Raw genomic sequence first — 144,179 nt, 5'->3', positions numbered from 1 at the left:
ATACGATGAAATTTCAGAATGTAAGACATGGGCAGACTGGACTTACACTGAGCCAATTGGACCAAGTTTTCCGTCGAGGTGGACTCCGGGTATTTGGAGTAGTAGGGATTCCTTGATTTGTTTATGCAGCATGATGGCCCTGCTTCAAGTCGTCTAGATTTGTGGTAACTAGATGAATAATTCTAATGTTTATAAATTAAAATATTCATGTATATAAATTTAAATATAAGTAATATATTTTTCAATTTATTAATTTGTAGAATATGATTGCACGAACCAATATAGGAACCTTTAATTAAGGCCGAGGAGTCCAAGTGCTGCATTTTTTAAAACTGTCTGTAACAGTTGAATTTCTGATGCACTAGAACATTATACAAAATTAGTTGGTAATAATAATATTAAAAGATTGCTTATAGAATCAATTGTTATCAGGTATCTTGTTTGTTTCAATTAAATTAAGAGGGTATTAAAGTATCATTAAAATAAGTAGGAGGTATTTTCCACAGCAAGTCAAATTATGATATTGCTATCACGGTTCAACTATGTAATTTTTGAGTCAAACTCGTTGACCCATGTTTCATGAGTAGTGGTTCACAAGAACCCATCTCTCATGAGAATGAATGGTCCACTTAGCACTCATTGCATCTAGGTGATGCTCACAGGGGTGAAGCATTGGGACTTCTTGGGAGGTCACCCATACCAGTACTACTCCAACTCAAACTCGCTTAACCACGGAGTTCCCTCCAAGGTTAAACCCACTTATCTTGCAACCCCATTTGCAAAACCTTCAGCAAGTGGTGTGCCTTATGAACCATTCATTATAGAGCCCCTTTAGCTCATCAATTGATAAGTATGAGGTATTTTCCACAGCAAGTCAAATTGTGATATTGCTATCAGGGTTCAACTGTGTAGTTTATGAGTCAAACTTATTGACCCAAGTTTCATGAGTAGTGGTTCAAAAGAACCCATCTCTCATGTGAATGAATGGTCCACTTAGCACTCATTGCATCTAAGTGTTGCTCACATGGGTGAAGCATTGGGACTACCCAAGAGGTCACCCATCCCAGTACTACTCCAACTCAAGTGCTCTTAAAGTATCTCAAATACATCTAAATTGTTATTTCACTCGTGATGACCAACAATGCATTTCCTAACCTTGCTGAGATTTCTAAAATATGAAACTATCTGCTTACCTTGAGAGATTGAATTCATACATATCAAGAAGTATATCCAACTACAGAAATTCGTTACTTGTCAAAATTACATAGAAAATTGTTCTTGCTACTATGATAATTCATTAAGAAAGAATAGAATTTGACCCTTGTTCTTTGATGTTTATCTTATCTACAAATAGCCAGGCCACTGCGGTGACTATAGGAAAAGAAACATGGTTTAAATAAGCAACAGGGCTCAACATGGCAGCCTTTCTTAACAAGGCTAGATATTTCATTATTTGTAAATCCTGCAAATCCGAACATTGCACCCTGGCATTAGAAGACCACCTTAAGTCTATGCTCATACAAATCAGTGATTCAATAGGAACAAAGATTTAAGAAAGAGACTTGACCTGAGAATAACCAACGTAGTAAATGGGTTGCCCGGTCATATGTTTACAAATTGCAGCATTGATGGGACATCATATTCTACTAGATCGTCCCAGTTCCAATCCCAGAATTCCTGCATGTTTACCCATGGAAACTGGCATTTAATACCTCACATTAATTAATAAATTGTCAACATTTTTATCTTAGAATGAAATTCCTTGAAACCTCTTACATTGGTTCCATGCATTATTATGCATGTAGTTTTTTTGATCAATGATGTGCATATGTAACCAATGCGATGTAATGAAATGCACATTTGAAATCTTGTTCATATAGATAAGGTTAAGAGATATGAGTAATTAATATGATGATAAATGTCTTAATTTTTTGTTATATAACAATTAGTAATAAGATAAGATGAGATGGCATGACACATATGATCTTCAAGAAAGACTTTTTCTCACTAAATAAACTTAACATAAAAATATGTATAATAAGATTCTAACTACAAATTCCAAAAGACCAAAAATAAATAGGGGAAAGGACCCAGTAGTTGTGCATCCTTGTGCACCCTAACTTTGCGCTTCTCAAAATCCTACGTGGAAATTTCAAATCACTCCAATTTTTTTACAGCAGCTTACTTGGCAAGTCCCCTGCTTATAACTAAGGTTTCAAGGCCACATCATCAAATATGATGCCACATCAGCATGCTTTTTGCCAAGGTGTCCAAAACAGTCCAAAAAAAAAGTGAGACCAATAGGTGTGCAAAAGGGCCCCAATACTTGTGCAGCTGATGTGGCATCACATGATTGGTTACTTTTCACAACAAATGGTATATTTCATACAACTATTGGTGCAATGTTATACAAAGGTTGGACATTAAATCACAAAGTATTGGGGTATTAAATCAACAACTTCTATCACAAGAATTGGAACGCGCTCAACTACTGGGTCCTTTCCCCTAGAAAACATCCTTGTTCACGCCAATAAAAACATAGACTTTTGCTCCATTAACGATTAACTCTATTTTACCAATTTACCTTCACTGTCTGAAACAGTTTGACTAAGGCAGGGGTCCCATGGAGGGGGCTTAAGCTCTTTTTTAAGGAAGAGGTGGTCCCATGGAAAAAATAATTTTTTGGCTACGGGATTATTTGGAATCTTTTCCAAAAAAAATAGAATCCCTACTTTTTAGTCTTGAAAATCTAATCTGGTAAAAATGGCTTGCCCCACCCATTTGTCAATCTAGAGAAAAAACTAAATTTATTAACCATCAATTTACTTAAATTTAAGAGTTTAAACTTAAGTTGATCTACACTACAAAGTTCATGACATCTTTCAATTTGAGAACTTAAATTTTTAAACTGAAGTGCAAAACAAATTCATGGGACCGCCAGCTTTAAAATATTCCTAAAAATTCTCAGCAGCTCCAACTCTATTTTTTAGGAAGCTCCCCTCCATGAAACCCCGACAAAATCTATCCAAAATCAAAATACAACGTGAAGATTGTTGAATCTCTTTCCCCTCAAGAAGGGCAAGATTCAAGCAGACTCGCACAGTCTGTTCTCAACTTTAGTCTAGACAAAACTATGGACTGTCCTAAGTTCATCATGTATACCATCTCTTTTATAAAAGCTGGCGCTGCTTGGGATGAGGCCGACCAATGAGACGGATCATGCTAAAAATGCATTTAAAACAGGAGGTATGTCGATGAGAATGAAAAGCCGCTCTATGTGGGCATTGCATATCGTGAAAGCAACTTTACTCTTCTTACCATAAATGATGTTAGCATAAATTTCTAAGAAAAAACATTAAAACAGAAAAAATGCAGAATATGGGAGAAAGGAAAAAGAAAAAATTTAAGGTGCAGTGTGCAGTACCTTCTGTGCTCTGTTGTATGTAATGTGACCATAACTGAAAGTTTTTGTACGCCCATTAGCGATCCAGACATCATATCCAGAGTGAGCCAGCATAAACGCCAGAGACACGTTAGGCTCATTCAAAAGCCATGATTGACCACCCTGCACAAAACCATATTCATCAAAGGGTGAGCACAAAGAAAATAAAAATGAATATAACGAATACCCACATCCTATGATAAAGAAATCCAACCGTAACTTACATAATGCTAAAGACCTCAATTAATCCATGATGTAAGAAAATAGGTTCCTTGCGGGAAGTGCCCGATGTTCTGTTAGACATCTTTTGTACAGCAAGCAAAACTCCATCCTTAGTTGGAACCTGCCAAAACAAACAAAACAAAAGATTTATTGTTCCTTATTTCAAATAGATCAATTAACTTCAGATCCAAATCTGCATAGATTTAGACATTACAATGAATTCTGTGTAGTCATATCCTCTATTCCAAACAAAGGTTCCGCAAATGCCATGAGCATTGACAACTGAATGGGCTTCCTCAACACAATCCACACACCCAATCCAGCATAAAGTAAGCCACACACTAAGAACACGAAACGGCTTATTACAGAGCTCTGCCATTACGAGCTCTGCACATGTATTGCACTAAAAGATAATGTTTGAATAACTAAAAGCTTCTAGCACTTATCAGTTATATAATATACCCTAGATATTATAGACTGCTGATAAATCTGGCACTACCTAAAAAACTTGTTATAATTTACTTAAAAATCTAAGTAACAACTTATGAAAATCCACCTTAAAATCAGTATCATGCTTTTGTGATCCTTCTAAGCCGCTTAGGATTCCAACTCATACCAAACAGGTTTCAAAATTATCAAACACGTTTCTAACATCTCTTGAACAATCTTTTCGATCCTGTAAGGCCTTATGTTAGCTGACTGACATCCTAGCACTAGTTGTATGGCATGATCATGATCTCTCTTAGGCATCTCTCTAAAAACTATTCAGTGATGATCTATAATTGCTTGTAAATATGGATGGATAGGGGCATTCAATTGATATGCTTCAATGAACATAATTGGAATACAAATCCATCGACTCCTTTCTTAAGCAACTTTTACATTTGATGAGAGCTTACCATTTGTGAGGATTTTGCAAGCAATCTTCTTAGTTCCACTGTCTTTCCTTCTAATTTAATGAAAGCTCATCTCAATTGTTCTCAAGGTATTAAGCTATTGTACTCCCAAAACAATATATGTTGCATCCATGGAGATAGTATACATTGGGCAATCAAGATGATAGTCTCCCATTGATAACTTAACGTTGTGGCATTTTCCAGAACAACTAACTCTACCACCATCTACAATCAAAATTTGAAACTTTGGCGTTGGATATATAAAACAATTTATTTATGAAGCCAACTTTTTGTTGATGATGTTATGAGTACTACCTAAGTATGGCAATACTATTACTCTCTCCTTTAAGAAGCCCACTACTTTGAGTCTTTGTTGGACAATAAAACCAGTAAGTGCATGACAAGAAATGATTGTTGAGAATCTTATGATTCCTCAACTAATGCCTTGTCACTTTTTCTCTCCTCTCCTCAATTTGTTGTGATGTAAGCCTAGTGGGTTGAGGTAATGAATGTGTAGGATAGCTCTTTTCTTTTATGTTTATGAGCCCTTGTCAATTATTAGCAAAATTCTTCTCTTCAACTTGTCTTAAGCTATGACTTTTCTTGTGACATAGCTTGTGGTTGGAAAAAATGCACCTCATATTTTATGTGTTCTTTTAAACCTTAAACTAATAATTCCTTCAAATTTTCTTCCAAAGATTCTCCATTCTTATAGATAAAGCTCTAAATTGTTGAACATAATCCTTGATCAAACTCGTTTACTTTAATGTAGTGAGTTGGCAAAAGTAGCTATCCATAAAATTATGTCCATAATGGGTGGCTAGTTCCTCTTGAAAATCTGACCAAGTAATCAAACAACCCTTCTTTCTTTTCTTATCATATGACTAAGGATACCAAATAAATTGGTTTGGTTCTAAGTATAATGAAGCCATAGCCACCTTTTGTTGACATGGAATATGGTGAAGGTCAAAGAACTACTCCATTGGGCAAATCCACTTAGTTGGGTTTTCTCCATCAAACTTTCTCATATCAAACTTGGGTCTGAATTGCCTAAGAATATGATTATTAAGGAGATGATCCTTCTTGGGATTCAAGTCAAACAAAAACAAACTCATGTCCCATAAAATAATTATCTTTCACTTTTTTCGGAGAGTATTCACCCTTATACTTCATCTCTTGAATAATAATTTTTAACTTTCTTAATAAGTTACTGTTGGTGTAAATAATTATTCATCTTGGATATTATTACACTTTACTTAAGTTTACTTAGGAAATGCATTCCATAGTAGTTTGGGTATGAGACACTTGGGTGTTTGTGCCACATTGGGATAGTGTGTGTAGGAGAATTTTCACTTTTTGTGGTCTTATCTTGTTGTTACATCCACATTCAATGGGTGATCCACCTCATGTGGAATATTATATTGTTTCTCCTACCTACCACACCTATTTCCTACCTACCCTCATTTCTTACTGAACCACATGTCATGTTTGAGTGCTCACATATCCATATAGTCTTGCCTATATAAGCAAGCTCATATTCATTGTGTGTAACACTTGATGATCCAGTTGATCAGTATTTTCATCTTGATATAATACAGTTTATTCCTATCATCTATTTTGTTCTCTTATTTGTGTTTTGCATTGCCTCTTGATCTTAGCAAGATCTCACATGGTATCAGAGCTGGTCCATGTTTCACATGGTATCAGAGCCATTAGAGTATCATTGGTTTGTCAATTGAGAGAAATTTGATGCTATTTGAGGTTTGCATTTTGGAGCTTTCTATTGCAGGTTATTATTGAAGGTTGATGGGTCAAATCTGAGGTCAGATTTGGATTGAGGAGGTCCAAGAAAGTCAGTTTTGCTTTTTGTTTCATCCAAATCGGACTTCGGAGGACAAATCTAAAGGCATTTAAAGTTTGAAGCTGTGACGGAAATTTTCCAAAATTATAATTTTGCAGACAATTTTCAAATAGTGATATCTTACTCATCTGGACTCCTTTTTTCAAGCAATTTTTTTTGTTTTGGGGAAGAATTTCGTGATATATACAGTGGTGTAGGATTTTTCTATTTTATGGATACAGGTTTTTCGAAAATTGTGAAATCCCAATTTTTACAACTTTGGAGGCTTCATTTGGGCTCATATGGACTCCTTTTCAGGTGCCGCTTTTTTTTAAGTGTGTAATTTTTTGTCTACTTTCATAATCTGCCATTAGTTTACATTGATTTTGACTGGAAATTGTACTTTTAGTATTTGGTCATTTTTTGGCCTATTTGGTATTTGTATTTTGTTGGGATCTCAGTTTAGATCACTAACAGTATTTGTTGAAGTCTCTTATATCTCATTTTGAGAAGTTGTAAAGTGAAATTAGAAGTCCACTTTGCCTTGTTTTTCAAGTGGCCCGTTGTATATGCACTAAGTATAAAGTGTCAAATCACCTTTTTTTGGGGCGTTTCTTGATTGAGTATTTTGGGGGGGTGTCTTGTGTGATTGTGTCTCTCTATATCTTGTGTTTTTTCATTTTGGTGCTATGGGTTCTCCTAAATTTCCACTTTTAACTCATCATAATTATGCATCATTGAAGATTAAGGAATGGAGTAAACTAATGGAAAAAGGACTCATTCATTATGTAACTGGAACTATTATAGCACCACCTGATCCTAAGGTTGATCCTAATGCTCAACTTGACTGGCTTACTAAAAATGCTATGGCAATTGGAACTCTTTGAAATTATGTATCAGATGACCTCTTTTTTCACATTGATAAGTGTACTATAATTAAAGAGGCTTGGGATATTTTTCAGAAATTGTATGGTCAAGTTGATGAGATTAAGGGCTACAAGCTTGATAGTGAACTCACAAATTTGGATAACTTTGGATCCCAATGATTTTGTTACAATCCAAGATTATATCACAAAAGCAAATGAGCTAAGAGAAAAGCTAAAGGATTGTGGAATTGACAAAAAGGATGCTCAATTGGTTTATAACTTGTTGGACAAGCTTCCTTCAGAGTATGCAGCCTTTGTATCTAGCTTTCACACCCATAGGTTATCTCAAGGTTCCTCATACACTTCTCCCTCATTTGATTCATTCACGGAGATGTTGATACTTGAGCAATCTAAGTTGACCACGATGGGGATTCTCAAATCTTCAAAGTCACAAGCTTTGGTGGCTAACAAAGGGAACCAAAGCAATCAAGGAAAAGGAAAGAATCAAAAGCAACCTAAGTCAAAACCACAACAAGATGGAGCACAATATTCCTCTCCATAACAAGGTGATTCACCATTCTCACCTAAGAGGAAATCTTATAAGGACAATCTTTTTTGTGGATATTGCAAGAAGTTGGGACATGATGAACATCATTGTTATAAGAAGGATATTGATGAGTTGAAGAATCTTCTTGAGAAGAATAGAATCAACCTACCTTATAGAAAGTCTACATCGGCTTCTTCTTCCAAGGATAAAGGAAAGGATCACTCTTTTGGGACAGATAAAGGAAAGGGACAAGCTCTTTGTGCTACTACAAGTCCTGATTCAGGGAGATGGCTTCTAGATTCAGGGTCTTCTCATCATATGGCATCTTCATAGTCTATGTTTTCTACATTTGAGCCTTGCCACATGCCGCAGATTTTGATGGGCAATCATACATACATGGATGTGATTGGGAAAGGATCTATTGCCATTGGGGATAACTCCTTCAAGGATGTGTTGTGTGTACCCCACTTGACAAACAATCTTCTTTCCATCTATCAAATCACACATGGGGAAACTAGGAAAACTGTGGAGTTCACACCTGATTCAGTTATCATTAGAGACTTGGAGAGTGGAGCTATCATTGCGACTAGGGTGGTTGATCATGCATCTCGGTTGTACTCTTTTTCACATTTTGGTCCTATTGATGAGGTTGATTCTTCCTATGTTGATGATTCAGATTTTGAGGAGAACATTAGGCATTTGAACTTGAGGATTCTCACTTGTGACCTCATTCTTGAGTCTTGCATTTCATCTCCTTCTATTGATATCACACCACCTATTGCACCTGATGATGCAGCTAGTGCGACAGTTTTGCCTTCTTATGATTCAGTGCGGCAGGATATTTCATGTCTTCCAGCTTCAGTTGATTGGGATGCCTACTTGACAAACATTGCAAGTTTGTTTGTGGAGTCCTACATTACAAACTTGAGAGACACCATTGAGGACATTCATCTTCTCTTTGATGAAGATGATCCTTCTTTGATTGTTGCAAGGGATCACTCTAACCCTCTTGTGCATTCTCTACATGATCAATCTTTAGAGGTTGACATGATTATGGATACTTTTTTACAACACTTGGAGGAGGTCTCTTTATCTTTTGAGGAGACATAGGAATCTTTGGATATTGTTCTACATTCATCTCCACTAGATCTTGGAGTGCCTTTTTCAGTAGTGTGGCATAGTTTACCACCTTTGGTGGGGGTACCTTTCAGCATCGACATGGGGACACTTGAGCAGTTTTCATAGATTCCTTTCATCATGAGTATTTTTTCTCCATCTTACTTTCATGATTGGGGAGACTTTTTGTATCCACCTTTGGTTTTGTTTCTTCCTAAGGGGAGGAACGTGGTTCGACGTTCGTGGAGCAGTTTCTTCATTCATCATCAAGCTTCTATCATTGGTGTAGATTCCACATTGAGGGGGGCCTTCCTAGTCTCTCTTCTTCTTATCTCATATGGGGGGGGGGGGGACTTTTTCCTCTCATGGGGTTTTGTCCTTCACATACTTCTATGAGAGTTCTTTGTATCTAGTTTTTATCTCTCTTTTAGGGGAGAGTTTTTTTCCATTGGGTTTTTCTCTCTTTCCCCATTTTGTGAGAGATTTCATTGCATTGGTTTGCATGCATTTGCATTTGTACATGGGTACCTAACATGGCCTAGTAACCAGGACCCATCTTGCATTGCTTAGTTGCATTGTAGACTTAAGTGCATTCCCCTAAGTTGCACTTAAGGGGGGGTGTTGGTGTAAATAATTATTCATCTTGGATATTATTACACTTTACTTACGTTTACTTAGGAAATGCATTCCATAGTAGTTTGGGTATGAGACACTTGGGTGTTTGTGCTACATTGGGATAGTGTGTGTAGGAGAATTTCCACCTTTTGTGGTCTTATCTTGTTGTTACATTCCACATTCAGTGGGTGATCCACCTCATGTGGAATATTATATTGTTTCTCCTACCTACCACACCTATTTCCTACCTACCCTTATTTCTTATTGAGCCACATGTCATGTTTGTGTGCTCACATATCCATATAGCCTTGCCTATATAAGTAGGCTCATATTCATTGTATCTAACGCTTGATGATCCAATTGATCAGTATTTTCATCTTGATAGAATCCAGTTTATTCCTATCATCTATTTTGTTCTCTCTTATTTGTGCTTTCCATTGCCTCTTGATCTTGGCAAAATCTCACATGGTACCAGAGTTAGTCCATGTCTCACAGTTACTCATGTCCCTTTCCAGCTTCCCTGATAATCCATTCATGTATCTTTCCAACTTGCTTGATAACTTATTTGTGTCCTTCACATTTGAAATTTTATCATTCACCTTCTTCCATATTGAAACAATATCACCTTTGACTTTATTTTTCTCTCCACTAGAGATAATATCCTCATTATTTGGAGATTTCCTAGGTGTGGTGACTTTCTTCTTGCCTCTTATTGATGGACCCATCATGATGGAAAATAAAAAATTTGTAATATATCACACAAAATAAATCTAAATTATCTTAAAAAAGTGTACCTTAAGAGAGTCAATATACCACTTAAGAAAATATCCACAAAATTAGCAAAATTGTTGCCTTGAACATGAATTTATTGAAAACCCTAGTTTAATTTAATAAATCACTTTTCTTTGTTGAAATGTCTCTGAAACTTGGATCATACACGTTTCAATGACCACCTCAAAAACCCTTAAAAAATTAGGAAGAAAATTTATTAGATCTGTGAGATATGTGCTTTACAAAAAATTAAGGTGGATACCCTAATTCTACAATAACTTTCAATTTTGCTTCAATTGCTGTAAAACTTGTACTAAAGATGCTTCAATATTTTTTTCAAAAACCTTTTAAAAATAAGAAAAAAAACACCCAAATTTGAAATATATGTGATTTCTAAGATGACCTCCAAATTTGAAGAAAAATGCCTTGCCTTCACGAAGACAAGATCATGCTCTAATACCACTTGTAACAAAACAACATACACACATGAGGAAGATAATATGAAATATGCTAAGAATTATGTATAATAGCATAAATTAATAAGCCACTTTGAGGGTGCAAACCTCCAAATATCTGGACATTGAGAGCACACTTCACAAATTGATGGTAAAATAAGACTCAATTTACCTCCTATATATACCCTATTTATGCCTAGGATATCACCTAGGCTGACCTAAATATGACTATAAAGGCCTATGTCCAACCTAGCTAACTAAATGGACATGTAATAATGATAAAATGACTTAACTATGGGTTATGGTGGCCTCAAACTGACTACTCATAACTATATGTATACTCTAGGACTGAGGACATAGCAATATCGTTTCTATGAGTATCAGTTCCTTGAAGTCTCATCAAAGGTTGATTTTCCTTGGTGGAAGACCATTCATACCTTCATAGAAGCTTGATCATGGATGTCATCTTTAGTTTTGGAATATGTAAATACTTGACCTCTCCTTCACTACCTTGAAAATATCTAATTGCTTGCTCAATTGGATTTGAATTGGAAACTTGTAGAGAGATGTTTCGAATGAGGGGGTAACTCTTTCTTTGATACTCAACCTCACAAAATGTGTTGAAAATTAAATAAAGAAGGCCAACATCAAGAGTGTTGTCCTTCTCAACACTTTTCGGCCATCAGAGGGTTCAAATTTGGGCCCCTTTTGGCTAGATAATGGCACCTAGCACCATAGTCCAAGGGGACTAGCATCCTAGGTGCCCTAGACCAAAAGAACTAAGTTACTATGTGTCCTAGTCTTGTCCTCCTAAGTTAGAAAATAGGTTAGAGAGCAAGAAATAGTGTTGAGCCTTTAGATTTGGCATTGTCTTTAGTAAAATTCGTCAATCTCATGGGCATGAAGGGAGAAACACTAAAGTGAGCCCCAAATGAGTATGAGATTCTATGAGGATACAATTTGCAACACTACAGTTTGGTCTTCTCTACCTATTATTTGTGCATGGTAGGTATTTACACAAGCATGCTATCAACTAGTCTCCACAAATGTGTGCACACTAGGTTATTGTGCTCATAGATTGTGGACCTTCATTGTCACTATTGAGCTCATTGATAAGAACAAGATGAAAAGGCCTTAGGGACGAATGCCTCCTAGTAACAAAAAATTCATAAGCAAGAAATATCCCATAAGTGGTCTCTCTGAACTCAAACAAGACTAAAAACTTGATTTTACCAAATCAAAAGATAAAAATAAAAGATTTTTTTTATGAATCCAACACCTCTAGAAATTTTTTTAAAAAAACATAAAACCAATTAACATAATATCCTATTAAAAATATCGAAATGATCAAACCGAAATCATTGTAAAAAAAATTATAAAAACTAAAAAAATCAAATTGAGAACAAAGTATCTAAATATAATCCATGCAACAAATAGTAAACTTTCTATGTAGTTCACTATGTCATCTCTTGCATTTTTATTTCACTCACAAAAGAGCAAGACAAACTAATTCAAACGGGTATTTTCAGGTCTAGAAAACCATAGCTTTCATTGCTATTGATCAAAGACTTCAAATATTAAAGAAAAAAATAAAACAATGATCTAGATAAGGGATCAAAATCACGAGATTCATCCAATGTGTCTTCTATATCAAAAGGGAACATTTCTAATAAGGAGAGGCCCACATGTAGTTATTGCAAGAAACTTGGGTATGAAGAACACCAATATTACAATAAGAAACTTGATGAATAAAGGCATCTTCTTCAAAAGAACCATATCAAAATATCTACACCAAGGAACGATGGTATCATCTTCTTCACTATCACAATCACAATGAGATATGAATATAAAAAATGGAATGGTACTTTTTTATTCTATATGTCCTATAACACTAAAGTGATCTATTGATTCTAGAGCTTGGAGTCACATGGTTACATCAAGAGAACTATTTTATTTCATTTGAGAACTAGATGTAAATTGTAAAGAAAGATTAAAAGAGAGCTCTTTACGAGTGTCCATGTCATAATGAATGAGACAACATATGCTAAATATAGTTCAATCTAATAAAAGAAAAGATATTCCTAAGTTTAGCTCAAGTGAATAAAGTAAGAAAGGACCTAATTAGATAACTAATTAGGTGATTATCCTGATTACTCTAACATTTATCAAATCACACATAGTAACGTAAGAAAAACAATCAATTTCACACAAAATTTAAAGATCATAAAAAAATTTCATAATAGAAAAAATATTGTTATAAGAGAGACCGATCATAATTCTAAATTATACTCTATTTCCTTCTTTTTCTTCTTATTTTAATTATTATTTGATGATGATAATCTAGCACACATAATGAGATTCAATTTGATCATTTGAAACATGGAGTTTTTCCAAACACTTCAATAACAAAACATTGTGCTAAATCACATCTTTTTCATCTCTGCCACTGGAGTGTTGCTACATCTATAGTACACTGGAGTGTTGCTACATCTATAGTTCCCCATAATTTAAGGAAGCGGGATCTTTACATCTGTCGTCTAGATGTAATTTCATTGGATGAGTACTTGACACTCATGATAAACTTATTTACTTAACCTCATTCGTATAGTTGGTAGAAACTTTTGATGATAGCAACATCAATAGTGTTGGAGTCGAGTAAATCAGAATCGTTATTGTCCCTTACAAGTCACTTTTCTCTTCCCTCCCTCAACTTCCACGTCTCCTCCTACAAAACCCACACCACTCCCTTGTAATCCTGCATCGTCCTCACTCATTTTCATGCAATCCAATACCCAAACATCATCAATGGCATCCTTTAAGCCCAATGTTTTTGACCATCTTCCACAGCCGCTATTCAATCATTTCCCAATACCTTTTATTCCACCGCCTCCTCCCACCCATGCTCCATCGCCACCGCCACCACCTCCAAATATCCATACTTCTCCACCTCCTCCCCACCACATTACTCCGCCGCCACCACGCATTCTACCTCCTCCTCCTCCTCCTCCTCCTCACCACCACATTACTCCACCTCCACCACACATTCTTCCTCCTCCTCCTTCTCACCACATTACTCCACCGCCGCCACACATTTTTCCTCCTCCATTTCACCCACATCCACATCCGCCACCTCCACCTGCAATTCCTCCTCCAGACAACACCATTATTATCATTGGAATATGTTTGGCCGGTTTATTTCTGTTTGCGTTTCTCTTTTGTTTCATCTGCTGCTTTGCCAAGAAGAAGAAGAGAAAGCCTTGTCCACCATCTTCCATCGTGGTGGAGGAAACTATCGAGGAAGTGAAGTTCAAAATGGTGGAGAAGATCGAACATAAGCCCGGTGGGCATGACGAAGTTGTTGTGACGCTGGAGGGAGAGATTGTGGAAATTAAAGAGACAATTCGTAAAGAAGAGGAGGGTCACGGTCAAGAGGAAATCACTCACCACAGCAATGAAATAGCAAAAGAGACGATTCGTAAAGATGGGGATCACGGTCAAGAGGAGTTCACTCACCACAGCAGTAGCACTGAAATAGCAAAAGAGCACAATTCCAGTGGTGTAACAAAGAATAAAGAAGACGATAATCTGTTCGACATCGAGCCTTTTAAACAGTGATTGCCAGCATATAAAATGCAGGGAATAAGGGCATCTCAAGATTCAGATTGCTTCCGACCAACGAAATTGTGACATTTCAGATGGATTTCTGTATCATAATCGTTACTGATACTCTGTTTTCAATAAAGAATCCATGTCAAACTCATACAACTTTGTTTTTATTGTTTTCCTATATCAAACATAAAACAAATGATTTCTGGTACTGCACTATGCTTCTTCATCATTTGTTTTTTGGAATATTAAATTGAAAATAAAAATATTAGAAGAGGATTTTCAAATAGTAATAATTGTCAATGGGTCTTTGGTCTATGGTGAAGTTGAACAGTTCCAAATAAGCCCATCACGGATCAAGTCTTGTAGAGTTCAAGGCTCCAACATCATAAGGGATGAGGTCGGGATCGTGCCCTGAACAAATTTGGTGGATTGGATACCCCATAGTCTTTGGCTCTTAGTCGAAGAGGTTTCAATCTATTAGTTGGTGTCACAATATCAGGTGGCAAAAACTACTCTGTGAAGGCCCTTGTTGGGTTGGTGTGCTCGTGTGCTTCGTGCCGTTGTTGGGCTCTTGTGTTCGTAGGTTTGGACTTCCATTAAAAAAATTAAAAAATAGTAACAATTATTACTAAAATCAGCAAGTGTGTTGTAATTAAGGTTTACAAGGTAAAGTCAATAAGCATGTAGTGTAGTGGTCAAGTCACAACATTGTTGCAGTGGGCATTAAACTTCAAACTCTCATTCCACCACTGAATATGTTTTTGTTGGGCTAACTAGCTCTAAGGGTGTGTGCCTTTGCTAGGTTGTCATACTCATAACCTATAGGCCCTCTCTATACTATTGATCTCATAGGTTTGAACAAAGCCTTGAAAATCAAGAACCCCTAATAGTGGTCTCAATGGTAAAGACATTGGGAAGAGATTCCCATAAGTAGTCCCTCTTAGCTTGAACCAAACCAAAATCTCAAATTTACCAAATCAATAAAAAAATTCCAATATAAAAATTAAAGAAGTTTTCCATAAATAAAACATCTGTAGAAAAAAACACAAAAAATTCTCAAAACTAACAAACACAATATCATCATTAAAAAGTTCAAACCAAATCAGTATAAAGAAACTCAAAACATTTAATTGAAAACAAAGATTAGATATTATTAAACTTCTATTATCTTTTTTTTAATTATGAAAGATTGTATATCAGCCATAAATAATTTTCAGTTATCTAGTACAACATCACGAATCTTTAGGCTTAAACTTCTTTGACTAAGACATGATTCCAACCCATTGACAATTCTATCAAATTTAAGGGATATCCATTTTGTCATTTACCCAAGACACGATCCCAACTCTAATTTTTTCAAATCTAAGGAATATCCATTTCTTCAAATTTACCCAAGACATAATCCCAACCATTAACAACTCTTGTTAACTTCTAATTTTCATTACAATTGAAATTCTTTCTATTAATGCAAATTTGTTGTCGATGTTAGAGGAAAGAGTTTAAATAACAAGTATTTTCGTCAGCCTACAAATTACAAACAAGATTGTACTACATTGTTTAGTAGTACAATAGAATTAAATAAAGTAGATGGCCTGCAAGTTAAAGCGAGTTAATGAATTGATATAAGAGTATTATTTACGAAAAGGTCATAGTCCCACTTCTATTATGCCTCCCATTTCTCTCAAATTGAGTCTTTTTTTATATTGAACAAAACAAGTTTACAAAAAATAGAAGCAATTAGTAGGTAGTTGAAGAGAATACGAATACCACTTAACACATACAACTAAGCAAGACTATACAAAGATCATACAATAGTTCTAATTGTTCCTTTTAATGATTATTTTACCATCTTTCTTGCTTGTGATGACAAAAATTTCATCTATGATAATTTAAGTTCAAAACAAAAATTCGATCATTTTAACTTGTATGAGTTCAACGAGTCAATGAAGTGATACGACAATTAGTAGGCCTATCTCTTTTTAGAGTAAAGTGGTTTGGTATTTTAGAATTATAACACATATAAAAGTAAAATAAAAAATATTAATGTGTTTAATAAGAGTGTATTTTAAATAATATTTTCTTTAGATTTTAAATTTTTAATAATATTCCTTTATAACTTTTATGCATAAAGAACATATTTAGAATAAGTTGAGGTAGATGGGGTAGAAATCATCATCTTTTTTCATCTCATTTTGAAGTGCTTACCTTTTATAACGTTGGTATAATTTTCATCTTGTAAAAATTGTGTTCATGTCTAGTTTTTGGATATTATCATTCTATTGTGCACGTTGATATTATCTTTTTGATCAAGGTTGTCACTATATTTTTGTTCCTACTTGCAAATTCTTACTCTTATATTTTCTTAGATTTGTCCCTTATATGATTGGAATATTCTCGAGATGTCCTAGTGATGTGTAATATTCAATTGGCTAGTTTATTATGCATAGGTGTCTTTGCCTAGAGCCTTTAGTATAGCAATGTGGTTGTTTGCTTAGTTGAGGTTATTAGTTCACCCATGTAACAACTATTAATTTAATTGCATTTATACATTGGAAGATGAGTTGGGTTACATTTCCTCAATATGTGCATCTTCTAATATGAGCTTTTGAGTGCATTATCAACATCCTTTTAGAAGTGTCACCTACAACTCATTTATTGGAGAGATATTTTAGTTATAAGACAATCTAAAAGTGTCTGCATAGTATTTATAAGACCTAATACTATACTTCATTTTCCTTGGTGATTTAATTCGAAAGTGGATTAGAGGAAAACTTGAAAATTACTTGGTGATCCATAAGTTTAGAAAATAAAATCCTAAGCTAAACTTTGAATGTACATTTGAAAGGTGTCAAAAAAAATTGAAAGAAAAGTATTGTATCATAAGAGATATGTCTAATTATAAATGTGTAGTGAAAATGTTGGTGGGTTCTTCTCTACATTTAATTTTTACATTGTACATATTTACACAAACTCGTGTCATCAAATAGACTCCACAAATATGCTAACAAGTAGCATGTTCATATGGTGCACATAATACATGGATGACATGATGACATATGTCAAACACATGTAGTGCTCATTTTATGGTAAGGGCATGTTAAACAAATACTACCATGTGTTAGATGCATATGATAGTATCACATGTGAATCTAAAAGCCTCACATTTTGATCATATATGTTCTACTTGGCACTAGCACATGTAGTCATCTACAACATGATGTTCTCACGTAATTGCATGCTTTTGGAATATTGCACATATTGTATCATTAATTTTAATTTTTTGACTTATTGTAAATCTTGCAGGAGCTATTGGGCTATGAGGATCAACTATCCAACTCTAAGAAGGCCTCCCTATATATACTTAAACTTCCTATTAGTAAATCAAACTAGGTTCAATCAAAAGAGGTCCAATCAAGCCTACCATTACAACTAGGTGTAAAACAATGGCATGCATTTGTTTATTAGGACCAATCAAAATTGATTCAATTAAACCTATTGTTTATCAAACCTTTATGTTTTTTAACATAATTTAAGATTTCACATTTTGACCTAAAAGTAAAGCTCACTTATAATTATAAAGCTATGTGTTTTTTAAATATAGTTTAATATTTTTGAAGAACTCACTTATGTACTTTCATCATGTTATAAGCCATAATAGACAAAATGTTTTTTAACATAATTTAAGATTTCACATTTTGACCTAAAAGTAAAGCTCACTTATAATTATAAAGCTATGTGTTTTTTAAACATAGTTTAATATTTTTTAAGAACTCATTTATGTACTTTCATCATGTTATAAGCCATAATAGACAAAATGTTTTTTAACATAATTTAAGATTTCACATTTTGACCTAAAACTAAAGCTCACTTATAATTATAAAGCTATGTGTTTTTTAAATATAGTTTAATATTTTTGAAGAACTCACTTATGTACTTTCATCATGTTATAAGTCATAATAGACAAAATGTTTTTTAACATAATTTAAGATTTCACATTTTGACCTAAAAGTAAAGCTCACTTATAATTATAAAGCTATGGGTTTTTTAAACATAGTTTAATATTTTTGAAGAACTCACTTATGTATTTTCATATGTTATAAGCCATAATAGACAAAAACAAGTGGAACCATATATATGTTGAGTTTAGACTTTTATTAGCATGTTCTAGGCTACAAAGATATATAGAACACATATTTTATATTAATGTAAAGAACATATTAATATTTTCAGCCCCAAGATGAAGGGCAACATGATTTGGCCATCATAAGAATTTTTCAAAGGGAAATGATCAAATTTGAACCATGGCTCCCACAACGAATTTTAGGGTGAGATGCAAAAGTACCATTTTGAAAGTTCAATTGCAATATTCTGAATAATATTTCGACTCTAGATTTATATCAATATAACAAATTAGTGAAAGAAAAGCAACATTGACAGTTTTTTTTAAAATGATGTTCTCGACTTCACAAATTATGCCTTAAAAACGCTACTAGTCTAGTGGAAGAATTTCAAGATATGAGGGTACACATCTGTGTGGGCAGAGGTACCCAGCATCATATCCCCATGGTTATAGTTGGGCATCAGCAACATCTTTACTTTTCCTGGCAGCTTCTCTGCAAGTTGTGTCACATCCTCTGAATCCGCCAGCGGATCATTTCCTCCATGAGCAAGAAAAAACGACAGACTCTTTGGAATTGCAGACAAGTCATAGGATGGAGGGAAGGTTCTCCCATAATGCAACAGATTCCCAGTCAATTCATAATCATACTTTCCAAATCTGCCAGATCGCAACACTGTAAAAGAAGCTGACTAATATTAATGCAACCAAAAGGTGCTCACAATTGGGTGTCTCATACGATGAAATTTCAGAATGTAAGACATGGGTGAACTCGACTTACACTGAGCCAATTGGGCCAAGTTTTTCGTCGAGGTGGACTCTGGGTATTTGGAGTAGTAGGCATTCCTTGATTTGTTTATACAGCATGATGGCCCTGCTTCAAGTCGTATAGATTCGTGATCACTACATGAATAATTCTAATGTTTACAAATTAAAATATTCATGTATCTAAATTGAAATATAAGTAATACGTTGTTCAATTTATCAATTTGTAAAATATGATTGCATGAACCAATATAGGAACCTGTAATTAAGGCCAACAAGTCCAAGTCCTGGCAATGAATTTGTGTATTTTCGCATATCGTCTGCAACAGTTGCGTTTCTGATGCACTATATAATATCATATAAAATTAGTTTATTCAAAAGATTATTTTTAGAATCAATTATATATATTTTTCACAAAAATTAAGACTAACACAACCATTTCAATCACTTTAAAGTACATGTTGGGCTCAAATACATCTGGATTGCTATTTCACTTGGGATGACCACCAATGCATTTCCTAGCCTTACTCAGATTCTCAGAAGTCTGAGACTATTTTCTTACCTTGAGAGATTGAATTCATACATATCAAGAAGTATATCCACCTATACAAATTCATTACTTGTCAGAATCGCATAGAAAACTGCTCTTGCTACTATGATAATCCATTCAGAAAGAATACAATTTAACCTTTGTTCTTTGATGTTTACCTTATCTACAAATAGCCAGGCAGCTGCGGTGACTAGGGGAGAAGAAACATGGTTTAAATAAGCAACAGGGCTCAGCATGGCAGCCTTCTTCACAAGGCTGGATATTTGATTATCTGTAAATGCTGCAAATCCGGACATTGCACCCTGGCATTAGAAGACCACTTTAAGTAAGTCTATACTCAGAGAAATCGGTGATTTAATAAGAACAGAGCTTTAAGAAAGAGACTTGACCTGAGAATAACCAACGTAGTAAATGGGTTGCCCGGTCATATAGTTTACAAAATGCAGCATTGATGATATATCATATTCTACCAGATCGTCCCACTTCCAATCCCAGAATTCCTGCATGTTCACCCATGGAAACTGTCATTGAATACCTCACAGCAATTGATATATTGTCAACATTTTAATGTTAGAATGGAATTCCTTGAAACCTCTTACATTTTATCTGGTTAATCTATGCAATACAATGAAATGTATATATGAAATCTTGTTTATATAAACAAGGTTGAGATACATGACTAGTTAAGATTAAGATGATGACGAGTGTCTTAATTTTATATTTTATGACAATTAATAATAATATAAGATAAGATGGCATCTAAGATTTTCAAGAAAGATTCCTATCTTATTAAATAAATTTAACATATAAATATGTGTAAAAAAATCTTAACTACAAATTATTTAGGTAATGCATTTATAAGGAATTGAACTGGCTGTTTCTCCTTAAAGATTTATCAATTCAAGAAATACCTACCATCCCAATTAAAAATCTCATAAAAACTGTTGACGAAGCTTAAAGACATATACTAAACACATACCAATAATAATTTTTTAAAATTTTTTGATCCATTAATGATTACAACCCACTCTATTTTATCGACTTACCTTCATTGTCTGAAACAGTTTGACTAAATTTATCCAAAATCAAAATACAACGTGAAGGTTGTTGAAACTCTTTCCCCCTAGGCAAGACAGTCTGTTCTCAGCTCTTGTCTAAACAAAACTATGGACTGTCCTAAGCTGATCATATATAATTGTAAAGATGGATTAACAAGGCAATAAAAAAATGATTGCAAGGTCGCTTAACGAATTGCGACCATCACTTTTATAAAAGCTGGCGCTGCTTGGGATGAGGCCGACCAAAAGAGACGGATCATGGTAAAAATGCATTTAAAACAGGAGCTATGTCGACAAGGATGAAAAGCCGCTCTATGTGGGCATTACAGATCGTGAAAGCCACTTTACTCTTCATATCATAAAAAATCTACCCATAAATTTCTTGGGAAAACCATTAAAACAGAAAAAACGAATATATGGGAGAAAGGAAAAAGAAAAAATTTAAGGAGTAGTGTGCAGAAGGAAAAACGATGAAGACGGGAGAAAGGAAAAAGAAAAAATTTAAGGTGCAGTGTGCAGTACCTTCTGTGCTCTGTTGTATGTAATGTGGCCATAACTGAAAGTGGTTGTACGCCCATTAGCGATCCAGACATCATATCCAGAGTCAGCCAACATAAACGCCACAGACTCTTTAGGCTCATTCAAAAGCCATGATTGACCACCCTGCACAAAACCATATTCATCAAAGGATAACCACAAAGAAAAATGAATACCACAATTACCCACATCATATGATAAAGAAATCCAACCGTAAGTTACATAATGTTAAAGACCTCCATTAATCCATGATGTAAGAAAACAGGTTCCTTGCGGGAAGTGCCCGATGCTCTGTTAGACATCTTTTGTACAGCAAGCAAAAATCCATCCTTAGTCGGAACCTGCCAAAACAAACAAAACAAAAAGCTTATTGTTCCTTATTTCAAATAGATCAGTTAACTTCAGATCTTAATCTATGCAGATTTGGACATTACAATGAATTCTGTACAGTCGTATCCTCTGTTCCAAACGAAGGTTCCACATATGCCATGAGCATTGACAACTGAATGGGCTTCCTCAACACAGTCCACACATCCAATCCAGCATAAAGTAAGCCACACACTGAGAAAAAGAAACAGCTTATTACACAGCTCTGCCATTACAAGCTCTGCACATTTATTGCACTGAAATATAATGTTTGAATAACTTCAAAAGCTTCTAGCACTTATCAGTTATATAATATAGCCTAGATATTATACACAGTCTGATAAACTGATAAACTGGCACCACCTAAACAATTGAATTAAAAAATCTAAGTAACAACTTATGGAAATCCACCTTAAAATCAGTGTCATGCTTTTGTGATCCTTCTAAGCCGCTCAGGCTTCCAGCTCATACCAAAAGCGTTTCAAAATTACCAAAGTTTTATTTTATACAACTTTGTTTTTTTTCTAGAAGGGGTTCAGTTATTTCTCATGTTTCAATTATGGTTCATTGGATTTCGTTAATTAAAAGCCCACTAAAAATTTATCTAGTAGACTAATAGTTGTCCATTGGTATATCCAATATCTGAAAAAAAGTTAGTAATTAGATCGATTGTTCAACTTTATTCATACCAATGGCACACGATTATGGAGTATTTGTGCCTAAGTATTGGATCAATTGTACAAATTTTGTGGTGGTCAAAGTGAATGGTTACTACAGCAATAGGGAATATGTATGGGACATTAGCTCAAAATAACCCCCTTTTGACTCTTGAATGCATAATGAATCCCACAGCAACTACCCAAAGCCAAAACAATAGCTATAAACACTTGTGTTGCATACAAAGACAACAAAAATAAAATAGTCAAAATCCGATGTACCGTTTAAGACCTTAAGGTGAACTAAATTAGCATTGCTCTTACTTTAATTTTCTCTTTGACAAAGAATTACTACTACTTTTGCAATTGGAGCAGGCATTGTATCTAGCTCAAGCTTTCTATTTAGGGTTAGTGCAGGATCATGGGGGGCCAAAAAGTGGCGATGTGAAAAAAATAGCCTTCTCCACTCGCCTAAAAATACGAAAATCCGTGTTGACTTTTTGCTTGGCCTGGGTGTCAGTACACCTTGGCATGGTAATTACCTATGCAAATCGGATATCCGATTTTTATTTGTAATTTTAAATTAAAAAATATATTATATAATATATAATGTAATATTATATATTACATATTATATAATATAATAATATATTATATTATATATATTATATAATACGTATTATATAATATATTATATATTATATATTATATTATTATATATTATATAATATATAATATATGATATTATATATATTATATAATATTATATTATAATAATATATTATATTATATATATTATATAATATATAATATAATATATTATATAATACGTATTATATAATATATTATTATATTATATTATATATTATATAATATATTATTATATTATATTATATATTATATAATATTATATATTATATAATATTATATATTATATAATATTATATATTATATAATATAATACAATATGTATTATATATTATATTATATAATATAACTATAGTATATAATATAATATTATTTTAAAATAATTTAAGTATAAAAATCGAATATCCGATTTTCTGAGAGAAATATATTTCGACTGTGATAGCCCGTGAGTCATTTTTAACCCACGGGTTGCGTGATTTTATAAGAATTTGATATCCGGTGTTTTGGCCAAAAATTGATTAAAAAAATAGATTGAAAGGTAAGATTTTTATTGTTTTCAATCATTTTCATTCAATTTTTATATTTTTTGTTAATATTTATTTGATTTTTCATTGAAAATATGGTTTTTTTCATGAAAACTAGGTTTTTTTAAATCAAATACAAAATTGTTTAAATTTGTTAACTAAATTCAATTGTTTACATTCAATTAGGTTTAAAATGGGGGATAATAATGAAAACATTGATGAACCACAACTACAACAACCAAACCCTCCTTTGCCAAACCCCCCCTCAATTCAGGATTTGATTGCACAAAATTTGAATGAATTGAGGGGGATTGCAAATGTATATTGTAGGATTTCTCGTCTAAACCCAATGTTTGATCCTCTCACGTCAATAATAAAGAGTATGGAAACCATGACTGAGGTGCACAATGTCGCCCTTTTGTGGAGAGATTCTATGAGGGAAAAATATGTGGATGACTTGTCATATAAGGATATCAAGGATCTCAAGATATCAAAAGCTGATATCGCCTCATTGTTTGTGAATCCCCGCATTGGTCAACCCGTAGACCCCAAAAAAACCAAAATTTCTATTAAATGATGCACAAATGATGGTATTGTGAAAAAAAATTGGGATCGTTGGTGGATGGTTTTCGACAAACCACCCAATAACAATCTTGATGTCCCCTTCTATTTCATAAAAAAATTGTATGCTGAGTTTGTTTTACGCAAACATGTGAACTACTTTGACATCCAACATTTCTAGGGTGTAGGTTTAGGTATGCCCCAAAATAGACCTAGCGCAGTCAGAGTAGTCTAGGGCCCATATGTCCCCCTCCTCCTGTTGATCCCCCACCTCCAGTGCAACATTCAGATATCATTTGTGAGGCGGCTTCATGAACCATATCGGCTATTCACTTTTTGAGTAGCCTTTTGGTTTCTCAGGTTGGTTCGGTAGCTCAGCCTACTTTTGATGGTAGCGGTGCATCCGATAGCGCTGACACGTCATCCTCAGCTCCACACATATGCGTGCCCCATAGTTGTGTCATGTGTTGGCATGTATGCTTGGGTCTAGTTGGACAACTCGTTGATCCTCCCACAGACAGTGCAGATTATGAGGTGCATGAGATGCATGATGCACCAGATGTTATGACACAGACTGGAGGATAGCCTGACGAGTCCTCGCATGTTAGAGGTGAGGAGGCACCATCATCATACATTGATTATGTAGTGGTAAGAATTGTATTTTCACAGTTCATGTTATATTTTAAATGAATATTTATAATCTAGATAATATTAAGTACTAATTTTTATTTACATGGTCTATTTAACAGTTGATGACCGAGGAGGAGTTGAGATAGATTCAGGAGGGCACCTTGTCGGCCATTTCATTTGGCCTTGATAGCTTAACAGTACATATATTATTGCACCTAGTCATTTGTATTTTATTGTACATACATGCTCATCATTTATATTGGTATTAATTAGATTATGTAGTAACTTGCATGTATATCTTATTTTACTCTTGTAGGGCACAAGCAGCACGAGTGCGGGGCAATGTGATTTAGGATCTGGTAGTGCAGTTGGAGACAAGGGAAAGGTAATTGAATGAAAATATGATTGAATGAATAGTTTAAATAACTTATAGTGATTATAAGTTACGTCTAGACATAGATTGATAGTTTCATATACTTGTTGTGTATATGTAGAAAGAATTTTTGGCTTCACATCCTTGATGACTACACCCAGTATACCTGAAGATGAAGAAGAAGAAGAAGAGATGCCTCGAGTAAATGTGTGTTTATTTTATTTTGTGTTTAGTAAATATAATTTGTTATTATCAATGACAATTATATGCTAACTTGTATCAATGTCATGTTTCTGAACATATACATAGGTTGTGTATGAAAATATTGAAAACATACCTCCTCTACTGAAGATATACATCAAGAGTCCTGCAAAGCCGAATAGAAAACGTGGAGATGAGGTAAACATGAATATTTCAATTATAGTTCATTTTTATGTTAAATTTTTTAATGTGAATTATATAATATAACTAATATTAATTATCGTGGTTTGTTTTTCTTGTGCAGGATCTTTCAGAGCCGAGCAGTGCGGTGAACAGGATCAATTTTGATGATCCATCAGTAGCTTAGGATGTTATAGATAGTTTTGGGATGCTTACATGTCTAGTTGGCATGTATATTTTGTATATGGACCATACATTCACATATTTAGACATACATTTTGTTTCAGTTGGCGTTCATGCCATATTTGTGTATGGACATACATTTGTAATCATTTGACATTTTTATATATACAGAAGTTGATATTCAATCATATAAATTGTTGCTCATCTGTGCGTGGTGTTATCATGGAAATCTTTAATCTTCATTCCAATAATTAACAATGGTTAATAATGGTTATTTAATGAACAATACAATTCATTTCATTTCATCATAAGTGTTGTTTGTATAATGAACAATATAATTCATTTAATGAACAATACAATACAATTCATTTAATAGACAATACTTGATACAATTCATTATTACCCTATGCATGGTCCTATTTCACCCCCCACCTTGGTCGAACGCTCAGAGTTTTATTAGGGCAGCAATTTTTTGGTTGGCAAAAAAATCGTCAGTCTCATTCAATCGAATGTTGTCGCATGGCCAATTTATCATTCAGCTCATCGCGATGACAAACTGTCAGCTCCGATGTGTCCAGTCAGGCATTATTACCCTATGCATGGTCCTATTTTTCCACCCCACTTAGTCGAACGCTCGGGGTCATACCCTACCAGCGTCATCCCTTGAGCGCCCTAAGTGCTAAAAATTGTCAAACTTTGACGCGCCCTAACTCAGAATCCATGGCACCTGCGAATGATTTGTTTGAACCTACGGGGCCATGAGAGGGGTCCCTACAAAAGTCTATCTCAGTTTTTCATGTTTCCCTATGATTTTATTAGGGCAGCAATTTTTCGGTTAGCGAAAAAATATCAGTCTCATTCAATCGAATGTTGTCGCGTGGCCAATTTCTCATTCAGCTCGTCGCGATGACCAACCATCAGCTCTAACATGTCTAGTTAGGCATTATTACCCTATGCATGGTCCTATTTTCCCCCCCAACTCGGTCGAACGCTCGGGGTCATACCCTACCGACGTCGTCCCTTGAACACCCTAAGTGTTAAAAATTGTCAAACTTTGACGAGCCCTAACTTGGAATCTGTGGCACCTGTGAATGATCTGTTTGAACCTATGAGGCAATGAGAGGGGTCCCTACAAAATCCTATCTCATTTTTTCAAGTTTCCCTATGGTTTTATTAGGGCAGCAATTTTTTGGTTGGCAAAAAAATTGTTAGTCTCATTCAATCGAATGTTGTCGTGTAGCCAATTTCTCGTTCAACTCATCGCGATGACGAACCGTTAGCTCCAACATGTCCAGTCAGGCATTATTACCCTATGCATGGTCCTATTTTACCCCCCACTTGGTTGAACGCTCTGGATCATACCCTACCGACGTCGTCCCTTGAGCGCCCTAAGTGCTAAAAATTGTCAAACTTTGACGGGCCCTAACTCAGAATTTGTGGCACCTGCGAACGATCTGTTTGAACCTACAGGGCCACGAGAGGGGTCCCTACAAAATCCTATCTCGGTTTTTCAATTTTCCCTACGGTTTTATTAGGGAAGTAATTTTTCGGTTGGCAAAAAAATCATCACTCATTCAATCAAATGTTGTCGCGTGGCCAATTTCTTGTTCAACTCGTTGCAATGACAAACCGTCAGCTCTGACATGTCTAGTTAGGCATTATTACCCTATTCATGGTCCTATTTTCCCCCCCTCCCACTCGGTCGAACGCTCGAGGTCATACCCTACCGGCGTCGTCCCTTGAGCGCCCTAAGTGCTAAAAATTGTCAAACTTTAACGGGCCCTAACTCAAAATCCATGGCACCTGTGAATGATCTGTTTGAACCTACGGGGCCATGAGAGGGGTCCCTACAAAATCCTATCTCTATTTTTCAAGTTTCCCTATGGTTTTATTAGGGCAGCAATTTTTTGGTTGGTGAAAAAATCGTCAATCTCATTCAATCAAATGTTGTCGCATGGCCAATTTCTCGCACAGCTTGTTGCGATGATGAACCATCAGCTCCAACATGTCCAATTATGCATTATTACCCTATGCATGGTTCTATTTTTCCCCCCCCCACTCGGTCGAATGCTTGGGGTCATACCCTATCGACATCGTCCCTTGAGCACCCTAAGTGCTAAAAATATAGATAAACAAGCATTACACTGTAGATACATAATGATCATCAATATTTCCATGTATTGTATACACATAATTACCATTACACTTGCATGTGACATCCATGAAGGGATATGCAAACATGATTTTTTTTCATTATCAATACAGCTACACCAATGTACTCATGTACAGATACATTGTATATCATCATAACAATGTTACATCAATTCACATCCATATAAAAATACAACATCCCACTTCATCTGCATCAGACATCCTCATGTCCTAAGAGAAAAGCTTACGTATAGCAATGCCTGCATATAAATGAAGACCAAAATAAGTAACCTTTTTATGCGGAACGAATGTGCTACAAGAAACAAATTATAACACTTAATACAAATTAGTTTGGCAAATTATAAATCATTTGAAACATTTTTAAGACGTACAAGATTGTATAATTACGAAACTTACCAGTTTCTCTGCAAAGTATACAAGCATGACTTTGAAGAAAGACGCATGTTGATTAAAGCCCTTCTCACTGCATTTCTCTACATGGTTGAAGACGATGGTAGATATGGTCATTTCTAAATAGAAATATATTCACTTGACTTAATATTTATGCACAAAATTTTATCTCATTAATGCACAAAGGAATATGTACCATCACCAAGAGAGGGTCTTGTCAACGGTGAATGATCTAGCATGAACCTATATTTTTAAGAAATGTTAGTCTACACATAAAATGCATGGATGAGCATAAAGGCTTTATGATAATCACTTCAACTAAAATGCATGATAATAAATGAAAAGGTGGGATTATATACCACAAAAATATGTCCCTTCGAATTATATCAACAGAACCCACTATGTTGACGCAAAAATCAAATGTGATATTGTTGTATATCATCAAAAAAGACCTGCATGAGCATAAAGGTTTTGCGATAATTATATCATCAAAAATTGTCAAATAGTGTTCTCTAATAAGAAAAATTGTAAAGCTCATCAAATGCATGATAATAAGTCGTGTTGCAAAAATACGTCCCTTCCGATTATATCGAGTGTACCCTCTATGTGCATGCAAAAATCGTGTTGCCAAAAAAAAATGTCTTTCCAATAGAATTGAGAGTGTCAAATAGATTTTTTTGCAATAATATAATTTCTCTCCATCTTCTTCTTCATATGAATCTTCAATTTGTTTAGCAATGGTCTCATCTTTATCATCTTTAGCAATTGAACAAAGAGTTGGCATTGCTTGGTCAATGTCTTATTGCTAAAATTTTGGTCAAAAAGTTGTGTAGCCCACAACCGAACAGTTCTTGTTGACCTCTTTCCTTCAAGATTCGCAATAATATTCTCATCGATTTCAAATAACCATTTTGGGGTTCTTGAAGTTCTTGGATTTGGAATTTGTCTTTCATCCGTGAGAGGGTCTTCATTTCTAAAGTAATTAGGTGTTACATATGGTTCACTTGGTTGAGCAATTCCACCTTCAATGTCAAAGTTTTCCACATTTTCACCTCCTATGTCAAAATTTTCCACATGTTGAGCATTTTCATTATCACTTTCAACATTTTCAACATTTTCAAAATTTTCACTTTTAAAATCTACATTTTCATTTTCAATAACTTGTGACACATTTTCAAATTCAATTTCCTCTTCACTTGAAGTAACATTAGCAATATTTAACATACCTTGTCTTCTCCTCCTATGACATTCTCTATCTCTTTCTCTATACACTTCAATTTGGTCATTTGAAAGTTTTCTTTTGCATTTAGACTTCCGACGACTACTACTCCCCATTTACCTCCACACAGATGCTCCTAAATGATTGACAATGTAAGATTTGACTTTAAGAATCTCCCAAAAGCACAAATTTGGCTCAACCTGTCTGAAACCCTGTGATTGTCAATAGAAAATAGAATATGTAGATTGTGGGCCGTTGGAATCCACAAAATGGCCCACAAGGCTCTTTTTTATTTACAAAAATTGGATATCTGATTTTAATGTATAAATTTGTGGTCCCAAAAAATTTTTGCAATGGCAGAAATCGAATATCCGATATCCGGTTTTATTAGCCATATTTTAGAGAGAGAGAGAGGAGAGGGAGAGAGAGAGATTAGGAGAGAGAGAGAGAGAGGTGGAGAGGGCGAGAGAGATATTAGGGGTCATATGGTGTCCTAAGGGGTCATATTGTGTCCTATGACCCCTTAGGACACCATATGACCCATAACGACACAATTTGGTGTCTTAAGGGGTCATATGGTGTCCTACGAGCCCTTAGGATACCATATGACCCCTTAAGACACCATATTTGGTCGTTATGGGTCATAGTGTGTCATATGACCCCTTTAAGACATCATATGACCCCTTAGGACACAATATGACCCCTTATGACACCATATTGGGTAGCTTTGGGTCATATGGTGTCTTAAGGGATCATATTGTGTCCTACGACCCCTTAGGACATCATATGACCCATAACAACACAATTCGGTGTCTTAAGGGGTCATATGGTGTCCTAGGACACCATATGACCCGTAAGGACACCATATGGTGTCATAAGGGGTCATATGTTGTCCTTAGGGGTCATATGATGTCCCATGAACCCTTATGACCCCTTAGGTCACCATACAACCTGTTATGACACCATATTGGGTCACTTTGGGTCTTATGGTGTCCTGACATGTCATATTATATCATGCAACCCCTTAGGACACCATATGGTGTCATAAGGGGTCCTATGGTGTCCATAGCACTCATATGGTGTCCTACAACCCCTTAGGACACCATATGACCCCTTAAGACACCATATTTGGTCGTTATGGGTCATATTGTGTTCTAACAGGTCATATTATGTCATATAACCCCTTAGGACACAATATGACCGCTTATGACACCATATTGGATCACTTTGGGTCATATGGTGTCTTAAGGGGTCATATTGTGTCCTACAACCCCTTAGGACACCATATGACCCATAACGATATAATTTGGTGTCTTAAGGGGTCATATGGTGTCCTAGGACACCATATGGCCCCTATGGAAACATATGACCCCTAACGACATCATATGGTGTCATAAGGGGTCGTATGTTGTCCTTAGGGGTCATATGGTGTCCCATGAACCCTTATGACCCCTTAGGACACCATACGACCCATTATGACACCATATTGGGTCATTTTGGGTCCTATAGTGTCCTAAGGGGTCATATTATGTCCTACAACCCCTTAGGACACCATATGACCCCTAATGACACCATATGGTGTCATAAGGGGTCCTATGGTGTCCATAGCAGTCATATGGTATCCTACGACCCCTTAGGACACCATATGACCCCTTAAGACACCATATTTGGTCGTTATGGGTCATATTGTGTCATATGACCCCTTTAAGACATCATATTACCCTTTAGGACACAATATGACCCCTTATGACACCATATTGGGTCACTTTGGGTCATATGATGTCGTAAGGGGTCATATTGTATCCTACGACCCCTTAGGCCACCATATGACCCATAACGACACAATTTGGTGCCTTAAGGGGTCATATGGTGTCCTAATGGTGTCCTAGGACACCATATGACCCCTACGGACACCATATGACCCCTAACGACACCATATAGTGTCATAAGGGGTCATTTGTTGTCCTTAGGGGTCAAATAGTGTCCCATGAACCCCTATGACCCCTTAGGACACCATACAACCCGTTATGACACCATATTGGGTCGTTATGGGTCTTATGGTGTCCTAAGGGGTCATATTATGTCCTAAGACCCCTATGGACACCATATGACCCCTAATGACACCATATGGTGTCATAAGGGGTCCTATGGTGTTGTTAGGGGTCATATGGTGTCCATAGGGGTCATATGGTGTCCTACGACCCCTTATGACACCATATGACCCCTTAAGACACCATTTTGGGTCGTTATGGGTCATATTATGTCCTATTGGATCGTATTGTGTCATATGACCCCTTTAAGACATCATATGACCCCTTAGGACATAATATGACCCCTATGGACACCATATGACCCCTAACGACACCATATAGTGTCATAAGGGGTTGTATGTTGTCCTTAGGGGTCATATGGTGTCCCATGAACCCTTATGACCCCTTAGGACACCATATGACCCGTTATGACACCATATTGGGTCGTTATGGGTCCTATGGTAACCTAAGGAGTCATATTATGTCCTACAACCCCTTAGGATACCATATGACCCCTAACAACACCATATGGTGTTGTAAGGGGTCCTATGGTGTCCATAGGGGTCATATGATGTCCTACAACCCCTTAGGACACCATATGACCCCTTAAGACACCATATTTGGTTGTTATGGGTCATATTTGTGTCCTAATGGGTCACAGGACACCATATGACCCATAACGACATAATTTGGTGTCTTAATCTTTCTCTCTCCCCCTCTCCCCTAATCTCTCTCTCCCTCTCTCTCTCTCTCTCCCCTAATCTCTCTCTATCCCTCTCCCCTAATCTCTCCATCTATCTCTCTCTCTCCCTTCCCCTACCCATCTCTCTCTCTCTCTCTCTCTCTCTCTCTCTCTCTCTCTCTCTCTCTCTCTCTCTCTCTCTCTCTCTCTCTCTCTCTCTCTCTCCATATACTAATTTATTTATAAATTAATATATTAAAATATTATATATTAATATATTAATAAACATTAGATTAATTATGTGCAAATTTAGTTAGAGAATTTACTTATTAAAATCGAATATTAGATATAATTGGATATCCGATTTGTGTTGTAAAATTTTCAATTTCAAATTTCAGCTCGAGAATGCTTTGGTATTTGGCTTGGAAGTGACCAGCCTGGAAAGTCAATTGAAAAAATGTGTTTTTCAGTATTCCTTGATTTTCTAGACTTTACACTGGTGGCTGACGACTTTTTTTGTAGCAAAAATTGATAAAACGAAAAGGGTTTTTTAAGGACGTTCCCAGCTTTCCAACAATATAAGGCTTCTCTTATTTCGACTTTAATAATTAATTATTATTTATTTTCTAATTGAATTCTGACAATAGTCTTGATTGATAGACTAATTGAAAAACACTCATAACTTTCAAACGATATATCATTTTTTTAATCCGAAATATGCATCACATCCTATGCTTCATCTACTATAGGGAAAAATTAAAAAAATTAAATTTCATAAGGTTTTGACCAAGTTAAGGTGGTCAAATGTAGGAGTTTCTGAATTTCTGAAAAGTTGTAGTAAAAAATTCATTAAAAATTATTTACTTTATAAAAAATTTAAAAAAAATATGTGTCACATCCGGACATGAGTCTAATACTTATATTATAAATATTATAAAAAATAATTATGATTTGATTGTGATTAGGGTGGTCAAACATACATCTACTTCTTATTTTTTTCCTGAAATTTTAGTACCACTGCATTGAAATTTGAAATTTTCATCAAATAGGATTTTTTTTTTCCAAAAAATAACTAGTATCTTAGAAACTACATTCAATTTTCTATATATTCTCTTCTTACATATTTTAAAAATAATGTTCACAACTTATTCAAATTTTCATGTCAAGTTGCATAGCTCTGATTTTCTGAAATTTCATTGCCACTTAAGGGCCTGTTTTGGCACACCATGATCCTGCACATACCCTTTAGTGCTTCTGGACTTTATTGTGTGAAAGAAATTATCATCAATGTTTCAAGTCACACTATGTGAACCATCATCAAGATGAGAGAGAGCTCATGGAATTGAAACATAGTATGACCCAAAATATTGATGATTAAAATATTTACACACGATCAAATCCAGAAGCACTGAATAGAAAGTTACATGGATTGTGGAAATCTACTTGCACTAGCTCATGCTTGCCCTCCAAAAATCTATAACTTGAAGAATGACAAGAAAGCAAATTAAGGACTTTAAATCCATTATTTTTAAGGCTCTATGACTTGATTGTTGTACTTAGTTTGATGTTATATACCTTAACTATAGAAGACTTATGATGAAGTAGTGAGTAGGTGGCTTTACAAACCAATTGGACTCTTCCATACTTAATTGCAAGATTCCATTAGTGGAAAAGATTTAAAATATTATAATAGTGGACTAATATTTAATCTTAGATTGAAAAATATTGAAGATCGTGGTAAATATGGTATGAATATCTACTCTTTATTATGAGTTTTATAATTTGTTATTATAATTGAATTTTTGTAATTTTATGGTTATATATTTATGATTAAAATTATCATATTCATGTTGATTTTTATTTAGCTTTAGGTTAATTTTGAGATGAGGTCTTAATTTATAATTATATAATAAGATATGGTAGACTCTCACTTTAAATTTGACTCCTCCAATCTCATCTTTTTATTCATTTATTCTTCTTTATACACAATAGATATCAAATTTGGAAAAACAAAGTGAGTTAATACACTAACCACAATAATTTATATCCAAATCAACAAATGTCTTGGTTTAAAGCACAATGAAGGCATAAAAATATGTAAATAATACAAAACACAAGCTAAATCTTTATGATTTTTGTGATTGCACGATAATGATGTAGTCGCAAAGATATAAAACATTTGATGTTAGTTGCTCTCTTGCTAAAAAATAATAAATTGTGTAGCACATATTTATATAAGGATGTGGTCTATTTGTCCTTTGGACGAGGATAACAATATTAAAGAAAAATGGATGGCAGTGATGCATAAAGGAAAGACCACCTCACTTGAGAATGCGTCTCACAAGCCTCAAGAGCCCTCTACCTTTTAGCCACCACCACCTCTAGATTCAAACCCTTTGCAAAAGGCGAAATAGAATATTTTTTCTACTTCTGTTGAGATTTCTATTTGTCAACATCTAGTGCGAACCCCTCAACCAACCTCGGTGCTTTCCGCTCCAGCTAGCTGGTTACGTCGTTCTCACAACCGTTTTGGGCGTGCAGAGGAAGGCGAGATTGTTCTAGAGAAATGGAGGTTGGGTTGCCCAACTTTTAGTGAGCCAGAACCTTCTTGCATAACCAATTCTCCTCACTTGAGGATGATGATGGTATGCGAGAGGGTGATATATGAACTTTATCTCATGAAATATCAAAGGTCTCATTGACCTTGCCTAGAAGTATTACATATGGGATACTAGATAAAATTATCCTAGTATTGGTGTATTATCTTTAGGAGATCAAAAATTTTCCATTTCTCCTTTCTGCAACATGTCAGGTTATTTCGTTGGATGGCCTAGTTTATGCCTCCAATCACGAGGCTAGTCATGGAGGTGTGGTTACTCTCTTTGCACCACAATGACATTCCTATCTTGTTGAACGTGGTTTTGATCCTACTTACCACCTAGTATGGATCTTCATGTCAATCAAAAATCATTACTTTGGGATCATTAATGTTTATGCTACCAACACATGATTCTGTTGAAAGCTCTACCCTTTGGCACTTGATTGTTGATTCTTTACCCCCCACCACTTGGGTTTTGTGTGGGGATTTTACTGTGGTTGAGATTGCAACATATAAGGAAAACTTAGTGCCTTTTTGCTAGATATCTAGTGAATGGGAGACATGGTTTTACATGCACAATAAATTGGGGCTTTATGGTCCCAATTCTTTTCGCCACCATCCACAAGTTGTTTGGCATATGTGAAATCATTTCTATTCAAGAAGTGGCGGGGTTCTTAAATGGTTGGATCGAGCCATGATTATAGCTCAATACGTCTTTTCTTTTGTCCTATAAAGATCTCTTTGTGGTTCCTTTCTCTGAGGTCGCCCTTTTAGACCACTACCCCATTTAGTTTACCATTAAATGGTGTGTGGGGTCACATCCTTCTAAGATTTAGTTTTTCTTGAACACATCTCTGATGTCTCATTTCCAGGTTGACACACATGCAACAGGTTTGGAATCTTGAATGCCATCCACCTCATCAGTTTGGCTAGATTGCTTGGTGGAACTGTGACATCCAGTTCATGTCACGCTTCCTTCACATTTATGGGCAGCAACTTGCCTTATTTGATCAGCAGTCCTATGAGGCTACCACCTTGGACCTCTGCCATGCCACATAAGCTCTTGTTGCCAACCATTTCTTGCCTAGTCTAAAATTTGGTGATCGTGCCTCTAAAGAGATCTTTTTGGCTCTTTGTGCATGTCACTACTCCTAGAATCAAAAAAATTAAAGAAAACCAAACAGTACGAGCTTTGAGTAATTAGATATTCTTCAAGATTTTGTGCACCATTAGGAGAATTTTTTCACAACTCAGGATGCTACCCCTGAGTGAGATTGTGCTCTCTAGGATTGTCTCAAAGTGGTGCCATGTCAGCTCTCTGAGATTCACTACAACTTAAGTGAGAAAGTTCTCACCCTAGAGGGCTTGAAAGAGGTTGTGAGCTCTATGGCAGATGATAAGGCCCTTGGTTGTGATGGTTTTTTGTGTAAATTATACAAAGCCCTCTATCCTTGTATTGGTTTTAACCTTCATAAAGTTTATTTAGAGGCTTTTCAAAGCCATTCTTTAGGTCAATTAATCAATAAAGCAAACATCAAATTCATACCTAAGCCTGGTGAGCAAGAAGACATTTATAATTAGTGACCAGTCACATTACTCAATGTCTTATACAAGATAACTGTCAAAGCCTTGTCACTCAAAATCTACCATCCTAAACAAAAAGGGTTCATTGAATCCAGATTTATCTTGGATAATATTATTATTGTTTGGGAAGGAATGGAATGAGCTTGACGTTAAAAGCAGTTAACCCTTTTTTTAAAATTGATTTCGCTAAGGCCTATGATTGTATTGAATGGCCTTTCATTTTGGCCATGTTAGGGGCTCTCGGCTTTGACCCTCACTTCATTCAATCTATGAAAATGTTATTTGGGGATGCTTTTGCTTGCATCACCATTAATAGCTACAAATCCTTTGTTTTTGGGCTTTTTTCTCTATTCATCAGGGATGCCCTCTTGGTCCCTCTTTGTATGTTCTTGTTGCTGAAGGTTTTGGCTATTTGTTGGCAAACTCTATTTCCATGGGGAGAGTTCAAGGTATTTCCTTGCCTAATCCACCTAGCCAATTGGTTAATGGGCATTCTGCAAATGATTATTTCCTTACATTGATAGAAGATGAGCAAAATAACAAAGAGGCTCTCTAGTGTCTTGACACATTTTGTTTGGCCTTGGGTTCTACCATCTAGTGGCATAAAACTCAATGTACCTGCAAATCCTTCCTCCCCAGGCCCTCTTGGTTTCTGGGGCTTGCGTGGAAGTGGATTGGTCATAGGGAAAACCTTTCACTTTCTGGGCATTCCCTTTGCTTTTCAAGCCTCTCATGTTGACCTTTGGAATGTTGTTCTTACCAAAATTGAGAAGAACCTCTTGTACTGGATTACTAAACCTCTTTCTTTAACTAGTAAAGTCTAGGTTTTCTCTAAAATCTTGGCAGCAGCCCATGTACATTTTTCTTCTTGTTGGGCTCTTTTTAATGCCTCTTATTTGAAGTTATAGAAGCTCCTTCACAATTTCATTTAGGCTTCTTTTGAAGACCTCAAAGGCCTTCACCATGTTGCCTAGGAGTTATATTGACTCCCATAGGAGTCTGGTGGGCTAGGTCTCCTTTCCTCTTAGAGACAAGGGTTAGACCTTTGTGCTATCTTTGGCATTGAGACCTAGAAAGTTATCCTCAAACATTGCATTTTGTCTAGGTTCTCAACTCATAGACTCGCCTAGAAGGGGATTGGTTTCCAGACCCTTGTTATGCCCAAAGTTGTTCAAATTGAAGGCACTTTTGTTTCCAAGAGTATATGGCGTGCCTAGGAAGCCATTAAGACTTGGCTCACTTAGGCAACTCTAGATTTTGAGATGGGATTTATTTCAACTATCACAACCTTTGGTGGTCTCCTCTTATTCCAATTCAAGGCCTTCCTTTGACTCACCTGCCTTGGGTGTGTACCTTGCGGTTTCACAAAAAAGGCACCCGCACTCCCAAGGATTTGTTTTCTAGAGCCACTATAAATCTTCGTACTTGGGAAGATTTACGAGTCCAGTACAAGCTCATTCGACACAATTGTGTCATCTTTGCCTCTAAATATACTATACAAGCTTGGTGTTATCTTTGCCTCTAAATATGTTACACAAGCTTGGCATTCACTTTTCAAGCCTTGGTGGAAGGACTGGTGTTGGCATCCCAATGGGTAAGTGCACCAAGATGGTGAACAGAAAAGTGGCCACATGCAAAAAATAAATAAAAAATTCATAACCTGTGCATGTTCTGGAAATTCAAAACAAAAAGTTCCTCAAAACCCATACAGTTTTTTAGGAACATTATATTTTTTAGAAACTCGTGGGTTATGCAAAACTAGAAGTTTTGGCCTTAAATCTGCATAACCCATGTTATGTAGAACTGGGAACCAAATAGGAAGTGGGGAGAGAGAGAGAGAGAGAGAGAGAGAGAGAGAGAGATGGAGGGAGATTAGAAAAGGAGAGGGGGAGAGGGATAGAGAGGGAGATTGGGAAAAGGAGAGGGGGAGAGGGAGAGGGAGAGGGAGAGTGGGAAAAGGAGAGGGGGAGAGGCACTAGTACATTCGGGTCAAAATTTTGATGGCAAATCGTTGGAATTTCGACACAATTTCGTCGCACTACCGACAAAAAAAGCTGTCGAAAACTTTGTGTCAAAAGTTTCGACTATCCTTGTGGTCATCGCAATTCCGACATCACCTCCAACCTTTCTGACAGCCGCTATGGATGCTCATACCCCGAAAGAATACCGTTGCGATCTCGGCCTATCGTCGGAATTCGACGGCCTCCAGGAGAGTTCTGACGAGGATGTTGTGCATCCGACGGCACTCCTCTATCGGAATTTTATCCTTTGGAGTCAGAATTCCGACAATAGGCCGATTTTTCGGAAAAAAAAAATTATAGAAAAAGATTGACATTGGTATCTCTCTTCTATCTCTCTTCTATCTCTCTTCTATCTCTCTTCTCTATCCCTCTCTACTATCTCTCTTCTCTCTCCCCTCTCTAGGTCTCTTTCTCCATCCCTCTCTTCTTCTCTCCCTCTCTACTTCTCTTTCTCTACCCTCTCCAGGTCATTATCTCTTCCTCTCACCCTCTCTCTCTCTCTCTCACCTCTATAGGTCTCACCTTCCATTCCTCCATCATTACCCATGTTGTCAAGTTGCAAGATATTTCCCGAAGTACTTGGTTGCTAGGGTTTATTTTCTTAAGTGTTGGAGTTGGAGTTAGATGAGACCTGCATGATTAAGTTGTATTAAGTGATCAAGTCACCAAGATCTCAATTGTAAACATGACTAGGTTCTAGGGTTTTAGGGTATAGCATAGGTCAAGATTGAGGTATGGTGGTCAAGAATTACCTTCCAATGACAAAAGATATCCAAATGATGAAGAATGAAGGCGATGAACTCATAGAAGTTTGGAGGAGATAATTTGACTAAGTTAAAATTTTGTTTAAGTCATGGTCATGATACTAGCTTGCTCATCAAGAGAAATTTGTGCGAATGAACCCTAGAATTGTGCCCATGCTAAAGAAGCAAGAATTCTAATAAAGCCTAAGGCAATGCTAGTAAGGGGTCAAAATTAAAGAATTAGGGTACAAAAAACAAAATTTGGCTAAGTCGAGATGTTGCTCAAGGATGACCTAAATCATGGAGTGTAAATCAATCATGAAGCATGAGAATGGATAGGTCTTGAGCCAAGCAACGTAAGTCCCCCTTGTGATTATAGCAGATATCACATCACAATCATTGAGTCTATCTACAATATAAAGTCAAGACCTGACTATTGGAATCTGGAGTCATCCCATTTGATCACTTAGTTTAGCACTTGGGAGGATTTTGTTCAAGAGAGGATAGAATACTTGGTATTTTATTTTGTGTTGCATAGTGCATAAAAAACACATCAATAGAAACCATTGAAAGGTTTGGTTAAAGCCTTCGAATCACAATCTCTATGAGAAGCTATCAAGAATGCCTAGAATTTGGAAACTTTAGTATCCAAGAACATAATTCATAAGGCACCACTTTTAGAGCAACCAAAGAAGCCTATCAATGTAATATTTTATTTACCTTGGATATGTTTTATCCTAAGTGTGATATTCCACTATTAAAAAGCTTAATTAGGTAATGTTTTTACTTAGGTAGAATAAGATAATGAGTTGCACATTCTCCTTCTTTGATTGAGATTCTACTTTTTCCTTGTCAAAAATTTGGAAACTTGGATAAGCAATTTCTTTTTTTGGTTTTCTACCTCTTCATGATCCTCATGGATTTGGAATCTTGGAAGCTATATATTGTAGGTTTTTCCTCAATTAACATATCAAATGAAACTATTGTGAGCTTTCATATCTTAACATACCAAGGGCTTAAGTTTGGGGATGACAGGGGGATGACGAAGGGGGTGGGGTGGGATGCAAATATATATACAACTTAAAAAATTAATTTTAAAAGGATGTGTATAGAATAAGTATAACAACTGTAAATAAAACTTTGCCACACTATGTAAATTTTACAATAAACATTAAAAATATGTCAATGATTGCATTGAAATTTGAACATTAACAATGGTGGTAGAGTTTTGGAACTTTGGGAACAAACTAAGAATAAGTATAAGAATTGCAGATGAAACTTTGACATACTAAGTGTTTAAACTAGTCAACATAAAAAAAATGGAAATGATTGCATTAACAATAAGAATGGTGGGTAGAGGTTTGGGGTCAATGGGTAGTGCCCCTTGTGGGGGGTTTGAGCAGAGCCCCCATCAAGGTTAGGGGGCATTGCCAAACCTTTAATACGGATGACATTTTGACAATAATTTCACCATTTTTGTTTAGAATTGGAGTTTCTAATTGGGTGCCATGGGAGACTCATAGGCATCCTCAAGATGGTCAAGAGACTCCTTGGAGTCCCTAGGATGTCCCTAAGTGGTGTGGCAAGGGGATGTTTCCCCTAAGTATTGCATCTTGAAAAAATAGGGATTTTGGAGGGGGGAAGGGGTCCCCATGTTTCAATGGTTTCAAAAGATTCTAAGTTTTTTTTTATCTTGTCATAAAAAAATATGCTCCTCTTGCATCCTTGGATGATTTGAAAATTGAAAACAATTTGACAAGAAAAAACTAACTTCTAAAGTTTAGACTTAGTTTTCTTTTTTTATCCAAGTCACTACAACATTTCAATGATCAAAGTAGCTTTTTTTTGGTGGTTTCAAAGCATCCAAAAGGCTTGAGAAATTCAATATTATCTTTCATTCCACCAAAATTGGAGATCAAGAAGCATGCTCACAAACAAGGATTTGTTTGTAACTTAAGGCAATTGACTAGTTTTGGGGGCATTTTCAAGTCTAAAGAACCTACCATTGTGTCAAAAAGGCCCATAAGACCCCATTTTCATCTAAAACTTGTCTCTTTTGGTCGTAGAAGCATTTAAGGAAAAAAAAAATCACACAACCAATGATATGCCTATACCATACATATTTGAGTTAAAATAAAAATAAAAAATTGACAAGGTTTGGAGACCATTGAACAATTTGGGAGATTGCTAATACATACACTCAATTTATAAAGTCTCAATTTGATGTATTTAATCTTCGAGAGGCCTATACAAAAGCATTTTGTAATTGTGAACTAAGATAAATTTCCATGTTTGGCAGTTTTCATCATGGATTATGGTATTAAATTCCGATATTCTATTGTCAAGATAAATTCAGAGAACCATTTGTACTCGAAACAAGGGATAGTGAAAAATTACATTATGTAGGATCTCCTACCCTATCTCATTGAATTCATTCCTACACCAAGGTACTATGAACAAAAGCGTAGGTATTTAACAACAATGACATGGTCCATGGACTAGTGATCCTCCTCTTGATACTCCATCTACAAATGAGAACATCTCTTATACACGTTGCTACTTCAGAATTAAAAGTTGCTTCTTCTAGAACTTTCCATGATTCTTTGCAATAGGATTATACGTCTTCTAGATTCACCCCACTAGGACACATTCCTATCAAGCATCTTTACTTTTTTGAAAAGTAGACCACATTTCAGAACTAGATGACACCATAATGACTTTGATTTCCTCTTGCAAGATATTCCTCCATCATGTATTGCTTCATCGAAGTTCAAATTTGCTTCTTCAAGGGCTCTCAATGATTCTCTATATAGGATTCTTCGTGTCTATGAGATCCACTTCATTGGAAGGCCTACTTAAATATTTCACATCTGTTTGTGGACTCTCACCTTTCAAATATTGATGAGACAATTGAGAATATTTGTCTTCTCATTGATGACAATGCCTATTGAGTTACATCGTCTCCCATTGTAAATTCACTTGTTCTATCCCCACCATATCATGCAACATGACACATTCTATTTCACATTAATTAAGGTCTCACACTTCAATGATTGTAGTCCCTGAATCTTCTATGGAACAATCACAGCTTAACATCAACATCAAGACACATGAGTTGCTTCAAAAACCATACATCTGAATTCCTTTCTACATTCCACTTGAATGGGAATTCAAGAATTTGACAACTCAAGATTTCCATATTGTGAAAGGAAGGTGCATCATTTGTTGCAAATTAACCTACTACAACATTCACCATTCAACATTTTGCATTGCTTTTCTCTCTTCTTTGTGGAGGCACCAACTTTAGGGGATGGGTGTTAGGGTTTCAAGCAGATCCGAAGCAAATATGAACTAACAATTATATGCAGATTTAAATACAAAAGATAAAGAAAATAAAACAAGACATAGATAACACAGAGATTTAACGTGGTTCACCCAGAATGGGTTACGTCCACCATACACAGTCCTCCAATCTTTCTTATTATCCAGCAAAAATAGTACAACAACCTTACAATGCCTTAAGCATCCCAGCTGCTTATAACATGCGTTTTTAGGGCAACAAACAAAGTCGGCCTTTTTAGGGTTTTATTACAATGTCGGTTTTCATCAACAAAAAAAAAATGGCAAAAAAAATTTTCTCAGGGGTTGCCGCCCCCGAACCCCTGCAGTACTTTGCTAATCAGTTGCCACATTTCAACAATCTCCCACTTGGAGACTGATCAGGCTCCACACCGAACAATCTCCCACTTGGAGACTGATCAGGCTCCACACCGAACAATCTCCCACTTGGAGACTGATCAGGCTCCACACCGAACAATCTCCGACTTGGAGACTGATACTACACGACACCACTGTACATGCAACATCCGCTGGATAAAACACTAGGACTTGACTGGTATAAATTCCACAATTATCAATCAAGAAGACCAATAGAAACTGATGAAGAAATCAGCTTCTCCTGTGGAACTGCCTTTGTGAACATATCGGCAGGATTCTCACTTGTGTGAATCTTCTCAAGCCGTAATTGACCCTCCTCCAAAATAGTCCGGATGAAGTGGTACCTGAGCTGAATGTGCTTTGTCGTTGAATGAAAAGCAGAGTTCTTCGCAAGATGAATGGCACTCTAGCTATCAGTATACAATGGGCTATCCTCTTGTGTCTGACCCAATTCCTTCAGAAAACATTGCAACCAAATCATCTCTTTGCTGGCTTCTGTAGCAGCAACATACTCAGCTTCAGTGGTTGAAAGTGCAACAACCTTTTGCAACCTAGAAATCCAACTGACTGCAGTTCCCCCTATAGTAAAAACATACCCTGTAGTACTCCTCCATGAATCAATATCACCCGCCAGATCAGAGTCAACAAATCCACTTAGAGCAGCATTAGATCCTTTGAAACATAATGCCTTCGTAGTAGTTCCTTTCAAATACCGAAGAATCCATTTCACAACATTCCAATGTTCCATACCCGGATTACTCATAAACCTGCTCACAACTCCCACTGCATGTGCAATATATGGCCTTGTGCATACCATTGCATACATCAGACTGCCAACAGCTGATGAATACGGGATGTTAGACATTTTATTAACCTCTTCCTGTGCCTTTGGGCACATCTACTTAGTCAATTTGAAATGACTAGCCAAAGGTGTACTAACTGCTTTTGCATCCTGCATGTTAAATCTTTTCAACACCTTCTTTATATACTCACTTTGGGACAAATTCAAGGTTCTATTTTTCCTGTCCCGTGTAATCCTCATACTGAGAATTTGCTTAGCTGCACCCAAATCCTTCATAGCAAATGACCTGGCTAATTTCTGTTTAAGATCATTTATATGTTGCATGTTAGACCCAGCAACAAGCATGTCATCAACATAAAGCAACAAGATAATATAACTGCCATTATCAAATCTCTTAAAATATACACAATGATCAGAATGACATCTATGATAACCGTGTTCAGCCATGAAACTATCAAATTTTAAATACCATTGTCAGGGTGCTTGCTTTAGGCCATACAGACTTTTCTTCAACCTGCACACCAAGTTCTCCTTACCTTTGACCTCATATCCCTGTGGTTGCAACATGTAAATTTCCTCCTCCAAATCTCCATGGAGAAAAGTTGTTTTGACATCTAATTGTTCAAGATGTAAATCATTTGCAGCCACAAGACTAAGTACAGTTCTAATTGAAGTCATTTTTACAACTGGAGAAAATATTTCATCATAATCTATACCCTTTTTCTGTGCAAAACCTTTTACCACAAGTCTGGCCTTATATCTTTTCTGACCTCCTTCCTCCTCCTTCAGCCGATAAACCCATTTGTTAGGCAAGGCTCTTTTTTCTGTAGGTAAAGGGACTAAGTCCCAAGTCTTATTTTTCATCAAGGAGTCCATCTCCTCTTTCATGCCTAGTTGCCACTGTTGTTTGGCATCCACCTGCATTGCTTCTTCATATTCTTCTAGTTCACTAGAATCCGTTAATAAAATAGAATACAAAGAAGGAGAAAATCTTTCAGGGGGTCTACTTGTCCTCGTAGAACGTCTAACACTTACAGGAGTTTGTGGGACAATCTGTTGTTGCTGAGCATCAGGTACCTGTGGCATTTCATTTTCAGGAATCTCATCCAACACCACATATTCTTCTTTGTCCTGTTCATGCTTCTTTTCCTGCATCTGATCTTTATACATAACCTTCTCATTGAATATAACATCTCTACTTCTAATTATTTTCTTATTTTCAAAATCCCATAATCGATAGCCATATTCATCTATCCCATATCCAATGAAGGTACATTTCTGAGATTTAGCATCAAGCTTGGTTCTGTTTTCTTTATCAACATGGACAAAAGTTTCGCAACCAAAAGTTTTTAGAAAAGAATATTTTACCTTTTTACCAGTCCATGCCTCCTCTGGAATACCACCATCCAAAGGGGTTGAAAGTCCTCTATTTATCAAATAGACAGCAGTATGTATAGCATCTGCCCAAAAATGTAAGGGCAATCCAGCATGCAATCTCATGCTCCTCGCACGTTCCATGATGGTCCTATTCATTCTCTCTGACACACCATTTTCCTGTGGAGTTCCTGGAACTGTCTTCTGCTTTCGAATCCCATTTAAGGAACAGTAATCTTCAAATGCTTTGCTGCAATACTCACCTCCATTATCCGATTTGAGACACTTCAACTTTTTTCCTATCTCATTCTCAACCAAAGCTTTCCATTTCTTAAAAGTTTCAAAAACATCTGATTTTTGTTTTAGGAAATATACCCATGTTTTTCTAGTTGAGTCATCAATAAAAATAACATACTAACAAGAGCCACCAAGAGATGATACCTGAGCTGGTCCCCATACATCTGAATGTACAAGCTCTAACTTCTCACTCTTCTTCTCTTTCCCAACCTTGAGAAATCTGACTCTTTTCTGTTTACCATAAACACAGTTTTCACAGAACTCTAAATCAATCTTCTTTAGTCCTGGCAATAGATTTTTGGAGTGAAGGATTTTCATCCCTTTCTCACTCGTGTGCCCAAGCCTATGGTGCCACATTATCGAATCTGTTCTTGCAACATTTATTGTTGTTGTCCCTGCAGTAACTTTATCTATAGCAGCTAAGGTAGAGTAAGTGTTACCAGTACACAGATATAATGTGCCTACCTTCACACCTTTAGCTACTACTAATGATCCTTTAGTGACCTTCCACATACTGTCTGAGAAGGTAACTATGCAACCTTCACTACCTAGTTGCCCTGTAGAAATTAAATTTCTTCTTAAATTAGGAACATGTCTTACCTCCTACAGAAACCAGTCATTACCATTCTGCAACTTGATCTTTATCTTTCCTTTTCCAATAATTTGACAAGGCTCATCATCACCCAAATATACCTGTCCAAAATCACCTTGAACATAATCTAGAAAATATTTTCTATGGGGTGTAGCATGAAATGAAGCCCCAGAATCTATTACCCAGGAATCATTAACATTATCCAAACATAAGATTAAAGCATCTTGTAAAGTATTACTTGCAATATTAGCTTCCTTACTGTCATTTTCATTTTTGTCCCCTTCTTTGTTTTTCCGAGACCAACAGTCTTTCTTTAGATGACCAGGCTTTCCGTAGTACCAGCAATCTTTCTTTCCTCTAGATTGAGAGCGTCCTTTCTTTGACTTCCCTCGTGACTTCTCATTCCCAGGGCCTTTTCCTCTTTCCTTTGATCTTCCTCTGTTCTCCACATTCAAAACACTACCCGATGATGTTGGAGTCTCACCTATGCTTTTCCTTTGCATTTTCTCGCTTAGGATAACACCAACAATATCATCAAATACCAAAATATTTTTACCAGAGACAGAGTTACTTACAGCCATAACCAAGCTATTCCAGCTTTCTGGCAAAGAACATAAAATCAAGAGAGCCCTAACCTCTTCTGCAAAGGTAATTTTTACCGAAGACAATTGACTGGTAATTGTATTAAATTCATTTAAGTGCTCCGCTACAGATCCTCCCTCACTCATTTTCAAATTAAACAAACACTTCATAAGAAATACCTTATTCAAAGCTGAGGGTTTCTCATACAGCTTAGCCAATGTTGCCATCAAATCTACAGTCGTTTTTGCTTCTGTTATATTGAATGCTACAGACGACGCAAGGCATAATCGAATGGATCCCAGTGCCTTTCTATCTAAAATGTCCCACTCTTCATCTGATATTGTGGTCGGTTTCTTTGCCTTTCCTTCCAATGGCCGCCACAAATCCTTTTGATACAGGTAATCCTCCATCTGCATTTTCCATAACTGATAATTCTGGCCGTTAAACTTTTCGACCTTGAATTTGGAATCCTCCATTGCTCCCACTCAAATCTGAAAGCCCTGCCAATTTACAGAAAACCTCGCTCTGATACCAATTGTTAGGGTTTCAAGCAGATCCGAAGCAAATATGGACTAACAATTATATGCAGATTTAAATACAAAAGATAAAGAAAATAAAACAGGACACAGATAACACAGAGATTTAACGTGGTTCACCCAGAATGGGTTACGTCCACCATACACAGTCGTCCAATCTTTCTTATTATCCAGCAAAAATAGTACATCAACCTTACAATGCCTTAAGCATCCCAGCCGCTTATAACATGCGTTTTTAGGGCAACAAACAAAGTCGGACTTTTTAGGGTTTTATTACAATGTCGGTTTTCATCAACAAAAAAAAAATGGCAAAAAAAATTATTTCTTCTTACCTCAATTGCACTTAAGGGGGTGTGCCAATGTACCAATTTATTCACCAAGTGGATATGTTTTATCATAAGTATGATATTGCATTTGTTTGTTTAGTTTACTTAAGTAATTTCTTTTAACTTGAGATAATGACTTGCATATTCTCCTTCTTTCATAGGATTATGTTTTTTTCCTTATCCTCAAAAATTTGGAAACTTGGATAAACAATTCCTTGTCTTTTGGTTTTCTATCTCATCCTCATGGATTAAAAATCTTGGATATCAAGTGAAGATATTGTGAACTTTTTCATTTTCTCTCTTATGAAATCAACTATGTTATGCTATTTTGATTTTATTATCATTTATATTTAACAATTTTAAAAATGTTATCACTTACATTAATTTCTAGGTTAATATTTATTTTGTAGATTCTAATAGAATTGAATACCATACCCAAAAAATATCTAGTATGAACTAGTTAGTTACAGGCTAGGTTCCAAGCGTACTTGGTAACACAATTTTTGAGCTTGTGTTTGTTTATGATTTAACGATTGATGCATCTAGCTTTGCTACGCATCTACTTTGAATACAATGAGAGGGTGATTTTGTCTAAGCCAAGAGACCCTGCTATCTAATATCACCCAAGAAAGATACTGATATTTTACCTTGGAAATATAAGCCTTTTGTAAGTATAATTCAATGAATTCTGATAATAACTTAAAACGAAGTGAATTAAAATTTGATTGAGTTCCCCATTGTATTTTAACAAATCACCTAGGAAGATGTTCGTTCCTAACAATTTCCAATTCTCTTTCCAAATGGATGAAAAAGAAGAGAAAGGAACTAATTAATGTTGGGACAGAATTTAGAAGACCTATGTTTTGTGTCTAAAAGCTACTAGCCTAGAGAGTATGGAAACAATCTAAAGTCATGGGAGAGAGTTTCAATTCTATCTCCATAAATTATGTCCAGTACTCTTGTATTGAATTTTTAATCCTTCTAAGTTTAAATGTTCACGAGGAAACTCTAAAATTTTAATAAAATACATAAGTGAAAACCACTTTTGTTTTCATCGGAATACTTTTGAAAATCACATCACCTCAGTAATTGAACTGTAACAATAAGATTGCATACAAAGTGCAGGTTTGCTATGAAACATGTTAAAAGGGTTAAACTATTTCAATTAATACAAACACTGGAACTATTAAACAGCAATAGCTTGTTGGTAATCAAGATTTTGGACTATACCCACATTTTACACCTTTTCATACAGTTACAAAGAACATAGAAAACATGTACGTGGAACTACAGATTCCAACATATGTAAAAATACAACAATCTAAATAAGAATGGGAAGCATGTGGAGAATGGTTAAGACATGCATAAATAAAAGGAAAACAAAAATCTCTCAATGCACGTATCACAAACAAATCAAGGAAAAAAGCTTTTAGGCAGGGGACCGATATGATCATAAAATTTTCAAAACTTCCAAAGTATAGAGCATTTGAGATTTTACAGAGAATGCGCTAATTCAGCTTTATTCATGATTAGGCATATTCACAACTTTTGCAGTCGCACCATGGTGTTGTTCATGTTGGCTCTGTTGGACCCTGCAATTAAGATTCAATATACGTACATTATTCAATAAGATTAACTGTGCAACATAATGAAATATTGAAAAGTGTGTTATCTTTTTTAGCTTCGCTTTGTTTTGAGAATAGTTGAATATTCTCTACTTAACAAGGCCAACCACGTGAAGGTGGAATCTCATTTGGCCCCTCCCCCCCCCCCCCCCACAACATCACTCTAAATTCCCCGTTAACATCTAACATTCATTCATTCTTTCATTCATTCTTTCATCCATTATTAAAATATAACATTCATTCATTATCACATAACGTTCATTGACACATACAATTCATTAACTTTCATTAACATGCAACATTCATCAATAATCATCAACACATATCATTCATGAACATTCATTAGCACATAATTACATTCATTAACACATAAAAATCAATCATTATCAAATAAGGTAGATTACAATCATTTCTTTCTTTGTTTTTTTTTGAAGCTATGTAAAGTCTAAGTGGAGCATCGTCTTCTTCATCATTTCCCCCATCTTCGGATGTTCTGCCCTCTTCTTGTGCTCTTGATGTATGCCTAGTCCTATACAAAGGACGAGGATGCTAAACCAAAGGGGGGTCCTCTCCAATAACAAAGAATTGGGTTAAATTCAAAACATTTTTTTATTATTGTTACAAGTATTTCATTAATTTAAAGAACACAACCGTTACAGTCTTTACCTGATGGGGCCACATCATCTTCCACATCACTTTGTCTAGCCTCAACCTCGACATGCCAAACACCCTCTAGATCCTTTGGAGTTGAAATACGAAACGTTACATTAATCAATACACCAATTGCAATTAAATTTGTTTAAAGGAATAACAATGGTCCTCTTTACATGATTGGGGAACATCACGTTCCTAATGTTGTCTACCCAGATTATGCTCCACTTGGTCACCACCGACTACATGCTCTAAAATATTAACAATAAAGGTTACATTAATTACTACACTAATTTTCAATTTAAGATGTTTAATTGTATTAATAATTACATAAAAAAATTTGAATAGCAAATGAATACCTCCACTATTAGGATGCACATCCGGACCTTCATGTACAGGTTTTGTTCCACGATTATCATGATGCATTCCAATGTCACGCGCAATGTTATCATTGCTTGCTTATTAAAAAAAAATATAGTCACTTTATGTTGAAACTTAACATCAAATAGATTATTGGTTAAGTATTCAATTTGAAATAATTTTCATTTAGCTTATTTACCATTGTGACAGATGCATCAGAATCTCGTGTTTGCCTACTCAATTCTCGTACCCGTTCAGCCACAGCTATATAGCCTTGCTGGTAGCCAATTCTCTTGTCATCTTCTGTGGGCGCTCTATTGAATTCAGAGCCCTGCATTTTTGCTTAGTATTGTGAATTTTGCTTGTATTGTTTGATCAAAAAAAAATTGTTTACAATTTATAAATATTTTGATGTGATACTTAATTTACTGATTCTTACAATTCGTGCAGCAAGTTTCATATAACCACCAGAGTCGAGTTTGTGTTTCCCATGCTTTTCTTGTCTTGCCTCAGTTGCCTTTGACGTGTCACTCAATCTATGAAAAGTTTGAAATATGTTAGATTATATAAATATTGTTAGAATATTTAATCTTTACTTAGCTTAGGTTTATTTTTATTTAATTTAGGATATTCCTTTGGAATTCCTACATGTAATTTGTCCTCTAGTACATGTGTGAGGACAAGTCATTTCTTTTATTTTCCTTTATTAAGGAATATTAGATTTCCTCCATAAGAGGATGTGAACACATGGCACACACATTTTATGAATGGTGGCATTCATAGATTTGGAGTTACTTTGTAACTCCTCTCCTCATCTCTATTTAAGAGATGCCTCCTCTCTCATTTCTTCTTAATGACAATATTGTAAAAAGCTTCTTGCTCTCTCTCTCTCTCTCATTTTTAGGCATTGCCTCATTCATAATATCACAAGGGGTTTTTCTTTGCTTTTCCCCTTTCAAAAGTTCTTGTGCCTCCTTCTTTACATTTGGGTGATGCTCCAAGGTCTTTGCTTTTCTCATGGTAACAATTACTTCATCATAAACTTTCTTGGATTAATTTTCCTTTCCTTGCTCTTTTATTTCCGTACATGGTATCAGAGCAGGTTTCTAATCCTTGTTTTAAGTTAACATTGATGAAGGTTACCATTCAGTGGAGTTCACCTTGTTGGAGGCATTCTTGAGAGGAGAAGAAGTTTTTTTTACTAATATTTTCTATTGTGCAGGTTTTGGTTTCAAATTTTAACTTTTTTTTCAAACTTGTTAACAAGTTTGCCTGCAGGTTTAATCTCCTATTCTAGTTAGTTTTTTATTAAAAAAAAGGGCTTTGGAAGGCTTGCCGCCAAAGTTCCTTCTTTCTAGTTTAAATTCAATTATTTTTAAAGTTTTGGAAGGCTTGCCGCCAAAACTCCAGTGCTAACTTCTTTTCCTGCATACTTTAGATTTCATATTCATTTGTTTTGGAAGGCTTGCCGCCAAAACAGTTTCATCATAAAGTTGTTTCTCTGATTCATATTGCAGGTTCTCACATTTTGTTTAATAAATAAATCTTACATTTTATTGAGAAAATAGGTTGTTATGCATTAGATTATCAGCTACAATCCTAGCTTAATCCTAACTTATTCATTTCAAGATAAGTTTGATAATTTAAAACTATAGTTCATTCCTAAGATTCGGAAAAGATTGATTAGCTTTCCATTAGTTTTTTTTCAAATACATTAAAAGAAAAGAGTGATTTTGCAGTTTTCCCTTTCTTAACATACCCCAATTGTTTTGCAATGCTACCAAATTACATTTATTTTATAAAAAAAAGATATGCTTTTTAGTTGCAATCCCGGTTTTCAGTTATTGGTGCAAGTGTTTTGTTACATTCCGATAGATATAAGTGGCGCCTGGACTGATTCCCTCGGGATATTTGTTTTCTGTCACTCTAACCGAAGGTCATTTAACAGCCCAACCAAAAGAGGATCAGGGAGAGAATAAGTAAGTTGCACCACGGTAATGCTCCGGGCTCACTCCATAGATTGAGAAACCCTAAGTCATCCAAGATTTACTCTTGGTAGTGCCCAGAAACCTTTGCAAAATACCAGGGATAATTGCAGGCAGTATAAAATAAACCTTTTGTGCACAAACAATAATTTTTACTAATATTGAGCTGACTGCGCTTTTAACATCATATAATAAATCTCTGTGCTCTCTTAAGCCAAAACAAAAGCCCATTTTGGGATGCTTCCTAAGCGGTGGTTGTATTCATTCATCAGAGATACTTCATGCTCAGTCCTCAACGTGTAAGTCTTCAATCCTTAACATATGTTTAATAAAACAGTCTGTCTTATCAACCAATCGGATACTGCTTAACACCTCCAGCGCTGCTATTGAATCGGGCCTCAATCTGCTTTTGATCTGAAAGTATTTCTAAAGTATTTCCTCTTTGTTGAAAATCTCGATCATATTTGGGGGATTTTCATTCTTTTGTAAAAAGAACCAAAGGCAGCTCGATCTGTATCTGTAATAAAACAGAAGAAAAAAAAACAGAAAGTAAGAGGACGGAATTTCGTAAATGCTGAGTGTGTTTAATCGTCTCCTTTGATAACTGCTGCTAAATAAAAAACACTTCTGTGGTCTGCAACTTCTGTAGATTCCCTGCCTAGCATTATAATTCTCTTGTCATTTAACGTCTCTGCTTCTCTGCACAAAACGCCTCTGTCAATTTTTGTCATTCATTGCATGCAGGAGCCATTATTTTTTTTTGACTTTAACATTTCACGTTGAGTAGCTAAGTTTTATAATTTAAGTTTAAGTTTTCTTTAATTTTAAAGTTTCCTATTCATATAAGTTTTACCTTACTTTATTTTAAATAAAAGTTTAAGTTTCTTTTAAGTAAAGTAAAGTCTATTTAAAATAAACTAAACTACAATTTAGTTTAGTTAAATATTAATTTATTTTTAAAAAAAAAAAAAAAAGTTTATAAGCTTTTTAATAAAGCTTTCTCTCTTTAAAAAGTTTTTTTTTCAATAATTTTATTTTATTATTAATTAAGATTTAAAGTTTTTAATATAAAGTTTTTTAACTGAAATTAAAGTTCTATTAAAACTTTGAAAATTGCAATTTTTTTGGTATTTTTATAAAAAAATTGTTATTTAAAAATATATATATATTATTCAAATTTGGTTAGTTTTTTTAATCAAGGAGGTTAAAATTTTTTATTTTTTTAATCCAAGAGGGCATTTTTTTTCAATATTAAGCATAATTTGTTCATTATTTTGCTATCATGTCTACATTAATTCCAGAAATTAAATTAAATAGTTCCAATTATCACTCTTGGAAAACACATATCTCGTTTATTTTTCGTTTCAAACACCTTTTGGATGTTGCGACTGATAAAACATTTGAACCCGCTACATCTGCTCCTCAAGCCGACCTAGATAGATGGAAGGCTCAAAATGAGGAAGCACTTGGTTTAATTGGTATTTCTATGGTTCCTGATTTGTATGTTTTAATTGGAAATTGTACAAAAGCGCATGAAGCTTGGGAAATTTTAAAAACAACTTATGATAGCTCAAATGAATCCCGAAAAATTCAACTTCAAGATCAACTTGAAGATCTAAGGTATACGGATTTTAAAACTATGGATGAATTCTTATTAAAGTTTGATTCTGTTAATAGTCAATTAACTGGTTTAGGAGTTACTCTTGCTGATTTACATTTAATTCATCTTATTCTTAAAAAATGTCTTCCTCGTCAATTTCAACAATTTATTACGAATATTCATGCTCAACTTGCTATTCCTAACTTAGCTACTCAATTAACATATGATATTTTTCGTAATTTATTGCGTCAAGAGGAAGCTAAATTAATTCAATTTGGTACTCTTAAAAGTAGTGAACATGCTTTTATGTCTAAAAATCAAAATCATAATAATAATTTTAGATCCAATAATAATAAACATCATCATAATCATAATAATAATCATAATAATAATCACAATAATCAAAGGAATAATTCTCAAACAAGACCCCATTGCACATATTGTGGGAAAGATGGACATATTACTAATAATTGTTTTAAGAAACAAAATGGTAAAAAGCCCATGAATCAAAATAATCAAAATAATCAACATAAACCTCATTATAAGAAGGGTAATAATAATGGTAATTCATCTCGTCATGCATTTACATGTACTTATAATGTTTCTCAACCACTTGAGTGGATTATTGATTCTGGTGCATCTCAACATGTTACTTCTCATAAAGAATGTTTTGAATCTTTGCATCCCGATACTTCTAATATTCCTGTTCAATTAGCTAATAATCATAGTTGTAAAGTTGAAGCTATTGGTGATGTGAATGTTCCTAATGGGAAATTACATGATGTTCTTTATGTTCCTGAATTAAAATCAAATTTGATTTCAGTTCCTAAACTTTGTCAAGATTATAAGATTAACTTTTATAGGGGCATATGTTATATCATTGATCCAAACACTAATCAAGTTATTGCTACTGCTAAAATGGATAGTGATAACCTATTCAAGTTCTATGAATTTGCTCCTCCAACGTATTCTTTGCTCACTACTGTTGATTTTACTATATGGCATGAAAGACTTGGCCATCTCAATTCTGATTATATTTCATTGATGCAAAAAGCAAATATGGTTGATGGATTGCCTAGTATTGTTCCTTCTCAAATTGTTTGCAATGGTTGCATGAGTGGTAAGATGCATAGGGAACCCTTTCCTCATGGTCAATCTTGGAGGGCATACACTAAATTGCACCTTGTTCATAGTGATCTCTTGGGTCCCATGGAGAATCCCTCCATCCAAGGTTCAAGGTATGCACTTACCTTTGTTGATGATTTTTCCAGAAGAACAAGGATATATTTCCTTCATAGTAAGGATCAAGTGCTTGATATTTTTACTAAATTTCATATGTTTGTAGAAAGGCAATCTGGTTCTAAAATTAAGATTCTTCGTACTGACAATGGAAGAGAATATGTCAATAATGCATTTAATGCTTATTTAAAATCTTTTGGAATTAAACATGAGCTTACCGTTCCTTATACACCACAACAAAATGGTGTGGCAGAACGGAAGCATAGGACAATTGTTGAAATGGCTAGATGTTTATTGCATGCTAAAAATATGGATTACAAGTTTTGGGCTGAAGCTATGGCTTGTGCAACATATTTAATTAATAGAACACCTACCAAAGCCTTAAAGGATAAAACTCCTGAAGAAGCTTGGTCTGGTAGAAAGCCTAATTTGCAGAATTTAAGAATTTTTGGTTCCATAGCTTATGTTCACAAACCTAAGGAGAAAAGGAAAAAATTAGATGCTAAATCTTCTCCTTTTATTTTTGTTGGTTATGATGAAAATACTAAAGGTTATAGAGTTTACAATCCTATTACTAACAAGGTAAAAGTTGCAAGAGATGTTTGTATTGTAGAAAAGGGCATTCATGATTGTTCTAAAGTGAAGGATGATGAACTTGTTCAAACCAAAGTTGTGCTTGTGGAGGACCAACCTCCTTCTCTTAACCCTACTCCTCATGCATCTCTTTCTAATCCTTCTAGTGATAGTGATGATGATAATAATAACTCTACTCCTCATGACTCCTCTTCTAGTGATGAATCCATTACTTCTAAAAGAATACCTAAATGGTTTAAATCTTTAATTCAAGATAGTGGTGAATACTTAGCTAGAATGGATAAACTTCAAGCTAGGAGAGTTAATTATTGTAATTATGCTTTAATGACTACTATTATGAATTCTAATGATCCTAAAACATTTGATCAAGCTAAAAATCAACCACATTGGCAAAAAGCAATGAAGGAAGAATATGATACTCTAATTTCTAACAAAACTTGGGATTTAGTTCCCTTGCCTCATGGTAAAAATCTTGTTTCTTGCAAGTGGCTTTATAAAACTAAATTGAATGCTAATAATCAAGTTAGTAAATTTAAAGCTAGATTAGTTGCTAGAGGTTTTTCTCAAATTGAAGGCTTAGATTATAATGAAACTTTTGCTCCTGTTGCTAAAATGCCTACAATTAAACTTGTGCTTGCTTTAGCTTCTAGAATGAATTGGCCTATTCACCAAATGGATGTTAAAAGTGCTTTTCTTAATGGTGATTTACATGAGGAAATTTATATGTCTCAACCTCCTGGTTTTATTAAAGAAGGTAATGCACACTTAGTTTGTAAATTAAAGAAATCAATTTATGGATTAAAGCAATCTCCTAGGGAGTGGTATTCAAAGATTAATGAATTCTTTCTTTCTCAAGGCTTTATTAGAAGTAAAAATGATCCTAACTTGTATATTAAACATAGTCAAGATGATATTATAATTATTATCTTGTATGTAGATGATTTTATTCTTACTTCAAGTTCCAATACTTTGATTTCTGATATTAAGTTTCAACTTAATCAAAAATTTCAAATGACTGATTTAGGTCTTTTACATTATTTCTTAGGAATGCAAATTTGGCAAACCTCTAAAGGAATTTTCTTATCTCAAAGTAAATATGCTCAAGATCTCATAGATAAGTTTAAAATGAATGATGCTCATCATGTTTCAATTCCTATTGAATTAGGCACTAAGTTAATGCTTGATATGCAAACTCCTCTTGTTGATCCTACTTTGTATAGACAATTAGTTGGAAGTTTAAATTATTTAACTCTTACTAGGCCAGATATTGCTTATAGTGTTGGTTTGGTTTCAAGATTCATGTCTAAACCTCAACAAACACACTTTAAAGTTGCTAAAAGAATTTTAAGATATATTAAAGGAACAATTAATGTAGGTTTGTTTTATGATGCAAATTCTGATTTTACTTTAAAAGGTTTTACTGATTCCGATCTAGGTGGAGATCCCAATGATGGGAAATCTACTTGTGGTTATTGTTTTTTTGTTGGTTCAGGAGCAATTTCTTGGAATAGTAAAAAGCAACAATCTACCTCTCTTGGATCCACTGAAGCTGAGTACAAAGGATGCACTAATGCTTCCAAAGAAGTTTTGTGGCTTAGAAGGCTACTTGAAGATTTGGGTCTACCTCAACACGAACCAACTCCATTGTATTGTGACAACCAAAGTGCCATTGCCTTGGCTAAAAATCCAGTTTTCCATGCAAGGACAAAACACATTGCTCTCCAACACCACTTTATTAGAGAACAAATTGAAGACAAGCAAGTTTCACTCCTCTATTGCAAGGGGGAAGACCAAGTTGCAGATATTTTGACCAAGCCACTTTGTAAAGAAAAATTCCAATTTCATTGTAAAAATCTTGGATTACAACCCATTGAAGGGTTTGATGTAAGCTCCCCAAGTAAAGCTTAAGGGGGGGTGTTAGAATATTTAATCTTTACTTAGCTTAGGTTTATTTTTATTTAATTTAGGATATTCCTTTGGAATTCCTACATGTAATTTGTCCTCTAGTACATGTGTGAGGACAAGTCATTTCTTTTATTTTCCTTTATTAAGGAATATTAGATTTCCTCCATAAGAGGATGTGAACACATGGCACACACATTTTATGAATGGTGGCATTCATAGATTTGGAGTTACTTTGTAACTCCTCTCCTCATCTCTATTTAAGAGATGCCTCCTCTCTCATTTCTTCTTAATGACAATATTGTAAAGAGCTTCTTGCTCTCTCTCTCTCTCTCATTTTTAGGCATTGCCTCATTCATAATATCACAAGGGGTTTTTCTTTGCTTTTCCCCTTTCAAAAGTTATTGTGCCTCCTTCTTTACATTTGGGTGATGCTCCAAGGTCTTTGCTTTTCTCATGGTAACAATTACTTCATCATAAACTTTCTTGGATTAATTTTCCTTTCCTTGCTCTTTTATTTCCTTACAAATATAATGAATAATTAGTACATATTCACATTCTTAATAGTATCACATACCTTCTTCCGGCGTCTAGTGGTGTATTTCCTTTTTTCCTTTCAATTCTCTCCTTTGCATCCAAAATCAGGTCCTTCCACTCCCTCTCTAGAATCATGGGGGGATGCTCATACTTTACATTCTTCTCTAAATGTGTCATGTATTGGTCCCTCACATACTTTAGATATGTGCCAGCTTTTTCCAAGAGCTTAGTCTTGTCAAATGTGTCATTTCCAAACAACCCTACCATACAGTTTGTGAGTTCATCTTTTAACTTTTTTTCTTGGTCATTCCACCTTTAAAGCAAAACCAAACCTGTTAGATTTAGAAAGAAACTGAAGCTACCTTTGATATAGCTCAAGAAATGGATAAAAGGAAAACTATTCTAGCAATGATATGAAATCAAAATAGTGGATAAGGGTTAGTTCACGTATGATGTTCCACCTTTTATGTATGGTGGGCCCAAATATCTGCAATGTAATGTCATTAAGTTTTTTATAAAAAATATCATTTCCTGCAAAAAAAACATGGGATCATTAGTCCAAAATGAGTGATCAGTAAGTAAATTACAATTAGACTATATATAATAATAATTTTAAAGTACCTGGAACCTTTTGTATCTTCAAGGGAATCAATTCTTCATCGCTCACCACCAATGTGGCCTGCAACGTTCCCGTACTAGCAATACGGGAAGATCTAGGAAATGATGGTATGTTATCACGAATAGTCGCCTCTGGCGCATCCTCATGTGCATCTCCTGCCACAGTAAATGGATCCACTATGAAATGCCTCCAAGAAAGAACACTTCAACGGTAATAAACACATAATGAAAGAGAGAGAAAAAGAGGGATCTACCATTAGTGGGCGGGTCAACACGAGCCAATGCAACAGACAATGTTTGCATGCTACGTGTTGCCGACATTGCAGTTGACAATACAGTTGGGGTCGACCTCGGACCCATGTCAGCACCTGAAGAGTAATACATTAAATATATAAAACATTAAAAAAGCAAGTTCACAAGTCCAAAGGAGTGGTTTTAATATATAGAACATGGTCATCACCTGAACTACCCGCAATACCCTGATCATCGCCACCAGGATGATGAGGCCTTATAAATTTCTGTAAAAACAACACATACATATTTTAGTTAATGACATAAAAGAGAAAAAAATATAAACCATTATTGAACTTTTGTTATGATTAAAGCTTTCATTACTGCTTACTTGCAAGTTTTCCACTGTCTGCAACAATAGTTGCACCCTCTTTGTTATCTCATCAGTCTGAGGGCTTATGGTTGCCAAATCAACAATCTCTTGGCTAATTTTTCTAATATTCTTTTGTACCAATTGTATAGGGTTTGCGCTAAGTGTGATGTCATCAGCGCATAACACTGTCGAGCACCCCACATCCCTATGGAGGTGCTAAGGTACTGCAGGTTCCTTTCCCTTATCCCGAACATCTGTCTGTGACAAGAATATAACTAACACTATCAAAATTACTTCAAAACACTCAAGAAAAGATCATAATGTAATAGTTTGCTTCTATCTAATTTGTACAATTACAATGAGGTTTACCTGCTCCGTAGAAGTGTCAGGACCTACACCCCTATCTATGCTATGTGGTGGATCCATGTGGCCCTGTGACAAAGAAAAAATATAAAAACGTTAGCGAAATGAAACCAATAGACTTAGCAAAAAAACTTAATAATACAATGGTTTATTGGATTCATTAATTGGAAGTTGGCTTAAATGGTATATATATAGTACGTACCACCCCCATGATAGTAAATTTGTTTGTATCTATACGATTCAAATTGCAATCGATTAGAAGCTCTTCCCCTGCACTTATTGATGTTATCGCACATACAAACACACAATTTCCCTCACATGCCTCAAATATGCAATTGGGTTTCTTATTAGTTGACCCAGGTCGTGTACTATTTATAAAATTTGCATTATTCCCTGTTACTTTTGGCCTTCCATCAATGTATACAGCCACTCGTTTACTTTGATCATTATCTTTTTGTTGTATATAATTGGCTAACAGTGCATACCTACGCATACTTTTTTTATATCGAACAATCTGCATCCAATCATTATAATTGTAACAAGGTCCAACAAACTCCATCAATTCAGCAACTTTGTTGTAACAAACCTTTATGTTGTCCATGGAAAATAGACCCAAACCATGTAACGATGAAGGTGCTATGCAATATATCCTCTCATTAACACAAAAATCAGTGTTTATTGGAGGAAGTTCCTTGGGTACACATTGTTTTAGTAGATGTTTGTACCTCAAGGGCACCTCAATGTTGCCTTTGGTCTCATCATCATAAGAACATGACCCCCCTTGAGCAAGAAAAAATTCCATGCGTTTATTGAATTTTCTTCTAATCTTTTGACCTCTAGTTGATCTCCCTATTTGAGATCTACTACATGTCTCACTTTCCTCTTCTATTCCTGCATTTCCCTCACTTGAGGAAGACACATCTGACAAATACCTATTTGGTGATACCTGTGCACCATCAAATGAGAGAGTTATTTGGTAATGAAAAAAATATTTTGCAAATTAGGGTAATATTGATGTAGAAGTCGGCCATAAAGTTGATGTTGAGATTAAAATTTGAGTAAGTCCATCTGGGGCCTCAAGTGTTGATAACTGTATTAGATTTGTTGCTAATGTTGAGGTTTGAAAAACTGAGGAAGTTTGTTTTTCTTGTAATTTTTAAAAAATATATTATTTCTATAAGGTGTATTGACTTATACCTGTCGATCCATGAGACTGTGTAGGATCCTCGTCAAAGGGGTTCAGGTTCCTGCACCAACAATTAAGCATCATAAGCATTACATTTGTAATTTGATAAACAATAAATACTGCAGTATCATAAGCATCATAAGCATCATATATGTATCATCATATATGTAATTGAGCATCATAAGAATCACATATGTATCATCATAAACATGTAATCCATCACATACGTATCATAAATCACCATCCATCACATAGCTAATAAGTAGTCCACATTCCATAAATAAACACAAAGTTCAAAAAATGTCACATGTATCATCATAAGCATGTAATCCATCACATATGTATTTTAAATCATCATCTATCACATAGCTAGAGGTGCATCATAAATTATTTAAGTAATGGCATTAGAATTCAAAACATATGAATTATTTATGTAACCATATAAGTCAAATCAATTTCTATCAAGATATCAATATTAAATAGATAATATAATAATCGCATCTCATACATTTCATTCATGTCATTGATCTTCTTCTTCATCCAACTCATCATCATGACCATCATCATCATCATCATCGTCGTTGTCATCATCATCATCATCATCATCATCATCATCATCATCATCATCATCATCATCATCATCATCATCTTCGTCGTCGTCATCATTGTGTTCGTCATCATCATCGTCATCACCATCACCATCACCATCACCATCACCATCACCATCACCATCACCATCACCATCACCATCACCATCACCATCAACAGCATCATCATCATCATCATCAGCTTCTTCTTCATGTGCATTTCCGTCAGGAACATCATCGACTAACTGTCAATCGTGATCATCATCTATATCATCTTCTACTTCTTCGGTATCTTCTTCTTCCATCACATTATACATTATCGCCCTTCCTCTTGGATCATGTCTAACAACAAATGACCAACCCGGTTTATGTGGAACCTCTGAGTAAAATACCTGCTCACATTGACTTGGAAGAACATAGGGCTCATCCCCAACTCATTCAAACGACCTTGTATTAACCATTGTAAATCCATTATCATGTTCGATAACAATTCTGTCAGGATCATTTTTATTCAGTCATAGCCTATACCATTTGACGACGAACAGAACTAATTTGAAGGAATTAAAGTCACACTCAAGTATATCATCTAAAATGCCATAGTATCAATTTTGAGACTCTTAAGGATGTATGTCATTTCTAGATGAAATATTGGTCACCTCAAAGACTGCAGTTATCTCAGAATCACAAGTTTTCTTCGTGCCATCCAACTATTTGATGCGAAATTTATGACCATTGCAACACATAGCCTTGTGGTGTTTGACCTGCAATATGTCTAACATATTAAAATTATTGCATCATGAGTTGATAAACATACAGGTGATTAATAAAATTATGTGTACCTGTTGATCTCTTAAACCATATGCTAAATCAATTTCCCTTTGTGTAACATTGGAATCTCCATTACGATGAGCTTCTTTAACCAATGAAGCAACACCATCCCATGTTAATGTGCGACCAGAATGTTGACATCGTTCAATCCACACCGTCATCCAATCAAGATTGTTTGCAATATACAAATGTAGCGCATCCCACTCCCGACCAACTGTACAAATAATTAATAGACCACTTACAACTGATTTATTTAGAAGATGAAGAATTAATTTACTACAATAACATCTTATAATTACCTCTCACTTTCTTCAATCTACCTTTCCCCATCAAGTGCTCCCCTTCGAATTTATTAATGGGGTTGGGATCCCAAATGCGATCTACATGGATTTTTGCTAGAAACTTAGGAAGATATTCAGTAATGTACACCATAGTTTGGTATACCATACATCCCTCCACCATAGAACCCTCAGGATGTGCTCTTTGTCGAACCAAAGCCTTCAAAAATTTCAAGTGCCTCTCAACCATCCACATTGACCTAGTGTGTACAGGTCCACACAATTCGATCTCCTCAACTTGGCGTATGAGGTAGTGTTCTTATGCATTGAAAAAAGTTGAAGGTAGACATTTTTGCATTTCACACATTAGATGAGGGATTTTTCTCTTCCAATATTTATATCTTCCTTGTGGATTTCTTTAGATGACAACCACCTAAAAGAGATTAAAGACACAAAAATATATAAACGAGACTTTACAAAATAATATAAAAAATATTGCATAACAAGTAAAACAAATGGCAAATATAATATCTATACAACAAATTGAACAAACATCACTACTTACATCATGTATTTTCCAAGATCATATATGACTTGCTTGATATTATTGTCGAAGTGGTCTGGGAGAGATAGAGGTAGAATGTACTGCAACAATTATAAAATGATCTTTTCATTGTTTTCTAACATAATACAATGAAAAGTACATGCGTAGTATACAAATATAAAGTAAATACACAAGAACGCGAATTACCTTAATGAAGGTATGCCAATCATGCGTTTTCATCCCTGGCCCAAATTCACTCTTCTTTGATATGAGATTGTTTATGTTCGCAGCAAATCCTATGGGAAATCAAATTTTTCGTATGACTTCTTTTATAGAATTGCTTTGCTGCTCCGTTAATAACCAAGGAAGGGCACTTATATTAATCTGATCTCCATTGCTATTTGATTGAATGACATTTTTCATTGCATGATTGGATTCCACAATGTCACTACAAATTTTGACAATTTTTTCTTTGTCACACCTTCCATCCAATATTTTCCATAATGTCTCTGTTATATTCTTTCCAATATGCATTGTATCAAACAAATGCACAATTTGTAGCTGCTCGTAGTAAGGCAACCTACTGAATTGTCTAGGATAACTTTTTAGTCCCTTTGGAAGGTGGTCATGCATGCCTTGACGACCTTCAGTATCATCAATTACATCATCAGTAAACAAAACATGATAGAAAAATTCAAATTCCAAACATAAACCATTAGATGGAATGGCATTACCTTGACGATTAATTCTATTATATTCCAACTTCCATAAGTGAGGAGTCATTCTTTGTGGCTTTGATGTAGTCTCTTCTTTCCCATTGAAAAGATGTTTTTCAGTATTTCGGTACTTATGATTTTTGTGAAGGAAGTGCCTATACTCATCAAACCCCTGCTTTCCTAAACTTTTTGAATGACGGGATTTCATCTTTGGACCACAAACTGGACATGCAAATTTTCCCTTTGTTTGAAGACCTACAAGGTAATGTATAATTCTATTAAATCTGTTAATTTTTATAATTATAATTATCATGCGCAACTTGAACACTATAATGTACCACAAAAATGTGTTAGCCCTGGGGCATCATGTATTGTCCATACAAGCATTGCATTGAATTGAAATTGTCTTTGTCCTATTGGCCTAGAGATGTCATACATGGTCACACCATTCCATAACTCCAGCAACTCGTCGATAAGAGGCTCAATATATACATTCATATCTTTAACTTGGTACTTGCCTAGTGGAATGAACAAAAACATTACATAATTATTATGACCATTTTACTACAATATTTATAATTAAATGTAGATGACTATTAAATGATAACATACCTGGAACAATCATTGCCAACATTATGTGCTCCCTCTTTATTGACATCCATGGAGGAATATTATTGTTGATAACAAAATAGGCCACACTGAGTAAATAGATCTCAACTCTCCAAATGGATTGACACCGTCCGCTGCCAATGAAAGCCTGAGATTACGAGGTTCTTCTTTAAAGTGTGGCCACTTTTCCTCTATGTCCATAGATGCTGAACCATCCGCAGGCATTTGAATAATGTCATCTCGACTTCTATTGCGTGCATGGTAATCCATAAATTGTGCCAAGCTAGTGCACCTAAATAATCATTGCATACGTGGAATAATGGGAATATAATGAAGAACCTTGCGAGACACCTTTTTTGTTATTTGATCTGTTCGATATCTACTGATATAACATTCAGGGCATTCTGTTCCAAATTCATGTTGTTTATGATATATAATATGATCATTAGGACAAGCATATATTGTTTGATACTCCATTCCAATATCTTTCATAATGGCAGATAATTCTCAGTATGAGCAAGGTAGAATATTTGATGTTGGTAAGAAAAACTCACCTATCAATCTACAGCAAAAAAAAAAAGTTTGAGGTGTTAATATAAAGAATATTAATGGTACATGATTCACCATTTATTAACTGTAATGACATGTATGACACACCTTAACATACGTGAGATTGTTATGTTGGATAAACCATTCATAACCTTCCAGTTCACCAACAACAATACAGCAGAGAGAAGAGTTGTTTGGGAGCCTTTGTAAAGGGGCTCATATGCCTTCTCAAGAAGAGGTAAATCATGAACATCAAGGTCATCCTGATCATCATGGTCAACTGTGCCAATACTAAATGTGTCATGGATCAATGTATTTGTACCATCATCTTCAATTCTGTTTTCTGGTGCATGATCGTCGTCTTCCATGGGATCATTATCTCCAACTTCGATATTCACACCTCCATGTTCCTCCACTTCGAAAACCATATTCTTTGGGTTGTGTTGGTCCATATCATGTGCCCTGGGGTGCTCGACCTATATAAAAATGATCAACATAAATAAACCATGATCATGATCTCATTATCAAGTGATTTCTTATGTATATAAATTGTTAAAACGATATAATGAACAACTTACCAGTGGATGATAATCATGTCCCCCTTCAATGTGACCATGCTGCCTACAATGTTTCTTAGTTGTTTTGATTAGAAGTCTTCTAGTCTTTAAGCCCTTACAAATTTTGCAGGGACAATAACATTTCCCATCACCTTTTCTTTTCAAGTTAGACCATAATCTAGCAATTGTCTCCTTATTTTGTTCTTCGCTGATATTATCTGACATGGTCTTTCTTCACAGGCAAAAAAGTCAAGCTATGGAAACTTCAGTGCAAAAGCTTCACAAAAATTGCAAATCAAACCAAAACAATTTAACTCTTCTTTTTCATCTTAAAACATTGAGCTTAATAGAGAACGTATTTAATGTAGCTAATTGTGTGAATTTCTAAGCATTGTGTCTGCAAATTCTTACTAAAAGTTTGCCTATTGCAGACTTTCTGGAAGACATTTTTGAGTATTCTAAGCCTTGGTTCTTGTATTTTCACTGGTGATAAGTTGGAAACTTTATGGCAGACCTGTAGCCAGTCGATCTAATTTTGACAAGTTATACACCAAGAAAATAGGCATCTAGAACTAGCATTGTTTGCAGGTCACCCCTACCCTATGCCATGGGTATATGACTACCCAGAACTCCAGTTTAAGCATCAATCCTAGAAATGATCGGTATATGACTACCTAGAACTCCAGTTTAAGCATTAAGTTACATCATTATTGACCTTACTTTGGGATGCTATGTATGAGATTGGAACCTTTTGTAAGGTGTGATCAATGTGCTATCATAAATGCAAAGCCAAAACCATTTTGATGAGATCATGATCTCACTAATACTATTTTGCCTTGTTAATTTTGCACCCACAAAAATGATAGAACCAGATATAATATGCCATCAATGCCCATATACCGACAATGCTCAAGATGAGCCACTTAGAGGTAGAGTTTAACCACTTTCCATATAGGTAGATTATCTCTAACCTCATTTTCCCTATAGGTAACTGATTAGGTTCATTTTAGAGTCTTATTTCCAAATATGTACCTCTATGTTAGCTTTTTGCTTTATTACTTGCCTGTTTATGCTTAATCTTGTCAATTTTGCATAATTTTACTTAGTTCTTGCATCTTCAATGAAATTATATCTAATCATATCCAATCACATCAAAATGGAACAATTAATCATATTGCTGGTCTCTCCTAGAGGAATTAAATTGAACCAAATTGACTATTCCCCAATAAAATGTTTTGAAATGGTGAATGTATAAGTTTGTAGTTTACTTTCCTAGACTAGGACCCCATTTCGTCAACATTTCACTATGAAAGCATAAATATTTTTTCTTGAAGAGAACATCTTACAGATTATGCTTCAATGTATAACACATTTTCATAACCAATCATTCAACTTCACATGGATAAAAGAATTCACATATTCTAAATCATGATCTGATGATGTGAACAACTCATATGCAACTATATGGCATGCAAAGTATTTATTTTAACATACACTTATTCATCCACATTGCAGGGATAACAATACAAGGCTCACATATTGGTCTAAGAGGATGCCATGGTCTCACAAAGTAACCAAGAACCATATGAAATGATGGTCTTGAATCCACACACAACTAGGGAGGATCCATATGATTATGTATGACTTCCCCCTTGTTTGTTTAATGGGATTAGCCTCCAAGACATAGCCGTCAATAATCACTAAGAATGTACAAGTGGATCGTAGCTACCCATACTGTAAGGAAGTTAAGTAGCGGAAACAACTTCCTACACTAACCTTGAGAGGAGGGTAATGCAAAACTTTTTCAGATCATTACAACAGTTACAGAAAATAGAAATAGATATAATAGCAATCATACCACAACACAATGATTTACGTGGGGAAAACCCTTCCGGGAGAAAAACCCCACCCTCCAAAAGCAGCTCAATATTTTATTCAGCAATCAAAAACAGATTACAAAATACTTGCAGAGCAAGCTCTTCGCAGGAGTACCACTAATCAGAGATTCAGAGGCAACTCAATAGCCATAAGACTCTTACACACAACCTCTATCTCACACACCTCATAAATAGGAGATACAATACAAGAAACCGTCAAACGGTATTACAAAACCATGGGCTAAAACCACCCAATAAGGTGTAGCCGACCTTATCTCCCTTCTATGACATGTTAAAGCACACATCAACACGTGTCGCTCCCTTTTACAGCTCATTTATGTATTCGATACAAATTATTTTTCCTATTTCAGGAGTACAAACTTTCGGAGGCCATAACTTGAGAACCGGGTGTCCGATTGACGAACCGTTTGAAGCGCCGGAAAGCTCGCGAAGTGCTCTATCACCTCGTAACCAGCTTCGCCGGTTACGGCCACTTTTCAGGGCGTTTCGGAGCCTCTAAAGTCCCCAAAATTAAGTTTAAACATTTTATTGCACCCCTCCAAGATGAAAACTTTAATATCTTCAAAACTAGCTGTGACCTTGCGACGAAACTTTACCGGAATGCTTATCTAGCCAACCAGAAGCTTTAGGGAGAGTTTCGCACCATTTCGTGCTCAAATGAAAACTTACTATAAATAGTAACCTCACATAAATGCAAGGTTGAGACACCATTTTTCCCAACAAATCTCCCACTTGTCGAACACCTTGCATGAGCGGAAGGGAATGTCAACACAATGAATCAATTGCTAGGGGCCATAAGGCCCATAGACTCTGAACACCATCTGAACTTATCTGTGCTCACTGCCTTAGTTAAAGCATCTGCAACATTCATCAAAGTTTCCACCTTAACCAGCTTCACCCTACCATCTTCGACCATATCTCTAACAAAATGATACTGAATATCAATATGTTTGGTCCGGGCATGAAATGTCGGGTTCTTAGCTAGGCTAATTGCACTCTGACTGTCACAGTAAACTGTCACTGTACCTTGTTTTATTCCAATATCCGAACACAGTCTCTTAAGCCAAATGGCCTCTTTACAAGCATGAGTAGCTGCCATATACTCTGCTTCAGTAGTGGATAAAGCAACCACAGCCTGTCGCTTACTCATCCAACTAATTGCACCACCAAACAAAGTAAACACATAAGCACTGGTGGATCTTCTGCTATCAATATCACCTGCCCAATCTGAATCCACATAACCATGGATATCAAGGGAAGTCATGTCTCCAACTGAATTACCATGATAACACAAAGAATACTCTGAAGTACCCTTCAAATATCTGAAGACTCTTTTGACTGCATCCCAATGAACTCTACCAGGATTAGACATATATCTAGAAAGTACTCCCACTGCTTGGGCAATGTCTGGTCTAGTACAGACCATAGCATACATCAAGCTTCCAACCGCACTTTGGTAAGGCACTCTGCTCATGTCTTCCATCTCCAATGGGGATGTAGGACAATCTGAAATAGATAGTTTCATTCCAACTGTAAAAGGAACACTCAATGGTCTACAATTCTGCATGTTGAACCTCTGTAACACTGAATTCACATACTTACTCTGGCCTAGCCATAGCTTTCTGTTCACCCTATCTCTTCTAATTTCCATCCCAAGAATGTGCTTTGCTGCACCAAGATCTTTCATTTCAAATTTAGCAGCGAGCTGAGACTTCAGTTCTGAAATCATACCTTTCCCTTTACCAATGAATAACATATCATCAACATACAATGCAATGAATAAGAAATGATCACCATAAGATTTATAATAAACACAGTGATCTGATTTAGAACGTTCAAATCCCAAACTCAACACATATGTATCAAATTTCTGGTACCACATCTTAGGACTTTGTTTGAGGCCATACAAAGATTTCTTCAATTTACAGACCAAATTACTTTTGCCTTTCACCACATAGTGCTCCGGCTGTGTCATATAAATATCTTCCTCCAAATCACCATGAAGGAAAGCAGTTTTCACATCCATTTGCTCAACCTCTAAATCATAAGCAGTAGCAATAGAAAGCAAAAATCTAATGGACGTCATTTTTGCAACAGGAGAAAATATCTCACCGTAATCAACACCCTCAACCTGAGAGTAGCCTTTTGCAACCAACCTTGCTTTATACTTCTCAATGCTTCCATCTGAACCAATCTTTTTCTTGAACACCCATTTACAACCAACAGGTTTTCGTCCTTCAGGCAATGATACAAGATCCCATGTATCATTCTTTTTCAAAGCTGCCATTTCTTCCTCCATAGCAATCTTCCAGGATTCTGCATCATTCATACCTAATGCCTCTTCTACAGATTTCGGTTCATCCACACTAGTATTCAGAGCAAAAATACATCTCCAATCATCAGGTGAATACCTTTCAGGTGGTTGTCTATGTCTTGTAGACCTTCGAACAAGCTGAGTTGGAGGTTCTTCCTCCTCTTCTGAAGATTCAGAGCTGGATGAGCTCTCCTCAAATTCTTGCCTATCTAGGGGTCTCGATTCAACTCTTTCAGGTGTAGAAGGAAGTTGAATCACATCTTCTTTTTTAGTCTGTTCTGGCTGCAATGTAACAGAAGGAGACTTAATTTCTCTAAAAATAACACTTCTACTATGAATTACCTTTTGTGCAACAGGGTCCCAAAGCTTGTATCCTTTCACACCATAACTATACCCGATGAAGATACATTTCACAGCCTTGTTCTCTAACTTTGTTCGCTTCTCCTTTGGCACATGTGCATATGCCTCGCAACCAAAAACTCTAAGATGTCTCAATGAAGGCTTGTGACCTGACCATGCTTCCATAGGCGTTTTATCAACAAGAGCTGATGTAGGAGACCTGTTAATCAGGTAGCAAGCAGTGGCAACAGCTTCAGCCCAAAACTTTTGTTCAAGACCAGCACCACTCAACATACTCCTAGCCTTTTCCATCAGTGTCCTGTTCATTCTTTCTGCAACTCCATTCTGCTGTGGAGAATATGGAGTTGTCTTCTGCCTGTTAATTCCACAGTCTTTACAGAATCTATCAAAATCATTAGAGCAAAACTCACCGCCATTATCAGTTCTCAAACATTTTATTTTCTTTCCAGTCTGCAACTCAACCATTGCTTTAAATTCTTTAAAACGACTAAAAACTTCAGATTTACTCTTTAGAAAATAAACCCATGTCCTTCTACTAAAATCATCAATAAATGAAACATAATATGTGGATTTTCCAATCGAAGAGACATCTACTGGACCAAACACATCAGAATGGATAAGATCCAAAACACCACAAGTTTTATGAGAACTCGAGTAAAACTGAACACGGTTTTGTTTTCCATAAATGCAATGCTCACAGAAATCAAAGTCAAGATTACAATCATTCAAACCTTCAACAAGGTTTTTATTTTTCAAGGTCCTTAGACCCTTTTCTCCAATGTGGCCAAGTCTCTGGTGCCATAACATAGTCTTCTCTGCAGGTAACTTTGCTTCAGATGAAAGTGCACCCTTAGGTACCCAAAAACCATTTCCATCTGCTGAAGGTGAAACCTTCAAATCTTCCAGTGAGGTATCCACAGATTTACATTTTACAGAAGTGCTATTACACTCAATAGTGTATGCTTCAAGCTTATACAAAGTGCCAAACCTGACACCTCTAGCAACTACCATAGCACCCTTAATCATCTTACATCCTGTTTCAGAAAAGACTACCTGCACACCTGCATCTATTAGTTTGCTCACAGATAACAGGTTTCGTTTTAATCCAGGGATATGCAACACACCATTAATCCATTTTATTCTACCATCAGAAAACCTGATTCTAACTTTACCTCGACCAACAATGTCTAAATGTGAATCATCACCCAAGTACACCTTACCTCCATTAAATCCTTCATATTCAGAAAACCAATCTCTATTGGAAGTCATATGAAAAGATGCACCTGAGTCAATTAGCCAGGCATCATTACCTGCATGAGTCGCCAAAGCCGCAATAAAGGCATCGCCATCTTCCTTGTCGGACTCAGAATCAGAATCGAACTTTTTCTTTTTCTTCTTCTTTTCTTCTTTGCAGTCCTTACGGATGTGACCCGGTTTACCGCAATTCCAGCAAATGACTTTGGACTTTCCAGGAGATTTCGATCTCCCTTTGGATTTGGACTTGCCGCGCTTCTCATTCTTCTTGCCTTTCTCCTTAGGTCTTCCACGAACGGTTAGGGCTTCCTTTGAACTGATGGATACCTTCCTTCGCATCTCTTCACCGAGTAGGGCACCCACCACATCTTCAGATTTCAAAACAACAGAAGTACTACCGATAGCCATAACAAGAGAATCCCACGAATCAGGCAAAGAGCAAAGCAAGATCTGACATTTTTCCTCCTCGTCCATCTTAACACCGACGGATACTAATTGAGCCACAATCATATTGAATGCTTCTAGGTGGTCTGCAATTCGTCCACCCTCTTCCATCTTCAAGGAATACAATTTCTTTCTTAAGAAAATTTGATTTAATAAAGATTTCACTTGATACATCTCACCAAGCTTAGTCCATAGCTTCTTTGCAGAGTTCTCTTCATGGACATTGATTAGAACAGAGTCTGCCAGGCACAGTCTGATTAGACCCTTGGCTTTTCGGTCCATAACATCATACTGAGCTGCCGCAGTAGGATCTGAGGGCCTTTGGACATTCGCATCAACAGCATCCCAAAGATCTCGATCTATTAGTAGATCTTCCATCTTCAGCTTCCACATCTCAAAATTACTTCCATTAAATTTCTCCACCTCTATTCTCCCTGACGAACTCGCCATCTGAATATTCCTGCAACAAGATCAAAAAGTGTCTTCTGCACAAGCTCCCACTCAAATCTGGATTAGTTCAAAAAACCCAACTGCCCACAATTGAAACCAAAGGTGATCAGGCTCTGATACCACTTGTAAGGAAGTTAAGTAGCGGAAACAACTTCCTACACTAACCTTGAGAGGAGGGTAATGCAAAACTTTTTCAGATCATTACAACAGTTACAGAAAATAGAAATAGATATAATAGCAATCATACCACAACACAATGATTTACGTGGGGAAAACCCTTCCGGGAGAAAAACCCCACCCTCCAAAAGCAGCTCAATATTTTATTCAGCAATCAAAAACAGATTACAAAATACTTGCAGAGCAAGCTCTTCGCAGGAGTACCACTAATCAGAGATTCAGAGGCAACTCAATAGCCATAAGACTCTTACACACAACCTCTATCTCACACACCTCATAAATAGGAGATACAATACAAGAAACCGTCAAACGGTATTACAAAACCATGGGCTAAAACCACCCAATAAGGTGTAGCCGACCTTATCTCCCTTCTATGACATGTTAAAGCACACATCAACACGTGTCGCTCCCTTTTACAGCTCATTTATGTATTCGATACAAATTATTTTTCCTATTTCAGGAGTACAAACTTCCGGAGGCCATAACTTGAGAACCGGGTGTCCGATTGACGAACCGTTTGAAGCGCCGGAAAGCTCGCGAAGTGCTCTATCACCTCGTAACCCGCTTCGCCGGTTACGGCCACTTTTCAGGGCGTTTCGGAGCCTCTAAAGTCCCCAAAATTAAGTTTAAACATTTTATTGCACCCCTCCAAGATGAAAACTTTAATATCTTCAAAACTAGCTGTGACCTTGCGACGAAACTTTACCGGAATGCTTATCTAGCCAACCAGAAGCTTTAGGGAGAGTTTCGCACCATTTCGTGCTCAAATGAAAACTTACTATAAATAGTAACCTCACATAAATGCAAGGTTGAGACACCATTTTTCCCAACACATACAACAAACACTTACCCCTATCCTCAAATTTTCCCAGTGTTTGATTCCTTATATACACTCATCCAAGGTTATGTACGTCGATCTTGGTGAGGAATCACATCACAACAAAGAAGGCAACATTTAAAAATAGCAAGTGTTTCACTAAACTACCAATGATCATAAATATTGAAAGAAAGAAAAAATAGTACCAATAATAAGTCAAATAAATGTGTTCAATTCCAATAGCAAATCAAACATAGCCACAATAACTACACAATAGAGAAAATTCACAATAGTGATTAAACTAATTCAAACAAGATAAAATAAAATTGTTGGCCCATGCAACAAAGATGAGAGATCATCAATAATTGAAGGAAACTTCACAATCCTTAAAAGTGCACATTACATAGCTATATGACTAGAAATTGTGGCTAAATAGAGTGAAGATTCATCATGACTCCAATAATAGTCCCTCATGTGTGCATTTGTGGAATGAACACAAAAACTCCCACATGGCATGGCCATCTACCTAATGGAGAAGACATGCCTAGGCTACATGCCCAAAAAACATGACTATAATAATAGTCCCTCGTGCATGCATTTGTGGCCTGCACACTACAAATCCTAACATATCATGGCAATAAACCTCATAGAGAAGACACACCTAGGGCCACATTGCACATAGCAACGTGCCTCACAAAGAAGATATGCATAGGGCACATGCCACATAGCAATGTGTCTTATGGAAAAATGTGCATTCATGTCACACACCAAAGCTATATGTATACATCATGAGGCACATTCATATGTTATCAAACACAACCTATTGTATCTAACATGAGTTCCTCTCTACATGTGTGCAAATCTTCCAACACTAATCACCACTAAGAAGGAATAATATAAAATGCATCTTCAAATATTTGTGCGTGTGTGTGGAATTGTGTCTTTGAACCCAAATCGCTACCATCAACAACATGTAACCATCACCTACACTATATCAAAACATAAGTATGGTGTGACATCATATCTATTTGCATAATGTCAAAACACATGCAAACATGAAAATCATCAGAGCATGACAAAAATCAATCTCCACATGTTGGAACAAAGATATAAATAAGATAATAGGGTAAGAGGAAACCCGTACCAAGAACCATATACCAACTATCAGCAATGCCATCAAGATAAATGTAGGATAGGATACCACTATGAGCCATCCAATGGTCCATTCTATGAGGAGAACTAGGGGATACTATCTTTGAAAAGTGTGGTCAATAGAGATAATCCCTACTAATGCCACAATATGTCACCATAGCTTCTTGAGTTTTCCATTCTTCTACTTAACACCACATTTATTGAGTTCCTCAATAGCGAGGTTGGTTCTCAATAGGATGCACAAACATGTAAACACACAAGCATGGTTTCATCATACTTGTACAACAATAAAAATTCATTTTTCTAGTTAATTACTTAGTGTAAAAATAACTCCATTACATAACATAGGGCAATAATCACCATAAGTTTTCAAATAAACTGCCCAAACATCAATTGGAGTTACCCTTTCTAAGGTACAAACATAATTTATTTATAACTTCAAAATTAAAATAATCACAATACATCAAAATAAGTTCAATAGTGCATGGAAATAGACAACATGATCCATAATTAAACCCATAAATTACCCTAATTGGATATGCTAATAAAATGGTGTCTCAAATAATAGAGATTATGTTGGACCTATAATAGAGATCGGGACTTTGTTTCATCATACACAAGTATGGTTTCATCATACTTGTATCCAAATACACCATCCATAGATAGGTACTCAGTACCACAATCTCATGGGTACCCTTTTAGCTGAATTTACCCTATATTTAGGTGAATCTACCCTTGTATCATTCCTTGATCTAGTATGTCATTCCACCAATCAGTAATTTTTCCATATTCTTGGGAGAATACACTATCCCTTAGGTGAATATGCCATATCCTTAAATGAATCCTCCTTGTCATCATCCTAAGTCCTCTTTTTGTTAAGTCTTGTCCCTTCATCTTTAGGAAAATCCACCTATCCTTATGTGAATCTACTTTCTCTTAGGTGAATCTATTTCACATAAATCATTTATCTTATCCATATTTCTTACGCAAATGGTGAATTTTTCCTATCCTTAGATGACTACACCCCCATTTAGGTGAATCTATCTAGTTTTAGTCTCCTTCCATTATTTTGTCCAAATTTGTATCCTCTAGTTTACATGAATCTACTTGTTCTTAGGAAAATCAAACCTATCATTCTAAGGAAAATTCACCTTGTCATCATCCTTAATCATCTACCTTTCAAGTGTATAGTCCATCCATCGTTGGGAGAATCTAACATATTATTGGGAAAATCCACTCCCTCTTAGGTGAATCCACCTTTTCCACCTTCTCATTAATCTATTATTTGTTCTAAGAAGGACACAAAAGTGGATAGAAAACAATAGAGGAGATAGTACTCAAACAAGTACTAAGGAATTGCATTAGTGACATGTCACAAATGTGAGTTATACATGTTCCAAATTGATTGAGTCTCATGAAGGAACTAAGTTATCTACCATAAATAGCCACCCAAGAAACCCATTTGCTTTAGGCAAACTATCTTCTTAGTAGTAGCTTAATTCTTGAGACACTTGATTTAGATATGATCTTGTAAATGGTGTTAAAAAGAGTAATTAGTCACCAACCAACCACAATCTTCATTTGTATATTTAAGAATTAGTTTGGTCAAACCTTGATTGTAACAAGCATAACCAAATCCTCCATGATAAAGTTAACAACAAATATATTATTGCATAACCAAATCTTTGTGGTGGGTGTGTTCAACAAATATATTATTGTGTGAATTGCTTTTGTCCAAAATGTAGGAACTTGATCTACATATCCATGAAGGCATGATTAGGTCTCTATACAACATTGTTTTGTTGATGCATATATGTAGTGGTTAGTTGTTTTCTTTTAGTTGTGGATAAACCATTTTGAGTGAATTTCTCATTTACTTGAGCATTTTTCATTTAGAGAACAACTGGATGACCATTCAACAAGGGGTTTAAACTCTTTGAACTTCACAAATGCTTGAGCTTTTCTTGTCAAGCAATGTACCCACATCTTAAAGACATCAAATTATGAAAGATGATAGTCCCAAATCTGCAAATGACTGTCACAACATAGTGAATAAGGGAAATCCATAGATACATTAATGAGTAGCCCTGGATCAATACAAAGGGAAATACAGTCATGTTTATCTCAATGAAATATAGTCATGTTTATCTCAATGCAACGTTTGCCAGCATCCTCCCTGCATGTGCCAAAATAGGAGCTTTCGAAACAAGGTATGGGCATCCATCAAAGCATAATCGAGAGAGCATTGGAATATAGGTCGGTTCTTGTCCAACAAGATTCAGGATGTAGGGCCCCCACTAATAAGAGAACCCATGGTGGGTATGGGAGGAAGTCGGGTCTTATGTGGTTCAATGCAATCCCCATTCCGTTCGTTCGAGTTACTTCATTAATGTCTTCCAAATTCTCAAAGCGGTTTTTTTAATCCAATAACAAAAATCGCAAAATGGGGTAGCATACACACGGCATGTGACTTGTATGACGGAATACCTCAAAGAGATGTCATTTCATGGAATTTTAAGATCGCAAGAATGCACAAAATGGATTAATTCGAAAAAAAACCTTACCTTGCTTGTGCAGAGATCGCTCCGGTTTTTTTGTTTTGTTTTTTTTTTGGGGGGGGGGGGGGCAGGGAGGCAAGACGGTCGTTGCTTGTGCTTTCAAAATGAAAATGAGTTGTGTTTTTTTTTTTTAATAAAGTGCCCGAGGTCGTCGGAATTCCAATGAACACGGGCATAGGTCGTCGGAATTCCGACGAACATGGGCATTTTTTTTTTAAAAAATCAAATTTTCACACAATGCTCCTTGTCCATCGGAATTTAACCCCAAATGTATTAGTGAGGGAGAGAGAGGGAGATTGGTAAAATGAGAGACAGACAGACAGACAGACAGACAGACAGACAGACAAACAGACAGACAGACAAAGAGTAGGATAAGGAGAGGGGGAGGGAGGGAGATTGAGAAAAGGAGAGGAGGAGAGGGAGAGAGAGGGAGATTGGAGAGAGAGACAGAGAGACAGAGAGAGACAGAGAGCAGGAGAAGGAGAGGGTGAGAGACATGAGGTATAGAGAGAATGAGAAGAAGAAAAGGGTGAGAGACTCGGTAGAGAGAGAAGTGTGAGGGGGAGAGATGAGATAGAACTCAAGGAGGATAATTAGGTCTCAGAATAGACAAAGATGGTGATGGGAGAAGGAAGACGAGAGAGAGAGAGAGAGGAAAAGAAGAGAGACATGCATGTATACAAACATATATACATATATCTATATAAATATATGTATATATAATTATAGATATGCATATATACATACATAAACACATATTATATATGTATGTCTATACATATGTGTAGTAAATGCTAAGTTTACAAGCATATATTATTATGTCTTCATAACCCGTACGGGTTTTGTGAAACACAAAATAATGGTTTTAGTTCTACATAACTCGTACGAGTTATGTAGAACTGAGAATAGTACATTTTGTTTTTCAAAACCCATGTGGGTTATGTAGAACTGTGAATAGTACTTTTTGTTTTTCAAAACCCATACGGGTTTTGGCTTGGTAAGAGGGTTGGAAACCGACCCTAAGGGTTGCAAGCCCATTTTCCCCCCATTTTTTTCCCCTTTACGCATTTTTTCATCTTCCAACATGATTTCTCAACTAAGTCGTCATTAGGTTTACAAATGATCAAGTGTGTATCTCTAAAATTAGCACCATAATCTCACACGTCTTCTCAATTTTCTAACCATATAATTTTTTCTATTTTTGGACAACATTAGCATAGTAAACTTTAATTTTCTTTATCAGTGCCTTGATAGTCCTCACAGACATATGTCCACCATTTTTTAAATAACTTTTGATATACTTGACCAAATTCAAAATAAATTACATATTATTGTTCTACACTAGATTCTATACACTTTTAAAAAAAGGAGGTTTGCATTTTCGATTATTTTGATGCAAGTTATGTCCAGCGCATGAACAAGTAACAAATTTTTAGGATGTGGTCACTTCAAAAAATCTTTAAAAACCAAATACTCAACGAAAAATTATAAAAAAATATACAACTTCTATATCTCACTCTTACCTATCATCCTACCAAAGGGTTTTGCAAAATACTAAATCTAACTATATATTTTGTGCAACGCACGAAAACAGCTATGTTATATTTTTTTTTTAAAATCAAGAACAGTTTTTCGTGTGCGAGAGGTTTGACCCTCTTAATCTTATCCAGTTTTAAAAAACTTTAGTAGTTTAGAAACTAGATTCAAATCACTACAGTTCTTATTCTTTTCTCAACTCCTAGTTTTTAAATGCATGACCTTCAAATATCTCTTTGAAGTTCAAGTTAACCTGTTTTTAGAAGAAGAAAAAAAGTGGCCACTTACACCCCCATTTTTGTTCACCATCTTGGTGCACTTACCCCAATATCACTTCTTACAATTGCATGTCATAGTTGAGCTACGTTGGCTTTCTCCTCGCCTTCCTATGGTCTTGACTCTCAATTTGCAGTGGCATTTATAGTCACTTGTGCCAATCTGGCAATGGTGATTTAATAATATCTGGTCGATGATTACAAAGCCTAAGCTTGCCCATTTTGTTTAGTGTATTATTTTCCAAGGCTTTCCCATTGTCTCTCATCTCAAGTATATGGTGGTCTTGGACCCTCATTGCTTGTTTTGCGATCAATTAGAGACTTTTAAATACCTTTTATGGTTCTTCCATTGTGCTCAAAATTTGTGGAGTTGGATTCATGACTTTTTTCGTCCCTTTCAGCCAGAACCTTTTTCCTAGCACATGGTTCTTTTGGCTGACTGACCTCACATTCCCTTTAGGTATACCCATATTTGGCATGCTTTCAAGGTGGAGATCCTTTTTTCCCTTATGGAAAGATAGAAATTTCTTTATTTTTGCTTACAACAATATTGATACTTTTGTTTCACTTTATGCTAAAGCTACTATTTGTAATATTGTGATTTTGCATATTTAAGTTCAAGCCAACAAGGTGGTTCTAGAGGTTGATCACCTCCAGGAATTATTTGTCCATTGGGGCAATTCCCCTATATTATGGCTAGGGTTCCCCCAAACAGTTCCACCTCTCACGGTCGCTCTTCATTGTGTGGTCGTCGATGTTGAAGTTTCTCTGCTCGATGCTCTCACTCTCTCAAACCCCAAGGCCCTTGTCGCCACTCTGGTGGCAAGGGTGGTTCTCAATGGTGTTCTTCTCCTCCACATAGAAGCTCTACCTCTTGATGGCCTTTGGGTGCAACGAGGTCGATTCCTAATGGTAGTAGTGGGTGGCCCTCAACTAGTGGTGGTGGTTACCCAAATAGCTCAAAGTGGTTCTCTTGGCTAGATATGGGTATTTCTCCAATAAGGATTGAAGGTAAAGAGGAGGGCGAGAGGAATGTTGACAAGGGGTGGTCCTTTCCTAACATCACCTTAAACTTCGCTGATGTATATGGTAAACTAGATGACCAAGACCTCCCTCCACCTCCATCTGGGATTGTGTTGGCTACTTAATTGTCTTTCTATTATTTATTTCTTGGGCTTGGCCCATTTTTACTTTGTTAAGTTTCTTACTTTCTAGGTTATGCCCATGTGACTTTGCTTTCTAGGAACTACCCATGTGAAGTTTTGCTTTCCAAGAACTACCCATGTGATTATGAGGGGTGACTTTGTGTCCCTCTACTATTTTTTTGTAGATATGTTTATTATATTTCCTTATTAATAGAAATTGATGCACATATTCATCAAAAAAATGACATCCACACAAGAACCTTGAACTCCACTTAGTTCCTAATCTAATGTTCTAAATTTGAAAGCTAGGTAGTAACACAAGACAAATCAAGTTGTCCTATCACTAACATTTTAAAATGCACCCTAAGATAATCACATGGTAGCATTACCGATCCAACATGCAATGGTAAGTGCGTTAACATCCTCGATTGTGTTAGCTCATAATACAAAATATTTGTATTGTAACTTCTTGTCCCTATCTCTTGGTTCCTCATGTTTTGCCTCATTAAGTTAGTAACTAGAGAAAGTCCTTACACAAACCAAAAGAAAAAAACTCAAATCTATGATACAAGTGAATGAAAAGGAAAATAAAAGGTTTTCTTTTTCTCTTTTCATTATGAGAAATTTTTTTTTTTTAATCTTTGACATGAATGAATTCATTTGGGGAGATGAGTCAATAATGGAACATGTTCTAATAATTGTAATAATCTTTGTTAATTAAATGTTCAATACTTTAATTAGTATAATATATTATTTGCCACTTTAAAGATGTTAGCGTTGATCATGGGTATCCTTTTTCAATGAAATGTATTATTTAGTGTCGGAACACTAATAATTTCTCCCACAACCTAAAATTGCAAATAATTTGTTCTAGAAAGTAGAACGTGTATTTATTATTATTAGCTTGTTATTTTTGGCATGTCTATTTAGCTTCTAGAATTTATCTATGTAATCTCTAAGTCATCTATATAATGAGGCATTTGTAAACTTTTTTTTCGAAGTCCAATAGAAACTAATCTTTGTACTAAGCATAATGTCCATTTCTTGTCTCTATCTACCAACATTTAGATCTTAAAAAGCAACCAATCATGTGGCATTTACATCTCTATGCACATACAAAACCTAACAAAATCATCTACATCTCTTGAAGTCTCTTACATTCTGAATGAAACGTTGATTGTAAAAATTGATACACAATCAAAATCAGAAACATAAAATCAATATTTACAGATTGTAGAAATCTGCTTTCATTTAAATGCACATTATAATCTATCTTATTTGAAATCTTTTGAATACATCAACAAAACGTATGTTGATGAGACATCATACTTGTAAAACTCAACCTTAATTATAAATAAGAAATTTTCCAAATAAACTACAGTCAAACATTAAAAACGATGTGAAATTACCACTAGAAAGACACCAAAATTAAAATAAAATTTTCCAAGTAAACTACAGTCAAACATTAAAAATGATGTGAAATTCCCACTCGAAAGACACCAAAATTAAAATACTACATCAACCAAAGAATTTATAAATTTATTTCCTTCCATGGAAGAACTCTAGCAGATAGGGATATACTTCGACCCAGGAAGAGGTTCCATGTAAGAAGTCCTCATGATCGTACTTGGGCTTGAATAATACTTTCACTTCTCCAGGCAGCTTAGCAGCCACATGTCTCACATCCTCTGCATCTGCCACTCTATCTTTTCCTCCATGTGCTAGAAAAAATGGTAGCCTCTTTGGAATTGCTGATAAATCATATGAAGGAGGGGAAATACTCCAATACTTGGCTAGATTTCCAAAGAAACCATAGTCATATTTCCCAAATTTTCCAGAGCGTAGTACTGCACAATCCAAGTGATTCTGATTACAAATTAGAAGTATATCACACATAAAATGAATTAAGTTTACACAATCTGCTACTTACACTGAGCCAACTGTGCTAGGTTCTTAGTGGCTGTTGACTGCCTGTATTTATTATAGTATGCCGTTCTCGACTTATTAATACAGCAGGTGGGTCCTGCACACATTCCAAGTAAATTCCTGAGATTGTTTAATTTAGACCAATCATAATAGATTTCCCTTTCCTGCATTTTTTTGTGATTGACAAGTTTTTCATATTACTTCAGAATAAATCTTGCAGGGTATCATTAAGAACCAAGAAAATTCAGTCTGAGGCATTGGCTAACACAACTTGGCTTTAATTTTCTTAACTAGCATTAAATACTTTGGAAGTCTTCTTTATCCCATTTATTAGGTGACCATATAAAAATATATATCAAAGATTACAGGATAATTACCAGTGACTAAGGTAGATAAATCCCCACAACCAGATCCTGCGTTTCCGCATATCCTCTTTGAAAGCTGATCTACTTCCGGACTGTAACACCAAAAGGAAACACTCTCATAGTCAAATAGATTCAAATTTTAGGTAGATCATTGAAACCCAGTAGAAAATTGTCTATTAATATAATTTTTAATGAATCAATGAACAAATCAAAATTTAAAATGTGCTATTTAAACCAAAATAATGATAAATGACTTTAAACTTCAATAACAAAAATGTTGTTACCTTGAAGGATTGAATTCATACATGTGAAGAAGAAGCAAATCGACCTACACAAAGCCACATGTCACAGTCTTATAGAGTAGGCTGTATCAATTACAAGATTTCATGCAAAAAAGAGAAGAATTAATCTTTTACCTGATCTACTAGGAAAAAAGCAGCGGCTCTGATCAAGGGTGAGGGAATCTTATTTAAGTATGCCACTGGGCTAAGCATGGCAGCCTTCTTCACAAGGCCGGCTATCTCCTTTTGAGTAAAAGCTGCAAATCCAACCATTGCCCCCTGCATTAGAAATACTAGTGTTACATGAAATCCCTTATGTAAATGGAAATGCTCAATAGATAGATGATTTATGTATGATACAAGAACTGTATGGAGCCTGCACCTGAGAATACCCAACGTAGTAAATGGGTTGTCGTGTCATATTATTTACAAAATAGAGCATTGCTGGCAGATCATAAGATACCAGTTCATCGCAACTCCAATCCCAGAATTCCTTCAATTTGACCCACCAAAACAATTGTATCAGACGCAGTACGTGACAATGTAAAGTTATAATCCAAGAAAGCTTTGTCAAATAACCCACTACAATTTCCAATTTAATTCAAAATTAGAGGAGAAAATCTAATGGTGAGCATTTAAATTTCATGTTTCTCAAAATTCTATACGACAAATTCAAATTACTTCTAATTTTCTATAAGATGATTAAGGTTTCAAGTTCGTATCATTAACTGTAATGCTACATGGCACATGTCTTTTGTTGAGATGTCTAAAAAGATTTCAAAAATGGGGAATAGCTATCCAGATCCTAGAATGTACTAAGTCATGTTAAACTGATGTATTGATGTCATATCATGTAATTTGTTCTATTTTAGATCTAAAGAATACATTTCATTTAATTATGAGTTTTCATGATCAGCACTAACAACTTTAAAATCTGATTATTTGAATATTAAATTGTCAGCACTAACAACTTTAAAATCTGATTATTTGAATATTAAATTGACAACTATTAGAACATGCTCAACTTCTAGAACTTTCCCTAATCTCCATGACTTCTAAATATTGAAAAGACTTACTTCCATCGTGGATCTAACCTGATTTAGAAATGCGAGGGAGATTGGATAACAAAACTGCAAAAAGGCTTGTGTGCAAGCCGTACCTTCTGTTTTCTGTTGTAAGTTATGTGACCATAGGTGAAATTGGTTGTACGCGTGCTTCCAATCCACACATCATAACCAGAGTCTGCCAAGATAAAAGCCAAAGACTCTTTGGGCTCATCCAGAAGCCACCCCTCACCACCCTGCAACAGACATTTTACTATATAAAGACCCACTTATAAGTTATAAATTAAGTGTATAAGGGAAGCCTTGCAAACCAAATGCATTGAAAAGATTAATGTATAGAAGTATAACAAATCCCAACATTAGATATCTTATTAACAAATCCAATGTTCTGCAACTGTCCAACACCTGGAAAATTCCATGATATAAGAAAACAGGTTCTTTGTGGGCATGGCGAAATCTTGGACGGGACATCCTTTGCATAGAGAGTAAGAATCCATCCTTGGTGGGAACCTGACAGAAGAAGAAAAGGTTCTTATCCATGTTCTATACTGAAAAATGACCCCAAAAAAAATAAAATTCTGAAGAAAAAGAAGATTACAATGAACTCTGCACAGTCATATCCTTTAGACCATACAAATGTGGCACACATTCCATTAGGATTGGCAACTGGGTGAGCTATCTGCACAGAACCCAAATCTATACAAATCACATGGAGGGTGTCCCATTTCAGACAAAGCAATAATATGTTAACCGCAAACCATGTATTCCTAAACGCCACCATTGCTATGTCTACACCTGTATTGCAAAAAACTTTCTGACTATAAAATGAATTGCCGACACTTATGGTCAAACATTTTAGTTGTCGCATTAAATGCTATACGACCATCTTTCCCTCAACAGTGTTGATAGTATAGCACCAGGCTTTTATTATCTTTATGTACTCTTACCAACTCAGAGGCAGCTCATCACATATATGTAATTAAAGCTGGAATTAAACATCAAAAAATATGCATTTCGTTTATTCTCTGCTTATTTAATGATGGATTTTGTCCTCTTAGTTTTGCAGCCAAGATTGAACAGGGCTCTGAAAAAATGTACCATTGGGAAAAATACTCAACGATCTTAATTGAGGAGGGACCAAGGCCTCTACTCAGTGATGTACCACTGCAAAAATGTACTGGAAAAATGTACTAGATGTTGACTTAGATATCTTAAGTTTTTTCTTTTGCTTTCACATATATATTTCAATATCGAACGAGATAAATAAAAGTACAATAGAAAAAGCTCTCAAAGGTAGCTCAAAAAATCTGTACAATCAAATATCGGCCACAAGTTCAAAAAAATCTGTACAATCAAATATCAGCCACAATTTCAAATGATAAATTAAATATCATTAAGCAAATTTTTACTCTCATATATTTTATGTATTGTTTAGGGGAATGAGTCCATAGTGAAGTGGGCTATCTTCTTTGTTTCACATGGATCAAAATTAAAAACAAGGGACGCAAAGTATCATGTTTTTGTCATGAGCAGAGTTAGTCTAGAATAGATAAAGGTAGAGTTGAAGATAAGAGGGAGAGGAAGACAAAGAGAAATAGATAGAAAGAAGTAGAGGTAGAGATAAAAATGGAAAGATATAGATAAGAAGATAGACAAATAGAGTGGAAGAGGTAGAGAGAGAGAAAGGGGACAAAGGGATAGAAAGAGATGTAAGAGATAAGTATACATAAAGCGAGAGATAGAGAGAGGGAGGGAGAGAAAGGGAGAGATATCGGTAGATGAGTAAGAGAGAAAAGATGGCGATGAGAGATAGGGAAAGAGATAACTAGAGGATGATATAGAGATGTAGAGACGGATAGGGAAAGAGAAAGGAAGATAGGGGTAGACAAATATATGAAGAGAGAGAGTGTGTGTGAATAGGAGAGAGAGGTATGGACAAAAAGAGATAAATTGAAGAGGAAAATAGAGTTAGAAGGAGAGAGAAAATGATAGATGGAGATAAAGATAAGAGATAGAGTGAAAAACAGAGAGGTAGAGGTAATGAGATAATTTATGTGAAACAAATAGTTATAAATTGAACTAATTCTAATTACTTTTGATTATTACTTGTAATTTCATATAAAGACATAAATAATTAAAACAAATTTTAAACTTAAATCTAAATTGAAATGAAACCCTACTAAAAAGATGAAAAATCAATTTGTAATGTTATGATTTATTTAACTCAACTTATATACCTTATAATAATTATTAATATTAGTAAAAATTTATTTACAGTCTTTTTTATTTATTTTAATTACTTTTAATTATTATTTATAATTCTATAAAAAATAAATAATTATAATAAATTTCATTTTTAAATCTAAATTAAATGAAGAGTATTAATAAGAAAAAAATCAATTTATAGTTTAATAATTTACTTAATTCAATTTATATATACATGATAATAATTATTAATATTAATTAAATTTTTATATAATATATATTAAAATTAATTAATTAAATATTATGATATAAATAAAAATTGACAAATTGACAAATTTTTAGATATATAATGTCTAATATTTAAATTATTAAATATAATAATTATAGAAAATTAAAAGGTTATAAATTTATAAATAGTCAAGAAGACCAAATTTGAAATAATGAGTTAAATTGATTTTTTTTTATCAGTATGTTAAATTGAATTTTTAATTTAGTAAGAAGGGAGGTAAAAATAAGTGTGAAACCTACATTATATAAAGATAAATATGTAGACACCTAAAAATGGTCAACGCTTGCGGAGTCATACTTTAACATTTGCGCATTGCCTCATTTTAGGTTTTTGCGTCGCATTAACATTTCTCCTATGATTCGTACTTGGTTTTTATCATTTGCGACCATAGAGTCATTCTTCTACATTCTTCATTCGTCTCGCTCTCGAATTTGGTCTTGTCAACAACACTATACAGTCATGATTTTAATCGATCTTATCCTATTGCATCAATATGCGTGCTTATTTGTCATCATTTTGGACATCGTCAATCCTAATTAGGGTTTTGTCCTCCTGTCAATCTTGCGATCAATTTGTCATCGATCATTGTACTCTTATCAATCTTGTCGATTTATCATCAATCCTTATCATTTTCAATCTTGTCGTTTTAACGATCAATTTGTCATTGGTCGTTGTCATGTTCGATCTTGTCATTTTGCGATCAATTTGTCATTGATCGTGGTCATTTTCAATATTGTCGTTTTGCAATCTATTTTGTCATCGATTCTTGTCCTCATGTTCGATCTTGTTATTTTGTGATCGATTTGTCATCGATCGTTGTTTTTCTCAATTATGTCAATTTGGATCAATTTGTCATTGTTCCTCATCAATTGGCGCTTTTTTTCAATCAAATCATTTATCACATTGGTCATTTATCAATCCAAAATCAAATCGAATCGAGTCAATTATCTTTCAAGACCTAATTCATCTTCTAGGGTTTCGTGATTTAATCATTTAACCTTGTGTGTGTCATTTCTTCCTTTAGGATTAATAAATTGTTTATTTATCCTAAGTCTTCTCATTACAATTAAATGTTCATTTAATTGGCTAATTATTCCTCTTTGTGAATTAATTAATAAATGACAAATTATTAATTAATTTACCTCATTTCTAATTTCCTAATTCCTAATTTCCACCTATTTTCTAATTTGTCAAATTTAATTTCCACCTAATTAACTTGTCTTTAGTGCTCCCTATTTTTGTGCTTCATGCGTCATACTCTTGGCATAGCAAGATGTCATAAGGTTCTAGTCCTCTAAGCTTTGCATTGGCAATATGTCATAATTCATGACATAGAAGGTGTCATAACCTTCTTCTTTTCACTCATTTTTCCCATTTTGAAATCAATTGCTTCTAATATCCATTTCATGCTAAATTTGATCCTATCTCCAATTTATCTATAAATTGGATGATCTTCATCAATCAAAGCTAATTGGTAATCAGACTATTGAATTTCTAATCACTTTGTCAAATCACGCTTCTAGTATTCTTGTGTCAATGTCAATCTTGCTTTCTCAATTAGGTTTATGCACTTGAAGGTGAGATCTACAACAAAACTATTTGGAGAAGAAAGAAGGACAATGGAGCCGCATGAAAGAGCATTCAAATCGTACCTATGGTTTGCATAATCTTTTTGAATGTTTTTATTTTATGTCTCTATTGAGTGTTGTTTAGGATAGATCATTGCAATGAATGCTTTTGTGATTGAGCTATTACGTTTATCTTGCTTTGATGATTTCTAGATTCTAAGCTACAAAATATATAATTAAAAATATAAAAAAATAATTTAAAAATTATAAATAACACAAAGATGATATAATTTTTTTAATATCTCATCTATTTTTTTGTATATTCAATCATCTATTTTTTTTGTATATTTAATATGTTAAAAAATTTAAATAAAAAAATTGTAAATAAGATGAACCATGAGATAACAAAGAAAAAGTCATTTTTATTAAGAGAACAAAGAAAACATATAATATTAAAAAAAAAAAAAGATTTAAAACAAAAGACATGGATATATGTAGGGGCTATGGTAAAAAACAATAGAGCTTTTCATAGTTTTGTTTGCCATTACATTACATAATGCAAAGACATATATTTATTCATATATTATGAAGGTTGTAGAGGGAGAGGGAGAGGTTGCCATTACATTACATAATGCAAAGGTATATATTATGAAAGCTATAGAAGGAGAGGGAGAGGGAGAGGGGACAAATAAAAAAATACATATGACGATGATGAAATTATGATTATGTTAACTACTTAAGTCTTGAGACTTGATACAACAGAATGCAAGACAATAGGTGTCAAAGTGACCTAGTGGAAGAACTAGATTGTTGATGTAAGAGCCAATATGACATACATAATATTAATTTTGAACTCTTTAGTGCTCTTTGTGATAGACAAGTTGTCTTAAAATGATGGATGGGTAAGACTCTTTGCTTTATTAAAACATTCTAGAGTGATGTCTATTTTTAAATGTCTTAGGCTTACAATTTTAAACTTATGATGCAAGAGTTAGTGAGTTATAGTTAGTTAGAAAAGAATCAAATTGGATCTATTAGTAAATTAAAATTTTGTAGAAGTGAACCAATCAATCACATATGACTTAAAATTGAGTTAAGACTCAACTCCCAACCTTATTCTAGTAAAGGCCTTGATATGCTAGAATATGAAAATTGTTTGAGTGAAGGTTAAATTTTATTTTTGAATGTCAAAATAAAAATGTGAGGTTAAGAGAACCAAATCAATAGAAATTATAAACTAAGCCAAAACATCTAAACATATCTAAAATAATCACCTAAAATAAATTAAAAAATTCCCAAAATCATTTTGTATACATGTATAAAAATAAAGTTAACAATCTTATATTTATTATTTAAATAAATTTTAAATATATAAATTATTTATATGTTTCTTCCATTAGTCAATATGTGAGTTTACAATTAGGAGGTTCATTAGATTAGTCATTTTTTTCTAACTCTAAAATTATAATTAACTATTGTATGCAAGAATTCCTTGCAATCTGTCAATCAATTTGAAAACTAGAAACTAACGTGCCAATGAAACTTTTGAATATAAAGACTAACTAAGCTTAAACTGATTTAAACAAGCTAATCTTCCAAAGTGTGTCTCATTGTTCTCTATCTCATAGGATTCCTCAAGTCAATGGTTGCTCTTAGATCATTGAGCAAATGACCTTTGGAATGACAACTCCAAGAATAAGTGATAATGGATGAAAAGTGATCTATATGAAAATGGTAAGCTTACTTAGATATGATTAGTTATGCTATGATAAAGATAATGATATGATAAAGAAACTAACGAGCTATGCTAACATGATTCATAATTAAAATGCTATGTTAATATGATCCTAAATGATTAAAATGCTAATTATCAAAGAGAGGCAAATGCTTGATGAAAGTAGACTATAATTTGGATGCATGAAACTTGGAAATGAATAATGAGATAAATGGGGCCTATTTATAGAATAAATAGGCAATTGGATAGTTAAGATTGAGTAATCTTAACAAGGGCTAGGATTGAATGATCTTCAATCCATGTTTACAATTCTCAACAATGAAATGGTGACAATTGTCAACATGAGATGGCTTGAGAGGAGAGAGAAGAGGCATTAAATGCTTGAGAAGACATGGTGGTTACCCTAGGGGTAAGGTTAGGGTTGAGTTATTGGATAATGCTTTTATCCAAAGGATAAACTCTTGTGCAAGGGTTAATGGATAACCATGGTCAAATAAATGAATGCTTGAAGAGACCCATGGGTTAAAGAAGGGTTAAGTTAGAGAGAAAGTCTCTAACCAAGGGTTGAGAATTGAGTTAACCATTAATGGTTATTGAAGACTTTTGCGGTTAACTTGTTGGAGACACAAAGCCTTTAATGGTTTATGAAGACTTTGAGGGTTTATGAGAAGTGGCCCTTTTCTTAAGGATTGTGCAAATGCTTAGAAGGGGATTAGGCTTAATTAGAATGGATTAGAAGAATCTAGAAGGGGGATTAGATATGCAAGTGGATTTTGTTAGGAGGATGCAGGTGGGAGAGATTTTTGGAATTAATTTGAAATAAAATTATTTATTTCAAAAAGGTGGATTACAACTTGCATTTGAAGGATATTTAAATAAATATTGATTTATTTAAATGCAATTGGATTTTTAATTAAATACAAATTTAATTAAATGGGAAAGGGGGATTTAATTAAATAAATGTGATTTATTTAATTAAAGGTTAGAATGTGGTCAAATGAATTAATTAAATAATTTATTTAATTAATAGAGGAAAGGGGGTGAAATTAATTAAATATGATTTAATTAATAGAAGAATTGTTTAGTGGATTAAATAAGTTACATTAAATATTTATTTAATTAGGTGGTCAGATTTATACGTCTACATTTTGCCCCTCTTTGAAGAGATGTGTGTCCACACGTTGATTCAAAGAAAAATTGTCTGACGATGTTGATAAAAATATTGATTTGCCCCAGATGATGGTACCCTGGTTATTGGATAATGATATGATTGGTGCCCCCTCGGGAGATGAATTAGATAGATTTGTGAATTTTTAGGATTGATCTCCCGATAAAATTATTTGAGTATTTGATTGCTCTGATTGATAAGAGTTTATGATAGAAACTCTAATTTTGATGATTTCTTGACTGTGTCACTGATAGGTTAGGTTGAGATGAACCTATTGATTGATAAGAGTTTATGATAGAAACTCCAATTTTGATAATTTCATGACTGCATCACTGATAGGTTAGGTTGAGATGAACCTGCTGATCGATAAGAGTTTTTGATAGAAACTCCAAGTTTTGATAATTGTGTGACCGCGTCACTGATAGGTTAGGTTGAGATGAACCTGTTGATCGATAAGAGTTTTTGATAGAAACTCCAAGTTTTGATAATTGTGTGACTGCATCACTGATAGGTTAGGCTGAGATGAACCTGTGATAAGTGTTTTTGATAGAAACTCCAAGTTTTGATAATTGTGTGACCTGCGTCACTGATAAGAGTTTGTGATAGAAACTCTCAGTTTGATGATTGCTAGGGTTGATCGATTGAATAGAATTGATTGGATTGATTGGATTTATAGGATTGATAGGATTAGATTGAGATCAAGTCTGGTTTCAAGGACACATCTTGTATAAGAAAAAGATGATCAAAACGTCTAGTTTCAGGAAAGATACATCATGTATAAGACAAGTGATAGATGACAGTTGGATGAATGATGATGATATTAAAATGAAGAATGATTCCATGATGATGTGATAGATATGCATATGATTTTATTGTGACGTGTTCATATGATGATTATGCATGTATCATGATGATGTTTATTGATGTTGATTAAATGATATGAATGCAAATAAATGCAATGATGAATGATGGAGATCTATTTTAGCGATGCAAGCCTAATTGTGTAACATTGTCATTTCGTCGGTCAATTGTTTGTGCTCTTTTTATCATCATTGAGCTTTTAAAAATATTAAAAGTTAGTACAAACATCGATGGTATAATTGAACCATGACAACCTGAGTACAACTTACATGGATTTTGATATTGCAAAATGACAGAAGCATCAAGGTATAATTGAACCAAGATGACCTGAGTGTTGTTTGCATAAAATAGACAAGAGTGAATCATAAGTATATGCAAATGTGAAATGTCTTCAATGATATACTTCCAATCATGTATTGTGACAAATTTGCACAGTACTAACGATCGACTCACAGATAGCAAACAAGGAAAATACCAATCTCCTTCCTTGTTTCTCTAGCTCAATGCATCCTTGAGTCACTTGAGAAATATAGTAACCCAAAAATCAAGATACAAACAGTCAAACCTCATGTTAAAGTAATCAAACCATTATTCAGAATAAATCATCCATCGTGTTGTGTTTTACCAGTCCTAAAGTTGAGTCACACGATGTATGTTAAATTGATCAATGTTGATATGCATTTTGATTTGTGTTTGATGTGTTTTTTCCTATTGTTGGTTGTTTATTTTGTGAAAGTCTTAAAAATGGATTGCCCCCACTAAGTGCAAGATTTTGAAAGGAAAGCACAGCGCGGAAATGCCTTCCTAATGTCAATTAACAGGGAAGAGTGCAATTTAAAAATTTTACAGAATGTTAAGAATAATATAGACAAACAAATAGAATCAACACAAAGACAAAACACCAAGAATAACGTGGGAAAACCCTTTCGGGAAAAAAAACCCACCACTAACAGTTGAACACTTTATTTCCAGTAAATGAATTTACAATAAAGTTTCAGTCTGCAACTACAGGTATTCATCCTCATATTCTCATGAACTGGACACTACAATTGGCATACGATAGTCAGTTCCTTTCCCATAGTTATCCAATGGCTTCATATATCAGATTGTCGATAGTTCATCTGAGCAAATGCACCAACGGTTTGAAGTCTAACCATCTGTGTCAGTCTACATTCATGAGAAACACAATATCCCACATGCACCAAGAAGTCGGGTCGGTTTGTATTCATATACACCGACAAGACCATCTTCAGTGTCCACGTGTTTACCTTTTGGAATCTGGTTCGAGCGCACACCCATAGTCAGTCTCTCCTCCATCGGCCATCGGAAAGACCACAAAAGCATTGCTTTGATCTCTCGATGAACCAGCAGCTCCACTAATGTGGCTCCAAATAGATCAGCTCCATCGGCTTATCGGGATAGCCTTCAACAGGCAGACCCGATCTCTTGATGACACCACAGCGACTCGATCGGGCCATCGATATAGTGATAGCTTCCTGTTGGATACAATTGTTTAATTGTGTATTATCTTTGATGTTACACAAATGTCATATCAGTCTACCGAGTTCAGAATGTTCGGCAAAGTAGTTAGACAGAGTCTACCGAGTTCAGAATGTTCGGCAAAACAGTTAGATAGAGTCTACCGAGTTCAGACGGTAAGAGAAACAAGTTACAGAGTCTACCTAGCACTCCAGTATGCTATACCGAGTTCACAGTCTTTACCGAGTTAAGTCGGTCTTCGAAGAATATGTGAAGGAAAGTCAGTCTATACCGAGTTTGCAGTACTTACCGAGTTCAGTCGGTTACCGAAGAATCAGCAGTGTTCACCGAGCATCAGTGAAATGTTTATGCAGCCGACCGAAGCAATATTTATTTATTGAAACTTGTATATGTAGCCGACCTATGTAATATTCATTTTAACTTGTAATTGGGCCGACTTGGTAACCTGAATGGTATATATGAGAGATCAAGTTGCGATTTCGAAGTGTGGTGAAGTATGAAAAGTATGGAAATGTGAAGGAGCAGAAATGTGCGAATTCTGATGAAGGATCAGTGATATCCTTGAGGTGCAGAAAAGATATATGTGATCAGTAAGGATCTATTGGCGCAGAACAGAGATCTGTATCAGCAAGATAAGTTGTATTTAATTCAGATCACTTCATTGTTGCTTTCTAACCATTGTAGCAGTGATACCGAAATCTCTTAACAGAGTTGGTCTAACAACCATTTTGTAAATCCTCTGACAAGGTGACAATTCGGTTGAATTGTTCTTAAGACCTTTCACAAGGCCACTCCTAACAGGGTGATCAAATCCTCTAACAGGGTCACACCTAACAGTGTGTTTTGTAACCTTTAACAGGGTTGGCTCCTAACAGGGCTCACTTCAGAAGAGTGAAAATCAGTAACTAGTTACATTGGTGGTTTTTCCCAAAATTGGGTTTCCACGTTATATCTGGTGTTACTTGTGTTCATGTTACTTGTTTTATGCATGTTTGCATGTTAATGTTTTATAAACACTGATAAGTTAATTTACCGAGTTTCAGTAGTTTATATTTAAGACATCCAAGGGACTTGTGGATTAATTTTTGTGGTAACTGATTCACCCCTCCCCTCTCAGTTACTCCATCCATATTTCCAACAATTGGTATCAGAGCTTTCGGTGCTTATAGGAAGGATTTCAAGGATCTAAGCTAAAGATCAAGATGTCTTACAAGAGGGAAATTCCAAGGCTAAACAGAAATAACTTTTCAGCATGGCAAGGTCTCATGAGACTCCATTTGGCTTCCATTGGAGATACAGGATTGACACATCTTGACACAGAATATGTGACACCCACTGGTACACTAACTGTTGCTGATATTGCTGCAAAGAAGACTCATAACACCATGATGATAGACATTGCATCTGCCCTAAGCTATGAAGAGTTTGATGATGTCAAAGATTGCAAAACTGCATTTGAAATGTGGAACAAGCTGAAAGATATCTATGGTGGTGATGACAATGTGAGAAGAGCCAAAGCAGAAAGCTTGAGAGGACAGTTTGATCAATTAAAAATGAGTGAGGATGAAAATATTGCAAAATATGTTGAAAGAGTCAAAGCCAGTGTCAGTGCAATCAAAACTTCTGGAGGTGATATCTCAGAGGAAACAGTCATAAGCAAAGTTCTCAAAACATTACTACCCATTTATGCAATCAGAGTTTCTGCAATTCAGGAAAGAAGATGTGAAGCAAATCACAAGATAAATTTAGAGGCCATAGTTGGAAGATTAACTGCATTTGAGTTAGACAACTATGACAACTATGTTCCAGCTTCCAAAAACATGGAATCAGCATTTGAAGCTAAGGTTTCACTCAAGGAGAAAGGCAAAAAGAAAAAGGAATCTCGGTCAGAAAGTGAAGATGAATCAGAACCAAGTTCAGATAGTGATCTTGAAATAATTGAAGCTCTTCTAGCAAAGAAATATTCCAAAGGCAGAGGAAAATACAGAGGCAAAGTTCCTCTAATCTGTTTTTCATGTGATAAAGTCGGTCATATTGCTGCTAGATGCCCAAACAAGCAGAGCAAAGATGAGAAGAAAGATCACAAATGGAATGGCAAAAAGGACTACAAATCATTCAAAGGTAAGAAAACATGCTTTATGGCTAAGGATTCTGATAATAGTGAAGATGAAATTGTTTATATTGCTATAAGAGATGATTCTGATAATGATGAGGAAGATAAGATGGCACTTATTTCTCATATAAGCAAAAATGATACTTGGATCATAGACAGTGGTTGCTCTCATCATATGACTGGTGATAAAACTAAGTTTGAACATCTGATAGACTATGAAGGAGGTAGTGTAAGGTTTGGTAATAATGAACCTCGCTACATAAAAGGAAGAGGTAGAATCCCTATAACCAAAGAACTTGTATTTGATGATGCCTACTGGGTTGAAGGTCTCAATCACAACTTGATGAGTGTGGCACAGCTACTTAATAGTGGACTCAAGGTGGAATTCACGCATGGAAAAGCCAAACTGCTAAATAATCAAGGAAAGCTGATTGCATCAGGCACTCAAACAAAAGGTAATTTGTTCCGACTTGAAACAAGTGAAAATTCATGTTTTATTGCTCAAGTTGAAGAAAGTTGGTTATGGCACAAAAGGTTATGTCATGTAAATTTTGATAACCTAGTGAAAATAAGTAAATTCAGAAAAGTAAGAGGTATTCTAGATATAAAGAAACCTGAGGTCGGTCTATGTAAGAATTGTCAAATTGGAAAAATGGGAAAGACTAGTTTCAAAAGCAAAAACTATCAATCTGAAGATATATTAGAAATTGTGCATACTGATTTATGTGGACCCATAGGAACTGAAAGTTATACTGGAGAAAAGTTCTTCATTCTTTTTGTTGATGATTACTCAAGAATGATGACTGTCATGTATTTAAGGAACAAATCAGAAGCATTTGAAAAGTTCAAATGGTATTTGGCTAGAGTAGAAAAAGAAACAGGTAAAAGACTTAAATGTCTAAGGTCAGACAGAGGTGGTGAATTTATCTCTCATGAATTCAATAACTTTTGCATTGAAAGAGGAATCAAAAGACAAGTATCAGCCCCTAGAACTCCTGAGCAAAATGGAATAGCTGAAAGAAGGAACAGATCTATCATGGATTGTGCAAGAACCTTAATGATTGAAAAGAATATTGCTATCAAATACTGGAAGGAAGCTATCAGCACTGCTGTTCATACTTTGAACCGAGTACAGCTGAAGAAGGACTCATTCAAAACCCTCTATGAATTATGGTATGGCTACAAACCTAATGTAAGTTACCTAAAAGTATTTGGAAGTAAATGTTACATTTTGAAAGAATCTAGAAAAGGAAAATTTGATGTGAAAGGTGATGAAGGTATATTCCTCGGATATTCTTGCAAGAGTAAAGCATATAGATGTTTGAACTTGTCTACTCATAAAGTTATAGAAAGTGCACATGTGAAAGTTGATGAGTTTGCAGAAAGATCTGAAGAAGAAAGCAAAAGAGAACCTGAAGATTATAGAAGATTTGTGTCTATTGAACCTGATACAATACCAGATACATCTGCAAATCATGAATCTTCTACTCCCGAGTCATCAGTAACCGAGTTACAGAAAGAGCAAACCGAGCTAGTATCTACCGAGTCTGATGAACCAGAACCAGTGTCTACCGAGTCTGAAGAAACCGAGCCAATATTTACCGAGCCGGACCAAGAGGACAATGATGAAATTCATTCTAAAGGCAAGAAACCTGTATTAGCCGAGTATGTCAGACGACATCACTCAGCAGATCAGATCATTGGAGACAAATCTGAAGGAACCATGACAAGAGGTAAGTTGAAAAGTACTTGTTTACTTGCTGATTTTGAACCTAGAAATGTCAAAGATGCATTGGAAAATGATAGTTGGACAGAGGCTATGAAAGAAGAGATAGAACAGATAGAGAAAAACAAGACATGGACTCTTGTACCCAGACCTAAGGATAAAAATGTCATTGGAACTAAGTGGGTATTCAGAAATAAACTGAATGAAGATGGCAAAGTTTCAAGAAACAAAGCAAGACTAGTATGCAAAGGATATGCTCAACAAGAAGGAATAGACTATGGAGAAACTTTTGCTCCTGTTGCAAGATTGGAAGGAGTCAGAACCTTACTTGCATATGCTGCCTACAAAGGATTCAAAGTTTATCAGATGGATGTTAAATCTGCATTTCTTAATGGTATATTGGATGAAGAGGTTTATATTGAACAACCTGAAGGTTTTGTTGATCCACAAAAGAAGGACATGGTCTGCAAATTACATAAAGCATTGTATGGTCTGAAACAAGCCCCTAGAGCATGGTATGAAAGATTGCATAACTATCTTATTCGGATTGGATTTCAAAGAACTAATGATAACAGTAGCTTGTATATCAAGGAAGGATCAGATAACAAAATTGTCTTAGCAGAAATATTTGTAGATGATACTATTTTCACAGGAAATGATGATCTTTGCAAAGAATTTTCAGTACAAATGAATAAGGAATTTGAAATGTCTATGTTTGGTGAGATCAAATTCTTTGTTGGTCTTCAAATTCAACAGAACAAAAATGGTATCTACATTACACAATCAAAATACATCAAAGAGATACTGAAAAAGTTCGGTATGGAAGATTGTAAACCAGTTGGAACTCCTATGTGTACTGGATTGAAGCTTACCAAGGAAGATGAATCACAAGAAGTAGATCAAACACTGTATAGATCTATGATTGGAAAGCTGCAGTATGTTGTTCATACTAGGCCAGATATTGCTCTTGCAGTTGGTATTGTTGCAAGATTCTCAGCAAAGCCAAGAGAAAGTCACATGATGGCAATCAAAAGAATAATGAGATATTTGAAAGGAACTGAAGAGTATGGTTTATGGTACAAATTTGGAGGAAATTTTGATTTGAAAGTATTTACTGATGCTGATTGGGCAGGAAACATTGATGACAGAAAAAGTACAAGCGGAGGAGCATTCTTTCTAGGAAAGAGATTGGTTTCCTGGACAAGCAAAAAGCAGAACTGTATATCCCAATCTACAGCAGAAGCAGAAAATGTTGCTGCAGCAGTAAATTGTTCAAATGTTGTTTGGTTTAAACAGCTATTGGCAGGCATGAAAATGGAAATCAAAGAACCAATTGTTATGTTCTGTGATAATACAAGTGCAATTGACATGTCCAAGAATCCAGTAATGCATCCCAAAACCAAGCACATTGCAATAAAATATCATTTTGTCCGAGAATTGGTGCAGGACAAGGAGATCAGATTGGAATATATTCACACAAAGGAACAAATTGCTGACATATTCACAAAACCATTGGCTAAGGATGCATTCTTGTATCTAAGAGGTAAGTTAGGGGTCACTCCCCTATCTGAAATTCACTAAAGAAAAGTTTTAGTGATGCATCAACTCATCCTAAGTGAAAAATCTACTAGTTGATGCAGTATAATCAGGAAAATATTGCATATGAATCAGTACAAAAGGTACATTATAACTCAGATAAAGTCTTATTGTCTTTGGCATGTGTTGTCAAAGAGGGAGAGTTACTGTCATATCCTACTAAAATTTGAAAGAAAGTTCATTAAGATAAAGAGGGAGAGTTTTACCATCCAAAGATGAAGTTACTTCACAGAGGGAGATTATTGAAAGAAGGAGTGTTCTCTATCCAAAGGGAAAGTTATGTTGGCATGTTGTTGTCATAAAAGAAAAGACCTGTTTTCAAATTTCATTCTGCTATGACATGTTGTGTTGCCATCAATGCCAAAGAGGGAGATTGTTGGATACAATTGTTTAATTGTGTATTGTCTTTGATGTTACACAAATGTCATATCAGTCTACCGAGTTCAAAATATTCGGCAAAGCAGTTAGACAGAGTCTACCGAGTTCAGAATGTTCGGCAAAACAGTTAGACAGAGTCTACCGAGTTCAGACGGTAAGAGAAGCAAGTTACATAGTCTACCTAGCACTCCAGTTTGCTATACCGAGTTCACAGTCTTTACCGAGTTAAGTCGGTCTTCGAAGAATATGTGAAGGAAAGTCAGTCTATACCGAGTTCGCAGTACTTACCGAGTTCAGTCGGTTACCGAAGAATCAGCAGTGTTCACCGAGCATCAGTGAAATGTTTATGCAGCCGACCGAAGCAATATTTATTTATTGAAACTTGTATATGTAGCCGACCTATGTAATATTCATTTTAACTTGTAATTGGGCCGACTTGGTAACCTGAATGGTATATATGAGAGATCAAGTTGCGATTTCGAAGTGTGGTGAAGTATGAAAAGTATGGAAATGTGAAGGAGCAGAAATGTGCGAATTCTGATGAAGGATCAGTGATATCCTTGAGGTGCAGAAAAGATATATGTGATCAGTAAGGATCTATTGGCGCAGAACAGAGATCTGTATCAGCAAGATAAGTTGTATTTAATTCAGATCACTTCATTGTTGCTTTCTAACCATTGTAGCAGTGATACCAAAATCTCTTAACAGAGTTGGTCTAACAACCATTTTGTAAATCCTCTGACAAGGTGACAATTCGGTTGAATTGTTCTTAAGACCTTTCACAAGGCCACTCCTAGCAGGGTGTTCAAATCCTCTAACAGGGTCACACCTAACAGTGTGTTTTGTAACCTTTAACAGGGTTGGCTCCTAACAGGGCTCACTTCAGAAGAGTGAAAATCAGTAACTAGTTACATTGGTGGTTTTTCCCAAAATTGGGTTTCTACGTTATATCTGGTGCTACTTGTGTTCATGTTACTTGTTTCAGTTTATATTTAAGACATCTAAGGGACTTGTGGATTTATTTTTGTGGTAACTGATTCACCCCTCCCCTCTCAGTTACTCCATCCATATTTCCAACACTTCCATCTTGTCAACTCGATCACCGATATCAACCCGATCACTAAAGGCGACCTCATTGGGTATCGGTGTAGCAAACAACCAAGTCTCCCGATCTCCGATGATACCCCAATCACTGAAGGCAATTCCATCGGGTCATCGGCAAGACAACCAAACAGCTATCTCGATCGTCCAATCTTCCTTGATCTACTTGATCTCTCTTTTGCCATGGTGTTACTCCCTGATTCGTCCACGCATCCAACTAGGCACCACCAAATCTGCCACCTCATCAGTTGCCAAGCTGCAATGGTTAACTAGCGAGTATCTTCATCATGCGGTATAGCGACAATTGTCTGAACATCCTGGACTTGCTCACCAGTTAACTCACCTGAGCTGCTCTCTTGTCGGGCCCCACCTTGGTCGCCAAGTCGCAGGGGATAACCTTCATGCATCTCACCATAGCAATATAGTGACAATCGTCCAATCATCCTGGACTTGCTCACTCGTTAACTCACCTGAGCTGCTCTTTTGTCGAGGCCCACCACTTGGTCGCCAAGCCACGATGGATAACGTTCATGCATCTCCATCATGCAGTATAGAGACATTCATTAATCCACCTTCAACCTGCATGATCTTTAACTTGCTACTTTTTGTATGTGCTTTGTCACCAAGCCACGAGGAATAACTTTCGATCATCTTCCCATCATGGTATAGCAACAGTCATTGGATCATCTCGGGCTTGCTCACCCGATAGCCAATCACAAGAAGAGGGTTCCATCAGCCCATTGGCAAGAGTCACACCGCCAACTATTCCATCAGGATAGGTTACTCTGATCAGTCTGAACACAAGTCAAGTTAATTCAAGGCACATTTCCAACAAACTCCCACTTGACGAGGAATTCACTGGACCGATTACCATTCCAGACATTACTGAGAAACATGGGTATCAAGACCCATAGAATTTGAACACCACTTGAACTTGTGAGTGCTCACAGGTTTCATCAAGGCGTCTGCAACATTTTCCAGAGTGTCTACCTTGTTAAGATAAACTTTTCCATCTTCCACCATGTCACGAACACAGTGATACTGAACATCAACATACTTCGTTCTGGCATGGAAAGTAGGATTCTTCGCTAGACATATAGCACTCTAACTATCACTCCGAATTTCAATTTGCCCTGTACCAAAACCAACATCTGAACTCAACCATCTGATCCAAATAGATTTTTTTCACACATGTGTAGCGGCCATGTACTCTGCCTCTGTAGTGGACAAAGTGACTACAGTTTGTCGCTTGCTCATCCAACTAATTGCTCAACCATTCATGACAAAAACATATCCACTAGTGGATCTTCTGTTGTCTACATCTCCTGCCCAATCAGAATCCACAAAACCACATACACTAAGAGTTTTCTTTGAATCATCAGAATGACCATGATAGCACAAAGCAAAATCTAAAGTTCCTTTCAGATATCTAAACACCCTCTTTACAGCATCCCAATGTGGCCTTCCTGGATTCAACATAAACCTGCTAAGTACTCCCACTGGTTGGGCAATGTTTGGTCTTGTACAGACCATAGCATACATCAAGCTTCCAATAGAACTTGCATAAGGAATGTTCTTCATGTCAGCAATCTCTTTTGGAGATTTTGAACTGTCAAGGCAAAGTTTCCTCTTAGATCTATCCCTTTTGATCTCCATTCCCAGAATGTACTTTGCTGCTCCTAAGTCCATTTCAAATTTCATAGATAACTGAGATTTTAATTTTGAGATCATACCTTTTGTATTTCCTATGAACAACATGTCATCTACATACAAAGCTATGATAAGAATCCTATCACCTTTAGTTTTGTAGTAAACACAATGATCAACTTTTGATCTCACAAATCCCAAGGACAAAACAAATGTATCATACTTTTGATACCACATTCTGGGAGACTGTTTCAAACCATACAGAGACTTCTTGAGTCTGTAAAACAAGTGTTCTTTACCTTTTTCCACAAAGTGCTTAGGTTGAGACATATAAATCTCTTCTTCAAGATCACCATGAAGAAACATTGTCTTCACATCCATCTGATCAATCTCCCAATCATATGCTACTGTAAGTGACAAGAGAAATCTGAAAGATGTTAGCTTAGCCATAGGAGAAAAGATCTCTCCATAGTCAATACCTTCCTTTTGAGAATACCCCTTTGCAACCAATCTTTCTTTGTACTTGTCAATGCTGCCATTTGGACCATACTTCTTTTTGAATACCCACTTGCAGCCTACGGGCTTTCTACCTTTAGGCAATGGCACCAAATCCCAAGTTCCATTTTTATCCAATAATGACATTTCATCATTCATGGCTTCCAGCCAGGAATCTAAATCAGGTATCTTAATAGCTTCTTTGACAATCCTAGGCTCATCAGTATCTGCAAGTAAAGCATGAGCACAATTAACATTCAACATAGAGTGACTGTGCTTATTAGGTGTATACCTATCAGGTTGTCGCCTCTCTCGAGTAGATCTTTTCAACTCTGGTGTTGAGGCTTCTTGAGGTTCAACGGGAGGCTCATCATCATGTTCTTCTTCAAAACTACTCGAACTACTTGAACTCTCCTCATCTTCAAGTATCTCTAGAGATTCTTCCTTAGCTGGAGGAATTTCAACCTCAACTTCTCCTTTCTTTCCTATGTTGTGATCTAGTGACATAGGTTTCAGCTCATGAAAAATCACACTTCTGTTGTACATAACCTTACCAGTCACTAGATTCCAAAGTTTGTATCCATTCACACCAACTCCATAGCCAATTAAGATACATTTCACAGCTTTGTTATCCAACTTATATCTATTAATATCAGGCACATGAGCATATGCCTCTACACCAAAAACACGAAGGTGCCTTAAAGAAGGTTTCTTACCAGACCATGCTTCCATAGGTGTTTTGTCAACCGATGCTGAATTAGGAGAGTGATTCAGCAGGTAACATGTTGTAGCAACTTCTTTAGCTCAAAATTTTTGTTTCGGCTCAACTCCGCTCAACATGCTTCTTTCTTTCTCCATTAGAGACCGATTCAACCTTTCAACAACTCCATTTTGTTGTGGAGTGTAAGGTACGGTCTTATGTCTCTTAATTCCATGATCAATAGAGTACTTGTAAAAATCTTCACTACAGTATTCACCACCATTGTCTGTTCTTAAACATTTAATCCTTCTCCCAGTCTAATTTTCAACAAGGTTCTTAAACTCCTTAAACCAACTGAACACTTATGATTTACTTTTAAGAAAGTATACAAATGCCCTTCTTGAATAATCATCTACAAAGGAAACATAATACTTAGACTTAGACAGAGAAGGAACCTCTATTGGACCAAACACATCAGAGTGAACATAATCCAGAATGTCGAAAGATTTATGAGAACTGGAATAAAACTGAACACGATTATGTTTTCCATATATGTAGTATTCGCAGAAATCAAACTCAAAACTACAATCATCCAAACCTTCAACCAGATTCTTATTCTTCAAAGCTTTTAAACCTTTTTCACTTATGTGGCCTAACTAATTATGCTAGAGCATTTTTTTCTCAGTGGGAAGTTTAGCTTCCAATGAATTAGCATTATGCATCATTACAGTTGTCTTAACAGACTTTTTAGAGGTTACATTACAACATATAGGTTCAACATTTAACTTATACAGTGTACCAATGCGATCACCCTTTGCCAATACAATGGAACCCCTAGTCATCTTGCAACCACCAGATACAAAAGTAACTTGTACTCTAGCATCATTAAGTTTACTTAGAAAGAAGGTTTCTTGCCAAACTTGGTATATGAAGAACTCCATTGATCCCCTTCACTCTACCATCTGGGAATTGAATTTTAATCCTACCTCTCCCTACAATCTCCAATGTAGAATCACTAGCCAAGTATACCTTTCCACTAGCATACAGTTCATACTTCGAGAATCACTCCTTGTGGGAGGTCATGTGAAAAGATGCGCCAGAATCTACTAACCAGGTGTCATCTGAGGTGGGTACTGCCAGGGCTTCTACAAATGCATCTGCATCACTCTGAGAAGATTCAGTGTCAAAATACTTCTTTTTCTTCTTCTCCTCCTTGCAATCCTTTCGGATATGCCCTTTTTGTCCACAGTTCCAGCACTTTACCTTTGACTTCTTTCCTGGAGATTTCGATCTCTCTTGAGACTTGGAATTCTTTCCTTTCTTCTTGTCTTTGTCCTTCAGTCTGCCTCGAACAGAGAGTGCATCTTTTATCGTCTCAGAAGACTTATTTCTCATTTCTTCTGACAAAAGAGTATTAACCACAGTATCCATCTTGAATTGGGTCGTAGTACTACCGATAGCCATCACTAAGTGATCCCAAGAGTCAGGCAATGAACACAACAACAACATGCAACGTTCTTCTTCCTGAATGGTCAAACCAACATAAGTTAACTATGCAAGAACCATGTTGAATGCATTCAAGTGGTCTGCCAATGGTGTTCCTGCATCTATCTTCAGAGAGTACAACTTCTTCCTCAAGAAAATTTTATTCACCAAGGATTTGCCTTGATAAATATCTCCCAACTTATTCCAGAGAGGATGTGCAATTTTCTCCTCATGGACATTTAACAGAACAGAATCAGCAAGACATAGCCTGATTAGACCCCTTGCCTTCTAGTCGGCTAATTCCCAATCCTCTTGCTTCATGCCTGTAGATTTCTGCCCAAACATAGCAATCCAAAGGTCTTGGTCAACCAACAATTCTTCCATTTTGAGTTTCCATAATTCGAAACTGGAACCATTAAATTTCTCCATGTCTATGCGCCCTAAGATGCTCGCCATCTTAATCTGTAAAACAAACAAGTAGACACTCTGCAAGACTCCCACTGAAACAAAACTAACACAAAAAAATAACCCTACCCAACAAGGATAACAAAACGGGCCAAGCTCTGATACCACTTGAAATGAAAGCATAGTGCGAAAACACCTTCCTCATGTCAATTAACAGGGAAGAATGTAGTTTAAAACTTTTACAGAACGTTAAGAATAATATAGACAAACAAATAGAATCAACATAGAGACAAAACACCAATAATTATGTGGGAAAACCCTTTTGGAAAAAAAAACCCACCACCAACAGTTGAACACTTTATTTCCAGTAAATGAATTTACAATAAAGTTTCAGTCTACAACTACAGGTATTCGTTCTCAGATTCTCACAAAACTGGACACTACAATCGGCATACAATAATTAGTTACTTTCCCATAGTTATCCAATGGCTTCATATATTAGATTGTCGATAGTTCATCTGAGTAACTGCACCAACGGTTTGAAGTCTAACCATCTACGTCGGTCTGCATTCATGAGAAACATAATATCCCACATGCACCAGGAAGTCGGGTCGGTTTAGTGTAGGGGAAAAAGCGAGACTAGGCTAACATGTCCTAATCCTACCTTTTGACACACATTGTGGAATACGAAAGAGCCTAGAGGTATCACACAATTGGCTACTTCTTTTTGTGGAAGAGAGAGCCATGGGCTACCTATTAGGATTTCTATTCCTTTGTTGTAATTGAAAGATAAAATGATACAAGTTCAATTCCTAATCCCAAAGTGCAAGTATGAACTAATAACAAGATTGCAGAATTAAGGTTAAGCAATGGAAAGCTGTAAACACAACAACAAGACAAGAATGCAAATGCGTACCCGGAGTTAAAATCTGAGTGAAAATGTTCAGGACGGGGGCGCAAGTGCCACTATCCTGATACTGCCCTTGAAACTGCTCCTGAAACTGCTGTTCTGCAACCTGAAAAGCTGTTTGAAACTTGTTGTCTGACAGAAGGACTAGGGCGCCCAGCGCCCCTGTCCCAGGGACCAGGGCACCCAGCGCCCCTGTCCTGGCAGGACTAGGGCGCCCCACGCCCCTGTCCTGGTCTTTTGCTCTGAAATTTGGTGTGTTGTTCTGTCTCAGTCTGCTTCCGTCAGATCTGCAACTTGCGGCGTCGTCCGAATCCCGAAACCTGCACTTATATCTGAAAAGGTATGGTGGGTGGCTATATAGGGTTTTTCCTTAGTCAAACCCCCGCTTTGGTGGTTTCCACCTCCATGAATAGCCAAGTTGTATTGTAAAAGTAGTGTGTGCAGACCTTGTGTGTGTGCAAGATCCTAAAATGCAAGTAAGCAAACTAGAGCAACCTAGAAAGTAAACCCTAATTGCTTTTACATGATAATGTAAGTGCTCCAAATCAAGATGCAAAGTGATCTAAAGCATGAATACAAATGATATGATGAAGCTTATGCAAAGACATGAAAACAACATGAAATCATACCCAACCCCAAGGGAGGGGTACAAGCCAATCTTCAGTCGGTGATCTCTTATTGTTCTTCAATGCCTTCAAAGCCCTAAATGGATGAATGAAATTGATGGATGCTTGATGGATGGATGTTGAATGTTGTTGAAGTCTTCAAAGATCTGCCCTTTCGCTGTATAGAAGGTCCTTGAAACCAAAATTTTGGATCCTTTCAAATGAAGAAAGAGAGCTCTTATATATGAAACCCTAGGTCTTAATTTCAACTTTTGGCTGACCTAGAGATTGAATCTCCCACCAATTTCTTGGGGTTAAGCTTTATTTTATGATTGGATCGTGCTCCTAAAATTTCGGGAAAAATGTCCGGGACCGTGTGCACTCTGGGCGCCATGGTCCTCTCCGGGCGCCATGGTCCCGACAACTTTTCACCAAATTTTCAGGGCCGTCGGATATGATGATTTTAGAGTGAATCCCGAAGTTACAGGTGATTTCGAGATGTTTTGACCCCCGAAATCAAGCCCCCAAGTTCAAAATAGGACCTAATTAGGGTTTTAGATTAAATGATGTATTAGAGGAATAAAATGAAAGGGGCACACTTTAATGAAAAGGGCCCAACTTTATGATATGGGAGATGATAAAATAGAACCTTAGACCTAATTAATTTAATTAATTAAGTGCTAAAGGGGAAATGCAATGCAAAATGCAAACTGCGCTAAGGCGGGTGCTAAACTAGGTGTGAAATTGTACTGCTTTAGCAAGTGCGTACAATTTACGACGCTACATTTAGCCCCCACTTTAGCGGTCATATGAACACTACGTGCATATGAAAGCTAAAGTATAGAAAAGTAAACATTATTTGAAAAAGGATATATCCATAAGTTTGTCGAACGAAGCCCCCAGCAGTATCTGCAGTACACAGTTAGGAACCGCACCCTACAAAACACACGTTAGATCACAAAATCACCTAATGCTTACTAAGGAAGGTGATGAAAATTCGAGGGTAGCTATATGCCCCCCCCTGTTTCGGCTTGCTAATTTTAGTGAGTTGAAACAGGGTATCATGTTTAGCACTTCGAATTGTTAAAGAATATTGATGACAAATGCTCACAAGAAGATTTGAGAGTGTGAGGATTTGAGAGTTCTCTAACACAAGATGAAGGATGTAAATGGAAACAAAATGCAAAGAGAAGAAAAGAAAGGAAAAAGCAGCATGAATACACACATTGGTGTTCCATGAGAAGAATAGTGAGAGAGAAAACATGGACTTCTCGCCCCTAGATCTTGTCTAGGTGATCCATGGGAAAAAGGACATGGAAAACTAGCCCCTAGAGTCTGTCTAGGTGATCCATGTAAGGGAGGAGAGTGAGAAAGTCTAGCCTTATGCCACTAGTTCCACTCAACCTCGTGCATGTGTGTGTAAGGGAGGTTAGAAGCACCTCATAGGAGTCTATGCTCGAGTATGCTACAACCTGTATAGTACAAAAGCGTGACATCTCACTCTAAGAGTCTGTGCTCTAGTTCCGAGAATGACCCACTGCTCAAAAATTGTAATGTCATAAGCAAAGTAGAACAAGGATACCTACCTTCACCACAAAAGAAGATACCCCAAAAATGCCACAATGTCATAGATCCAAGCAAGAGAGTTTTGCACTCTTTAAGCAAGGATAAGATAGTTGAAAAGGGATATCTTGTAGTATGTGTAAAGGAGATCCTTAGAGGAGAAGAGATCTTTGTACAAAAGACACCTATCCTCGAGAGGAATTGTCTTAGACAAATATAACATCTTCTAGAATAAGACAAAGAAGAGAATAAGAATGCAATACTTCCTTCTTTTGCGAGGTGAAAGTGATTCTTAATGAAGGATGACGCTTTTTTTTTTTTTTTTTTAACCCAATTGGGAGAGTGAATTTATTATGGATGTATTTTACCAAGTGCAAAAGAGGTTGTAGTCAAGGACTTACACCTCTTGTAAGAGAGAGTCCTGGAACAAACAACAGCAAATGCATACAAGGAATAACATCAAGTAATAAAGTTCACACCATCCACGAAATAGGAAAAAGTGGATCCTTAGATAAAAATAAGAAAAGATCATTGCTTCCCAAGGATAAGGTCAATGAGAAGGACTTACACAATCTTCCAAGGAGAGATTTAGACATAAACAAAATGTACTACATACTCACATGGGCTCATGCAAGCAAGACATTAGTGTATGTAAAATGCTCCTCACAAGAAGTGGGTAGGATAAGAAAGAGAATACACATCTTCTTCCATATCTAGGAAAAGAGAATTCTAAAGCAAAGATGATCAATATTTCCACAGTATTACCCCATAGGAACAAGAGATAACATGGAAAAATTAGGCTATTATGTTGCTTCAAAAATATGTTTGCACTTGAAATTGTACCATCATGAATGAAAATGAGCCCCCAGTAAATGAGCTACCAATGTCACATAATGATGAGCAACATAATAGCCATTAATGTTATTTAAAGACATGATAGACTAAATGAGGTATTTGAATATGACATGCTAAATGCTCAACTATAAGTGAGATCAAAAACATGTATAAAGTGATAAAAATTGAAGAAGAAAATTCACAAGAAATCTTAGAAGAGGGATGAGTGTAATTTATTAGAGCCTTATCCCTGGAGGAAAGGACTTTATGATGAATAGGAGATAAAGATTCATAAGTGGATTTAGAAATTTGAGGGGAATCATAAAGAGATTTGATCATCGCCAAGATTTCCTTATGAGGGGAATGAGAGTTGATAGAAGTAGAAGATGATTTAGTTGAAGTGAGATCATCATCACTACTAAATATAGCATTCACACTGAGAGATGGTCTTTTAGATGCTTTGGTGGGCTTAGAAAGATTATATCCAAGTCCAAATGAATATTCATGCATGTTATGTTCTAAAGGAACTTTAATTCCTTGTTCATTTGCGCCACAACCATTTCCACTATAGCCACTCTTAGCCAAAATATGAAAACCACGACCATAATGATTAGCCATTTCAGAAAGAAAAGGTGGTTTTTCATAAGACAAAGAATCAAATTCTTCAGAATTAGAGGTGTGAGGAGAAGAAGTTTGAGAAGCAGCCACAAAATTATTGCTCATAGGTTCAGGTAAGACTGATTGATCTCTAGTTTATTCCTTCTTTTTAACTTTAAGCTCTCTAGGAGGAACCCTATACTCACCTACAAAGGTGGGATTGAAATCAAGAGATCCCCAATCATCTTCTACGAGAACCTTCTCAGGATCAAAAGCCTTTTCATGTGTAGATTCAATTTGAGAAGAATCTTCTTCAGGAACTTCAGACTCATCCAAAGAATTTTGATTATCAGAGGGTAATGATTCATCCATAGGTATCTTGTTTAACAAGTCATCACTAGAAGAGGAAGGCTTAGAAGAACTCCCTTTGCAAGTAGATGTTTGCAAACAAGCTTGAAAATTAGTATCACCTATCAAGGTATATGTCTTATTATTATAAATAAATTTAACTTGTCTATGCAATGTAGAGGGGACAGCTTGCATACTGTGAATCCAAGGTCTCCCTAATAACAAGTTGTATGTTAGATTTCTCGACATAACATGGATAGGAGTAGGCAAAGTAACAGGTCCCACTGTGATGGGTAAGGTGATAATACCTAATGAAGACTTAGCCACATTATCAAAGCCTCGAATGGGACGAGAGTCAGGCTCAATAAGGGATGTATCCACATTCATCTTATGCAATAGATTAATGCTACACACATTAAGGCTAGAACCATTATCTACCAGTGTTCGTCTTATAGCAGTGTCATTTATGATAACCACAATCATCAAGGGATCATATTGATGTTGAATTTCACTAGTAGGCAACTCATCTTGAGTAAACACAATTTGAGCTTTAGGATTCATCACAGAGTTAACCAAAGACACTATATTACTAGATGTATTAGGTGGAGGAACATTCAAATCTTTCAAGGCATCTTGTAACATTCCATGATGAGCAGAAGAAGTTTGGATCAAATCCCAAAGGGATATCTTAGCAGGGGTAGCTTTAAGTTGTTCTATGAGATCATATTCCTTACTAAGAACTTGTGAAATACGTGGAGCTTGCAGAAGAATTGGTTGAGGATTAGGAAGAGAAACTGGAGTAACAGGAGGAGGATTAGGCTGCCTATTATTTCTAGTATTATAGGTATGAGCAACCGCATGATAACTCTCTCTAGTCAGTTGCTTAGCATACTCATAAGGGCTCTTAGTAGAATAACCTCCTTGCACAGTAATAATAGGTTTCTTAGGAGTGCAAAAAGAATCATTAGCATAACCACCTTGAACCACTAAGATAGGCTTATTTAAAGGTTGAGAATTTTGAGAAGGACAAGCACCTTGGACAGTGAAGAGAGGTTTGTTAGGTGTTTCATTCACATGTATCAAATTGATTGAGGATGGTTTAGAGGAATGAACAAAAGTGTTGGAAGAATTATTGATAGTCTTCTCTTGCACTAAAATCTTATCATGGATTAAATCAATTTTAGGAGAGAGACAAGGGGTAGGCATTGATGTTCCAGTAGGAAGAGTAGTACTAGGAAAGGTCATATCATCCTCTATCATCAAAGGATCTACATGGGGAATAAACTCTCTAGGAGAAGGATCAACATTACTCTCTAAAGTCTCACTTTTGAGATGGAGATCTTTGAAAGAGATGTTAACCATCTTGTTTTGAACTAGGGTTTCCTTATGAGTAGAACCAAGTTGAGGAGAGGGAGATGCTTTATTTTTAGAGGGAGAATGATTGAGATTTAAGGAAGGTGAGAAACTATCAAGGGAGTTTCCAATCTTGATTTCATCCCCTTTGGCTAGGGTTCTCTCATAGGGTAGGGAATAATCTACACCTTCTTCTAATGGTTCATCCCAAATAGTGAAGTTGTTGAAAGGAATGTTTGAAGCATTGTCAATTTCGGGAGAGGAGATAACATTGTTTATTAATTCCTCATCCTTAGGAGGGAGAGCATCAATAGATGTGTTAAACTCATCCTCTTTCCTCAAAATATGTTCAATATGATCTTTAGGGGAGAGAGAATTAAGGAAATTGCTTTTTATTTCATCTTCTTTCTCTAAGGGATGCTTATGGGTAAGACAAACTTTAGGAGAAGGGTAAGCATTTATCATTAATTCATCATCTCTAGTGGGAATTTTGTTGGAAAAGGAAATGCCATCACTAGGAAATGTAGGGATAATGTCATCTTCTTGCACAAAAGGATCCTCATGAAGGGAGCGTTTTTTAGGAGCCACAAGGTCATCAAGGGCATCATCCAACAAAGCATGATCATATCTATTAAAAGGTTTATCTTTTGATTCAAAAGGAGATATCTCTTCATAGAGGGGATCATTGAAAACAACCATGTTACTAGATTTAGTGGAAGAGTTGATAGGAATGTACCCTTGAGAGGAATCATTCGACTTATCTTTCTAATCACAACGAAATGGCATAGTAACAATGTTTATGAGTTTTTGGTAAAATGAAGGTTTGGTATCTTTAGGTTTCAAAAACTCATCTAAAGCTTCATCTAACTCATAATCATCACAAATATGAACATCTTGCAAATAAAAATCTGACATTTTGAAATAAAAATTGCATAAAACTTAAACATACAATGCAAAGAAACAAAACACACTCTTTCTTTTCCTTCTTTTTTTTTTATGAAAATGAAACTTAAATGAAACACGCTAAATCTAGATTTAGATCTAACAAATGTAATGCAAGAGAAAGCAATAATAAGATTCACGTCGGGTTCACCAAAATGTGTAGGGGAAAAAGCGAGACTAGGCTAACATGTCCTAATCCTACCTTTTGACAGACATTGTGGAATACGAAAGAGCCTAGAGGTATCACACAATTGGCTACTTCTTTTTGTGGAAGAGAGAGCCACGGGCTACCTATTAGGATTTCTATTCCTTTGTTGTAATTGAAAGATAAAATGATACAAGTTCAATTCCTAATCCCAAAGTGCAAGTATGAACTAATAACAAGATTGCAGAATTAAGGTTAAACAATGGAAAGCTGTAAACACAAGGACAAGACAAGAATGCAAATGCGTACCTAGAGTTAAAATCTGAGTGAAAATGTTTGGGACGGGGGCGCAAGCGCCACTGTCCTTATACTGCCCCTGAAACTGCTCCTGAAACTGCTGTTCTACAACCTGAAAAGCTGTTTGAAACTTGCTGTCTGACAGAAGGACCAAGGCGCCCAGCACCCCTGTCCCAGGGACCAGGGCGCCCCATGCCCCTGTCCTGGTCTTTTGCTCTGAAATTTGGTGTGTTGTTCTGTCTCAGTCTGCTTTCGTCGGATCTGCAACTTGCGGCATCATCCGAATCCCGAAACCTGCACTTATATCTGAAAAGGTATGGTGGGCGGCTATATAGGGTTTTGCCTTAGTCAAACCCCTGCTTTGGTGGTTTCCACCTCCATGAATAGCCAAGTTGTATTGTAAAAGTAGTGTGTGCAGACCTTGTGTGTGTGCAAGATCCTAAAATGCAAGTAAGCAAACTAGAGCAACCTAGAAAGTAAACCCTAATTGCTTGTACATGATAATGTAAGTGCTCCAAATCAAGATGCAAAGTGATCTAAAGCATGAATACAAATGATATGATGAAGCTTATGCAAAGACATGAAAGCAACATGAAATCATACCCAACCCCAAGGGAGGGGTACAAGCTAATCTTCAGTCGGTGATCTCTTATTGTTCTTCAATGCCTTCAAAGCCCTAAATGGATGAATGAAATTGATGGATGCTTGATGGATGGATGTTGAATGTTGTTGAAGTCTTCAAAGATCTTCCCTTTCGCTGCATAGAAGGTCCTTGAAACCAAAATTTTGGATCCTTTCAAATGAAGAAAGAGAGCTCTTATATATGAAACCCTAGGTCTTAATTTCAACTTTTGGCCGACCTAGAGATTGAATCTCCCACCAATTTCTTGGGGTTAAGCTTTATTTTATGATTGGATCATGCTCCTAAAATTTTGGGAAAAATGTCCGGGACCGTGTGCACTCCGGGCGCCATGGTCCCAACAACTTTTCACCAAATTTTCAGGGTCGTCGAATATGATGATTTTAGAGCGAATCCCAAAGTTACAGGTGATTTCAAGATGTTTTGACCCCCGAAATCAAGCCCCCAAGTTCAAAATAGGACCTAATTAGGGTTTTAGATTAAATGATGTATTAGAGGAATAAAATGAAAGGGGCACACTTTAATGAAAAGGGCCCAACTTTATGATATGGGAGATGATAAAATAGAACCTTAGACCTAATTAATTTAATTAATTAAGTGCCAAAGGGGAAATGCAATGCAAAATGCAAACTACGCCAAGGCGGGTGCTAAACTAGGTGTGAAATTGTACTGCTTTAGCAAGTGCGTACAATTTACGACGCTACAGGTTCGTATTCATATACACCGACAAGACCATATTCAGTGTCCAAGTGTTTACCTTTTGGACTCTGGTTCGAGCGCACACCCGTAGTCAGTCTCTACTCCATCGGCCATCAGAAAGACCACAAAAGCATTGCTCTGATCTCTCGATGAACCAACAACTTTACTAATGTGGCTCCAAACAGATCATCTCCATCGACTTATCAGGATAGCCTTCAACAGGTAGACCTGATCTCCTGATGATACCACAGTGACTCAATCGAGCCATCGACATAGATTCCATCTTGTCAACTTGATCACTGATATCAACCTAATCATCAAAGGTGTCCTCATCGGGTATCAGTGTAGCAAACAATCAGTTCTCCCGATCTTCGATGATACCTCGATCACCAAAGGAAATTCCATCAGGTCATTGGCAAGACAACCAAATAGCTATCCCGATCATCTGATCTTCTTTGATCTACTCAATCTCTCTTTTGCCATGGTGTTACTCCCTAGTTCGTCCATGCATCTAGCTAGGCACCACTAGATCTACCACTGAACTACCACCTCATCAGTCACCAAGCCATGATGGTTAACCAGCGAGTATCTTCATCATGCGGTATAGCGACAATCATTTTACCATCCCATATTTTCTCACCAGTTAGCTCGCCTGAGCTGCTCTCTTGCCAGGCCCCACCTTAGTCGCCAAGTCACGGGAGATAACCTTTGTTCATCTCGCCATAGTAGTATAGCGACAATCATCCGATCATTCCGGACTTGCTCACTCGTTAACTCTCCTGAGCTTCTCTTTTGTCAGGCCCCACCACTTGGTCGCCAAGCCACAATGGATAACGTTCGTGCATCTCCATCATGCGGTATAGCGATTAGTCGTTGATCCACCTTCAACCTGCATGGTCTTTAACTCACTTCTTTTGCATGTGCTTTGTCTCCAAGCCACGGGGAATAACTTTCAATCATCTTCCCATCACGGTATAGCAACAACCATTGGATCATCTTGGACTTTCTCACCCGATAGCCGATCACAAGAAGAGGGTTCCATCAGCCCATCGGCAAGAGTCACACCGACAGTTGTTCCATCGGGATAGGTTACTCCGATCAGTCTAAACACAAGTCAAGTTAATTTGAGGCACATTTCCAATAGATTTTGCCCCAAGCCCTAGATACAACTATCGATATGGATACATACACTGATTACCAAGCCATGGTGAGATATTATACAAATAAACTATTTTGACAATGAAGGATAGTGACTACCTCAAGTGTGTCCAAGATTGTACTGCATTTTCAAATAATTGTTCTTGTTGTGAATACTTGCCAATGGCGTAGGTGAGATGGATGCAAAAGATATGATATATGTACTGATAGATAGAAGAGTCGATCTATCACAAATAATGCCTGTTGTCAGGTTTTCACAACTTGCTTTTATTGCATTTTTTTATTTTTTATGATTTTTTATTTTTTTCGTATTTTTCTTGATTTTTCTCTTTTTTTTTTTGGGGGGGGGGGGGATTTTTTTTTGCTTTTCTGTGCATTGGAAGACTCAGGTGTAAAACTTCTTGAGATGTATGTTGTTGATAGGTTCATCAAACAAGTCCCCTTTTAATGTAGATAGTTGATATGCCCCCGATCCATAGGCTGATATGATAACAAAAGGACCTAGCCAGTTTCGTTCAAACTTGCCTTTCTTTTCTCAATCTTGTTGATTGCAGGGATTTTATTTCGGTGCCAAATCATCGATCTAAAATGCCCTTGGTTTTACTTTGTGGTTGTATCTCCTACACATGCATTTATAGTATGCTTTGAGGTGGTCAAAATCATGTTGATGATATTCATCTAGCAACTCTAATTCCTACAATCGGTTTACCCTGAAATTCCTCATCTGGAATGAATCCTTTCAGTGATACTCTGAGTGATGGTATTTTGACCTCAATGGGCAAGATGGATTCTGAACCATATACAATTGCATATGGTGTGGCTCTTGTTGGTGTGCGGATGTGTATTCATTATGCCCATAAGGTGTGATTCAACTAAATATGCCAATCACGACCATCATCATTCATTGTTTTCTTTAGGATTTTTAGAATGGTTTTATTTGAAGCCTCTGCTTGGTCATTCCCCTGAGGATAATAAGGTGTAGAGAAGCGATGTTGGATATGGAATCTTTCACAAAGTTCTTGCACATCTTGATTTTTGAAGGGTCTACCATTATCAGTGAAAATGGAGTTGGGGATGCCATACCGACAAATGAGATAGTTTAGGATGACGAAAGATATTTTCTTGTCGATAATAGTAGTCAATGGCACAGCTTCAATCTAGTTTGTAAAATACTCAGTGGCCGTGATTATCAACTTGTGTCCATTGGATGAGGAGGGATGAATCTTACCTATGAGTTCAAGTCTCCATTGATAGAAATTTCATGATGTAGTGAACAACTGCAATTCCTATTCTGGTGCATGTATAAGATTGCCATGGATTTGGCATTTCTGAGACTTTCTAGCAAATTTGTAGGATTCCTTTTCCATGATCGGCCAATAATACCCCATTATTAGAAGTTTCTTGGCTAGAGTAAGACCACTTGAATGTGTTCCACAAATACCCTCATGAAGTTCTTGCAAGGCAGTTTCAGATATAAAGTTGCATTTTTGGTTTCTAGATAGATCTGGTGGAAGGATAGCATCTCTTAGGTAGGCATGCATCTTTCCACAGAGTGGTGGGTTAGAACCGAATAGGTGGCATATGACTTGGGATTCAAGATTGTTGTGGGCAAGGAAAAATAATTGCTCAACCAGGAACTCATAACGACTCAATTTTTAGATGGTATTTGTAGGATTGAGGTAATGGTTGCCATGGCATCTGCAACTTTATTATTCAGTCTGGGGATCTATTCGAATTTGATATCTACAAAGTATTTCTTGAAGTCATCCACCATCCTTTTATATGGCATCAATTTGTCATCCTTGGTTTGATAGTCATCATTGACCTGATTGATGACCAATTGGGAGTCTCCAAAGACCTATAACTCTGTGATCTTTCATTCTATTGCCACTTTGATTCCTATGATCAAGGATTCATATTCAAACATGTTGTTTGTGTAAGGGAACATTAACCTATAATATCTCGGGATGGTGTCCTTGTGGAGTGATGAATAGGATGTCAGTACTTGATCCATGTTGTGTGTACGATCCATCAAAGTACAAAACCCATGGTTGTGTTGTGATGGTCAAGAAATCTGTGTCTGGAAATTCAACATGCATTGGATGATTGTCTTTTAATGGTGCTTTTGCTAATTGATCTGTTATAGCTTGACCTTTGATTTCTCTTTTGTCTATGTACTGAATGTCAAACTCTCTCAAAATCATCACTTATTTAGCTAGTCTTCCTGTTAAAGCATCTTTGCTGAGTAAATACTTTAATGGGTCTATTTTTTCTATTAGCTTGATTGTGTGAGCTAGCATATAGTGTCAAAACTTTTGGGAAGCGAACACCACAACTAAACAAGCTTTTTTAATGAAGGTATAGTTGATCTTGTATCCATTCAATGTTCTACTGATGTAGTAGATCGCTCTTTCTTTTCCTGTTGAATCCTCTTGTGCTAATAAAGCTCTTAAAGATACATTTGTGGCTGATATGTAGAGAAGTAGAGGTTTGTCTACTATCGGTGGCACCAATATGGGTGGATTCATTAGGTAATGCTTTAATTGGCGGAATGATTCTGCACATATGTCCTCCCATCTAAAAGGAACATTCTTGTGGAGTAGGTGAGTGAAAGGGAGGCACTTGTCGGCTAGTTGACCAATGAATCTTCTGATGGATTGTAGTTGTCCCTGTAGAGATCTTAGCTGACTGATATTTCTAGGAGGTGGCATCTCCATAATTTCTTGTACTTTTATAGGATCCACCTCGATGCCCTTTTTTGACACTATGTATCCCAATAGTTTTCTGGATGTTACATCGAACACACATTTTTTAGGGTTTAGTTGAACATTGAATTGTTCTAGCCTCTGAAAGATTTTGTCAAGAATCTCTAGATGTCCTTCCCTTGTAAAATATTTGGCTAATAGGTCATCTACATAGTCTTCCATAAATGTGTGCATCATATCATGAAAGATTGTGGTCATTGCTCGTTGATAGGTTGCTCTTGCATTCTTTAAGACAAAAGGCATGGCATTCCAGTAGTAGGTATCCCATGGACATGTAAATGTTGTTTTATCTTGGTCTTCTAGTATTATTTTGATTTGATTATAGCCTGAGAATCCATCCATAAGTGATAACATGGCATGTCTTGTTGTTAAATCTACAATTGTGTCGATGTTGGGTAAAGGAAAATTATCCTTTGGGCAATCCTTGCTCAGATCTTTGAAGTTGGTGCACATCCTGATACTTTTGTCCAGTTTGGAAATAGGTACTATGTTGGAGATCCACTTTGCATAGTTGATTGGTCAGATTCTCAGGCTATAGTAACTAGGGGAGGAGTATGGGATATCATTATTGCATGGGCAGAGCCACCACCTCTACCATGGAACTCTCTCATGTCAAAATAGTTTGGGTGCACATTGAGCACAAACTCACAATATACTTTTCTCAAAAAATATAATGGCACCTCATAATTATTACAAGGTGGATCATCAAAGACCATCCACCACCTCTGCCAAAAAAGATTCTTCATTTGCACATTGGTACACCAATGTATGGGAAACCTCTTTGCATTAAGAGGTAATGACTGACCAGTTTTGGGATCAATGAAAAGGGCACATATTTGTTGTTTACTAATATTTTTGTTTTTTACTCCCTCGTATGATAGCTCATTGGCATAGAATTGACGACACCTATCCCTAAAGCTTCCTCATTTGGTAATTTGTGTGGAAACAACTATGGCACCACGAGATAATGTTTCTAGGCTAGTGGCGAGGGATTGATGATGCTCAAGTTTGGATGTTTTCAATTTAACAACCAGTCTATTGATTTTAGACGTATTTTGTCCTAACTAATTAATTAATTGCTCCCGTGTTTCAGGTGTGCGGTCAAAAGGAGGAATTAGGGGTGTATCTTGTGGGTTTTCAGGAGGTGCATTTGGTTGTTCTTATTGTGGATTAGAAGAATCTGGTTTTTGAAACAAAAAATGAAAAAACCTAATCAAAATTAATGAAATTAAATTCAAAATGTAAAACAAATTGAACAAATGGGAAAGAAAGACAAAAATAAACAAAAACTAACCTTGATCCATAGTGTCTGGAGGAGAAATCTAGCACCCCGTTCGTGGTTTAGGAGAGAAAATGAAGAAAAAACAAACTAAAAACGCGCTATTCACGGGAAAATAAGACCCAATTTTTTTTTTAAACTTTTTTTGACAGGCACCGCGTACGCGGTTCTTTTGGGATTATTAGCGCGTACATGCTCATTTTCCTATAAGTAGAGCATACACACTCATTTTCCTATAAGTAGAGCGTACGTGCTCATTTTCCTAGAGGTAGTGCGTACGTGTTCCTTTCCCTAAAAGCAACGTGTACGTGCTATCTTCTCTAGGCTCGGGAACAACAAACCTAAGCGCGCATGCAGTCACTTCAAATTTTAGAACTGCGTACGCGCTGCTTGTTTTTCCATGTTTTTTTTGGGTGGTGTCCACTTTTTTGACCACCATCTTTGTGCACATACCCATATATCCTTTCTTTTTACTATTTTATGATCTAATACTACCATTTGATGGTTTTCACCATTAGATCCTTTTTTGTCTTTTATTTTTTTTGCAACTAAAAGACTTGGCACTCCCCCTGGTTGAAGATATCGTTATGATTTTTTTTGGTGGAGCATGTTTCAGGGTTCACTATATAGAGGTAATGGACAATAGTGTCGTCATCTAGGAAGATAGGTATATTGAGTTTCTCAGGTTGTTCCCAATCTATGAGTTCAAGATGTACAAGGGGTAAGGAATCATTAGGTGGATTAAGGTCTGATGTTGTAAGGGTCATGATAGAGACATTATCAAATTTGTTAATAAGATCAAGGCCTATGATTGTACTCTCCTCGCGATTGTCTATCTCGTATCGAATCTGCTTGTTCTCACTAGCATCATAAATATGTTGTGGTCCAAATTCAAATGATTGAGACCCTGAGCTTTCTCCTTCACAGAGTATTGATGTATAGGTATGAACCACATTTATATCAATGTCTTTGGTTACATCAGAACAAGAATCCCACTCCCACTCATTTGAGTATGTGCCAAACCTGTCCTACAGTTTATGGAATTGCTCATAAAACATTTGAGTTGCTTCTACTTTCCTAATGGAAAATTATTTTTGTCTTTGCACACATTCCTCCTCTTGCCTCTTTTGGATTGCTTTTTCAGCTTCTTTTTGTTGTGACATTCCTTGTTTCTTTTGTTGTCACTATGGGCATTCTTGTTGTCAATTTTGTTTCCATGTGGACTTTTGTTGCTAATTTGTTTGTTGCCTGTAGACTAGAATATCCTGACCAAAGCCTATTCCTAATTTATCTTTAGCACTTTGAGTAGAAAGATGTATGTATTCTAGAATACATTCTTTTCTTTTTCCAATAGGACCTATAGATGTATAAAAATGACCGTATTCCTAAATGAATATTTAATGTTCATTTTATTCCCATCCCTCTATTTATTTAAATTTAATTTAACTAAATCACTCCTATTCTTCTATTTAAATAAATAAATTATTCAATTTATTTAGTTAAATTCACTAAAGCCCTTTGCATCATTTAATTAAATAAATCATTTTATTTAATTAAATATCTTCTTCTTACTTTAAATTAAATTTACACTTAATTAATAGTTTATCTCGAATTGAATAAATCTAATTTATTCAATTTCCCAAATTGCAACCAAATTAAAATAAAGCAATTTATTTTAATTAAATCTATTTTCCCTCACCCACTTGCATTTTCCTACATCTCCCACTTGCATCCTATACCCTATTCCTAATTTCTTCTAGAATCCATCTAATCCTAATCAATTAGCCCAAACCCATTCATTATCCCCTTTCCCTAGATTTGAGGAGGTCACTTCTCAAATTTGGAGTAAAGTCTTCAAAAGGCACTAAAGCCTTTATCCATTCAACAAGCTAACTTGTTGAATACCCCCAAATTTGGAAGGACTCTTACAAATTTGTTCCCAAAGTCTTCAAACCATTAATGGTTAACTAACCCTTAGTGGCATGGTTAGAGACTTTTTGACTAACTTAACCTCCATCTAACCCAGGGGTCTCATCAAGCATTCATTGCTTTGACAATGGTTATCCCTTTAACCTTTCCACAAGAGTTTACCCCTTGGATAAAAGCTTTATCCATTGGATAACCCTAACCTAACCTTAACCCTTACCTCCTAAGGTAACCATAAGGTCTTCTCAAGCATTTAATGCTTCTTTCATCTCCTCTCAACCAGTCTTATGTTGACAATTGTCACCATTTCATTGGTAAAAATTGTAAACATGGATTGATAACTTTCAATCCTGACCCTTGATTAACTCCTTCAATCTCGACCATCCATTTCCCTATTTTCACTATAAATAGAGATCTCAATCCTCCATTTTAAGGATCCATGCAAGCTTTTAGTATCTCATTTATGCTCAAATTTATCAATACATCTAGCTTCTCTTTGTAATAGGAATTAATCTAATAAGCACTTTAGATTATTTCCTTTATCATTAGCTTAAATCATTAACTAGTATATCATGTTAGGATAGTATTACTACCAATCTTGTCATCTTATAATCTAGTTTATTACATTTGTAGGATCATGCATGGATAGGATGCATTTCATAATTAAAATCAATCATAAGCATCCCTTGTTCTTGCATTCGTCATCCCTAAGCCACTCTTCTCAGTGATCTGAGAGCAAAGGCATTGGCTTGAGGGATCTTGTGAGATAGAGAACCATGGAACCAACCTTGGGAAGTTGAGTCATTCCTCATGACTCCATAACTTGCACTGAGAAGTCCCGTGGGTGTGTGAACAAGCCTCTTTGAGACCGCGTTTTCGCATTTTGAGTGTCATTGCCCCGCTTTTCCTGCACACAAGACCTTTTCCTGTGTATCCCATCCTTTGCATGATTTTGAATCCATTGCCATATTGCTCTGTTGGTATTGTGACACTTAACATTGTTGCTTGTGTGTCCTCGTCATCCTTGTATAACCAATTAAAGACATCCTTATCTTTTGTTTCATCTACTATTGTTCCTGCTTGAATAAACATACCATCAAAGAGTGTGATGGGTTGTGAAGATTTTTTCTTGGATCTTATGGTTGTCCATGAGACCTTGGTGAAATTGGAAATTTTGATAGACATAAGGATGGTTCAAAAGAGTATTCTCCCATGCCTTTTTCCTTTAACTTCATATTTTTCTCAAAATATATGGATAGAGATTTGAGCTAGTCTTTACTGTTTGATGGTGTGGAAGTGAGAGATTCCCTGTTGTGTGGTACAAGAATATTTTGAGTTGCTTTGAGATTACTGCAATACTGAAAAGGATTAGTGTTTGCTGAGATGGAAATTTATTATCCATCATACGGGAATTTTAGGCACTAGTGATACCATGTAGATGGTACTGCCTGCATTTCATGGATCCAAGGATGACCCAAGAGTATGTTGTAAGAAAAGTCTATGTCCAAGACTTGATAGAGAGTGCCCCTCTGAACTAGTCCTACTTGAATGGGTAATACCACAATCCCTTTTGATGATCTTTCGTCGTCATCGTACACTTTTATTGTTATCTTTTTCCTAGGATCAATGGTTGTTTATAAGAAACCCAATGCATAGATAAGTTTTAGAGTATGAATATTTAGGCCGGCTCCTCCATCTATTAGTACACATTTCACTTGATGTTTATAGACTAGGACTTCAATTTGAAGAGGAGTATTATGTGGATGACTCAAGGAGACGTTATCATGTTCATAAATGACAGATTATGAGGTATGGTTAAATATCCCACCATGGCTTGGAATCGATCAATATCCAGGTTGTTTGGAGTCGTAATGTCTACAAGAGTCTCTAGAATATCTTTGTGTGTTGGCAAGATTTTGAGAAGCTCTAGTATTAATATTTGGGTTGGTGTTTTATGTAATTGATCTACCAAGTTGTATTGATTTTTCAGAGGAGTGGATGCTTTAGAAGTGTTTCCTTTTAATAGATACTTGCGATTAGCCTTCTCCCAATATCCTTGAGATACGTAAAGCCTTTGTTCTAAAGGTTGGGAAGCCTCCTAAGGGAGTTTATCATTGACGGCCAAACAAGAAGCCTGATTATGAACCTTAGCATAGAAACTTTGAGCCGAGTCAGTATCCAGACATTTGCAATATCATAGTGCAAGGGTGGGGAAGAATCCACCCCCAAGATCGCTCACCATATATCTCCCAAGATAACTACTCAATTGTGAAGCAACTCACTTTGAGTTAATTTCTGGCAAAAGTCAAAAAAACGGGCGCCCCCTAGGGGGTGACACAACTATTTGAGCTGATAGAGTATCGAGACTAGTGGGCGATGATATTGCTTATGACCTTTGAATAAAGAGTCTGACTGAAGTGCATGTTGTATCTAAACCTATCAAAACATTGGAGATTTGAACACATCCTCGTAGAACATACACTTATTGTTTGGATTAAGCAAAATGGTTGTATCTTTGGTGTCGTGCTTTCATTTGTTACTTGATAAAATCATCTATCAATACTAAAAACTCAAAGCAAAATTCCAAAAATCACATAAAAACAACCAAGTCAAAATATCAAGATAGTTTAGTGCGTAAGAGCAACTTCTTAACATGTGGAAACCATCTTTCAGTGCATTAAACCTTCACCTTAGTGCATCAAGTGTAACCATTAGCGCTTCAGAAGAAACCAAAACTAACCATTTCAAGTAGCGTGTTTTGAAAGCAGTTTAGCATGTTGAAGCATCAGCTTAGCGCGTGGAAACCTAATCTTCATGCGTAGGGTTTAACAGTTAGCACATAGGCAGCCCATATTGGCACATAACCTTTTGAACCAAGGCAAAATCAAGATAAACCAGTTAGCGCCTAACAGGGGGCAGCAAAGCACGTAGGGTCTTTTCTCTAGCACATTGAGGACTTTTTATAGCGCATTGAGTCTTTGTTTTAGCGCACAACCAAAACCAAAAAAAAGCGGGCAAAACAGAGGTCAATTTTAAAAATTTTAAAAACAATTTTGAAAGCTTTCCTTCATCAGCCTAAACTTCATCAAGCAGAAAACCAAAATAGAGTATCAAAAGCTATTTCTAAAGCAAAATTTCCATCAAACAAAGTTGTCCAAAATCTAAAACTAGTCGCAAGGTAAACATATCTCTCCTATCAAAATCAAGAAACATCATCGCAAGTATCAAACAGATCCTTCCATCAAATGGATTTTTATCCCAAAACACACTTGTTTTAAAAACTCCAAGTTGTCAAATCGAGTTTCCATATCGAGAAAGCTTGTATTCCATATCATTTGACACACTTTGTCGTGAGGGGGCATCTAAACCTTCATTTTGATAAAGTAAACCTTGAGTTTCCAAAACAAGCTAAACTAAATCCAAAACAAATCAAAGGAAACCATTGATCGCTTGTGCATGACGAATCCTCATATTCTGAGATGAAATAATATTTATCATAACACTAAGTTGAAGAAACAGCAACCAAGTTCTTCAAAACTTGCCAAAAGAAATAAATTTTATACATCAATTGCCAGCTCTTCAAATCTCATTGCACATTCCTTCGTCATATACACTTGTATTTTCAAAACAAAACAAACGAATTTGACAAGGAACCCTTAAGGAGTAGGGCATTCTATCAAAAATCAGCATTCAGTCAGCACATAAATCAAGGAGGGAAGATCAATCCGGCCCTTTCCCAAAGAGTGCATCACTTATAGCATACCCTGATTTGAACCACCAACCCTTGAGCAAAACATTGAAGAAGAGTTCGTTCCTTTTGTCACAAAAATTTTCTACTAGATGCACGTTGTTACTCACTCTCAACGAAACAAACAAAGTGAAATGCAACCGTAATCCAACATGAATCAGAGATTATCAAATCCTTTCAAGGGTCTGCATCTAGAAGACACTAAAATTACTGAGGAACTCCTTCAAGAGTGTCAAGAAAGTGCTTCATTTCAAAGGCTTGTAGAAAGGCTCATGGAAAATGACAAAGAAAAATATCTGCCATGCTTACAAGCAAAGGAGTTAAACTTCTTGAAGATTTGGACACGAACATTTTTAGAACAAGATCTCAACATTATGAATATCAAGAATGACAAAGGGAGGAAGAAACACGTGACCCCGAGCAAGATATCCCTGAGAAAAATATCCTAGAGCAAAGCATACCATTCCACACACCATTTCAGCCTAGAACTAATGCAAGGGAAGAACTCTTCCCTCGGCAAAATAATGCACCTTTGATTGCTCTCACTCAACAAATGAAAATATTACAAAGACAAATGCAAGACATGCAACAAGGTACAACAATATGATACTCCTTAACTGAAATTTGTCCTTATCCTTTTGACAAACAGTTAAACATGGTAGCTTTTCCTCCAAACTCAGACGTTCCCAAATTTGACAAATATGATGGGAAAAGTGACCCCCATAATCATGTTCGAGAATTTTGTACAATGAGTCTTGAATTTACCCATGATGACACCTATTTGATGAGGTTATTCCCAAGAAGCTTGGGAGGGAAAACAATGGAATGGTTATCCAAAATCACACCTCCCGTCAGATCATTCAATGAACTAGTCAACAAATTCATAACTCAATGTTCCTATAATTTTCAACATGCTATCACTATGCTGGATGTCTGTAATACCAAGCAGAAAAACAATGAAACATTCATGATATTCCTTCAACGTTGGCAACGTATGGTTTCGAGATATCGTCATGATGTGCCCGAAAAGGAAAAGATCAAAATTTTCATCAACAACTTGAATAGTGAGATGAGTTACAGACTCAAACTCCAATGCATACCATCTTTTGCCAAGTTGATTGAGAATGGCATCCAAGTAGAAGAGGCATGTGTCAAGAAAGGAACATTGAAATTCTTCAAAGAAGGAACAGGTTCATCCAACTACAACAACCAAAACAACAACAACTTAGACAAATCCAGATTTTGGACTAGAAACAAAAACAATAGAAATGAAGGAGGAAATGAATCAAATGATCCAAAATCAAAGCAGCCCGTGCTCGCATTATCTGATAATCCTCAAGCTACAAAGAATCCCAAAGGTGCTAACCAAGGCACTAACACTTATGCACCGAATACCAATCAAGATCAACTCAACACAAACAATACCCAAAACAATAACACCAATCGAGGACCTAATCCAAACTCACGAGGCAACGCAAACAACTTTCAAAAATGCATTTACACACCACTGGGACAATCATTAGAGTCAGCATTCAGAGAACTCCTGGCAATCAAAATTATCTCCTTACCAACAATCAGCAACTTTGAACCACAAATCAAACCACCTTGGTGGAATGACTCACACTTTTGTGATTTTCATCGTAACAAAGGTCATCAAACAAATGATTGCATGAGACTGAAAAACATTGTTCAAGACATGATTGATAGAGGTGAATTAATATTCGTTGGTCTCAAGACAAATGGTGACCATGGAGCCTTTAAAAATCCTCTTCCAAACTACAACAAGGATGGAGCTTCAACCTCGAACGATACACGTGGAGCTCGTATCAATGACATATACAATAACACCATCAATCATATATCAATTGAAGACAATCAAGTAAACGTCATCACCATTAGAGATGAGCGTGACCATGAATCTGTCAACGTAACAACTAGAGCTCAAAAATATGTCTTGAAAGGGCATATGTCAACAACAAACACCGTACCCAAAATTCAATATGATCTAGTCAGTCAACTACGCAAGACTCCTGCTCAAATATCCATACTAGAATTGCTGAAACTTTCGCCAAAACACAAAGACATATTGGAGCAAGCATTATTGGATACAAATGTACCTCAAGATTTGGATGCTGACAAAATTCGAAGCCATGGTGGCTCATATGAAAGGGCCTCATAACCTCACCTTTTTTGAGCATGATAATATCTCATTGAGCCATCCACAAAATACTCCACTCCACATTGAAGTCTTGGTCTACAAGCATCGAGTCAAAAGAGTATTAATAGATGGAGGAGTTGGACTCAATATCTGTACCTTAAAACTTATCTGTGCATTAGGCTCTTTGAGCAATCTATTGATCCACACAAAAAGATCACTATCAAAGCATATGATGATGAAGAAAGATCATCTAAAGGAACAATAATGTTGCCAATACAAGGGACCAATACAAAAGGACACTATGTGCCAAGTCTTGGACATAGACCTCACATACAATATCCTATTGGGTCGACCTTGGATACATGAAATGCAAGCAGTACCTTCTACTTATCATCAATGTGTTAAGTTCCCCTACAATGGATAGGAAATTTCCATATCAGTAGATCATAATAATTTTCAACATTGTAATGCTATGGGGGCAGCCTAAGACAACTTGGTTCCACATAATAGAGAAAAACAAAGTTACTCAACACCAGATCCTCAGCGAGAAAAGTCTACTTCACTGTCTATGGATTTCAAGTAGAAAATGAAAATCAAAGAGCAAGGCATGGGAGAGTACTCTTTGGAACCCATGTGTTTAACCAACTTACCAACATCACCTAAATCTCTTGGATTACCTATAGCATCAACACATCAAGCAACCCAACCCATCACCAATTTTGATGGCACATTTATCCAACTAGGTACTCTAGCACATGAATTAGAGGAAAAGGACATCCTTAGTTGGTTATACAAAGATGAAGAAGAAGACATAATAGCTACTGTGGAGATAGTTATACCCACAAACCTGTATGGAAAAGGCTACTTAATCATGCAACAAATGGGATACAATGGCAAAGGACCTATTGGTAAGCGAAAGGAAGGCATCACAAAACCATTGGATCCTCCTTCACAATTCAGTAAAGACAAAAAGGGATTGGGCTTTGAACTCACTCTACTACCAAAAAGGGCACCACGTAAATGTCAAAAACCTCAGTGGAAAGCAAAGAAGAAATACAAAGAAGACTCCTGGCAAGAAGCACTATTTGAGTCAGCTGAGACAATACGTAAAGAATGTGAACATCAAGAACAAAAGCAATGTCAACGGTAGCCTATCAACCAAAAGAAAGAAGCATCTACTGCAGAAGCCCATCATATTCAAGAACCAATATCCAACAAAGAAGAATCACCTCTTGATTACATCATTCCTCCCCAAGGAGAGACAGTATATGAACAAATGCAAAGAGTGGAAGTGGAATCTGACATAGAATCAGAGAAAACTATCAAACTTGTATCAATTATCAAAGACCTGTTCTCACCCTACAACATACCAGTTCACATCATTGCTAGAATCTGGGATAATACCTCTGAGACTGATACCAATGAATATGAATGGGGCATTTGTTCTAATGTTACTAAAGATATTTGTGCAAATGACAGTAATACACCCACCTCTCAAGAAGAACGCAACACAAAATCTAGACCACTTGAATTTAGTCCACAAAATATCGATGACGCCAAGGAAAACGAGCAACAACATTATGAACAAGTCTATAGGGAAAATGATACCATCAAAGACCTTGATGAAATCCTTAACATCTTTAACACCTAGGCCAATCATGATGCTACCTCTGTCCTAACACTTACAGTAGTAGAACTGGATCCACCAAATGATTCCTTACCACTTGTCTTTCCTGACCTCATAGATTGGGACGGACTTGAAACTCATGATATACCAATTTTCCCAAATGATGAATCCATTATCCATTACTTATGTACTATTAACCCGAAGATAGACTCTACCAGTGAACAAAGTAACGACATCTACAATCAGGGGAGTGCCAAGTCTCTCTGTCGCAAATTGAATGAAAAAGTAAATAACTGTAAAACCTGCAACTTGCGGCGTCGTCCGAGTCCCGAAACCTGCACTTATATCTGAAAAGGTGTTTGGGCGGCTATATAGGGTTTTTCCTTAGTCAAACCCCCGCTTCGGTGATTTCCACCTCCATGAATAGCCAAGTTGTATTGTAAAATGTATTGTGTGTGCAGACCTATTGTGTGTTCATCGCCAAGATTTCCTTATGAGGGGAATGAGAGTTGATAGAAGTAGAAGATGATTTAGTTGAAGTGAGATCATCATCACTACTAAATATAGCATTCACATTGAGAGATGGTCTTTTAGATGCTTTGGTACGTTTGCAGGGATTATAGCCGAGTCCAAAGGCATAATTGTGAAAATTAGTCTCTAGAGGAACTTTTATCCCTTGTTCATGAGCACCACAACCATTTCCATGATACCCATGCTTAGCAAAAATGCGAAAACCACGACCATAACAATCAGCCATTTCAGGAAGAGAAGGTGGTTTTTCATAAGACAAAGAATCAAATTCTTCAGAATTAAAGGTGTGAGGAGAAGAAGTTTGAGAAGCGGCCACAAAATTATTGCTCATAGGTTCAGGTAAGACTGATTGATCTCTAGTTTCTTCCTTCTTTTTAACTTTAAGCTCTCTAGGAGGAACCCTATACTCACCTACGAAGGTGGGAGTAAAGTCAAGAGATCCCCAATCGTCTTCTACGAGAACCTTCTCAAGATCAAAAGCCTTTTCATGTGTAGACTCAAGTCGAGAAGGATCTTCTTCAGGAGCTTTAGGCTCATCCAAAGAATTTTGATTATCAGAGGGTAATGATTCATCCATAGGTATCTTGTTTAACGGGTCATCACTAGAAGAGGAAGGCTTATAAGAACTCCCTTTGGAAGTAGATGTTTGCAAACAGGCCTGAAGTTTAGTATCACCTATCAAGGTATATGTCTTATTGTTATAAATGAATTTAACTTGTCTATGCAATGTAGAGGGGATAGCTTGCATACTGTGAATCCAAGGTCTCCCTAATAACAAGTTGTATGATAGATTTCCCGACATAACATGGATAGGAGTAGGCAAAGTAACAGGTCCCATTGTGATGGGTAAAGTGATAATACCTAATGAAGACTTAGCCACATTATCAAAGCCTTGAATGGGACGAGAGTCAGGCTCAATAAGGGATGTATCCACATTCATCTTATGCAATAGATTAATGCTACACACATTAAGGCCAGAGCCATTATCTACCAGTGTTCGTCTTATAGCAGTGTCATTTATGATAACCACAATCATCAAGGGATCATATTGATGTTGAATTTCACTAGTAGGCAACTCATCTTGGGTAAACACAATCTGAGCTTTAGGATTCATCACAGAGTTAACCAAAGACACTATATTACTAGATGTATTAGGTGGAGGAACATTCAAATCTTTCAAGGCATCTTGTAACATTCCATGATGAGCGGAAGAAGTTTGGATCAAATCCCAAAGGGATATCTTAGCAGGAGTAGCTTTAAGTTGTTCTATGAGATCATAGTCCTTACTAAGCATTTGTGAAATCCGAGGAGCTTGAGGAAGAATAGGTTGGGAAGGAGGAAGTGAAGTTGGGATAACTGGAGGAGGATTAGGTTGCGTATTGTTTCTAGTGTTATAGGTATGAGCAACCGCATGATAACTCTCTCTAGTTAATTGCTTAGCATACTCATAAGGGCTCTTAATAGAATAACCTCCTTGCACAGTAATAATAGGTTTCTTAGGAGTGCAAAAAGAATCATTAGCATAACCACCTTGAACCACTAAGATAGGCTTATTTAAAGGTTGAGAAGTTTGAGAAGGACAAGCACCTTGGATAGTGAAGAGAGGTTTGTTAGGTGTTTCATTCACATGTATCAAATTGATTGAGGATGGTTTAGAGGAATGAAAAAAAGTGTTGAAAGAATTATTGATAGTCTTCTCTTGCACTAAAATCTTATCACGGATCAAATCAATTTTAGGAGAGAGACAAGGGATAGGCATTGATGTTCTAGTAGGAAAAGTAATACTAGGAAAGGTCGTATCATCCTTTATCATCAGAGGATTTACATGGGGAATAAACTCTGTAGGAGAAGGATCAACATTACTCTCTAAAGTATCACTTTTGAGAGGGAGATCTTTGAAAGAGATGTTAACCATCTTGCTTTGAACTAAGGTATCCTTATGAGTAGAACCAAGTTGAGGAGAGGGAGATGCTTTATTTTTAGAGGGAGAATAATTGAGATTCAAGGAAGGTGAGAAATTATCAAGGGAGAGAGAATAATCTACACCTTCTTCTAATGGTTCATCCCAAATAGTGAAGTTGTTGAAAGGAATGTTTGAAGTATTGTCAATTTCGGGAGAAGAGATAACATTGTTTATTAATTCCTCATCCTTAGAAGGGAGAGCATCAATAGATGTGTTAAACTCATCCTCTTTCCTCAAAATATGTTCAATATGATCTTTAGGGGAGAGAGAATTAAGGAAATTGCTTATTATTTCATCTTCTTTCTCTAAGGGATGCTTATGTGTAAGACAAACTTTAGGAGAAGGGTAAGCATTTATCACTAATTCATCATCTCTAGTGGGAATTTTGTTGGGAAAGGAAATGCCATCACTAGGAAATGTAGGGATAATGTCATCTTCTTGCACAAAAGGATTCTCATGAAGGGAGTGTTTTTTAGGAGGAACATGAACATATTTCTCCAAAGATTCATGCTTAGGAAGGAGATCTTTGAAAGAAGTGTTCATAACCTCTTGTTGCACTAACATGCCCCCATTGGAAGGACCAACTTTAGGAGAAAATAATTCAATGTCCATCAATACCTTTTCACTTAGAGAGGCATCATGGAGGGAAGGTGAAGTAACATTAAGAAAGGTGTTTATGATATCATTCTCTTCCTCTAGGATAGCTAAATAGGAAGGGCACATTTTAGGAGAGTTGTCAAGATCACTCTTAAAGTCTTCATCCTTAGAGCATGGGAGAGTCTCAAAGGGATTGGTAGCAACTCTTTTAGACACTAAAATGTTGTTATGGATGAGGGGAGGTTCTTTAGGAGAAGGAAAAATTGAAACAAGGGAAGCTAACCCATTATCACATCTATGAAATGAATGCATCATGACAACAATTTTCCTCTTTCAAATGATAACACATGCAAAATAGAAGGAAATGTTTAATTTCAACCAATGCAAGCACTTAGAATGTAGATTTAGAAAATGAAATTTATGATTCAAATGAGTTCCTAAATCAGATTTGAAATTATTGACCACAATTAAGCTATCCACAAGTTCAACTTTGAATTAAAAAATTAGGGTTTTAGCAAAAATTTCCTCTAACTTTTTGAATCTTGCAAGAAATTGAGACTTTTGAAATACAATTTTGAATTTGAAATAGCATAAACACTCAAATTTGAAAACATAAATCAAAATTTAGAGAAGATTGGAGTTCACGTCGGGTTCACCAAAATGTGTAGGAGAAAAAGTGACACTAAGCAAACATGCCCTAATCTCACTTTCAACCACACACTTGTGGAATACGAAAGAGCCTAGAGGTATCACACAATTGGCTACTTCTTCTTGTGGAAGAGAGAGCCACAGGCTACCTATTAGGATTTCTATTCCTTTGTTGTAATTGAAAGATGAAATGATGCAAGTTTAATCCCTAAACCCAAAGTGCAAGTATGAACTAATAACAAGATTACAGAATTGAACTTAAATGATGGAAAGCTGTAAACACAAGGACAAGACAAGAATGTAAATGCGTACCCGGAGTTAAAATCTGACTGAAAATGTTCGGGACGGGGGCGCGGGCGCCACTGTCCTGATTTTGCCCCTGAAACTGCTCCGAAAACTGCTGTTTTGCAAAGCTATCAAAAATGCTGAAAACTGCTGTCAAAAGGACCAGGGCGCCCAGCGCCCCTATCCCAGGGACCAGGGTGCCCATCGCCCCTATCCTGGTAGGACCAGGGCGCCCCACGCCCCTGTCCTGGTCTTTTGCTTTGAGATTTGGTGTGTTGTTCGGTTTCCGTCAGCTTCTTCCGGATCTGCAACTTGCGGCGTCGTCCGAGTCCCGAAACCTGCACTTATATCTGAAAAGGTGTTTGGGCGGCTATATAGGGTTTTGCCTTAGTCAAACCCCCACTTCGGTGATTTCCACCTCCACGAATAGCCAAGTTGTATTGTAAAATGTATTGTGTGTGCAGACCTAGTGTGTGTGCAAGGTCCTAAAATGCAAGAAAGCAAACTAGAGCAACCTAGAAAGTAAACCCTAATTGCTTGTAAATGATAATGTAAATGCTCTAAATCAAGATGCAAAGTGATCTAAAGCATGAATAAAGGATATATTGAAGCTTATGCAAAGACATGAAAACAACATGAAATCATACCCAACCCTCAAGGGAGGAGTACAAGCCAATCTTCAGTCGGTAATCTCCTATTGTTCTTCAATGTCTTCCAAGCCCTAAATGGATGAATGAAATTGATAAATGCTTGATAGAGGATGTTGAATGTTGTTGAAGTCTTCAAAGATCTGCTCTTTCGCTGCATATGAGGTTCCTGAAAACAAAAATCCGATCCTTTCTAATGAAGAAAGAGAGCTCTTATATATGAAACCCTAGGTCGTAATTTCGTATTTTGGCCGACCTAGAGATTGAATATCCCGCCAATTTCTTGGGGTTAAGCTTTATTTTATGATTGGATCGTGCTCCTAAAATTTTGGGAAAAATGTCCGGGACCATGTGCATCGGGCGCCATGGTCCCGACAACTTTTCACCAAATTTTCAGGGCCGTCGGATATGATGATTTTAGAGAGAATCTCGAAGTTACAGCTGATTTTGAGATGTTTTGACCCCCGAAATCAAGCCCCCAAGTTCAAAATAGGACCTAATTAGGGTTTTTGATTAAATGATGTATTGGAGGAATAAAATGTAAAGGGCACACTTTAATGAAAGGGCCCAACTTTATGATGTAGGAAATGATAAAATAGGACCTTAGACCTAATTAATTTAATTAATTAAGTGCTAAAGGGGAAATGCAATGCAAAATACAAAATGCGCCAAGGCGGGTGCTAAACTAGGTGTGAAATTGTATCACCCTAGCAAGTGCGTACAATTTACGACGCTACACTCATGATATACCAATTTTCCCAAATGATGAATCCATTATCCATTACTTATGTACTATTAACCTGAAGATAGACTCTACCAGTGAACAAAGTAATGACATCTACAATCAGGGGAGTGCCAAGTCTCTCTGTCGCAAATTGAATGAAATAAAGGATCTGCTGCTAAAAACTAGTCAATGGCAACAATAGATCACAAAAAAGTAAAAATAAAGGACGTATCTGAGGGTGAAAATTTTTTTAAGGCACCTAAAGATGGGAGGCTTGACACTCTTCCTGAGCATTATCATGAGTGATCACCCATATTGATTGAGCCCACTCAATAAATCAACATTGGTACTATAGAAGCAGCCAAAAATATACACCTTGCAGAATCTTTGACAGAGGAAGAAAAATCAGAGTTTATCAAATTTTCTAAAGAAAAGAAAATCAACTTCGCTTGGTCATATGTAGATATGCCTAGGATTGATCCACAATTGATCATGCATCACCTATCCATTACTCCAAGAGCAAAGCCAGTCAAGCAAAAACTGCAAAAGATGAATCCACATGTGGCACTCATGGTTAAAGTTGAGCTGAAGAAACTATTAGATGTTGGGTTCATTCAACCTATCGACTATGCTAAATGGATTTTCAACATTGTACCAGTATCAAAACCAGATGGCAGTATCAGAATATGCACTAATTTTAGAGATGTCAACAAAGCCTATCCCAAGGATGACTTTCCTTTACCTAGTATCAACATAATTGTAGACCTCACAGCAGGCCATGCCATGCTATCACTAATGGATGATTTTTCAAGCTATAATCAAATCAAGATAGCCCCGGAGGATCAAGATAGAACAACATTTACTTGTCCCTGGGGAAAATATTGTTGGAATGTCATGCCTTTTGGCTTAAAGAATGCAGGAGCAACTTATCAACGAGCTATGATGACAATATTTCATGACATGATGCATACCTTCATGGAAGACTATGTAGATGATTTACTAGCTAAATCATTCACCAAAGAAGATCATTTAGACATCTTAGAAAAGATTTTTGACAAATTGGAGAAATTCCAAGTCAGGCTCAACCCTAAGAAGTGTGTCTTTAGGGTTACATCAGGCAAGTTACTAGGTTATATAGTTTTAGCTAAGGGTATTGAAGTGGATCCAGCAAAGGTACAAACCATTATGGAGATGCCACCACCAAAGAACATCAGTCAACTCAGATCTCTACAAGGATGGTTCCAATCAATTAGGCGATTCATTGCTCAATTAGCAAATAAAAGTCTCACGTTCAATCATTTGCTACATAAAAATGTACCATTCAAATGGGAAGCCAAATGTGCCAAATCATTTTATCAAATCAAGCATTATTTAATGAACCCACTAGTTCTAGTACCACCAATAGCAGGGAAGCCACTTATTCTCTATATTTCAACAACAGACATATCACTGGGGGCATTGTTAGCCCAAGAAGATCAACAGGGCAAAGAATGAGCTATATACTACATCAACAGGACATTGAATGGATATGAACTCAACTATACATTCATTGAGAAGGCTTGTCTAACAGTGGTATTTGCCTCTCAAAAGTTCTGGCACTACATGCTAGCTCACACAATTAAGCTAGTTACAAAAATTGATCCTCTCAAATATCTACTCAGCAAGGTAGCTCTTACAGGCAGATTGGCTAAATGGGTCATGATTCTCAGTGAGTTTGATATCCACTACATAGAATGACGAGCTATCAAAGGACAAGAAATTGCAGATCAACTAGCTGAAGCACCCCTACCTAGAAAACAACCTATGGAGATTGAATTTCTAGATAGAGACGTTCTTACTATCTCTACCAAACAATGGACCCTATACTTTGATGGATCCTATACTCAACATGGCTCAGGTGTTGGCATTATGTTGATCACAACTGAAGGGCACACCATACCAAGATCATATCGGCTTATGTTTCCATGCACAAATAACATTGCTAAATATGAGGCACTGGTTATAGGCATCAAAATGGCCCTAGAATGGAAAATCACAAAATTAAAAGTCCACGAAGATTCACAACTAGTCATCAATCAAATCAACAATGACTATCAGACAAAGGATGACAAGCTGCTACCATACAAGCGAATGGTGGATGATTTTAAACAATATTTTGTACACATCACCTTCGAGCAAATACCAAGGTTGGATAACAGAGCAGCTGATGCAATGGCTACTATTGCTTCACTACTAAAAATTCCAGAGCAACATAATCGTTACGAGTTTCTGGTAGAGCAACTGTTCTCCCTAGCCTATGACCATTCTGATTCCCATGTTATCTATGCCTTGACTGGTTCAGACTCTCCATTATATGGACCAATATATGACTATCTTAAGAGCAATACCCTACCCATTGACCTATCTTGAAACCAAAAACACAACTTTATCCGAAAAGCCCCAGCAAGCCGCCCGTTATACTCTTACTGTTGATACTTTGTACCCTCGAGGTCTAGATGGTACTCTTCTTCATTGCCTTGATCGTAATGAATCTAACTCCACTTTACAAGAGCTTCATGAAGGTATCACTCGTCGACAATGGAAAAAGACTCTTATCACTTCGCAAAGAAGTGTCCTAAATGCCAAATCCATGGCAATCTTATACATGCACCAGCACAGGAACTGCAACCCTTCACAATATCCTGGCCCTTTTGTCAGTGGGGACTGGACTTGGTCGGCAAAATTCATCCTTCATCTTCAAATGGACACAAGTTCATTATAACTACAACAGAATACTTTACCAAGTGGATTGAAGCGGTCCGCATGACCACAGTAACTGGGAAACAAATAGCCTCTTTTATCCTTAATTATCTAATCTGCAGATATGGCATTCCAAGCTCCATCATCACAGATAATGGATGACCTTTCAAGAACCAAGATGTGCGAGAGCTATGTGAAAAATTCAAAATCCAACATCGTTTTTCTACACCTTACTACCCACAGGGAAATGGTCAAGTAGAAGCATCCAACAAGACAATATTGAAAATCCTAAAGAAAATAGTGAATGATGCTGGCAAAGATTGGCATGTACAACTTAATCCACCACTTTGGGCATACAGAACTAGCATTTGCACACCAATGGGAGCTACACCATATTCATTGGTATATGGATCAGAAGCAATTTTACCTCTAGAGGTAGAAATTCCATCTCTCAGAGTCTCTTTAAAAGGCCTAATTCTAGATGAAGAGTATTGAGTTAACCGACTACAAGAGCTCAAAATTCTAGATGAAAGACATCAACGTGCCTACACTCATCTCAAAACATATCAACAATGCATGTGCAGGAGCTACAACCACAAGGTCATTCCCAGAATTTTTAAAATTGGTGACCTAGTACTCAAGGAAAATCCTAGGAATCAACAACATCGAGAAAAGAAAGGGAAATTTGAACCTAATTGGTTAGGTCCCTATGTCATCATATCAGCCTATGGATCAGGCGCCTATCAGCTAACAACTTCAGAGGGAGATGTGCTCGATGAACCAACTAACAACATCCATCTAAATAAATACTATACTTGAGTAATCTAATGCATGGAAAAGTCAAAAAATCAAAAACATATAAAAATAATCTGGAAAAGGCAAATAAAAAGGTACAATAAAAGCAACTGGTTAAAACCTGGCAAACATGCCCTATTGTGAGAGGATGACTCCTCTATCTACATCCATACCATTATATCCACAGTAAAGCACTATCGACCATCGCTCGACATTTTTATCATAATATCCTTCCAGGATATACTTAGCATAGTCACTATCCTGGTTTATCATCATATCCTTTCACCACATCTCACCATGGCTTGGTAATCCCTATACATATCCACATTAAGAGGAACACCTAGCTAGGGGCAGTATTAATCAGAACTTGCAGCACACTCAAGCCATCAAAAACTTGTCGCAAACTAAGAACATCATATCCAGCCAACAAAAATCAGCAATCACAAAAACCACACATTGATCACTTAACGGGATTCAAAAAATATGATGGATGATTTTCTGAAGTATCAAATGTTGCATCTTGCATAAAGTTTTGACAATTCTTGCACTTAAACTTTTTGAACTATTGGATCTTCTACATTCTCTCAATGATGCATCAAGCTAGAGAAAGTCGTGGGGACTCCAATATTTTTTAGTTTTATGTCTGTGAGGTGATCATTTGTACTGTGTAAATACTTGTCTTGAGATGTGATTCACAACATATCACTGAAGATATGATTCCACTTTACGCATACAAATAGTTTAATCTTGTTTATTTATATGCAATCCGCACTCAGGTCGTTATGGTTCAATTATACCTTGATGCTTGTGCTATCTTGCAAAATAAAAAATCATGTAAATTTTCTTAGGTCATTATGGTTCAAATTATACCATCATGCTTGTATAAATTTTCAACATATCCCAAACAAATCAACGCTCAATGATGATACCTACAAAGAAAGCAAAACAACATGTGGCTATACAAAGATGACGAATGCAAAATGAGGATGCTCAAATCAATTAGTTGCATATCATTTTACAATTAGTTGCATATCATTATCATACATCTCCTTTTTCAAGATACATCTCATAGCATATCATTATCATACATCTCATTTTCAAGATACATCTCACAGCATATCATTATCATACAACTCATTTTCAAGATACATCTCACAGCATATCATTATCATACATCTCATTTTCAAGATACATCTCACAGCATATCATTATCATACATCTCACAGCATATCATTATCATACATCTCATTTTCAAAATACCTCTCACCACACCATGCATTATCACATCATATTCATCACATATCACATCACATACATCCATCAAAGCATTGCATCATCATAAAATAATAACAAACATATAGAAAACATCATCCATAACACATCACATGAGGATCAAAGAAAATGGTGTCATATATATATATATATATATATCTCAAAGAATGATCAATGTACAAAATATGTCATGTCTATGCTAATACAACAAAATGATCAAAATACGATAGAGACAACATCTCTCAGGTATAAATATATCCTGAGGGAGACGATCTCGCTGTAGATGTCCTAGCACCTGGATCTCCAGGTGGATCTTGTCTAGGAGGCCCTGTCACGCCTCTGCTCTCTGTCCTCAACCCAGTCTCTCAAGATCGACTTGATCTCGACGCTGTAAAACACTACACTCGACACTCCCTGGGTACTACATCCTCATAATGGCACCGATAATAATCTGCCTCCTTGGCTCTCAAAGCCAACTCTCTCAAGGTGTGTCTCATCGGGCCACCTATTGTAGCTCTCTGCAAACTACCTGTGAGCTCCTCTACTTGACCCTAATGCTCTATCTTAGTATCACGCTCTGTGGTCAGCTGAGTAATTTGACGTTGATGCGCTAACAACTATGTCTACAACTATTGCACTAACAACTGTAGAGATCTAATCTACGCATCCTCTAGATGCATTGGAATCTACATCTGTAGGGGTACCTGTGAAGGGGTACCCCATGTCCCTTTGCCTGCTCTCGGTGCTGGTGGGGGTAGCACATTTGACCTCCTCCTCTAGGCCGGTCGTCTAACGTCATCATACCCTCCCACTGCTGCTATCACCTCCCCAACCCTCTCCTCACCCCCAGCTTTGATAGCCAAACCTCCTCTCCCTCTATCCATTGCCACCCGTTGCACTACTCTCTCCGCTCGTATCCCTCTATCGCCACCATCTCCACCCCTATCTCCTCTCCTCCCCCGATCCAATCTCCCCCTATCCACTCGCCGACCTCGGCCTCCTCCTCCACCATCTCTACCATCGTCTCCTCCTCCATCACCACCTCCCTCATCTACATCCTCACCCGCCTCTCCCCGTCTCCCTAGCCTCTCAGGCTGATCATCCTCATCATCATCGAAAGCAGGAATCATCTTCACTAGATTCGATATCTTGTCCACTGCACGCGCTGCAAAAAGTCTTGCAAACTTGTCAGTCATCCCTACATCCACTATCTCAGGGACATAATCCCAAATCTGGTCGGCAAAATGAAAGAACTCCTCCACGGTCATCGCACTATCAATCGTAGGTCCCCAATTTGGAATGTCCTGTCTCCATCGAGCATATAAGCATGCTCCCTATGGAATCCCCTGTTGTCAACCATATTGCCGCAACACCCGGCTATACAGAAACCTCTCAATGACAAAGGGCGTCTGCTCTATCAGATACCTGGACCTGTCAACATAAGGCATCTACATCCCATCCTCTGCCCATACCTCACAACCTGTATATGGTCGCCAGATGACTGTATCAATATCATCCAACACTCTCCTCCAGTGCTCTGGCTTGCCTAGCTTACGCTGGATAACTATCCCTTGGTATTCGTATGCGTATGCACACCCAACAGGCCTATCTCTGTCCACTAGTGGCGTTGCTACGGGAATATGCTCCCATGCCCATACCTGTAGCAGTGTCACTCTAGTTGATAAACTGTTATAGCCTAGGTATACTACCTGATGCAAATCCTTGTATAAGTGGGCTAGCATAGCTGACCCCCATGCAAAGCGGCACCCCCTACGTCACCATGTCCTCCAGAACTAATCCCCATCCCATTGCCAGTCCCTTCGACCTATGATCGGGACATAAGAAACCATCTATGAAACCTACCAACACTGATAGTAGGGGAGCGTAATCCAAATCTAGGAACTCTTGCCAGGGGATCTCGTATCCACAAATTGTGTCATCCTGCAGAATCCGGTGCAGTGCCTTTGTACCACCCTCCTCAATCTGCTCATAGGATAATAGTGCCCCTGCCATAGGAATCCGCATAATCCGGTAGCAATCCTCAGGCATGACTGTGATCTCGCCTGTCGCCAAATGAAAGGTGTTCGTATCACTGTGCCACCTCTCAGCTAATGATGTCAATAAACCCTGGTTCACAATAAACTAAGGCATCTCTAACAATGAGGACAAACCACACCTCTCAATAATATCTCTGTCTACCTATGTCAATCGTTGTATCAATGACCACGGTCTCAGAAATCACTCTCGCGACTAAACCACTCCAATGTGCTCCTGTCATGCAGCAAAACAAGTCCAATATCAGTTCCTCATCAAAACATAGATATCAAAAGTAAATTCATATCAAAACTTGAAACTTTGAAAATCTAATCAAGTTCCACATCATATCAATCCATTTTCATATCAACTCATATCAGCTTGTAACACAACTCAAGTTTCACAATCATATCAACTTGTAACACAAATCAAGTTTCACATTCATTGCAGCTTGTAAAACAACTCAAGTTTTGCATCCATATTAGCTTGTAACACAACTCAAGTTCCACAATCATTGCAACTTGTAAAACAACTCAAGTTCAACATATATATCAACTTGAAACAATTCCTATCAAATCAAGTTCATATCCGCCATCCCTATCAAAACCCACATCATATCAAATCAGCATCAAATCAATATCAACTTGAAACATAGAAAATCAAATCAAGTTATATCAGAACTCCTATTGGACAAACTTATCAAAATAAAGACAGCAGGCACGCAGACTGATAATTTGCACCTATCTCGACAGAATTGACATCAACACTACAAAATTTTCTTCATCCAAAAATCACCCTTTACCAAAAAAATTTCCCCATGCGCTAAACAAACTTGTCAACGTGCTAAACTGCTTACTATGCGCTCCCCTGTCCTTGCAAAGTGCTACCTAATCCATCCTATGCGCTAGCCAACACCTACGTGCTACCCTATCCTATTTCTATGCCACCTAACCTACCCCAAGTGCTAAAAATACCCTATGCACTATCCTACTTGGCTCTTGCCTATAACCATTCCCTGTTGCGCTAGGGTATTCCTACGCGCTACCTAAGCCTACCAATGCGACCTCCTAGAAACCCTATGCGCTAGGTATCTCCTATGTGCTACACATTTTTCCCTCTGCGCTACCCTATCATCCCAGTGCGCTAAAGTTATCCTAAGCGCTACCCTATTTACCGCTGCGCTACCCTAAACTTTTTGGACGCTACCTATTTTATTAAAACCTACGCACTACGAAACCTATCGTATGCGCTACGCTTTGACCTTGACGTGCTAAACTGACAAATTTGTGTGGCAAAATTAAAAACATGATAAAAAATGACTATATAAAAAATAAAAAAGGGGTCAAAAAGGTTGACTTATTGGTGGTCCATACACGACAGGCCTCCGATACCTCCGAGTGTGCTCGAATCGATGAGAAACATAAGGAACCGACATGTTGACTTCTCTCCAAAAATCACTTTCTTCGAGGTCAATAAGCACAAATGAGACAAAAGAGATCACTATTTCCCTTTATATAGGGTAAATCAAAATTAGGGTTATATGGAGGGACATGTAAATTGCTCGCGGTGTCTCCTACAACCCTACCAAATGTCAATATTGTGAGATGAATCAAATTACCGTATTCAACATAGACAAAATTTTACAATGCAATGAAATTTATCAAATTTATTTAAATCAAATCAAATTTTTAAAAAAATTGATTCATCTCCCAAGGGATCATTATCAACATCGTTTATCAAATCTGGGGCATGACATGAAAATCTCAAAATGACATAAAAATTGATCATAACTAAATCATGACGACACATCATTTTCTTTGAATCAGCATGTGCACACACGTCACTTCAAAGAGGGGCAAAATGTAGACGTATAAAAATGACCGTATTCCTAAATAAATATTTAATGTTCATTTTATTCCCATTCCTCTATTTAGTTAAATTTAATTTAACTAAATCACTCCCATTCTTCTATTTAAATAAATAAATTATTCAATTTATTTAGTTAAATTCACTAAAGCCCTTTGCATCATTTAATTAAATAAATCATTTTATTTAATTAAATCCCTTATTCTTACTTTTAATTAAATTTACATTTAATTAATAGTTTATTCCAAATTGAATAAATCTAATTTATTCAATTTCCCAAATTGCAACCAAATTAAAATAAAGCAATTTATTTTAATTAAATCTATTTTCCCTCACCCACTTGCATTTTTCTACATCTCCCACTTGCATCCTAAACCCTATTCCTAATTTCTTCTAGAATCCATCTAATCCTAATCAATTAGCCCAAACCCATTCATTATCCCCTTTCCCTAAATTTAAGGAGGTCACTTCTCAAATTTGGAGTAAAGTCTTCAAAAGGCATTAAAGCCTTTATCCAATACCCTAGAATTTGGAAGGACTCTTACAAATTTGTTCCCAAAGTCTTCAAACCATTAATGGTTAACTAACCCTTAGTGGCATGGTTAGAGACTGTTTGACTAACTTAACCTCCATCTAACCTAGGGGTCTCATCAAGCATTCATTGCTTTAACCATGGTTATCCCTTTGACCTTTGCACATGAGTTTACCCCTTGGATAAAAGATTTATCCATTGGATTTCCCTAACCTAACCTTAACCCTTACCTCCTAAGATAACCATAAGGTCTTCCCAAGCATTTAATGCTTCTTTCATCTCCTCTCAACCAGTCTTATGTTGACAATTGTCACCATTTCATTGGTAAAAATTGTAAACATGGATTGATAACTTTCAATCCTGACCCTTGATTAACTCCTTCAATCTCGACCATCCATTTCCCTATTTTCACTATAAATAGAGATCTCAATCCTCCATTTTAAGGATCCATGCAAGCTTTTAGTATCTCATTTATGCTCAAATTTATCAATACATCTAGCTTCTCTTTGTAATAAGAATTAATCTAATAAGCACTTTAGACTATTTCCTTTATCATTAGCTTAAATCATTAACTAGTATATCATGTTAGGATAGTATTGCTACTAATCTTGTCATCTTATAATCTAGTTTATTGCATTTGTAGGATCATGCATGGATAGGATGCATTTCATATTTAAAATCAATCATAAGCATCCCTCATTCTTGCATTCGTCATCCCTAAGCCACTTTGCTCAGTGATCTGAGAGCAAAGGCATTGGCTTGAGGGACCTTGTGAGATAGAGAACCATGGAACCAACCTTGGGAAGTTGAATCATTCCTCATGACTCCATAGCTTGCACTGAGAAGTCTCATGGGTGTGTGAACAAGGTCTTTGAGACAACATTTTCGCATTTTAAGTTTCATCGCCCCACTTTTCCCGCACACAAGACCTTTTCCTATGTATCCCATCCTTTGCTTGATTTTGAATCCATTGCCATATTGCTCTGTTGGTATTGTGACACTTAACATTGTTGCTTGTGTGTCCTCATCGTCCTTGTATAACCAGTTCAAGACATCCTTATCTTTTGTTTCATCTGCTAGTGTTCCTGCTTGAATAAACATACCATCAAAGAGTGTGATGGGTTGTGAAGATTTTTTCTTGGATCTTATGGTTGTCCATGAGACCTTGGTGAAATTGAAAATTTTGATAGACATAAGGATGGTTCAAAAGAGTATTCTCCCATGCCTTTTTCCTTTAACTTCATATTTTTTTCAAAATATATGGATAGAGATTTGAGCTAGTCTTTACTGTTTGATGATGTGGAAGCAAGAGATTCCCTATTGTGTGGTACAAGAACATTTTGAGTTGCTTTGAGATTACTGCAATACTGAAAAGGATTAGTGTTTGCTAAGATGGAAATTTATTATCCATCATATGGGAATTTTAGGCACTAGTGGTACCATGTATATTGTACTGCCTGCATTTCATGGATCCAAGGATGACCCAAGAGTATGTTGTAAGACAAGTCTATGTCCAAGACTTGATAGAGAGTGCCCCTCTGAACTAGTCCTACTTGAATGGGTAATACCATGATCCATTTTGATGATCTTTCTTCGTCATCATACGCTTTTATTGTTATCTTTTTCCTAGGATCAATG

At 36.3% G+C, this 144,179-nt stretch overlaps 4 protein-coding genes and 1 pseudogene across 4 annotated transcripts; 1 reads left to right on the top strand and 4 right to left on the bottom strand.

The window, feature by feature from the left end:
* Nucleotides 1–1,549: 1,549 nt before the first annotated feature.
* On the bottom strand, nucleotides 1,550–4,043 carry LOC131046188 (triacylglycerol lipase 1-like; annotated as a pseudogene).
* Nucleotides 4,044–13,543: 9,500 nt separating this feature from the next.
* On the top strand, nucleotides 13,544–14,587 carry LOC131046209 (protein TRACHEARY ELEMENT DIFFERENTIATION-RELATED 7A-like). Its single transcript, XM_057979890.2, has one exon. The coding sequence runs from the start codon at nucleotides 13,549–13,551 to the stop codon at nucleotides 14,383–14,385; it is 837 nt and encodes a 278-aa protein (XP_057835873.2). The 5' UTR covers nucleotides 13,544–13,548; the 3' UTR covers nucleotides 14,386–14,587.
* A 3,972-nt stretch (nucleotides 14,588–18,559) lies between these two features.
* On the bottom strand, nucleotides 18,560–22,126 carry LOC131046170 (triacylglycerol lipase 1). Its single transcript, XM_057979844.2, has 9 exons — nucleotides 21,841–22,126; nucleotides 21,643–21,747; nucleotides 21,392–21,532; nucleotides 20,201–20,311; nucleotides 19,970–20,113; nucleotides 19,824–19,864; nucleotides 19,521–19,606; nucleotides 19,278–19,370; nucleotides 18,560–19,172 (listed from the first exon to the last, which is right to left on the bottom strand). Exons 1-9 carry the CDS (start codon nucleotides 22,003–22,005, stop codon nucleotides 18,874–18,876), a joined length of 1,185 nt encoding a protein of 394 aa, XP_057835827.1. The 5' UTR covers nucleotides 22,006–22,126; the 3' UTR covers nucleotides 18,560–18,873.
* Nucleotides 22,127–81,035: 58,909 nt separating this feature from the next.
* On the bottom strand, nucleotides 81,036–84,204 carry LOC131046201 (triacylglycerol lipase 1). The gene is made up of 9 exons (XM_057979879.2): nucleotides 83,941–84,204; nucleotides 83,748–83,852; nucleotides 83,438–83,578; nucleotides 82,661–82,771; nucleotides 82,414–82,557; nucleotides 82,282–82,325; nucleotides 82,010–82,089; nucleotides 81,637–81,729; nucleotides 81,036–81,553 (listed from the first exon to the last, which is right to left on the bottom strand). Exons 1-9 carry the CDS (start codon nucleotides 84,121–84,123, stop codon nucleotides 81,246–81,248), a joined length of 1,209 nt encoding a protein of 402 aa, XP_057835862.1. The 5' UTR covers nucleotides 84,124–84,204; the 3' UTR covers nucleotides 81,036–81,245.
* Nucleotides 84,205–125,998: 41,794 nt separating this feature from the next.
* LOC131859105 (uncharacterized) lies at nucleotides 125,999–139,377 on the bottom strand. The gene is made up of 2 exons (XM_059212639.1): nucleotides 138,975–139,377; nucleotides 125,999–126,042 (listed from the first exon to the last, which is right to left on the bottom strand). Exons 1-2 carry the CDS (start codon nucleotides 139,375–139,377, stop codon nucleotides 125,999–126,001), a joined length of 447 nt encoding a protein of 148 aa, XP_059068622.1.
* Between the last annotated feature and the right edge of the window lie 4,802 nt (nucleotides 139,378–144,179).

The sequence above is a fragment of the Cryptomeria japonica genome, chromosome 2, assembly GCF_030272615.1.
Source record: "Cryptomeria japonica chromosome 2, Sugi_1.0, whole genome shotgun sequence".
NCBI lineage: Eukaryota > Viridiplantae > Streptophyta > Pinopsida > Cupressales > Cupressaceae > Cryptomeria > Cryptomeria japonica.
The sequence above is the reverse complement of the archived record's forward strand: the minus strand, read 5'-3'. Positions and strand labels throughout refer to the sequence as shown.

Excerpts from the sequence above, each read along its gene's own strand:
- LOC131046209 (XM_057979890.2), top strand. The coding sequence starts at position 13,549 with ATGCAATCCAATACCCAAACATCATCAATGGCATCCTTTAAGCCCAAT.
- LOC131046170 (XM_057979844.2), bottom strand. The coding sequence starts at position 22,005 with ATGGCAGAGCTGTGTAATAAGCTGTTTCTTTTTCTCAGTGTGTGGCTT. Across the intron at positions 21,533-21,642 it reads TACATCATGGATTAATGGAG|GGTGGTCAATCATGGCTTTT; the intron begins GTCTTTAACATT and ends GGTTTTGTGCAG. Across the intron at positions 19,865-19,969 it reads CCTGGCTATTTGTAGATAAG|GTGGATATACTTCTTGATAT; the intron begins GTAAACATCAAA and ends GAATTTGTATAG.
- LOC131046201 (XM_057979879.2), bottom strand. The coding sequence starts at position 84,123 with ATGGTGGCGTTTAGGAATACATGGTTTGCGGTTAACATATTATTGCTT. Across the intron at positions 82,326-82,413 it reads CTTTTTTCCTAGTAGATCAG|GTCGATTTGCTTCTTCTTCA; the intron begins GTAAAAGATTAA and ends GGCTTTGTGTAG. Across the intron at positions 82,090-82,281 it reads TATGAATTCAATCCTTCAAG|TCCGGAAGTAGATCAGCTTT; the intron begins GTAACAACATTT and ends TTGGTGTTACAG.
- LOC131859105 (XM_059212639.1), bottom strand. The coding sequence starts at position 139,377 with ATGACCGTGGAGGAGTTCTTTCATTTTGCCGACCAGATTTGGGATTAT. Across the intron at positions 126,043-138,974 it reads AATGGATAGAGGGAGAGGAG|ATTCATGGTCACGCTCATCT; the intron begins GTTTGGCTATCA and ends TTACGTTGACAG.